Source organism: Zeugodacus cucurbitae, chromosome 2, assembly GCF_028554725.1.
Source record: "Zeugodacus cucurbitae isolate PBARC_wt_2022May chromosome 2, idZeuCucr1.2, whole genome shotgun sequence".
In the NCBI taxonomy this organism is placed as follows: Eukaryota; Metazoa; Arthropoda; class Insecta; order Diptera; family Tephritidae; genus Zeugodacus; species Zeugodacus cucurbitae.
This window is the reverse complement of record NC_071667.1, coordinates 10,197,971-10,325,356: the sequence shown is the minus strand read 5'-3', so window position 1 is coordinate 10,325,356 and position 127,386 is coordinate 10,197,971. Positions and strand designations below refer to the sequence as shown.

The 127,386-nt window shown below is 35.3% G+C and overlaps 1 protein-coding gene, 4 long non-coding RNA genes and 1 pseudogene across 6 annotated transcripts; 2 read left to right on the top strand and 4 right to left on the bottom strand.

Moving 5' to 3' along the window:
* Positions 1–5,830: 5,830 nt before the first annotated feature.
* On the bottom strand, positions 5,831–83,116 carry LOC105212331 (heparan-sulfate 6-O-sulfotransferase 2). Of its 2 annotated transcripts, none has more exons than XM_011184230.3 (6): positions 82,747–83,116; positions 75,299–76,465; positions 10,465–10,854; positions 7,859–8,407; positions 7,577–7,776; positions 5,831–7,130 (listed from the first exon to the last, which is right to left on the bottom strand). In XM_011184230.3, exons 2-6 carry the CDS (start codon positions 75,482–75,484, stop codon positions 6,995–6,997), a joined length of 1,461 nt encoding a protein of 486 aa, XP_011182532.2. In that variant the 5' UTR covers positions 75,485–76,465; positions 82,747–83,116; the 3' UTR covers positions 5,831–6,994. The 2 variants fall into 2 exon arrangements, with proteins under 2 accessions (XP_011182532.2, XP_011182533.2); XM_011184231.3 differs by having other exon boundaries at positions 7,592–7,776; positions 82,747–83,115.
* LOC114804010 (uncharacterized) lies at positions 77,948–78,941 on the top strand (annotated as a pseudogene).
* A 4,057-nt stretch (positions 83,117–87,173) lies between the features above and the next one.
* On the bottom strand, positions 87,174–87,626 carry LOC128919819 (uncharacterized). Its single transcript, XR_008469957.1, has 2 exons — positions 87,378–87,626; positions 87,174–87,314 (listed from the first exon to the last, which is right to left on the bottom strand). It is a non-coding gene; the product is annotated as an uncharacterized LOC128919819 (long non-coding RNA).
* A 2,464-nt stretch (positions 87,627–90,090) lies between these two features.
* Positions 90,091–90,578, top strand: LOC128923021 (uncharacterized). The gene is made up of 2 exons (XR_008472129.1): positions 90,091–90,374; positions 90,438–90,578. It is a non-coding gene; the product is annotated as an uncharacterized LOC128923021 (long non-coding RNA).
* A 4,223-nt stretch (positions 90,579–94,801) lies between these two features.
* LOC105212332 (uncharacterized) lies at positions 94,802–95,134 on the bottom strand. Its single transcript, XR_851719.3, has 2 exons — positions 95,010–95,134; positions 94,802–94,946 (listed from the first exon to the last, which is right to left on the bottom strand). It is a non-coding gene; the product is annotated as an uncharacterized LOC105212332 (long non-coding RNA).
* Positions 95,135–99,899: 4,765 nt separating this feature from the next.
* Positions 99,900–100,521, bottom strand: LOC105220466 (uncharacterized). The gene is made up of 2 exons (XR_852344.3): positions 100,212–100,521; positions 99,900–100,145 (listed from the first exon to the last, which is right to left on the bottom strand). It is a non-coding gene; the product is annotated as an uncharacterized LOC105220466 (long non-coding RNA).
* Positions 100,522–127,386: the final 26,865 nt, after the last annotated feature.

Below are 127,386 nucleotides of genomic sequence, written 5' to 3'. Positions count from 1 at the left end.
CACGATAAATGTTCATATGTAGGCACATACGACACCAGTGTGATAAGACAATATATATCTTAGATCGATTAATGCTTCATAAGCGTAAGTGAGAAATTTACGAGGTCGTCAAGAATAAATGAGTTATTTATCAGTCCACCCTCGTACATGAGCACTCAAGTACAAATACAAAACCCATACATTCACATGCTTCGATTTCCCGCAAGTGCAACTGAATTGCAATGTCTGAACATGAACACATTGGGGTGGCGGGAGAATTGCAATTACACAAATGCTTATATGCCAGCAAACGAAATGGGTACTTGTTGTAAAATTTGCCTGCGTTCTCTGCTGTTGGCCTGTACCCACTCAGTACAACTTGTTACTTGATGCCGACATTCACTATACGACAGCACCAATGGAAATTGTGAATGACGAAGAATGAATAGAGTTGATTGCTATTACACTGTGGACGGCTTCCCTTAGATGACTACACAAGACTGTTTACATAGAGTGGTTGGTACGAGTATAGGTATTCATATACATATATGTATGTATATGTGTTTGAGTGGATTTCATGTAGTTGTTTTCTAAATCACAAAAATCATCTTCAAACGCTGGAACGACCAGTTTACAAATCTACATTTGTACATACTTAGAAACATATTATGTATGTAGGTACATGAATGTGGCATATAGACTCTACTCGGTTATCTGAATTCTGCAACCTCATGTTGTGCCATAAAAAATGGTTTTGTTGTTCGACATTGGAGGCGCGAAAATGCCAAGTGAAAATGCGTGAAGCTATCAAACAGCGACGGTCGGTTGGAAACACAAACGAATGGGTTGGGAGTGTCCAATGGCCATGGCTGGGCTCTTAAGATTCATACAAGAGATACTATGTTCACCGCCGCCAGATGCTTTAACAGAGCTTGTTTATTTGTAAAATTCTTTTCGAGGCATGAGCAACAGTTGTGCCTATATACGTATATCTACATATATGTACATCCATACATACAAACATTGTGTTCCGCTTTGTTTTTACAGCTGCGCCGCATTTTCTGCAGCGCTGTCAATTTTTGTTGTGTTTTTTTTAAGCCGGCTGTTTGATCGCAATTGCAACGACTGCCTGGAAAAGTGTGCAATTATATTTCGGGCTGCAACCGGCGCTGCTCGCCTGTTCCTACTCAATACATCTCGTTACTCTGTGGCGTTTCGAAAGCAAGCACGCAAGTTGTTAGGGTTAAGTGGTGTGGCTGATATACAGACAGACAGCAGACGAAATTGTAGTCATTGTAATATTGTGTTCACGTAATGGTTATATACATATGTACCAGGTTACTACTTAAACTTAAATAGACTATGTTGAGGGTCATTCTGTTGGAGATGTACCAAATCACTATTGATAAAAATAAACAGAAGGTACATATGTAAGATACAATATTTGATATACATAAGTACCACAAACACCAGACTCTTCTACCAAGGTTTTTTGAGTTAAAGCGAAAAGCCATTCTTATTTAAACTACTATTTTAAATAGGAAAGATTTTTGTTATTATAATATACTTAGCATTGCAATTGCATAAAATATAAATATTTTAGGGTACTTAATTGAAATAACAATACTTACCATGGTATAAGAAATTAGATATTCCTTAAGACTACTCTGTCCCGACTGTTTTAAGAACTACACCCTATCATATCCCTGAATAGCTCAATTGGATACTTTGCTTCAAGTTTAGTGATACTTATATCATAAAATATATATACGATATATGCGTAAGTTAAAATGCAGTGTTTCCATTGTTTATATGTAGATGCTGGTGTAAAGCGTTTTTTACTGATTCCCAAATACTCAGAAATACATATAGATCATGTACTGACGAAGTGCTTTGAGCCTATTCTAAATATGTTAGTGTTTTGATGCCTATTTTCCTTAGAAGGTTGTATGTAGGTAGAAATAAATTTCGATATTGTTATTGACAGTGTTATTCCTTCATACGTTGCTAACAAACCGTCCTCGCCGAAAAAAAAAACATTTAGACAACAATTTCGTCTAGTAGGGGGAATAACCTGGCTGAATGTCAACCAGTCTCCATCAAACGCACATAAGTAGGGGCAAAGAGCAGAAGCTGATGTGACAATTATTAGGAGTAGAACCAGTAAAGGCGGCAACAACGAAGCAAAAACACGCTACGTTCAACTAAATTTGAACGCAATAGACTCACTTGGTATTTTAGATTGGAGATGCTATTTTAATGACTGAAAGTTTGCATGACCTTCAACGTTTTTGGATTACACTTATGTTGTTCGAAGCACTACAAATATGCGAAACCGCTAGCAAAGGAACTATATGATAAGAAAACATAGCAGCAAAACGCTTAACCACCAGCGCCTTTACAATCAGATGTTTTTAAATAGAACTCGCTTGAGTTGCACTACACCTAACGATTGATTGACTTTAGTGTCATCAGCTGCTGAAAAAATAACTTGTTTGCTATCTCTCTTTCTCTCACTCTCTCCACTAAATGCAAATAATGCTCTATGCAACTAAACATCCCGAATATAGAGTGAAAACCTAAGAAAACTCTAATGAAGCTGAAAAATAGGCAGTGACTGTAGTAAAGTAGTTTAAAGGCGAGTCACAACAGTCACAACAGTCACGGCAAGCGTCTGTTGTGTGTATATAAATACATACATAAATATACTTGAAATTTGTGTAGCTTGTTCGTACACAAATAGGTTAAGGGGGATTGGCGCTCGCCGTGGGGGTGCACTTACTATGAAAACGTGCTGATTTTGCCCACTCCAAAGCATGCTACAAACAAAGCTGGAGATTGTTCTCTATTCGACTTGGCGTATTCAATATTTGCAAGCTGTTTATAGGTGTGTATGTATGTATATATTCTTTGCAAGCAATCTGCCAGCGGCTGAGTTAATGTATGTGTTTTTAGATTAGCGTCTGAAACGCGAAAGTAAACAAATTCATTTGCTCACTAGAAATTGCTGGGTATAATCTTACGTTCATCGCTGTGAGCCTGTTCCCACTCGGTACATTGTAATACTTTTGGTGGCACCACGGTATATATATATACAATAACAAATACAAATGTCACCACCATCAAACCACATAACGGATGTCATCAGTGACAGGCAACGTAATGAAACGAAGTAGTTAAGCAACACGCACAAGTATCACTAAGCGAGGGGTTCCAGAAAAAAAATTAAATGAATAAATGCAACTTCTGACTCTTTGATTTGTTAGAAAAGTAACAACGCAGCAGAAAAATGTTTGCAATGGAGCGAAGCAAAAGCGCACACACACACACACGAGTACCTGCATATGTACGTATGTAAGTCTATAATAGGGTCTATATTATATACTATGAACTAATGTGTGTTAGAATGCAACAAAACCATGGAGAGTGTTGCTTGATCTAACGTTCTGTTGTTTATTTGTATATATAAATATATATGTATGTTTATAACACCATTTGTAGGCAAGCACATGTGTATATTGTAAACAATTTCTCGTATTAAATGAACGTCATGCAATTTTAGCATTTAGAAGCGGTAGAAAGTTAAAAAACTGGTTAATGCATACACTTAATATGCTAATAGCTTCAGTCTGCTGCATTCACTTCGCATCTATTGCAAACAAGTCGTCGAATTTTTTTATTTCTGTTGTTGCTGAAAACGTGTTTTAATGTATTATTATTCAAAAGCAATGCGTCTGTTACCGTTACTAAATGAAGACGCCTTGCTTGGCAGCGTATAGAACGAACAACTGGTATAAATCATATAGACTGGTATAAGCGAGTGAGAGAGAGTGAGTTGGTAATGCCGATTTAATCGGGTACTCGCGTACTTTCTTGCATTAAATAATTGAAATTGATAACTTTGTTTGAAGAAATTTGATAAAACAATCCATGTAACTTAGGTGTACAAAAAATCAGTTTGAATAAAGATATATGTATGAGTTTCTAAGTAATTTAAAAACATTTAAAAACCAAACAAAATATTTTTAAGCACCTATCAAAATTTTTATGGAAGATTTCAATTCCTTGAAATTTGATTGAATCGATTTTCATAGTATGGCCGATAATTATAATTATAATAATAGTTATGATTATAATAATTATTTTATATTGATCAACTTTTATAAGATATTAATTATAACAATAATAATTATTGTCACCTCTACTCGCCTTTACTGCGCTTCTTCTTTTATATGTGATGTGATTCTTTATAGCAAGGATCTTTAAAGAGATCTTTACAATCATGAGATAGTATCGACGAAAAGATCTCTCAACCTTACATACAAATTATTTAGATATCTAAAAGAAACATATTTTACAATCCGTGGTTTCCAGGGAGAACTTCGATCCAACAAAGAGTCGAAATTATTAAAATTTACTAACGAAACTCGGAGTCAGTGGCCTCAACTTTTAGAGCGCTACGTCCAATTTATGGTCGGCTCATTTCTGGCTGAATGGCTCATGCTCATGATATGGACTTGTACAATATATGGTTCCAACAGGACGGCGCCACAAGCCACACAGCGAATGTCGATTTAGAATCGATTTACTGAAAACCAAGTTTGGTGAACGTGTTATCTCACGAAATGGCTCAGTCCATTGGCGGTCCTGGTTAGTGCGATTTGACGCGGTTAGACTATTTCCTGTGGGGCTACGTCAAGTCTATGGTCTATGCCAACAAGCCAGCGACGATTGAAAAACCGTTTACATTAAGGTTATAATTGAGAAACTAGTTTTTGCCTTTCGCACAGCCGGCTCCTCGATCAACGATCAGTTGTTATACATTTTTGTTTTTGCTGTTCAGAAAAAGTTTGTAAGTTTCATCAGCTGATTACAATATTATCATTAACGGCAACCAAATTTCCAGCGTGGACAACTACACGTAGAGTTTCTACCAGTTTCAACTCGATTTGTCTTCGATTTAAAATTAATGTAGTACAATAAGAATATTCTTTTGTATTGTAAATCGATCTAAATCAGCGCTTTAATTGAGCAAAGTCCGATTAATTGTTCAATTAACTTCTGTGCGAAAAGACTATAAGAAATTACACGAGAACAAAAACTAAAAATATGGAATTTAAAAATTTAAAATATTGTTAACCAGGGAGCTTATTTCTTCGGACAATTGTATGGTTCCCATCTGTAGAGCGTGAATAATATTTAACATTTTAGAGTTCCGCAGAAATCTTGCTACAAAAGGTAATAAAGTAAAAGGCGCTTTGTTATTAAAATTCTTTAACAGAGAGAACTAACTCGTATGTTTGTATTTAATGGCTGTTTGGGTTTAGTGGCTACTTCATTGGCAGTTGCAACATACTGCTAAGTTGCCTTTTGTTGTCTTACTAAATCCACAAATCAATCGAAATCAGTTAGAATAAATCATTTCATTACAATTATAGTGGAAACTGATTGAGAGTGACAAATCTTCGAAGCTTTTTACGTATGTTTCCAATAACCCCAAACTGCAGTTACATATAGTACGGACCAACTATATACTATGCGATGCATAAGAAAAGATACAGTTACATATATTGTTGTTGAACTAATTCGTTTTATTTTCGTTATTAATTTATAAATCAATTTTTTTAGTGCGTTTTAATGCGTAAAACTAATTGAATTGCACTCTTTTTGGTAAATACTTTATAATAATAGTTTTTTATGCGCAATGATACCGATGATGTATAAAAATGAATAATCCCTACATAATGGCACAATATACATACTTGTACAGTGAATGATATTTCATATAAATGCATTAAATAAATAGCTTGATATTTTCACATTATTTCGTTAGTACAATTTTTAGCTGGAGTTTGATATTCTTTCATTTGAATGATATTTCAGTTGTTAAGTTTTTTTTTTTTTTAATTTTGTTTACGTTCATATGTATGTATGTATATAAATAGCATACAACTGCAAGTGTGTTTCGTTTGCATATTTTCCAGTGACATATTGCCTTCAGATGCTATTGTAATTAATTATTATTTATTTAATTTTATGGTTCTATGTTATGTTATTTGTTCTTGTTTTGGCTTGTTTATGCTGTCATAATTTTTATTTTTGTCAAAGTTGTCTGTTAGCGTTTTCACAAGCAAATATAATTCAATAAACGATAACAATCTCAATTTGTTATTGTCTTATATAAATATTTTGACTAATTACAAAATAAAATGTTCTAAATTTTAAAATTTGGCCAAAAATCAAATATAACGTCACGGTATTTACAAAAAACAATTCCAAGTGTACTATTTTTTATAAAAAAAATTTTAATTTTTTATTTTTTATTTTTATTTTTAACATGACAAATAAGTTCTTTATGGTAAATGCTTTTTCTGGGTTGGTGAATATGTACGGAAACCGTTTACATTACAGTTTGCGTTTGATATTTTAACTTTAAATTAGTAACTCCTCTACTTAATGGTAAATATTTTGTATTAACTAAAATCAAAGTAGGAATTCTAAAAGTTACGATTTTTTTGCATATAATTAAAATAAACAAAAATACTTTTCGCTCGTCTAAAGTTACATACTAAGCTTATAATTAGGATCTAAACTAATTTTGGCTTAGCGTATTTCCTTAGAGTTAACAGTAAAACCATATGACTATTAATAAACATGCCAATCGTTAATTTCTAATATTAATAATAACTAGCAACTAATTGTGACACTCAATCCGAAACTTAAATTTTCTAACAAAAACTCTGAAATATATTTACAATAGCAACACACAAATATTAAAACTGTTTACAAACAAATCAGCGGGTTTTAAACCAGCAAATAATACCAGCTTCAAAAATATATAGACTTCTAAACTTTTCTAAGAGTTACAACTATGTTTACGTTTAAAGTTACGCTTAAATCTAAATAAAGTCCATTTTGCAATTATGCAGCAAATATAGCCAGACATATCTATAGCTTGCATAACTTTGCTTTGTTTTTTTTTCTTTCAACCCACAGCGTATGCCAGTATTGAGGCTCAATGATCGGTGCTTAATGTGTCATCGATGTTGCTGTCCCAATTGAATTCGGTTACACCCTGTTTGTAGTAGATGTTGCCCAAGTTGGCAAAGCGCTTTTCAAAATCGTTGTCTTTTGCTTTTAGTCGCTCAAATCTGCAAAAAGGTAGGATAATCAACATGTTATAGTAAATTTCAATTCATGGGTTGAGTTTCTTTAATTAACATAGCTTTGGATGGTAAATCTGTAAATTCTGTGCCATAATATATTTAATTGGGCTTTTCACTCTTTTTGTGATGTTTTTCATATAACGGTTCTCGGTTTTGAAACTAATTCTGATTTTCGCATCTTTAAATTAAATTCATTTAGATGAAATGGTAGTATGACAGTTTTCAAGTTTAGACTTTAAAGTATTAAATGAATTTTCGCAACATTTCAACATAGAGTTGTTTCTGCAAACAGTTCTTTTTTCATTAACAATATATATATATATTCGATAACAACACACCATTCTGACAATTAAAGTTGAAAGATTAGGATTTCCAACTAAAGCTTTGCAATTATTCGAATTCAGTTGGTGTATATAATGCAATTGGCTTACTTCGATGAACCGTACCTTTGGAATAATAAATTCTTTGCAAAGGCATACAGCTCCACATCCAAGCTGTTCAACTCCTCGATGCGTCTCTTTTGATCTGGACGCAAATTATTAACCGCCGTCGCAGATATAGTTGTATTGTGTTGCTCGAATGGTATCGCAAAACGAAGATTGAATGTCTCTTCGAATATATACTGTGAAATCTGTAAAAACAATAAGAAAACAAATTTTGATTAAAGAATAATTCAAATACATTTCCATATGAATATAGGAATTGAGTGGTACCTTTTGATACTCTGTGAGTCCGAAGTACGCCATTGCGGCCAAATTACGTTTGGCGCTCGCCAACATCACACGGTCGCGTTCGTGCGCCGGCATAGCAGTCTTATTGTAACAGCCCACCAACGCCAGATCGGCCAGCATGCGGGTCTGTCGATTGGCCGCCAAATTCGATTCACACGCGGCGAACTCATCCAAATCTACATCCAACCAATCTTTACCCTTGTAGCAGGGTGGCAATTCCGCTGCTGTAGCTTGACGGCCCAGACACCAATGACGTGAACCCTTCCACGTCGCACCGCGCCGCACATGCCGATACTCGGACATATACCGTGAGATGGGCTCACGTAGCAGCGTAATATAGAAATAGCGACGCTTGGCCGTCTCACCCTCGTTCTTGTCCAATTCGATGTCCACACAGCTGGTCAGTTCGGTCCAGTCGGCGTGCAGGCCACACTTCCAGCCCGTTGAGTAGCGTGAGAATAGCCAATTCTCGTTGCGGTGTGGACGGAAGCAATAGCAACGTTTACGCTGACGCTGGCACTCACAGGGTCGCTATAAAGTGTAGATTCAAAAGAAAGCAAAATTAGCAATGTTGGTTGTTTACATTACTTATTTGAATAAAGCATGTATGTAGTTAATTTTATATATGTACATAAATACTTAGAATATGCAAATTTTAAATGCGTAAACATTTCAGTGAAAACATCTCCAATTTGTTGTACTTAAACTTTGGAATTTATTACGGATATTGTTGTCAACTTCGTACGTGAATTGCTCGTGAATTATGGAAATTATTTATAATTCACTGCATCCTGTCAACAGTTCATAACAACGAGACATCGGATTGCATACAAATGACCCCTATGCCTGATTGTCATGTCAGCGTGAAGAAGTCGTTTCAACTTCAAATAACATTCGTATACGCAGCCATATGTACGCTCGGAGATGGGTATTGCGGTAGCCATTACGGAATGTCAAAGTCAAGGTTATTTAATGACAGATAAGTGAAAAAAACAGAGGGTCTACCGACTGAACAGTTAAATAATAACTGATAAAGTTTATGAAACTTTATGTACTCTTGGAAGGAACATGGCAGAAGAACAAACGATATATATAAGAATCCGTAAAAGGACAATATTTTTATATCATGAAGAGAACATAAAACTTTTAATTATACCATCTTTGTCTAAATGTAGAAGGATTCTTTCATTACCGCTTCTATTCAGGTGTCCAAATATTATTGAACATCCTTTCACAGTAAATTTCTGATAAAAAATTCTCTTTTTAGTCCATAGTATCGACAGAAAAAATACTCAGATTTTTCTGTTGGACAAAATCTGGAAACATGGTAACAATAAAGTCGAATATTCGCTTAGTTTTGAGTTATCAAAAAACGAATCTCCGGTGTTGTGACCTTATACATATTTGTAAATCGTATACAATATGTTGGCAACTCTTTTAGGCTTGAAAGGATGAATCTTAACTAAACAGGCTGAAACAAGCTCTCTGAGATTCAAAGCACTCAGAGAACATTAAGAACTATACTATGGTTAGATGAGGTAATCACGATGTTAACCGAATCATCGTTTTAGTGTTCCAACATACTCAATTTATCTTAGTTTAAACAATATTACTTTTTTCTTTCCATTGAGCACACTTCTTCAAACAGGGTTGCATAGGCTTTTGAATCCAGTTATTTTCAATTCCAAATTCGACTTGTTTAAATTGCTGAAATGCGCTTATTCGCTCAATTTGATATTGATTGACGAATATATGAAGAGGATAATTCTTAAAAATGTTAAACAAAAAATTTCAGAGTAGCCATTTCTAAGAAAAGCAAGTATACATATTGTAAAAACTTATTTTTACGTTCCACGAATACATCTCACACACTGCACAAAATGCTTTTGTAGGCTAACTGTTGTATAGCCTATTGCCGAGCTTCGCATTATACGCATGTTCTGCGACATCCTTGTCCAATCTCCGTCATATATGCGTAAACACGTTTCGTTTATTTGATATGAAATTGTAACCAATGTTAAACAATTGCGAACATGTGGCATGGCTTATAAGCTGAAATTGCAATAAGAACCCAATTGCGATTGCAGCAATTGTGCGATATGAATGGGTACAACACATACACTTGTGTATATTTGATTCCTTACGCATAACGTACATTTAGCTCGACGATATTGGCATATTGCCACAAATCATTGATTCGATTTCGCAGGAATATGGTTAAACCAATAAATAAAATGAACTCATTACACTGATTGTTGAGAATATATACATTTATATCTAGTAGGGTGGTTGCAAAGAGAAGATAGAAAAAAGTTATAATTTTTATTTTCTCGGTCTCAGCTGCACTTTATATTTTTTAGTATAAAAGATAATACTTCTAATTGAAAAAAAAAAAATTAAAATTGGCCAGGTTTGTTTAAGATCGACCATTTAGAGCGATAAGACTATATAAACTTTTTCATGATATTTAAAGACCACCCTTATATACTATATATGTATGTAAGTATACACGTAAGCACGTCCACTTGTATAAATTAATGTCAACATGTGCATGTTATTGTTGTGCTGTGTCTGCTCATTTCACTTACCTTTAGATCCAAGTCACGCACCAAATGCCGTCCAAACGATGTGCCTCCGGTTTTTTGTATATGCAGAAACACCATCACATCATGTCCGTCCATGTCGAATTGAAAGTCATCGTTGAGCACATCCTCATAGCTGAGCCCGGCATTGGTGATAATTGCATTTTGCTGTATTGATTTCGCATTAATCGCCGATGTGGATGCCAGCGCCAGGGCCGACCCACCGCCACCGCCCGGCTGATGTAACTGATGCTGTGAGTGGTGTACACCGTAGGCATTGTTTGTCATACCCGACGCCGCTGCAGCGCCCACGGCACCTGGTGGTGGCATTAACGCCTCATTATAGGACAGTATATCCGGTTGTAGCATCATGCCGCGCTTGGAGAGCGCACAGACCTGTTGATATGGAGACAGAGAAAAAAAAATTAATTGCGTCAGAAATCAATGAATACAAAAATTAATAACGAATACAAGGAATTTTGCACATGTTTACTATGATTCTGGTGGCAATTAAGCATTCGCGAGTTTACAATTACCCCGAAATAAATGCATGTGTAAAGCGAATTGAAAAGCAACTCAAATTCAATTAACTCACTCAATCAAATCAGTGATTGGTCTCCTTTCAAATAGCAATCATGCACATTCATGTGGGTCTGTATGTCGATGAAAGGATTCACGGAATGTCAACCTTGCAAATGAAATCACACTCTAAAGCGCGTTCTACCGCCCACACATTTGAAGCACAAATGTGTGTATCATACCATGTGAATGCAAATGCAGTGCCAATAAAATTAATTAAGTCCCTTAATTTTCCGCCTCACCGAAATGTGCAGAGTCATGGGAATGTATGTATGTATGTATTTATGCTCCAATTCAGCAGGTTATGCATAAATGTATGAATTTTGAATTAACATGCTTAATAGTATTGCCTGCTTCTACATATATAGATAAGTATATATGCATATCCATAGGTACGTATTGGTATACAAGTATTGATATAGTCCTGATTTTATGTATACTGTAGCGCCAGCAAAAGCCACCATTCATAAGATGTTAGACACTCATATTCCCACCAAATCGTATCATTATCTCGCATTCTCAAATACGAAACCTTGGCAACGCTTACACTTAATACATACATAACGGGTGATTTTTTTGAGGTTAGGATTTTCATGCATTAGTATTTGACAGATCACGTGGGATTTCAGACATGGTGTCAAAGAAAAAGATGCTCAGTATGCTTTGACATTTCATCATGAATAGACTTACTAACGAGCAACGCTTGCAAATCATTGAATTTTATTACCAAAATCAGTGTTCGGTTCGAAATGTGTTTATCGACAAATTTTGTTCAGCGATGAGGCTCATTTCTGGTTGAATGGCTACGTAAATAAGCAAAATTGCCGCATTTGGGGTGAAGAGCAACCAGAAGCCGTTCAAGAACTGCCCATGCATCCCGAAAAATGCACTGTTTGGTGTGGTTTGTACGCTGGTGGAATCATTGGACCGTATTTTTTCAAAGATGCTGTTGGACGCAACGTTACGGTGAATGGCGATCGCTATCGTTCGATGCTAACAAACTTTTTGTTGCCAAAAATGGAAGAACTGAACTTGGTTGACATGTGGTTTCAACAAGATGGCGCTACATGCCACACAGCTCGCGATTCTATGGCCATTTTGAGGGAAAACTTCGGAGAACAATTCATCTCAAGAAATGGACCCGTAAGTTGGCCACCAAGATCATGCGATTTAACGCCTTTAGACTATTTTTTGTGGGGCTACGTCAAGTCTAAAGTCTACAGAAATAAGCCAGCAACTATTCCAGCTTTGGAAGACAACATTTCCGAAGAAATTCGGGCTATTCCGGCCGAAATGCTCGAAAAAGTTGCCCAAAATTGGACTTTCCGAATGGACCACCTAAGACGCAGCCGCGGTCAACATTTAAATGAAATTATCTTCAAAAAGTAAATGTCATGAACCAATCTAACGTTTCAAATAAAGAACCGATGAGATTTTGCAAATTTTATGCGTTTTTTTTTTTTAAAAGTTATCAAGCTCTTAAAAAATCACCCTTTATGTACGCAGATGAAAAACAATAGCACGATATGCTGGTCATTGAAGCGTAAACTGGTAGATTATCGTATTTAACAAAGAAGAAAGCCTACCTCCAAATCACATTATGAATTCGGGGCAGAAAAAATTCAAAAATCAAATAAATGGCTAGAGCTGTGAATGTTTTATTACTTGCTTATACTATCCACTACACTGATTAACAGTGATTTTGGTGCCAAGTTGCTATAATCCTCAAATAACTTGTGACATAAAAATAATACTGCACACATATATAGTATGGTATGGTAATCGGCCTACTGAACGTACTATTCGCAATACCGTCACCCATCTTGAGACCCAGCATTCTATATTGTATAATATTCGACTGAATATACCACGTCCAGCGTCCGTGGATAGACGGTTATGTAATCCCTTTTCGATTCAGTCCTTTGAGTCATCAAATTGGACTCAACGGATGGACCATCTGAGATGTCAATATTTGAAAGTGATACTCTTTAAAATATGCATGACAAATAAAATGAAATGGATCACCCTTTATACAAATATTTCAGTTCTCCACGAAAAATCTCGAAAATTAGTATTATATAATTCTTCTACACAATCTGGGAAATACGTACTCAAAGTTAGGCATTCTGATCGAGTCAAGGGGCTGACGATTCTGAAAAGTTAAAACAAGTATTCCAATTCGATTTAAGCCCGCTTTCCAGGTGGGTTTGGTGCAAGTTTATGTGTTGCATTATTCTATGTTTGTATATTTCAATAGGATGGGATCATGTGTAGAAGTTCACGCAAGTGAGGAAAGTTTTTGATTGTCACTCACTTGGGAGTGGCCAGAAACGATTCTTCTCCATATGGTTCAAGCAGCTCACGACTTCCGGTTTTAGACCAAGTATCCTCTGGGTAGCCAACAGACATCCGTTTGAAGGCGAGCTATAGTGAGAAGGCGAAGCCCGCTTATGCGGTTGTGCGTAGGGTTTGGGACCCACCACATAAAAACACCCCCCAATGAAAAATCTACGAAAGCCTCGGATGAGACACCCCCCTTTTGATGACGACCCCTGCAAACGTTTTAAGGATAATGATATAAGGGCATGCACCTGGAATGTCCGGACCCTTAATTGGGAAGGTGCCTCTGCCCAGCTGGTTGATGTCCTCATACGACTTAAGGCTGACATCACCGCCATCCAAGAAGTGCGATGGACGGGACAAGGACGGAAGAAGGTGGGTCCTTGTGACATCTACTACAGCGGCCATATAAATGAGCGCAAATTTGGTGTTGGATTTGTGGTGGGAGAGAGACTCCGTCGCAGAGTCCTGGCATTCACCCCGGTGGATGAACGTCTAGCCACAATCCGCATCAAAGCGAGGTTCTTCAACATATCGCTGATTTGCGCCCACGCCCCAACGGAAGAGAAGGACGATGTGACCAAAGATGCTTTCTATGAGCGCCTAGAACGCACCTATGAGCGCTGCCCCCGCCACGATGTAAAAGTCGTGCTTGGTGATTTTAACGCCAGGGTGGGTAAAGAAGTTGTCTTTGGCACAACAGTCGGAAAATTCAGCCTCCATGACGAAACATCGCCAAACGGCCTGAGGCTGATCGACTTCGCTGGGGCCCGAAATATGGTCGTCTGTAGTACCAGATTCCAGCATAAGAAAATACATCAAGCTACTTGGCTGTCTCCTGATCGAAACACGCGGAACCAAATCGATCACGTTGTGATAGACGGAAGACATGTCTCCTGTGTTTTAGACGTGCGTACGCTCCGAGGACCAAATATAGACTCGGACCATTATCTGGTCGCAGCGAAGATACGCACCCGCCTCTGTGCAGCAAAGAACGCCCGTCTACAAACACAAGGAAGGTTCGACGTCGAAAAGCTGCAATCGCAACATACAGCCACGAAATAATCTACTCGACTTGCACTCCTGCTCTCTGAGAGCACTCATCAGCATCTCGGTATAAGGGAACTGTGGAACGGCATCTCAAACTCACTGCGTACCGCTGCAGCCGAAACAATTGGTTTTCGGCAACGACAAAAAACAAGCTGGTACGATGAGGAGTGCCGTCTCGCAGCGGAGAGAAAACAGACTGCCTACCTCGCAACGTTGCAAACGACCACAACACGTGCGGGATGGGATAGATACCGAGAGCTGAAGAGGGAAGCGAGACGCATCTGCAGACAAAAAAAGAAAGAGGCCGAAATGCGTGAGTACGAAGAGCTTGAGAAGCTGGCAGACAGAGGGAATGCTCGAAAATTTTATGAAAAAATGAAGCGACTTAACGAAGGTTTCAAGACCGGAGCATCCTCATGTAGAGACCAAGGTGGTAATCTGGTAACCGATGTCCAGGGCATACTGGGATTATGGAGGGAACACTTCTCCGACCTGCTGAATGGCAGTGAGAGTACAACACCAGGAGATGGCGAACCCGATCCCCAAATCGATGACGATGGAACAGATGTTCCATTACCCGACCATGAAGAAATTCGAATAGCAATTACCCGCTTGAAGAACAACAAAGCAGCGGGGGCCGATAGATTACCGGCAGAACTATTCAAATACGGCGGCGAAGAACTGATAAGGTGCATGCATCAGCTTCTTTGCAGAATATGGTCGGAAGAAAGCATGCCTGACGATTGGAATCTCAGTGTGCTCTGCCCAATCCATAAAAAGGGAGATCCCACAATCTGCGCCAATTACCGTGGGATCAGCCTTCTAAATATCGCATACAAGGTTCTATCGAGCGTACTGTGTGAAAGACTAAAGCCCACCGTCAACAAACTGATTGGACCTTATCAGTGTGGCTTTAGACCTGGAAAATCGACAACTGACCAGATATTCACCATGCGTCAAATCTTGGAAAAGACCCGTGAAAAGAGGATCGACACACACCACCTTTTTGTCGATTTTAAAGCTGCTTTCGACAGCACGAAAAGGAGCTGCCTTTATGCCGCGATGTCTGAATTTGGTATCCCCGCAAAGCTAATACGGCTGTGTAAGTTGACGTTGAGCAACACCAAAAGTTCCGTCATGATTGGGAAGGACCTCTCCGAGCCGTTCGATACCAAACGAGGTTTCAGACAAGGTGACTCACTATCGTGCGACTTCTTTAACCTGATGCTGGAGAAAATTATAAGAGCTGCAGAACTAAACCGAGAAGGTACAATCTTCTACAAGAGTGTACAGCTCCTGGCGTACGCCGATGATATTGATATCATCGGAAGCAACAACCGCGCCGTTTGTTCTGCTTTTTCCCGCATGGATAAGGAGGCGAAGCGAATGGGTCTGGAGGTGAATGAGGACAAGACGAAATATCTCCTGTCATCAAACAAACAGTCGGCGCATTCGCGTCTTGGCTCCCACGTCACTGTTGACAGTCATAACTTCGAGGTCGTAGATAATTTCGTATACCTGGGAACCAGCATCAACAACACGAACAATGTCAGCCTCGAAATCCAGCGCAGAATAACTCTTGCCAACAGGTGCTATTTTGGACTGAGTAGGCAATTGAACAGTAAAGTCCTCTCTCGACGAACCAAAATCAAGCTCTACAAGTCGCTTATCATTCCCGTCCTGCTTTACGGTGCAGAAGCTTGGACGATGTCAACATCAGATGAGACGAAACTAGGAGTTTTCGAGAGGAAAATTTTGCGCAAGATTTATGGTCCTCAGAACATTGGCAACGGCGAATACCGCAGACGATGGAACGATGAGCTGTACGAGTTATACGACGACATTGACATAGTTCAGCGAATAAAAAGACAGCGGCTACGCTGGCTAGGTCATGTTGTCCGAATGGACGAAAACACTCCAGCCCTGAAAGTGTTCGATGCAGTACCCGCCGGAGGAAGCCGAGGAAGGGGAAGGCCTCCACTCCGTTGGAGGGACCAGGTGGAGAGCGACCTGGTTACACTTGGGATCTCCAACTGGCGCCGAACTGCGAAGGAGAGAGAGAGGTGGCGCACTATCGTCGATTCGGCTATAACCGGCTAAACGGTTGCAACGCCAATCACATACATACATATTTCAATATGTGCAATACTGAAACATTGAAAACATTGTAGCACTTTAGCAATTCCTGTCACAGGCTAAGGAGCAACAGGAGAAACAGCGAGCACAAGAGATTGTCACTTGTCAACTCTGACAGTTATTGAGTGATGTGCAATTCTCCACCACGTATGTGCTGTTATCTTTTTTTTTGGAAATCACTTAGTATTGCTCTAAGGAAAATGCTAAGGCAAAGTTTAAGGAAGAAAGTTGGCTTGGAAGTGAAGGTATTGTAAATCTGAGATAATACAGTAAATATATCTACGAGTATACAACTTCCCAGGTTAGTCTTCGAACTCTTTTAAATTATATATATGTATGTATATATACTTTATTCTATATTATATATATTTGAACCGAATGAAAACTTCTCACAAATTGTTGCACAGTGTAATTGTAAAACATGTTCACTTTTATTTTTACTACTGATAAACTAATGTTTATAAATTTCTATGCAAATAAAAAAGTGAAAAATATGACAAAAATGTATGTTTACACCGCGACTGTACTTGTCACCAATTGTGAGATGTCAAATCACAAAGTAATGTCACGAGTACACATCTAGTATCAGTTGATGTCTGCACCATTGAACCCGCACAAAGTGTACGCACTTGGAGATTGCTTTGTCTTTCGCCACACAAGCATCAAGCTCCCTGTGGGTCTCGCACAAAAACAACAACGCTTTGCGAAAGCGCAAGTAATCAGAAAGATAATGGTTAAGTTTAGTTAAAGCTAACAAAAGGAGACACACGAATGTCAGCAAAGTGGAAAGGGGTAATTTGATCTCTAGCTACATGTCTTCAACTTGTCGGTTTTTTGTTTGCTTTGGCTTGTCTGACACAAAATACTACAATTGAGCGAAACAAAAGATGTGAACTAAATAAAATATAAAGTTTAAGTAAAGACATTGTCGTTACTTATCATTTGTTTTTATTGCACAGGAAAATTGTAATCCTCAGTGACATGTACTTTGAATTATATATATACATATATATATATATATTTGACTACTTATTTATGAGAGAATATGAGTATGTGTGTGTTCACTCGAAATAAATTGTCTCGAATTTTTGTGGTTTATTTGCACCACAAATACAATTGGAGAAAACGTAAGTAATTTTCATGCATTTGTATGTTAATAATTCCTTAACACCGCGTGAATAGGATATTCTGACATCGCAACACTGACAAAAATTTAAAAAATCGTATTCTGAAGCCTATAGCGTTTTTAGACAGCCAAATAATTGTTCAATCCTGTGTAAAAAGGAGCTAATTGATCAATTAACTGGCCTCTGCTCGATTAAAACGCTTATTAAGATCAATTTACCATACCAAATAAAAATTTACATTAATTTTTAATTGCATTTTAATCGACTTGAAAATGAAATGCAACTCTGCGACAAAGACCGCAAAGGGGGTATAATTTTGACCAAAATTTTAACAAATATAGTCATAGTTAATTTTTATGATTTGTTGGGAAGGAAATTACTCATTATCGACCTTCTATAATTTTCCCAAAATAAATAAGAATGGTTATATTCAAAATCTTATATATATCACTAGGACCACTATATTTTATCTTTTCGAGGTATATCAACTTTATTTCAAATAATGTCGAGAGTTAATATTTTTAGTTAAAAAATGTTCGTAAAACGACAAATCGAAAAATTAAATATAAATAAATATAGTTTTAATTTTTATTTTCAGGATATTATTTCAACAAACCCTTTAAAATAACGGAAAAACACCAATATTCTGACATCGCAACACTGACAAAAATTTAAAAAATCGTATTCTGAAGCTTATAGCGTTTTTAAACAGCCAAATTAATTGTTCAATCCTGTGTAAAAAGGAGCTAATTGATCAATTAAGCGGCCTCTGCTCGATTAAAACGCTTATTAAGATCAATTTACCATACCAAATAAAAATTTACATTAATTTTTAATTGCATTTTAATCGACTTGAAAATGAAATACAACTCTGCGACAAAGACGAACGATATACGTTTTTGCCTGCGATTGGCTGATTTTTTTTTTTTTTTTTTATCACCTACGGTACATGGCGCTGCTAAAAATATCACTCTGCTGATGAAATTTACCAACTTCTTATGAAAAGCAAAAACAAAAAATGTATAACAGCTGATCGGTTATCGAGTAGGCGGCAGTGTAAAAGGCAAATAAGGGTCTTTGATTGATCAATTAATTTGGCTGTCTAAAAAAGCTATAAAAAGCAAAGCATCTCCATTTAGGGATTATTCTTTACTTAGAGGTTAGAAAATACTCTCTCTCTACAGTACAATCCAAAATGGCGTCAAAATTCGTAGATAAGAATACAATAGTAGCATATTTTTACTAGGCAAAATTTGGCAATTTAATACTAAAAGTGGTTTTTGTTTAATAGCTTGAATTTTCACATTTTGTTTGTTTTTGCGAAACATTCCAGCCGATGGCAACATTTGGAGGCTGAACACTACGATCACATAAATATTAATTTAATTGCTAAAGTTATATTATTTCAGTGCAAGAGTTATGAGTACGCATCACTGCCTAAATTCAAACAATTCTTACTTGCTTTTGTTGCTTTTTGCCTTACTTCACAGTTTACTGCTACTGCTACAAACACATTCATCGCATAATTTATAGCTCGTAATACGATAAGAAATTAGTTTGCTTCTCTGGGTGCACATTTTAATGGGCATGGCAATTTGAGCACAGAGATTAGTGTACGAGAAAGCGAGTAATTTTTGTTATCAAAATTATAATGTTGCGAAATTTCGTGTGTGTAGTAAGTATTACTTAAGTTCGACAAGTAGTTGGTAAAGAAAACTTATATACAAGTACCGTTATGTTAAATTTAATTAATTTCTAAGTTATTCGGCTTCAAAAGCTACAGAGCACCGAATAAGTCAAAGCGGGCAAATAGTTAATAGATCACTAGTTTTTCCTGAGACAAATAGTTAGGGAAATCGGTTTTTATTCATATTCTTCTATAAAAAAACTGTATCCAGCAAAGTTCGCGCCTCATCAATTGGAAGTTTTCAAATTTATTTTTGAAATAAAATAAATCTCTTCAAACTCTTGTATTAACCAACCACAAGATTATTTTCATTATTAAAGATTCAGCTACATAAGAAAATATGTATGCATTTACAACACTTTTGTCTTAAAATTTATAGCTTTCATGAGCTTTTGTCTAAATTTTCCACTTCACTGCGGTTGATAACACAACACTGACTGCATGGCTTTATTGTTATTCAAATTGAGCGGATATATTTGTATGTATGACTTTGTCACGGGTGACGAACTCATTGACAAAATATATACAATAATAGACAATGCATCTTTAATTCATGGCTGATATAATCATACAAGCTTTTGAAGACAATTTTTATATTTTGTTGTTGAACGACAGTCTTTAACCTTCGAAATGTGAAAAGCTGTAAAGCAGCTGATGTACTCCATATAAATAAATTCTCATCGAAGAAAAACTGAATGCAGTATTTTATTTTATTCAAGACCACCTTTTTGATACCAAATCCAAAAGGAACTTTACAGGTATGACTTAAAAGCTCAACTTCTACTCAACTTTGAACTGTAGTATACAAATCTTACTTTTTTATCATTTTTTATCATGCACGGCATTATTGACCTGCGTGTTTTTCGTTTTTTTTGTGTATGCAAATCAAACCATTTTAAATGATGCAAAAGCAATAAGCCATAAAGAAGCGATTTATATGCACAAACCAGAAAAGCTTTATGCAAGAAATATCGAAAACGGCAGGGCTATAGTTCAGCTTAGTGAAGAGTAAGAAAAGAAAAGCTGAAAACTTGTATGAAATTTGGATGAGACATGAGTATTAATGAGAGGCTAGTTTGATAATGCAATGATTTTGAGGAAGACATTCGAGAGCTTATTGATTTATACAACTCATTACATATACTCACACTCATTGCTACGAACAAACTGTTTTAATTAGTCTACTTAAAATAGTATTTATTATTTATTAAAAATGTGCTTCCATATCTAGATATTATTTATCTTAATTGTTGGCATTTTACCACCGCGTTCTTTCTTAACCATTATATGGTTATCACTCAGTCAACCTCATCTCTCACTCATATTTCAATAATATTGCACAGTCGAAAAGAAATAATTTTATTTTTATGAGCACCATATTAATAAAACGTACACAAAAAATGCAGCTTAGTTGAATATATAACATTTATATGTAAATGAAGTGATTTCTATGAATATATAAACGTACTTTATGAATTTATGCGTTATGCGCATTTAAAATATAAATGATTTTATTCATGGAAATGTGAGCTCGCTGCAAACGGGTTTGTTTGTGAGCAATGATTGCCCATTGGAGGTGTAAAATGTAGCCGTCGATTTGATTAGATATGAAAATGAATTCATATTTGAAGGAGTATTGAATAATAATAACAAAAACAATAGGTAATATTTATGGCTACAATGATAAAAATATTTTATGCCAAAATAATTTTCAAATTGTTGGTCATTTTTTTAGTAATTTATTTGAAAAGAGTTGGTGGAAAAATTGCAAAGGAAACAAGTATACTATCGCAATTTGAAAGCCTGAAGGCATTAAAATACACAAACCTACTTACAAGGTCAAAACTGGTTTCGTAAGAATAACCCATAACATATATACAAACCTGACTTTCGTGAAGCACCATAATGTAAACTATGTTAGCTTCAGGACCTTGAAATATATAGACAAACTTAATCTCATATGACTTCCGAAAATGTAAACAAATATGGTTTTGCGTGACCTTTCGAATGTAAACAATCCACTGTCAAAGGTTTCTTTACATTTGAGTGCAGTCCTTTGACAGGGGTTTTTGTTTACATTTTGGCATTTTGGATCGCTTACACTTTATGGATTTATATTTGAACAAGTCACATGAGTCAGGTTTGTCAATATTTTATGAGTTGGAGATCAGGTTTCTTTTTATTTTGAAGGGTCCTGTAAAGTCACTTTAACTGAAAATGTTTGTTCATATATACCTGTATCCTGCAGCAAAGTGTAGTAGACTTGTGGTTGCTTGGCTAACTTGGACTGCAGCCAGAGGAAAATATATAGAAAATGGAAAATGTTGACCACAAAAGGCCATAAGCATATTACTTTGTTATAAATATGAGTATGTATGTATGTGAGTATGAATAACAAAATAACACAAATAAATATTTCACAAAACATTTTGGCAATGGAGCTCTACGAAAAACCAATATGTGGGACGAAGGAGCTTGGCTAGCGGTTTAGAAGCAGGTTACTCTGGGTCATTGAACGACATAAATTCAAGTGTTACGTATTTTCGGATGGAGAACAAAAAATATAAACTAAAATGGTAAACCACAATTGGGCCAAAACAAAATAAAGTGCACTTACATAGCAACTTAAAAGAAATAGAAATTGTCTAAAAAATTTTAAATTTTTGTGTTTTAAAACAAAAAAAAACATTTTAATAAAAAGCAAGTAGTACATATTTATTTCATGGAATATATTATATAATAGTAACCAAGTCTTCACTTCATTCACACCGTTAAATCCAACAAGTCTCGATGAGCACAACAAACTTTGGGCATTCAAGCGAATTGACTGAGTTGGCATACAAAACGGCTTTTTGGCGGGTGGGGGGTGTGCGCATTTTGTGGGTGTTGAAGCGCATGAATTTCAAGGAATGCCCAGAAATGCCACAGCAACGTCTGAAGAATTTAGCGGAAAGATCTGAGCATATCTAGAACGCCGTGAAACGCTTACAAGAAATTAACGAAATGCTTGTGGCATTTAAAGAGGCCATTGTGGCTTACAAGTTGTTGCTTTATTACCTTTGGTTGGAAACCGAGCTGTATGCGCAATTGTCAACAATTTTGGTAGGCTGTAAATTGTGTCTATTTATTAGAGACGAGCACATAAATTACGTATAATTGTCGGTAAAAAAAAAAACAAATTAAAACAGTGGGTATTTTTGTTAGCGAATATATTATTTTTGTGGCAAGAGAAATTTAAATATATTTTAATTAGCATTAATGGTATATGGCTCAGGAAAAATCGGCCGATAAATATAGAATATATAAATCAGTTGAATTAAGCGTAACCTAAAAGGTGACGTTTAATATAGAATTGTATTGAAACTTGGACACGGTGCCACCCAGAGCGCCTAACTTTCTTGAAAAATAACTGTGAATTTTATTAAAATAATGGAACGGCGCTCTTCAATGATCTAAGCCTTTACCAGCAATGTTATTTAGACACCTTATAACTTCATTACTGACTTCATAACATTACAAATTGAACTTTACGATTCGCTGCCGAAATTAGATATCATTTAATCTTCTTCTTCTTCTTCTTGACTGGCGTAGACACAGCTTACGAGGTTATAGCCGAGTCCAAAACAACGCGCCACGCATCTCTCCTTCTGCCAGTTTGGCGCCAATTGGTTATTCCAAGCGAAGCCAGGTCCCTCTCCACCTGGTCCTTCCATCGGAGTGGAGGTCTCCCTCTTCCTCCGCTTCCACCAGCGGGTACTGCATCGAATACTTTCAGAGCTGGTGCACCTTCATCCATTCGAACAACATGTCCTAGCCAGCGTAGCCGCTGTTTTTTTATTCGCTGGACTATGTCTATGTCGTCGAATAACACATACAGCTCATCGTTCCATCGTCTGCGGTATTCGCCGTTGCCAATTCTTAAGGGACCATAAATCTTCCGCAAAACCTTTCTCTCGAAAACTCCTAGTGCCGTCTCATCGGATGTTGACATCGTCCACGCTTCTGCACCGTAAAGTAGGACGGGAATGATGAGAGACTTGTAGAGTTTGGTTTTTGTTCGTCGAGAGAGGACTTTACTTTTCAATTGTCTACTTAGTCCATAGTAGCACCTGTTGGCAAGAGTGATTCTGCGTTGGATTTCCAGGCTGACATTGTTATTGCTGTTAATGCTGGTTCCCAGGTGGACGAAATTATCTACGACTTCAAAGTTATGACTGTCAACAGTGACGTGGGAGCCAAGACGCGAATGCGCCGACTGTTTGTTTGACGACAGGAGATATTTCGTCTTGTCCTCGTTCACCACCAGACCCATACGTTTCGCTTCCTTATCCAGTCTGGAGAAAGCAGAACTAACGGCGCGGGTGTTGTTTCCAATGATATCGATATCATCGGCGTACGCCAGTAGCTGTACACTCTTATAGAAGATTGTACCTTCTCTGTTTAGCTCCGCAGCTCGTATTATTTTCTCCAGCATCAGGTTAAAGAAATCACACGAGAGTTAGTCACCTTGTCTGAAACCTCGTCTGGTATCGAACGGCTCGGAGAGGTCCTTCCCGATCCTGACGGAGCTTTTGGTGTTGCTCAACGTCAGCTTACACAGCCGTATTAGTTTTGCGGGGATACCAAATTCAGACATCGCGGCATAAAGGCAGCTCCTTTTCGTGCTGTCGAAAGCAGCTTTAAAGTCGACAAAGAGATGGTGTGTGTCGATCCTATTTTCACGGGCCTTCTCCAAAATTTGGCGCATGGTGAATATCTGGTCCGTTGTTGATTTTTGAGGTCTAAAGCCACACTGATAAGGTCCAATCAGTTTGTTGACGGTGGGCTTTAGTCTTTCACACAATACGCTCGACAGAACCTTATACGCGATGTTGAGGAAGCTTATCCCACGGTAATTGGCGCAAATTGTGGGGTCTCCCTTTTTGTGTATTGGGCAGAGTACACTGAGATTCCAATCGTCAGGCATGCTTTCTTCCGACCATATTCTGCAAAGAAGCTGATGCAAGCACCTTATCAGCTCTTCGCCGCCGTATTTGAATAGCTCGGCCGGTAATCCATCGGCACCCGCCGCCTTACTGTTCTTCAAGCGGGTAATTGCTATTCGAATTTCTTCACGGTCGGGCAATGGAACATCTGCTCCATCGTCGTCGATTGGGGAATTGGGTTCGCCATCTCCTGGTGTTGTACTTTCACTGCCCTTCAGCAGGCTGGAGAAGTGTTCCCTCCACAAACTCAGTATACTCTGGTCATCAATAACTAGATCACCTCTGGGGGTCCTACAGGAGTGCGCTCCGGTCTTGAAACCTTCAGTTAGTCGCCGGATCTTTTCGTAAAATTTTCGAGCATTACCCCTGTCGGCCAGCTTGTCAAGCTCTTCATACTCACGCATTTCGGCCTCTTTCTTTTTTGTCTGCAAATGCGTCTCGCTTCCCTCTTCAGCTCTCGGTATCTTTCCCATCCCGCTCGTGTTGCGGTCGATCGCAACATTGCGAGGTAGGCAGTCTGTTTTCTCTCCACTGCGAGACGACAATCCTCATCATACCAGCTGTTTTTTTGACTTTTCCGAAAACCAATGGTTTCGGTTGCAGCTGTACGTAAGGAGTTTGATATGCCGTCCCACAGCTCCCTTATACCGAGATGCTGATGAGTGCTCTCATAGAGCAGGAGTGCAAGTCGAGTAGAAAATCGTTCGGCTGTCGGTTGTGATTGCAGCTTCTCGATGTCGAACCTTCCTTGTGTTTGTTGACGTGTACTCTTTTCTACACAGAGGCGGGTGCGTATCTTAGCTGCTACAAGATAGTGGTCCGAGTCGATGTTGGGACCACGAAGCGTACGCACATCAAAAACACTGGAGACATGTCGTTCATCTATCACAACATGATCGATCTGGTTGCGAGTGATTCGATCCGGGGACAGCCAAGTAGCTTGATTGATTTTCTTATGCTGGAATTTAGTACTATGGACGACCATATTTCGGGCCCCGGCGAAGTCGATCAGCCTCAGACCGTTTGGTGATGTTTCGTCATGGAGGCTGAATTTTCCGACTGTTGTGCCAAAGACACCTTCTTTACCCACCCTAGCGTTGAAATCGCCAAGCACGATTTTGACATCGTGGCGGGGGCAGCGCTCATAGGTACGTTCTAGGCTCTCATAGAAGGTATCTTTGATCAGTTCGTCCTTCTCTTCCGTCGGGGCGTGGGCGCAAATCAGCGATATGTTGAAGAACCTCGCTTTGAAGCGGATTGTGGCTAGACGTTCATCCACCGGAGTGAATGCTAGGACTCGACGACGGAGTCTCTCCCACCACGAATCCCACACCGAATTTGCGCTCCTTTATATGGCCGCTGTAGTAGATGTCACAAGGACCCACCTTCTTCCGTCCTTGTCCCGTCCATCGCATTTCTTGGATTGCGGTGATGTCAGCCTTTACTCTTACGAGGACATCAACCAGCTGGGCAGAGGCACCTTCCCAATTAAGGGTCCGGACATTCCAGGTGCATGCCCTTATTTCGTAGTCCTTTAAACGTTTGCAGTGGTCGTCATCAAAATTGGGGTCTCTCATCCGAGGCTGTTTTTTCTTTTTCATTGGGGGTGTTTTTATGTGGTGGGTCCCAAACCCTACGCACAACCGCATAGGCGGGTTTCGCCTTCTCACTTTAGCTCGCCTCCAAACGGATGTCTGTTGGCTACCCAGAGGATACTTGGTCTAAGACCGGAAGTCGTGAGCTGCTTGAGCCACATGTAAAAGAATCGTTCCTGGCCACTCCCAAGTGAATGACAGTCAGAAACTTTCCTCACTTACGTGAACTTCTACATATGACTCCATCATTTAATCAGCATAATTTATTCACCACTGATTGTAGGCACCGCAAAATATTTACGTTAAGTTTCGGCTAATCTCATCACTCATGAAAGGTGTTAGGAAGGCAAACAAAGATACGCCCATTTTTCAATTCGATTAATGCAGTTCCTCTTAATGTCTGAATCACATCTAGCTTTATTTTAATTCTTCAGAATAAAATGAGTATGTTTTCTTTTGGACTAAAAAATCATTTGAGAGTATAGTTTCTAATCTCATATATTCTATCAAACTCTTACCATAAATGACTTGAATATAGGGGACGCTTTTATAAATGTGAGATAAAATAACAAGTCTCCATTTATCATATAACTATTGCATCTCAACAAATTACAAATTAACTAAATTGTCGCACTATGATTGTGACTATGTTGATGCCAGAGAGACTGTTGTACGGAAAATTATATGTACTGATGTAGGAAAAAAAGCAAACGGAAGTGAAATAAAAAAAATACTATTACTCGCTACCTATGAGTATATATGTACTCTTTATAAGGATCGCAAGCGCATAGCAGTCGCGACGCAAAAAAAAGTGTGATAACTGTATTGAGCGAGAAGAATTTGTATATACAAGCATATAATTTTACACATAGGGTAATAGTTATGTTAAAACGGTTTTAATAATATAGCATCTCGGGATAGATATCGGAGGTAATGGAAGGAAAGAAATGACTACTGCAGAGCATATAGTAAAAATTTATTCCACGATGTTTTTAAATTTCTCTGTCATTTTATTTTAGCTCGTGTATTCGTTACTTCAATCTACCGAAGACTGGATAGACGAGAAAAAATTTCGACGTATTTCTACTTCGTCTTCTTAAAGAAGTGTCGTCTGTTCTGACACTTAAAATGTTCCATTACAATTCAAAACTGAGTGATATTATGCTGAATTAATTGCATGAACTTGGTGCTTCCTTACCCAAATTATATTTTTACTTGCACAAGAAAATGTAATAAGTATACTTTATGGTTGTTGGAACGTAAGTAAGTAACTATGTATCTATGTGTGTTCATATCAGCTTATGCAATGCAAGTGGTCGGTCAGCGCTGACACGTTGTGATAAGAAAAAATAAATAAATACAGTTTAGTACATATAGTGGAATATAAGCTGCCCGTTTGCATAGAGTAATCCAAGTGGCACTCAAACGCAATAACTGGAGCTTATAGCTTTAAATACAACAATAACCACAAGCAAACAATTGTGCACTTGTGAAATTATTTGAAAAAACATAGGGATTGGAAAACAATATCCTGACGATTTCCAATTATTTCTTGAGCTTATCCCGTAATCGATAGGCTGCAGCGTGTTAGTGTGAACCTGTATAACTGTATAAATATGTACTTATAAGAGGCTTAGTTAGAGGATTTTGTAATAAATTGTGTATTTCAGTTTTTATTCGATATCGAATAGGAGCTCGGTGTGTGATTTTATGTTTTTCATTTTGTCTAAAATTTTGCTTTTCACACATTTTCGTTAGCGTTTCCCTTCAATGATCATTCCGTTACAAAATACAATAAAAATACTTCAAAAATGTATTTATGCACATTTTCACTCAACTTTTTGCTTTGAACTGACTTGGGTCCAATTTGTGAGCATTCATTTCAATTGGTAATCATTTGCAGTTCACAATTTCATTTGCGTAGACGAGTACACCATGTAATGGCTTGTGTATGGTGCTCTAATTCCCAACAATAGCAAAATAAATTATTTAATTAAGCCAAATGGCACACAGCTAGGGATGGCAACGATTAATCATTTGATTAAATTAATCGATTATTTTCATTCAATTTACGATTTAATTGCATCGAAACACCTTTTCTAATTACTCGACTATTACTCGAGTAATTGCAAAATAATCGCAAACTGCATTTTGAAATTTAATACATTGTATGTTCATCTAAGTTAGCGTACAAGGGTCGAAGGGCATAAGTCATTAATGACTGGAAACGGTGTAAACATTCTAATATGTCAACGTAGTTTAATATCAACAAATGAATGTCTGGTAACACTGCATTTACAGTTAAGTCAAACGCATTTTACGTTCAGTTGTTTGAAGAGGAATGGCGTCAGTTAAAAGCGAAGTGTGGACATTTTTTTAATAAAATAGCAATAACTACGTTAAATGTCAACTTTTCTAATAACACATCAAATATGTTGCAGTATTTAAAATTAAAGCATGCAACAGTAGCCTGCAAATTGTGGTAAGATGGAGCAATCGGTATTACATTTTAAATTTCTTCTAGTTATATATAAATATATGTGTACAAATTAGACTCTGAAATCTAGGAGTAACGACAATGTTCCCCTAAGTGATGATGACACTGACACCATGATTGAAATGCCGAGTTGCAGCAGCAAACCAATTAATGAAAGCCCTTCAGCTTCGAAACACTATTGATGCTTGGGAAGAAATGAAAACCGTACCGACTTTCAAAAAAGTATTGTCATCTACTTCGTACCTCAGTACCTGCTGAGCGGCTTTTCTCAAAATCGGGTGCAACTGCGACCGAAAAACGCAATCGTTTGACAACAAAACGTTTATGGAAATTGCTTTTTCTTCAAACTTGGTTGAACAGAGAATAAATTTTCTTGACTTCAATAAATATATTTTCCTTTATACTAAGACAAATGAATTTTTAATACGATATTTTAATTTTATTTTCGTTTTTGTTTTTGTGTATATACCAACATAATTTGAATGTCTGAAATAAGAATATAGTCTCCTATATTTTATTGGTTTTATTTTTACGCAAAGTTGCAAAACATAGTCTTTCAAGTAAGAGGCAATTCTTTTACTTTAAGATTGCTGTACATATTTTGAAAAATTTAATACCATTGTGCTACTTAACTTCAAATATAGACCATTTTCTCTTTTAGGATATGTCTCGGACTCTGTGATAGAGCATTATAATACAAAATTCGGCCCTGAAACTTGGTGGTGGTCTTTATGCAATTTAGTATTATTTGAAAACATTGGAATTAATCGATTACTCGATTTTTTTACATTAATTGCAATTAATTGCAATTATTTTTTTATATCTTGCAATTAATCATTTGATTATTTAATCGATTAAAAAAAATTTTTGCCATCCCTACACACAGCCCGTTGGCCACAGTGCAGCTGGACGACCAGCGAACCAATCGAAACGTGGCGCAGAGAAATACAGAAAATCAGTGCAAAGATAAACAAAGTGATATAATTAGTCAGGGCACACAATTCGTTTGTAAACATTTGTTGTGTTAGCATGACTTTTTGGCCTATTTAAAATCAAATGGGTATGTAATCAATGCAATTGGTTATCCACTTTTGTAGCACTAGCACTTTGTTGCGGTACTTGTTTATATGCAACGATCGATAGGGAAAGAAACCGTTTCAACGAATAAAATCTAATATGGATGAAATAGCTATAAATCTAAAGGGACCACCAAGAGAACTTATGTTATACGAGTAAATGTTTTATACACCATAAATGTTTAGGTATTGTAGAGGGATAGTATTCAGTTTAATTGATTTCAGATTTTAGTGCTAACATATTATATATACATATGTATATAGTTACGTAAAATATTTTTTGAATAATTTTAATTTAATGGAATAATAGTTAAAAACGAATTTCATATATTCGCATTTTAAATACAATGTTTCAACCAACTATTTTACAAAACCTTTTGTGTTTTTATCACTCATAAAGATTACCAATCGTTTGCCCGCAGCAAGTTTAATAAAGTGATAAAATATCATGGTTAAGAAGGCTTATTATTTTAAGTTATCTGACAACATAAATAAAAAATCAACGACAACACTACTGAATAATGTACTTATCATTTGGTTGGAAGACATTTCATAATCAAAATTTAGTATGTGTAAGATCTCAAATTTATATATGTAAGCAGCATTTATGTCTGCAGATAATGATGGAATAAGTGTTACAAGCATAGAGTGCCTATGTCATTTGTTATTTTTTTACTTTTTTCCCAGTTCTGATTTCATTGCAAAGGATTTGGTTACAAAGCTGACATGACAACCACAAATTATACTCGGATCATGGGTAGACCTTATGTGTTTATCTAAGAACCCCACTTACATATGTTTGTGTGTGTAGGAATAAATTGCTTTGCAACTCACTAACACTTACGATATGCAACAACAACATTCTGAGTAAGTATTTACATTTACATATGTAAAGATGTATATATTGTGTGGAATTTTACTAACGGGTCATATTACAAACACATCAGCATACTCTCTTGAAGATACTGATTGTCCAAAAAATAAAATGAAAATAAGAATGAAAATATGCCAATTTTATTAAGTACACAGGATACTCGTGTTAGTGAGAGTTATGATAAGAAACTTATGAGACACTGCCGGATTGCAGAATGACCCGAAAGTCTGCAACATGTGAATATATGCTATGTATAGTATAAAGCATATGTACATATATTATATATATGATATGCAGGAATGGTAAGTGGTATACATTTTCCTGATGATCTTCGATATTCTTATAATTTTTGCTTTCAAAGAGAAAGTGAAAAATTTATATTTTAACCTTTTCGCACACAATGCCATGGACACGAGAAAAGCATGGCTTAAAAATACATACATATGAAAATGTGCCGCAGACATTAATGTAAGTAGAGTACAATCATACCCACTAGGAAAGCGCAACCATCCACACCAAGACCGGTTTTTGATAACCTAAACGTATCTATGAAGCAGACGTTTATCTCTGCGCAATATGAAGAGTTTCAATGAAACCAATATCTAGATCACTAGACGATCCGACTTAATGACCTTGTCATCAAATGAAACATTATATCCATTTAATTATCAATTGAAATTCCTCTGAAAATATTCTTTTATGATTTTCTTACATTTCTTTATTTTACTTTTTTATTGGTATGTAAATTGAATGGCCAGACTATTCTCCAGAAAGCTTTAATAAACTTCAACTTTATTTAAAAAATATGAATTTCCTACAGGATATATCCGCACTAACAAGTATAAAAGCATTTAAGCATATTGAATTTTTTTCAATATCTTTTTATTACTTTTTCTGGTTAATCGCTTGGTTTGCTTTTCCTTACTGCAGCACCTTATTTCGCTGTCTCTCTTGTAGATTTTTCAGCTGACTACATACATTCAGCAACAGGAATTATTACATTGCCATTATAGAAGGTCAATTGGGCTTTGTGCTCGCATCTCGGTTATTGTTTTGTTTTCTTTCAAAGGCAAAGAAAAGAGGGTCATGGTGTAAATAGTATGCTAAGGGGGTTTTGAGTTTATAGCACTTGATAAATTAGCGTTTACAATGCTAAAATTAAACTGATGAAAACCTCGTGTCGCAACTTTGGAGATGATAAGATTTAAATTCTACACGATGTTGTTGGAAATAAAATATATCCGTTACATATTTACATATTGTTTTATTTTTCAGAATCTTGAGTATTAGATCTCTGAAAAGCCTGTCATATTTGCAGTTAACCCTACAGAATTTTATTTATATTGGACCGAACAAGTAGGACAAGTTCCTCAACGTTGTCATATGCATATCTCAACTAGTACGCTTTAATTTCTAGGCGATTATTTGGGTTCTATACAATATATTTATAACTATTTATATTTTAGACGATGACATATAGAGATAAAGATAGATCCCAAAAAATATTTTAATTTCCTTTTGAGGCCAAAAACATTCAAACACAAGCGAAAGTCAAACGAATCAACGGAGAAGCACACATAAAATTGTGGAATAAAACAGCAAAAATGTGGCAAAAGTCGGAAAATAATTTATAGCTGCGTTTGAGCTTCACCGCCAGCGTGCTCTTATTAAAAGAAGTTTACTTTATTATACTCTCGCAACAAAGTTGCTAAGAGAGTATTATAGTTTTGTTCACATAACGGTTGTTTGTAACACCCAAAACTAAACGAGTTAGATATAGAGTTATATATAGTAAAGTGACAAAAAAGAGTGAAGAATGGAGTTCAAATCCGGATGTCTATCTGTCCGTCCGTCCGTTTGTGCAAGCTGTAATTTGAGTAAAAATTAAGATATCTTCATGAAACTTGGCACACTTGTTTCTTGGCACCATAGGAAGGTTGCAAATAGTCCGATAGGCAAAATCGGACCACTGCCACGCCCGCAAAATGGCGAAAACCGAGGATCGTTTTATGAAGGTGCATATTTGCATGTAATTTTTTTGGCGAAGTGGGCGTGGCTCCGCCCCCTGCTAAGTTTATTGTACATATCTCGTAAACTGCTTGAGCTACATCAACCAAACTTTCTAGAATCGTTTCGTTTAGGTACTACCTTATACATTCCAAAAATGGAGAAAATCGGATTATAACCACGCCCACCTCCCATACAAAGGTTATGTTGAAAAACGCTAAAAATGCTTTAATCCTGAAAGGGAAAACACCAGAAACCTTAAATGTCAATATGAAAAAGGTACTGAAGGGCTCCACCCAAATAGGTATACAAAATTTGAAGTGGGTGTGGCTCCGCCCAGTTATGGGTCAAAAAACATATCTCCGAAACTACTCGACCAATATCAATGAAATTTGTTTTATAATATTTTCTTTTCATCCCAATGATATGTTGTGAAAATAGGCCAAATCGGTTCACAACCACGCGTACTTCCTCTATACCAAAACTTTGAAGCCGATCTGATTAGTTTACTTTACAATATGTAAAGTGTATGTAAAGTGTATGTAAAGTAAGCACAGTGAAGATATCGGAACAGAACTTTACATAGATACTGCAGTTATAGTGTGGCAGCCCCTTTCTAAAAATCGCCGAAATCGGACCATAGGTTTTCAATATGTTTTCAAGGCCCCTATACATCGTACATGAGGACCTCAGTGCTTCTAACCTAATATTAGGGTTTCCAACTTTCATTGGACTTTATACCATATATATGACGAATATGTGGGTCAAATTGTGTGTTATATTAATAATTTTAAATAAATAAATTGCGAGAGTATAAAATGTTCGGTCACAACCGAACTTAGCCCTTCCTTACTTGTTTTTTTATTCATTTCATGTGTTTGTGTATATGTATATGAGTGTAACGCGCCTGCAGGGTGCTAATGCAAGCATACAAAATGGGCGCGTAGTTAATTTCCTAAGCGCCGCCGACACCTCCCAAAGGATTCTGGCGCTAAAAAGCTCCAATTTCTGTGCTGTGTAAAAACATAAGCAAAAACAAACATAGCATAAATACAAACACAAACTCCAAATAAAAAGAACATTACAGCCCAAGGCAAACGAGCGTGGCAATCGAGACAAACGAACGCACAGACGAAAACAAAATTGCAAACATAAATGCACAAACAAGTCAAAGTTCAAGTACTTTTAATGAGTGTGTATGTGTATGTTTGTGAAGAGTGGCAGCTACTTAAAATTCGTCTAATTTAAGTATAAATAAAATTTACGCGCAATTTCTGTAGCACAAACAATATTAGCATGCCCCCGGTTGGCTTACGAAAAAATTGCGCGCAGATCACTTTTCTCCCCAATTTTTGGCTTCCGCGCGAATTCTCTTCAAATGTGGGCGTTATAAAATCTCATTTTCATCAGACTGTGTAAATTAAGAAGTTCGTATTGTACTTTATTGGCACAGTATTGTACGGGGCCACACTGAGTTGCTTGCTGTTTAGCTGTTCACAGCCAATTTAATACTAGATTGCTTTCGCATAGTGCTTCTTCTTGGTTTTGATTTTGTCAAACGAACCAAATTTAACGAGTGTTTATAAATTGGAATTTAAAATGCGAAATGGTGTCACTAATAAATATGAGAACTGTAGAGAAGGTGCCACACTGAACGCTGAGAATACAAGACAAACCAAAGGCTTAAAATTATAGAGGATTTGATAACAGAGTTGTCATCTTCCCAATTTTGGAAATAGTTAATTGTTAAAAATAAAATCATATCTACTGTTATAAATATAATAATATGAAATTTAAGTTTGCGGGGTTGTCAACTGATAAAAAACAAATAAGAACAGTTGACCATGTGAAATAAATTGTACCAACATTTTTACAACAATAAATTTTACATCTGCGAATTCCAGTTTCATTATAGTGGCACTACATATAAAGTGGGCGTGACGTAATTTCGTTGCGTAACACATTTTCGTTGCAGCAAAGTGAGAAATTTCGTTTTCATTTCACACTTAACAGCAAAACAATTAATTAATTTAATTAACTTAAAAATTTAATGAATGCTTTCATTAAGGTCTAATGCTTATGCCAGTAGATCCCTTTGAGTAATTAGCGCAGATGTTTTTATATGAGCACACACATTTAAATAAATATATATTGACGTCAATCTTTACCAGCAGGGAGCGATCATATTTGACAACTGAGCTAATAGCACACAATCAATAAGCATAAAGTGCCTTTGTGAACATATACATGCATACGAGTATGCGCGTACATACGCCTGTGTGATATTAAAACAGCTTAAAGGGATTATTCACAGCACATATGATAAAGCATAAAATACTGTTGCTATAAATGCATGTAATGAAACACTTTCGGACACACAGGGCGTATGAGTAACGTGTTACAGTAAGTAAATGAATTTATTGGCGAATCAAACATGAAACAATCATGTAAGTTCATAAATAAACAAACGGATATGTGATGTTAAAAATGTGAGAATTTACTGTTATGCATGTAAATATGTATGTGTATTGGAAGTAATGGAAACGGCTATTTCTTCGGAAATTATAATATATTTAAACATTACAGACTTGATAGTATAGAAATATCTACTTCAATTAATTTACTTAAAAATCAGATACTACTTAATTACAAATGCATATAACTATAAATATGAGAACAGTGATCTTGATGCCGTTAGGCCTTCAATAAGAATGTAAACAAATATAATATGTAGTAATCAATTTGGGCACATAAAAAATTATATAAAAAGTTATTTATCCTACTCAAACGTCAAAAATACGAAAAATATTTCAAACTTTTAAGGTTCTTAGGTATACATATATACACTACTACTACTATTACAGCCACTATATCATGCAACAACAACAAATGTAGACTGAAAACGCTGAGCAACAAAACCAAGTGTACAAAGTTGGAGTAAACATTAAACGATTTTACCACGTATGCGTGTGTGTGTGTGTGTAAAACTTTTTCGTTTGGTGTAAATATCAACAATGAGTTTGCATTCTGTTGCCGCCGCATGAAGTGAAGTGTAAAATATGTTGCCAAAAATAACAAAAAAAAAGGAGTGAAAAAACGCCACATCACAAAGTGGAGTTTGAAGGTCTATTACATGTTTTCTAAACAAGCATAACAAGTTTCACAGCCAAGTTAAGTGTTGTAAGCGAAACTGGGCTTAGAAAAAAATAAATAACTAAATTTCGTATATAACAAGGAAACTTTTATGCAGGCAACTCAATCTTGCATTTCACTGGGGCTTTATTGAGTTGCAAAATTTTTGGAAAAAGTTCAGAAGCGTAAGTTCATTGAGTGGCAGTGTAGTTTTTCACGTAAAAATGTGATTCTGCTTTGAATTAATTGGCGTTTTACCGTTATAGTGCATACTTATGAGAATATTACATTCAAAATACCAAATTTATTAGTATTTATTTAGCTATATGTATGCATGTGGGTATACTAGGGTGGCCCTTAGTTGTATGGAGGATAAAAAAAGTTTCTGGATTCTCGATCGCACCCCCTAGAAATATGCGAATAGCCCAAAAACTAGTATATACAAAGTTTTGGGTCAATCAAAAAAGGTTTAGAGGTTGCGCAAGGAGATTGAAATCCTGAAAAAAATAAGAATTTTTGACATTTTTATGTCTCAGACTTCCATATTTCAAAGTCACACTACCCCTTACTGGTTTTCCATACCGTAATAAGATAATAAGAATAACATTAGAACCGTTATAACGGTATATCACGAGCATGCGACGCTTGAGAATGCACCACATTAAATTTACTTTCATATTTGTATTTCTGTAACTCTATCATCAATCGACCGATTTTTAAGATTGTGGTAATTTTGGAAAGGTAATAAAATGCAGATCTTATTACGGTATGGAAACCAGATAGTGTGGCTTTGAAATATGGAGACATAAAAATGGCAAAAATTCTTAATTTTTCAGGATTTCAAGCTCCTTGCACAACCTCTAAACCTTTTTTGATTGACCCAAAACTTTGTATATACTAGTTTTTGGGCTATTCGTATATTTCTAGGGGGTGCGATCGAGAATCGCAATACTTTGGAAAATAAGGGCCACTCTAGCGTACACATAGCAAAACTATAGCATATCTACAGGCGCCTTATGTGACTTTATTTTTATATATTTATGATATCTATACTACTATTATAAAGAGGAAGGATTTGTATGTATGTTTGTAATGAATAAACTCGAAAACTAATGTGCCGATTTAAAAAATTCTTTCAGCATTGGAAATCTACATTCACCCTGAGTAAGATAAGCTATATATTTTGCAAGAATCTCAACTTTCTCCGTGATGGAGAATCTTAGTCTGAAACTGAAAATCGTCTTGCAAGTCATTCTCTTCGCATCGCAATCGCGTGCCAGAGAGTCGAGTAAAGAGCACTCGCAGCTGCATACTGATCAAAATTTCAAAACCTCCCAAGTACGAACTTGAGGATCGAATACGGCTTGAAGAACAAAATATTAGAAATTTACAAGCAGCACAAGTACATACTTATATACATAACATTACATTATATACATATTTATACACAAAAACTTATAACGAAGCCGGAGCGATCTGCTAGTAGGATATATTTATATAAGATACACTACTATTTATATAAGATTCACTACATAATTTTAGCAGTAAAACTTCATCACGGTTGAAAGCAATTTCTTTTCAACTGCAACGAAAATGTGTTACGAAACGAAATAACATCACGATCGCAAAATACAAACACTACAATATTAAAAACTGTACCGATTGGAATAATATTGTTTTCAGTTTAATATTTTTTAACACTTTTACTTGCTTGACTAAATACAGTACCGTGCATCTTTCCGGAAATTTGTATAGGTACATACCTAAAAAGATAAAGATAAACAGAAATTATTAGATAATTATTATAGAATAACTTAAATTTTAAACATTAATATACACTATTTAGTTTAACACATATAAAATCTGTATATACTATATTCTTTATGTCAAATAATATTCAAAGAGTAATTTCAAAGCTTTTTGATCAAATTTAATTTGTAAATTTTAGCATGAATTCGGCCAACACTTAACACTCAAATATTTGCTTTGTAATAAACAACAACTGATATTAATTAATTTTCGCAAATGCTTTTCAACACCTTCAACACAATAGTGTTATCTATTTAAATACGCAAATTAATAATCAGTTATAATATTTCGTGAACATTAATTACAGCACAAAGTGTCACGTTTCATTAACAATTCTAATTAATTATACGATATTTATACATGGCAACGTTGAGGTTAATTCTTCGTTGTTGGCATACGAGTTTTCAATAGATATGGCAGCAAGCTATTTACTGTGTGCTTAGGGAAATAGAGTAAATAAGTAACTTAATTTTAGGATTTATTGAATTCTCAGCACTTTATGTTGAATATTCAAAGTTCAAGATATGAATCGTTGGAATGACGAAACTTACGCAACAGGAGACATCCGAAATGCTTTCAAGCATTGTAGGAAAAGGAAACACAGATTACCATTAAAAAGTGTATCATCTTATTGTTATTTGTATTATATAACATAAGGTATGTTTTTTATAGGTCAACTTGGCTGAACCGACCTGTATAGCAATCCGCCGAAATGTAGGCAATAACAATATGTAATAATTCAACAAACAGGAATCGCCCTAAAAACAGTGAAGGTCGCAAGAGCGATGCTTGTCAACGAAATTCGTCATGCTTCAGATACTATTTTGCATAAGCAGTTTCAGTACCCAAAACTTAAATTATCACTGTGAGTCGTAAGAGGTCATAAAAATAGTATTAGCTCTTGCTGTTTTTAACAGGTTCAGTTCAAATTTGACGAGATTTATGCATCAAAACGCAATTCACAACCAAATTGGTGTTGTTTGTGAAATATTCTTTTGCACACCACACTTCCGTTTGTAAAACTTTTATAAGGGTCACATCCGCTAACCACCCATTTTTTCGTCCTGGAATCTGAAAAGTGGCATGAAGACCGGATATGGCGAAAGCTAGAAAAACTTGTGGACAAACCGCTTACGCGGTTATAGCCGAGTCCATAACAGCGCGCCACGCATCTCACCTTTTGGCAGTTTGGCGCCAATTGGTAATACCAAGTGAAGACAGGTCCTTCTCCACCTGGTCCTTCCATCGGAGTGGAGGTCTCCCTCTTCCTCGGCTTCCACCAGCGGGTACTGCATCGAAAACTTTCAGAGCTGGGGCACTTTCGTCCATTCGAACAACATGACCTAGCCAGCGTAGCCGCTGTTTTTTTATATGTCTATGTCGTCGAATAACACATACAGCTCATCGTTCCATCGTCTGCGGTATTCGCCGTTGCCAATGTTTAAGGGACCATAAATCTTCCGTAAAACCTTTCTCTCGAAAACTCCTAGTGCCGTCTCATCGGACGTTGACACCGTCCACGCTTCTGCACCATAAAGTAGGACGGGAATGATGAGGGACTTGTAGAGTTTTTTAGTTTTTGTTCGTCGAGAGAGGACTTTACTTTTAAATTGCCTACTCAGTCCATGGTAGCACCTGTTGGCAAGAGTGATTCTGCGTTAGATTTCTAGGCTGACGATATACGAAATTATCTACAACTTCAAAGTTATGACTGTGAACAGTGACGTGGGAGCCAAGACGCGAATGCGTTGACTGTTTGTTTGATGACAGGAGATATTTCGTCTTGTAATACAACATATATAGTATTAATACAACGCTGCCGTAAAAGCTTTAATGCGATTAAATCATATAATCATATTTGTAGAAAGCGTCATATGACACCATTTGATGTGTACTCTCTGCCAATCTGTCACTTACGTATTCAACAACGCCATCATTTGGCGGCTCTGGCACTTAACAACTTTACTAGATGCAGCACCATTTGCATATATATTATTTGGGTACATTTTTAGTAGCGTGCGCGCTCACAGTCCAACATAGTCAGAGTGTTTTTTGCACTTGTCAGGACCTTCTTTTCACAATTGTCAACACCTTCGAAAAAATGCCTGTCACGCCGGGTAGTAAGTGCTATGCGTGTCTCTACAAAAGTAGCGCACTCTCCATATTTTAGGAATTCTTCCTTTGTTTACTTTTGCAACTGACACTATTTTGCAACTTCACACCAAATTGCCTGCAGCCACTTCATAATTACGGTGACGCGCTTTAAATGCTTTTATTTTATTTTTGAAATATTTTTAAGTGTAAGCAAGTGGCGTTTTTCCATTTGTATGAATGTATATTTTAATATATTTTACTTTGTCGTAGTATATGCTTCAATAAATTTGTGCCGTGTTTGAAAATATTGTTAAATGCTTTGGAGCGTTTAAAAAAATCGGGCTTACCAAATTTAAATAAGTAATAAAGCAATAAAAGAAATATGTTGCCTACATTTAGGCGCATTAACATTAAAAGCAGTTTCTATTGCAGTCGTACACCACACTTCAGTTAGATCGTTACCCACAGAATAGTTTTTAATTTAATTTTCACCTATAATGTAATCCTTTCCAAAGTTTAGCAAAAGAAGTTTTCCACAAGCTGATGAGTTTTCGATAAATAAAAACATGTGCTCGAATCTTATATACAATATTTACCCCGACACTGAGCTATACCTTTTCGTTTCTACCAAATACAGTTAAAAGCTTTTGCTGAAAACTTTAGTTGGTTTGCTAAGTACCTATCGCATTCGAGTTGCCATGCTCGACCCAGGTATTAATTGTGAGTTCAGCCGTAGCGCTTACGTGTACTTAACTCGGCGCTAGGCAAATACCATATAAAAAGGGTCGACGACAACTTGTCAATTAATTAGCGGAAAAACACATACAAGGATATATACATACAGACAGATAGTGAGACAATAGGTATTATATTATTATTAAAATGTTTAGAAATTATTTAAAATCACAGTCTCCTTTCGCCTGTGCTTTCAACATTTTCCATGATAAGTACTTGATATTATTTCAAGAGATCCTAATTAAGCTAACAATAGTCCACGTTAATAAAACTTTGCTAAACAATGGCAAAAACTCGTCAACAGCGAAGTAAACATTTAATGAGAGCAAACATTTAACGAAAGCAAACATTTAAGGAATTATAATGATGAGTACACTCGGGCAAAGCGCGCTAATTATTCCATTCACATATAAAGGGTGATTTTTTAAGAGCTTGATAACTTTAAAAAAAAAAAAACGCATAAAATTTGCAAAATCTCATCGGTTCTTTATTTGAAACGTTAGATTGGTTCATGACATTTACTTTTTGAAGATAATTTCATTTAAATGTTGACCGCGGCTGCGTCTTAGGTGGTCCATTCGGAAAGTCCAATTTTGGGCAACTTTTTCGAGCATTTCGGCCGGAATAGCCCGAATTTCTTCGGAAATGTTGTCTTCCAAAGCTGGAATAGTTGCTGGCTTATTTCTGTAGACTTTAGACTTGACGTAGCCCCACAAAAAATAGTCTAAAGGCGTTAAATCGCATGATCTTGGTGGCCAACTTACGGGTCCATTTCTTGAGATGAATTGTTCTCCGAAGTTTTCCCTCAAAATGGCCATAGAATCGCGAGCTGTGTGGCATGTAGCGCCATCTTGTTGAAACCACATGTCAACCAAGTTCAGTTCTTCCATTTTTGGCAACAAAAAGTTTGTTAGCATCGAACGATAGCGATCGCCATTCACCGTAACGTTGCGTCCAACAGCATCTTTGAAAAAATACGGTCCAATGATTCCACCAGCGTACAAACCACACCAAACAGTGCATTTTTCGGGATGCATGGGCAGTTCTTGAACGGCTTCTGGTTGCTCTTCACCCCAAATGCGGCAATTTTGCTTATTTACGTAGCCATTCAACCAGAAATGAGCCTCATCGCTGAACAAAATTTGTCGATAAACACATTTCGAACCGAACACTGATTTTGGTAATAAAATTCAATGATTTGCAAGCGTTGCTCGTTAGTAAGTCTATTCATGATGAAATGTCAAAGCATACTGAGCATCTTTCTCTTTGACACCATGTCTGAAATCCCACGTGATCTGTCAAATACTAATGCATGAAAATCCTAACCTCAAAAAAATCACCCGTTACAATGAACACGTCTACATAGAACCGCATTAAAAGCTTTATAAATGTTAGTAGATCACATAGCCAAGCGATACAAAACGCAACAAACAAACAGCACTCTTCATAACAGTGTATGCTTGTAGGGTATATAGTAGGCTAATGCCATTAACTGGGATTTTTCCATGTCGTTGGCGACTGAAAAATGTGTCCTTTTCAATCCGCTGAGCAACGCAAATCCCGAACAAATCCATTGTTCATCCACATTTGCGTGCGTTTGTAGTGTTCACATAACGCTCTCCCTACTCGCCTCCCGCACCATTTTCGTTGTCGCCGCTGGCTCATCCCTTATGCTACCGATGTGGTCCTCGTTTTGTTCGGTTCGTAAGCTCATTGTCATTGCTGTTGACTTTTAGACTTATGCTTTACACAGTGCTATGTAATTTAATTTGTGGTCAGCCATGACGAAATGTACATTCTGCCAGCACACTGAGTACACACAACGTACAAACATCACATACATATGTACAAAGCAGTATTTACAAATGTATATATGGTAAGATTGTGAGACATGTTCACAGAATTTTAATTTTACTTTGAAGGATGGAGGATTTATAGCGTGTCGGTGCAAAGGATGTCTTAAGAAGCTTCGCTCATTTTAACTTATGACTGCGTTGGAGAGAGTATATATATAACATGATGATAAATGGTATATGTCCTGGAGTCCAGAATTACCGTGATTGATAGACCAAAGTAATATGTTGATCGTTAGACAAAGCAAGTTTTCTCTCTCCTTTCTTTCTCTGTTTCTGTCTCTCTATGAGTGTGTATTAGAATGATTCCGTGTGCGAAATAAAGGTTTTTAACGATCACTTCTAAGAATAATAATTGAAGATGTCAAAATTTTGTGATTAGAAAAATTTCGATATATTTTCGCGCTTAGCTTATCTTTACTTGTCTACAGTACAATACTTCTATGAATGCTATTGACAATCATTCGTTGTTATTGTTTATATTAAATTATTGTTGATTCACCAACTTCATGTCGCGGCACATGTCAAGCACATTTGAATTGCTTGTCAATACATAATTGGCTTTTAGCGTTGCACCACGGAGAAGTGTCAAAGCATGCGCGCCAAATGCAATTTCTATGGCCGACAGTCACTGCTACCAAGCAACAGCGCTGACACTATCATATTTGTTTGTACGCCTTCGGGGGCCTCGCCACATCACATCAATCCACTTCACGACGCCGCTCTTCAACGCACAAATGGAAGCCAAATGTCAAGACGAATGCCTCTCAAAAGTAATTCAATGCAACTTGGAAATGGAACTAAGCGCTGAGCCATTGACGGCTTGTCAAATGTGCCTGACTAATGCTGCGTGCAAAAGTTTAACGCTTTCACACGTTATGTGGCATAAATTATACGACACTGTCAGAAACTTATGCCGCGCGCCAAACGGGACGGCAGTGCGCACAATGATTGTCATTTGTTGCAATCGCTCAGACCATTCAAGCAAACGGGAAATGTACATGGATTGTGCGTAAATAAATGCAATGCGTTAAATTGCATAAATTTATTGTGTTTGCATCAATTATTGCATTTAAATTGCAACAGCACACAGACACATACTGTTAAGGCAGCTTTTATTGTACATAAGTAATAGAAAATGCACCATAAAACCATCATTGTCGTCATTATGCAATGGTGTTGCGCATTTGTTCGCATTTAAGGCGGACATTGCCCTCCTTCCATTAAATCTAATTCTAGCGACGAACGTTGTGACAGCAACGACTTCTAAGTTTATATTCACTTGTGTCGTGGTGCCAAATGGTCGAACAGACATTCATTGGGACCATTATATTCTAAGCGAGTGACAAAAGAATACTCGCTAAAGTAACAAAATGCATGTAAATATCATACAAACTCGATTGTTATTTCGGAAGTGCTGCTGCGAGGTTGCTATAATATGAGTGGCCTCAAAGTAGTACTGATTTTTGTAAAAAATGTCAGCAAAATTTTCCTAAAAACCATTTTTCTTGAGATTTTTGTTTATAAAATTTGAAAAAGCTGCATTTTCTCCGAAAAATTTTGAATTTTTAACGGTTTTAAAAACAAGTAAGGAAGAACTAAGTTCGGGTATAACCACAACCCTAATATTAGGTTATGACCCGATTTCAATCATGGGGACATATTATTAGAAGAAAAATATTTCTTCAAAATATCTGAGAGACTTACCTATATTTTCGTAAAAAAATTTATTCGAAGCTCTTAAGTACTCATGTTTGATATATGGTGCCTTACTTCTTATATACTACCGATTTTTAGAAGAACGAAGCACACTATAACTGCAGTATTTGTGCAAAGCTCTATCTTCACTTCGACTTTAAAGTTCTGGTATATGGGAAGTAGGCGTGGTTGTGAACAGACTTGGACTATTTTCATAACATATCATTGGGAAGCCAGGAAGAGATTATGAACCGAATTTAATTAATATTATTTTATTGAGTAGACTGTATAAGGAAGTGCCTGAAGGAAATGACTCCTGACAGTTTTGTTGTTAAAGCTTTATTAATTTACGAGATATGTTCAAAAAACTTAGTAGAGGGCGGGGTCACCCTCACTTTCCCAAAAAATTACATCCAAATATGCCACTTCCTAGAACGATGCTTTGTATCTTTCATTTTAATAAGTTAATTTATGGCTTAGTTATAGCTTTTTACATGTTTTCGGTTATCGCCATTTTGTGGGCGTGGCAGTGGTTCGATTTCGCCCACTTTTGAACTTAGCCTTCTTATGGTGCCAAAAAAATACGCGTACCAAGTATCACCAAGACATCTCAAGTTTTACTTAAGTTACAGCTTGCACAGACGGATGGAGAGACAGACATCCGGATTTCAACTCTACTCGTCACCCTGATCACTTTGGTATATACATATGTATAACCCTATATCTGACTCTTTTAGTTTTAGGACTTACAGCAGCCGTTAGATGAACAAAACTATTATACTCTCTCTGTAGCAACTTTGTTGCGAGACTATAATTAACAACGCTTTGGTACTACATCAACATTTCAACTGGAACAGGAAATTTTACCTCAGTTGAGCGTTCTTTTGCAACTCGCTTACAAACAATTAGCTCTAATCTAGTACCTAGAGAATTCAAGAGTCTCTTCAACATATTTGATAAATTTCAATGACAATAAATTAAATAATAAATTTTTCATAATAAATTGCAATTTCAATATTCATTGCAAACAACATCGTAAACAAATTTTAGTATTGAATACTCGACAATATGTCCCCAAGCAAATATTGACGAGTAATGCCAAATAATACCAAATCAGTATTCGTCAGTTTGTAGATTAATTGAATTGAAAATTTGCTGGAAAGAAAAAGTTAGTTACAAGCGCAAAAGTGTGTTTGCCAATGGGGCGGGTTTGTGAGGTGATGGACACATTAAGTAATTCCGTTAATATAGACCATCTTCGACTGTCCACTACTCTGTTTACTCAGCTCTCCTAACAAAATCTTTTGATGAGAAGCAAGAGCAAAGCTACCCAATTACTTTCATTATGCCAGTCAATTTGATTTATACGAGTTGTGTTGTCGATTCGCTACACATAAATTTGATTTACACAATTCAAAATAAATGCTTCGAAATTCACTTATCAAATTAAAGAAAATATTTTTATACTCTCGCAACAAAAGTTGCTAAAGAGAGTATTATAATTTTGTTCACATAACGGTTGTTTGTAACACCTAAAACTAAAAGAGTTAGATATAGAGTCATATATACCAAAGCGATCAGGGTGACGAGTAGATTTGAAATCCGGATGTCTGTCCGTCCGTCTGTCCGTCTGTGCAAAAATGGCGAAAACCAAAAACACAAAAAATGTCATAACTACGCCATAAATAAAGTTATAACAGTAAAATTGGGAATAAAGGATCGCACTAGGAAGGTGCATATTTGGATGTAATTTTTTTGGGGAAGCTATATAAAAAGCTATTTAAACCAAACTTTCCACAGTCGATTTTCTTACGTACCCCACCACACACCATGAAAATAGTTGAATTTGGATAATAACCACGCCCACCTCCCATACAAAGGTTAGGTTGAAAATTACTAAAAGTGGGTTAACTAACTAACGAAAAACGTCATAAACACTAAATTTTGCAGAAGAAATAGCAGAAGGGAGCTGTACTCAGATTTTTTCACAAAATGGAAAATGGGCGTGGCATTGCCCACTTATGGGTCAAAAACCATATCTCAGGAACTACTCGACCGATTCGAATGAAATTCGGTATATAATATTTTCTTGACACCCTGATAACACGGACAAAAAATGGGCGAAATCGGTTCACAAACACTACTATTTTCCTAATAACTCAATTTTGAAATCCATCTTATTCCTTCACTTTACAATGTAAACATAAGGAACCAATGAAGATAACGGAATAAAACTTTACACAATTAGTACATATCATCTCTGGCTTCACTTGTGAAAAAATTGTCGAAAGCGGACCATAACTTTTCAAGGCCCCAGATATCGAACATGTTGAACTCAGCGCCTAAGAATAAATTTTAACCGAAAATATGGGTAAATCTCTCAGATATCTCAATTAAATTCAGAGGAAATTGTTTTCTTCTACTAGTGTGGCTCTGTTCCAAAAATTATTAAAATCGGGTCATAACATTTCCATATACCTCATTGTAGGTTTTTCAAAAGTATCTTCTGCTAGCTCCCATATACCTAATTATAGGTTTTTCAAAAATACGGTGAGCTTTATTCCGCATATATGTATTGGTTAAATTTCTTCAATAAATTGCGAAAGTATAAAATGTTCGGTTGCACCCGAACTTAGCCTTTCCTTACTTGTTTTTATTTAAATAACTTTAGAGCACTATTTCAAGCTTTGCTAAACTACCAGCACTAATATGATTTACAGATAATTCTCCATATGTGTGAAAGTAATCCGCTAAGCTGTTGAATTTTATGCAGCTGAAATATAAAATTCATGATAAATAGAAAATGTGCGCAGACGCGAGAGGCTTTGTGGAAAATACAATACAACACTGCGCATAATACAAACGCTTCAGACGCCATAAGTACCATAAATCTGGCATTTTTATGTGAAACATAAAAAAGCTAAAAATATAATAAATTCCCGTGTGTGTACTACATGGTTGCATATATATACATACATTAGCGTTGTTGTCTTTCATACACATGAAATACAAATACAATTTAGATGACTTTACGCTCTGTATGGTTTAAAACCATAATGACAAATGGCACAGAGACAAAAACAAAAACTCGTTCAATAAAGCGATTAGCAAAGCGTATTTAATTGAATAAATTAAATACGGTATTTATTATCTCCGTTATATGAATGTAAATTTCTATAATGACGTAGAAACTGACATGTTGAGATTTTCTGTTTACTATTTATTAATATTTAAAATGCAAGCAGACAGTATATTACATAGCAGTACAAAGAGGTATAATTAACAGACTTTGAATGAGCTTGGCAAGTTTTGAATGATTTTGCTGAAATTTAGAAACCGATTTTGTTGTTCTTTGTTTTTATCGCAATAGCAAATTTCCATCGTAATATCGTTTTTCTTGGTGTGTGTCTTCGCTAAGATAAGTTGCCTCCATTCAGGATGCTGTTGCTTAAATTCCTCATGTATAAACAATCGATAGGTAAAAAGGAGTCGAAAATACAGTAAATTTCCTGTACAAATGGATTCTGAGATATCATCCATTATACACCAAATGTCGATAGATTTGTAACGTTGACAAGTTTTGACAGCTCTATAATTAATATTATAACACGTTTATCAAAGAAATTGATGAGAAAACCTTTTTAAGAACCAACAGGTGTTTAATTTTTATAGAAAATAAACTACCTTTAATTTATATGATTTCCAGGATTCTTATGAAAACTTGTTTAATATTTCTTCATCATAAATTCGATTTTTTTAAATTGAAAGACTTTGAAAACACGTGTATCCTTTAATAACTAGCTTCAACCTCAGCTTACTGCCAGAAATTTATTGCATTGTACAAATGAGCAATATATTGGCTTGGGACAAAAAATATTTAAAATACAATAGTTTTTGCGAATTTCAATAGAAAATAAAGAAATATAAAGTGCTGCACTTTAGCAAAAAATAAAGTATACAAAGAGTGTTTGAGAAGTACCTACTATCAAAACACAAACAAATAAATGTGGACACCGAGCAACAAAAGTCACAAGCACAATAAAAATCACTAAGCTATTTTCACAATAAATATATTTTCTTCTCCTTTTCTATACTGCTTATATTTCTTTGTTTGCAATATAAAAATAACAACAACGTTAACAATAGCATTCTAAAGTCAAGACACTGTGGAGTGAATGCAAAAGGCAAAGCCACCTTTGACAAATGTAACAGCTGGCTGGAAGACCTTTATGACGCTGCTGGAAAGACAAATCTTCATCGCTTCGTGAAAGCATCGAAGACAAAGCAGCAGTTGGCAGTTAGACAAAATGTCGTCGAAACGAACGTATGAGTATATTGTGGGTGATGGAACAAATGTGCTGAATGCCTGCCGTTAGGTATTGTATTTGCTAGTGAAGTTCGACAGGATGAGAAATGTCAAGAGAGCAAAAGCAATATCTTGTAAAATATTGCATACTTTTGCAGCTTACAAAAGCCCGTGAACACGAAGAGTTTACATAGGGCATGAATGCAAGTTTTGAATTTATATATTTTCACATATATGTATATGGTATATGTAACAAGCAGATCCAGTAATATTTCAACTGCAACAGACTTCAAGTCTCATACTTCCTACACATATAAATCAAAGACACTTTCTCGCATTTCTATATTCACCTTTCTTGACAGGCTGCTCATACGCACACATGGCTCCACTTGCATTTGCTGACGCACGGAAGTTGAGCGTCAACTTTTCGTCTTGTCTGCCACAACTTTTTTTGAAAGTAAGTGTGCGTGTGCTGTTACACATTCAATATGTCACACATCCGCTAACTGTACAAGGCAGTCAAGACAACAACAAAGTTGGTTATGAAGCCTTGTTCTCTAAAATAAAATTTCTGACACTGCATTCGAGTGTTCATATTGAGTTTGGAAACGGTTGTATGTATGTCGGTATATTATTATCTGTGTGAATCCGACGGTCTTACTATCTCTACAAGAGAGCATGTATTGAATATTATTGGGATAAAGTAGACTTATGGATGAAGCATGCTTGATTTTGGCACTTTAGTCTTCATGTGGATTGTACCAATATGTATGCTCAAAACCAGAAGCGAATTTATGAATAAGGGGATTGTAAAAGATGTATTAAAATCGGATGTTATTTTAAGAATTTTCAGCACTTTAATTGAATTAAGCAAAATGCTTAAATATAAATAAAGCAAAATAAAATAAAGAATATCATGAAATGAAAAGAAACGTACACATTTTTATCAATTAAAAAAACTATGTAGATAAATATTATTTCTTAAGAAATATATGAAAGAAACTCTAACCCTTCTTTCAAAATTTACTTACAAAGCTTCAAAGTTAATAATCAAATACATATTTGGAATGCTAAATTTAATCACATTCCTGTTTAAAATAAATTATAAGTTTATTGCGAATATCACCGTACACAGTGCACAGTGGTTCCGCCATAGGCCAAAAATCAAAAAATCCGTCACACGATTTTTTTGTCAAAATGTATACAGATGTCTTCTGAATTGTCCAAACTTCCTATTTGCAAACCGGGTTTTCGTAAAAATCAGTACTTTCTAAAATTAGAGTTAAACGTATGAATACCTGTATTTTTTTACAGTGCATAAATTTTTATTTTTTAATTTCACAGCAACAACGAACTTCAACTTGTTCTAGTAATTGTTCAGGTAACGAATCAATATTATATTTAATGGATTTTGAAGTTAAAGGTATATATTTTAACTTGTGAAATTAATCAAGTGTAACGTGATTTGTGTTTTTAGTGAAATAAGTGTTTTATATCAACTATTTGTTTACATTTTTTGTTGCGTCTTCTATTTGTTAACATAATGTTTTAATTGTGTTCCCCCCAATCCCCCTTTAATTATATTTTGTATAGTATTTAGCAGAGTCTTAAGGTAATAAAATAGTTAAAGTTAGGTGCGGAAAGTTGCGGATGTATTTGCAATCGTCAAAATAATAATGCCCTTTGAATTAAACTTATTATAATTGGGCCAAAAAAGCTTGAAGAGAAGGATAAATCGTTGTTATTTCAATCTGTATACGGTTTACTAGAGGAGACATTTTAATTTTTTGTTCTAATTATAATGGCTGTTGAATGGCAGTGAAAAAATGAACTGTGTTAAATTGGTTGATAACACAAGTTTACAAATTCAGGTCAACTTTTGGATCTGAGCAGATAAGAACGATTCTTAACTATATTTCATATGCTGAATTCGAATATGCATTTAGTTTCTTAAGATTGATTCTAGTTTCCGAGTTCTCGCATGATAGCACCATTGTGCTATAAATAAGTGATTAGAGCAAATAAAAATGCAGAGACAGTGTTGCAAAGTTGATTCAAAGTGTTTTTGTTACGTTTGTGGTAGATATATGATTAAAAAAAAAAAAATAACAAATGCGCTCAAAGATGCGTATCTGCACTACTTTGGTTTCAGAGTAGCAGACACTCATAAGTCATGCAAAACAAAGCTGTATAAGTGGTCATTGAGAGAACGTGAGTACTTTTCCTTTCAATGCCAGCGCTCTCGAGAGAACCTAAAAACCATGTAGATGATTGCTACTTTTGTTTGATGAAAATTAAGGACATCTTTTCAAAATATCGTTTACCACTTTCTTGGTAATCACAAATCCCCTAATTTTAAGGAAATTATTGGCGATATGTTGCAAAATTATCGAAAGATTAGAGCTAGAATGTCTCTAAAGATCCATTTTCTGCATTCCCATCTCGATTTATTTCCCGAAAACTTGGGTGATACGAGCGACGAACAAGGAGAGCGGCTACACCAAGATCTAGCCAACATTGAAAGAAGATACCAAGGATTTTGGGACGAAGGCATGATGAGCGACTACTGTTGGACTCTAATACATGAAACAGATACTAAACAATACAAAAGGCAAAGTTCCACCAATCTTCATTTATTCATCATTCATTATTTGACAAAAATCATAAAAAATTAAATTCTTGATTATTTCAAATACTAGAATCAATCTTAAAAAACGAAATGAAGATTCTGATTCAGTGTCATCAATTGTCATAGAAACCACTTTTGGTTGCCCAGATCCAAAACCGTGTATACTTGTGTAATTTGCTTTTTTCCTACAAGATTTTTTTATATGATATATTATTCTTATAGGTTAAATGTGGGAGTTGAAGGGGGGAAACTATAACGACAAATCATGTTCAGCTTGTGTATCGCTTTCTTAATTTTTTTTTACAAAGCCTTTCTGAAAGTTTTGACGCTCCAACTATGACCATGAGAAGTATTTTTACGCATCATTGCCATATAATGGTAATTATTGTTCTATGGGAGCTATAGGATCTAGTAGTCCGATGGAGCCAATTTTTTTAATATATATTTAGAATTTTTTCTAGATTTTTGGTGAAAATTTCATAGCGATATCTCAACGGTAAGTATTTATGACCGCGCCTTCATACAAGCCGAACCACTGTGCAGTGCGGGCGTACGCTATAAAATGTTGCCTACATTTAGGACGATATTGCGTTAATTTATTACGTCATTAAGTTGCAATAATTATGTTTTTTTGCCACATTGCCACATATAGAATTATATATAAATAATTAAGTGTCCTGAAATAATTATCACTTGTGGCACATAAAAAGCATACAAACATCTCAAATAACTCGGCTCAACACTTTCAGGGAAGTTATGGCAATAAATAACAGTTTAACATTTTTGTTCACCTCTACTTAACCAATATAATATTACACAGAATCAATTCTGAAATCAATCAAATGCATGCCACTTGACATAAATACACAAAACAAATAAATTACGCAGATTGCTACAGTTGAAAAAAAGACACTGAATTCAATACAGCTGACAAAAAAACATTTATCGAAAGGTATTTAAGTGGTAATTCATCTTTTATACATACACATTCATGCGAATTTCTCGCGCTGCACTTTTTATTTAATGAAAAATGTGTTTATTACCGTGAACAGCAGAACCGCCATAGCGTATGAGTAACCTTGTTAACCAGCAATTTTCACAAGTGCTGACCGATAAAATAGTAATTAACTCGATTTTTTAAACATTACACAATGCATTTTAAAATAATTATTTATTGAAATGTCAAACAACGCAAATATATGTGAGTATACGAGTCAGGAAAATGCAAAATATTTGAATTTGTTGTATGCATATAACATATACATAATGGAATCAGCATTATGTATGAGTGCTAGCAGTAATATCGACCATAGCCGCAACATATCCAACCAGCTGCAGCGCACTAAGCACTTCCCATAAAGTGTTTGCTTACCACAAATATTACCACAACACTTTGCTGCCAACACCAGTGGCATCAGCCGGCAGTAGTCGAGGCAATAGCCGCGCATTTGAGCAGCAAGCGTTATTGCTTTATGGCCACATCGTTAGACTAGTACTAGGCAAGCAAGAAAAAAAAGCAAAAACAACTACAACAGCGCATAAATCATGTTTAAGTGCTCGTGTGTGTGTTCATATAATGAGCGACATACCATTTTTACTACGAAAAATGTGAAATTTCTTAAATAAATGCCTCTGAATTTGTATGTACATATGAGTGTGTGTGTGTGTTTGCATATTGCCATTTGAAATTACTGCTATTTATCGGTTTTAATTTTATTTGCTCTTTTCGACGTTGCCACAAACATGTCAAGCTCAATACTTCTTAATTAACAGTATTTCCATTCCAAATACATTTTTTCCAACCTTTTTGTGAGATTTCTAAATTAAAACACATGTATGATGCTTCAAATACATATCTACATATATACACACACATATATGTACTTTCGTATGCATATGCAAAATTGGAAATCATTCATCATTTGACACTTTTGCTGCAGCTCTACGCTTCCTCATCACTTCGTTTGAATAACTAAGTATGTGACATTGCCCATCTGCTAACGGTACGTGGTACGTATGGCACGCATTGCGGTAATGTTATCTACGATTTCATTTTCTGTAAACTCTGTGTCAATGCGATGTCCATGATAGCTGACATGTGTGCAATGTGACAACTTGTGTAGTGAAATGCAGAGCAACTGTGAAAATGGTTGAACAATTTCCTGGAATCGAGACAGTTATTTGAGAAAAACTTCTTCTTTCGATGCGATTCGATAGCTGTATCTCTAGAATGTGAAAAAGGCTCACATAAATTGCAAATTGTACACCTTAATACATCAAAGCTTTACAACTGAATGCTTTATGAGCTTTTTTTAAGAAATATTTTCGAAACTCACTGAATACATGATACTGATGAAAATTTTTAATATTTTTTAACGATTTTCGATTTATCGAATTGAATCTGCAACTTGAACAGGGAGTTATATTTGTCATTTCTACGGCTTCGCACTCCTAAATATTATACAACACAACTTAGGCTGATTGCATTGTGGTGCGAGAAACAGAGAATAATAAAAAAATGAATAATCAAAATAAATAGGAAAATTTTAAAGATGGCTATACAAAGTCTAATTCTGCAAAAATTCTTTTGATATAAAATGTTTATGTAAAATTTAATTTTTAAAGCGGATTTATTTTCAAACAATTTTGTCATTATTTTAATTTTTAATTTAATGATTTTAATTTAACACCATTTCAGAATCAGTCGTAAATCAGTCTACAATATAACGTTAAATTTTCATGCACACAAAAAGTTTCCTCCACCAACTTTAAGAAACTTTGCAACTTGCCTCATATTGCATCTCAAATTTTCTCAGTACGACAATGTACATGACAGGGCAGAAAATAATTTGATTACAAAAACAAAAAACAAGCAGATAAAACCACGGCAAGTCATAACTTAACACGAAATTATGAAACCTTGAAACTTGAGAACAAAGAAAATTTAAAATTATAATGTTAGATTTACTGTTGGCGTTTTAATGTAGCTATAAAGAAAATAATATCACTAAGATTTTATTTAAAAAATTATAATTGAAAATGATAATTCAAAATCAGAAGCATCAGGAAAAATAATACGTACATATACTTATGTCATAATGGTGGTACGTGTAGTATACGTAACATTGTAGTACCAGTGACGATCTATTATTGATCTAGACATCTAGATCATCGATAAAAAAATGGCTATAAGTCTAGTTAAAATGACCTAAAGCTCCTTGGATTTTACTTTAAGTCTTATCAACACTACTGATCTGTAGTAATTTTGATTTGCCCTAATCAGTATAAGAAAAATGTTAAATGTTAATGTAATTAGTTCTAATAAACTTGATTAATCAAATTCCCTGCTTTGATAACTGTTGTCAATGCAACTACAAATACAAATACCAAACATTGTGAGCAGTAACTATGCACCAACTAAGAATAAATGCTGCATTTCCGTGACAAAACGTCAATGCGCGCACACTCGCACACTAACCAAAATACAGTTGTATTTGTATGTGAGTGTATATAAAGTGACTGCAGTGCCACTGGCATTTCGATTGCAGGAATCACGGCAGCATAGCAGCATTGCAGCAATTAAGCACCAATATCCTTTCACGCTTGCAGCAACATTGTTTACAGTTAACAAAATGTCGTTTTTGCTGTTGACATTTCCCGTCGCTACATTTAACAACTGGAACATCAAATTCAACTTTGGGAATTGCTCGGGATGCAATGAAACCGGAAAAGCTCGAATGCTGTTTTCTCGACCATTCGCAAGTTGAGTAAAACAATGCGTGCCTGTAAGTAAGCCCTAGTAGTTGCGGCTGATTTTCTCCCTCAAAAGCGTGGTTGATAGATGCCGAGAAGTGGTAACACGAAATGGGATTAGAAAGGCACTTATTATGGAAACTGAAACTAATTTGCGCAAAATAATTAAAAGTTTCGAAGCCCCAGAATGGTTATAAACATATTTTCCATTACTTTAGTTACGTAATTAATCACTATAATAATAAAAAAATTTGTATGACAAATGCAACACAAAGTGCATATAGTAAGCAAACTTTTTGAAGAAAATTTTACAGCAGGGATATAGAGAATATTTTAGAAAATATTAATCTTACGGGTATTAGAAGTCTTACTTAATTTTTGTTTAATTTCTATACGAGTTTTAAAAACTGTATAAGCTTTGTCTAAAGATCTTTAAGTTTTCTAAAAATCATTGACTTAGCAAGATACCCGCTTACGGTTTTCAGCAGAAAATGAGAAATGTCAAGGAAATATCAACTATCAATCTAGCAGCCATTCAGCACCAATTCAGCTATACCATACAAAAGCTTACATTGCCCGGCTATCATTGCAATACAATAAATGCAACGCAAATCCAAATCCGACTTGAATACAAATCAATTGAAATATACTTCGTATATAACAAAATGATATGCAAGCTATCAGTACGACAACGTCCAACAACGGTGAGTCTAGAGCGCGGACTATCAGTGCTCGACTGTACTAAGCGCGGTCATGCGTTGTGTGGCATAAATTATGGCGCGTTGAATGACTACCAACCGTTAGCACCACAAACCAAACAATGGGCGATAATTGTGTAGCTGCCTTACACGTACATAGCTGAATGGATGCATGCGTACGATTACAACAACACTAACTAGTAAAGCAAACGGGAAGTATTTGCGAATGCTGTGTCAACTAATTAGATGCGTTTAGTTGCATCTGCTTATTGCAGTGACAGAGTAAATACAAATAAATATATATAAACATAGCGCGCACGAGGCCACGTATGCAAACACAAACAAGTACAACAACACGCGCTGCTTACTCATTTGCGAAGCCAATGAATCGTTCAATGACCTCATGACCATTAGTTCTAATTTTAATAGCGTCGAGCTGTTCACACTGAAAGGCGCGACAAAAGGCGAGGTGAATATTTTATTGTCATCCGTCCACAAGCGTTGTGTGTGATCATACGTCATCTAGTCAGCTTTTGCAACAAGCTGAAGATACCGTTGCGAGTTGCGACATAAAGCATTTGTTACACATTTTATTAGTGCATATTGTTGCTGTTTTTGCATTGTTCCGCCTTTGCTGTTGCTCAATTGTCAGTTACATTGGCATGTGGGCATTCTTCGGGGGGCATTGCGTCAAACGCTGAGTCAGTGAACTGAGCGATCAATTAAGTTACTAATTTAGCTGTCAATTCGCACACATATACGCATTTACACTGAGCTATTCAAGCATATTTTCATTACGATATTTATGTAGCTTAGCGGAGTTATTGCTTCAATATTTCGTTGCGAATTCTTGGCGCTGCAGCATCAAACTTTATCTTGCACGCAGCTTATATACTCATATATCAATTAATGCCTGTTAGATACATCATTTAGACGAGTTAAGCAAGAACTCTGTCGTAGGGCATAAAAAGTCATTTATTTGCAGCAATAAGTCCTATCATTTGTATCTGTGTTTTTCAAATTAATGGCATAAATAGCTCGAATGTATCGACTGTTGCCATGTGAAGTGGAAATTTCCTTTGTTTTTGTTGCAGGAAAGCTATAAAGTTCCTATTTAGGCTCCATTTAATTCTTTATTCATTTAATTCATCAAATTTAATGATTTTTCTTTTATTTTTTATCAAAATATTAACCCTTCGAGTGTATGTTTTATGAAAAAAAGTCTTATGTATCGTTTTCAGTATGTCATATTTTCTGACAGTCTTTGTCAAACTTATAAATGCTTTATAGCAATTTACATATATTTATAGCGAAACCTCTGGAGCCAAATTGCTAGTTAAATTTGTTCATCGAATTAGCGTGAATTGCCAACAGAATTTTAAATAACAGCTTGTCATTGATAATTGCTAAGATTTTCGTCACTAAATTCGGCATAGTGAAATTAAAAGTCTCATTTTATGTAATGTGGATTTATTTGTTGTAGATCCTTGCCATGTTAGTCCGTTTCACATAAATTGCGTAGAAATCATTTCGACAGCAAAATTAACAATTTCAAAAGCAAACAAATTGCACAAATGAATATTATTTCAACAAAGTAAACAAAAGAAATATATTTTCTTTGCCTAAAAAATACAAAAAATTAAATAACTAAATTAAGATAAACTTAATTAACTTTCCAAACGAGCAATTTGCCACGTTTATGTGCACGAACTTCACTTTTATTGCTTCAATGCGAAGAGCACTTCTTTTATGTGGTCAATACTCGAGCGTACACCGACTGGTGTTCTTTGAGCAGAGTCTGCTACAGTGTTTGGCTATCGTACAATTTAATTAACTGCAGCAACAATAAGCGAACAACTTAGTAAGGCAAATATAAACGAGTCCATTAGTAACTTCCAGCTGATGCAAGCAGTTACGGTCACTTGTGTGGAAAGCTGTCGACCAGAAATTGCTGGCAGCCACATCCGCATCAATTTTAACAGATGGGCTCAATATACTTACATACTGACCTTTCACATATGCTAGAGCTCGTGCAAAAATGCAGCGTTGAGCATATGCTTGAATAAAACAACAATAAATTCCATTTATTACACGAGTTGTAAAATAGTTTGCAAAGTGTTTGCGTGTTTTAAGTGAATTTTTCCGTCTGCCTTTTCGACGACACGGTAAAACATTTGAAAGTGGTGAGTGGGTTGGTGCAACATTTAAAGCAACTCTTTTATTTATTTATTTATTTTTATTGTAAATACTTCTAGAGAAGTACTACTTCAAGTCTTTTTAATCAGCCAAATTAATTGATCAATAAAAATTTTTATTGAGAAACCAGTTTTGGCCCTTCGCACTGCCGGATACTCGAAAATCGATCAGCTGTTATGCATTTTTGTTTTTGATTTTCATAAGAAGTTGGAAAGTTTCAACAGCTGATTGCTATATTTTCAATAAATACAGCCATTATTTCCAGCAGCAAGATCTACCATCGAGTAGTATCAATTAAAATTCGATTAAATATTAATGTAGTAAAATGAGATTTTTTTATTTTGTATGGTAAATTGATCTAAATTAGCGCGTTAATTGAGCAATGCCGTTTAATTGATCAATTAGCTCCTGTGTGAAAAGGCTATTAGATCAATTCAGAAAATATATCCAATTATATTATATAAATTTATATATCTATTCAAAATATATTTTTATACTTCTTTTTTTTTTGTACATGCTAGTGTAGAGTTTTCACTGTATTTTCTTTGAACACACGTGAAAGTGCATTCACTTGCCCTATTTAGACCTCTGTTATGTGCTGTAGAAAACTACGAGAATTGCGACACTTCACCAGCTCATTAGTATAATGAAGCTTGTAAAGCAAGGAATGTGCACAAACTTTTGTAGTTACAGGTCACAGGAGAATGAAAAACGCAAATCGTAAAGCAGTAAAGGATGAGAATATTGGAGTATGAACTTACACTCATACATACATGTATGTATAAAATATATATTAAATTTGCTATATTATTATGTATATATGAAACATTTTTAAAAGTAAAGCGAATCTAAATATTTATTATAAATATCAAATAAATAAAAAAATGCATATTAATGTTTCATAAATTATTTGTTTTAAACCGGTGCCATTAAATTTTTTTTTTTATGTTTTACGAATAATAATTAACCGGAGTTTCAGCTGCGCTTTAGTTTTTTTCACAAAATTTTAATTTTTAAATAAACAAACAAAAAGTAAAACACATATCTTCCATGAAAAAAAAAACAGAATAGACATAAACAACATTTATATGCAAATTAATGGCGTCAAAATATTTGCCGTGCTATGCTTATGAACAATAAACCGGCATTTCTCGAGAATTATGGAAATAAGAAGTTTGGCAAAAGTAACAGAAAACGAACAAAAAACCCATAACACAATTAATGCGTAGTCATTTAGCTAAAAACAAGATTCTGTAATCACAAAAATCAATTACTCAATGTCAACGAAATCGAGTTAATAAGTTATTAGAGCTTAAAAACCAGATTTTAACCGTCAATTTGTTTATTCAATTCAATTTTTCAACTTTAATAGTAGCAGATAGTAGGCGAATATAAACTCAGTTTACGAATTTGAACTTAACCACACATCTTACTAAACAATATTATCCTTCATTTCATAAATAAAATGGAATTTGGACTTACTCACTCATCTTGATAATGCAAAATTTTATTTTGTATTTAAAATTCTTAAATAAATTTTGAGTATTTTTACTTACAAATTATACATTTTATAATTGATGTTGTAATAAATATATATTTTATATGGTACATACATACCTGAAAAGAGAGGAAAAAATAAATTTTAAAATACCTCTTCCATAAATAATTTATTAATTTGTAATATAATATTGCTACATGCAAATATGTGAGAAATATGAAAATGGAATGTATTTGAGTGAAAAAATTAAATTCCAGTGAGCACATACCATAAATGCCACCTACTCCGGTGTATAGTATATAATTTGCATACATAAATGCATGAATTAGTTGTTATTGCGTTGGAAAAAGCTTTAATTGCATACTTGTGAAATTACAGTCTCTCTTTCACAAAATTAATGCCGCAAATAAATTAGGTGTATTGTGTAGCCACAGAACGATTCAGTGCAATAAAAATGAAATTAAAAGATAAAATCAATCAATCTATATACACATTTGCTTGGCAGCGAGATTAATCATGTAGGCATTTAAGCGTCAATATGAGGTGTGGGAGCTAATATAGTTGCAAAGACTGAAGCTTTAACGTTGATTATATGAGTATAGGTGTATATAGAGTTCATATTGCTACTGAAGTTGTGTAAGAATTCTTTATATAAGTAACTATATTTTAATATAGACTAAAGCAGAAAAATATATAGAGATCTCTAGCAGGTGCATTACACCAGCTATACAATTCACGAAAAAATAATAATAATATAAAATGGATGCGATTTACTAATAATAATTTTGGTATAAATCTCGTAGACTGCTATAAATATCATAAATTGGTATAATAGAAACTGGTATAAACACCTTGGTTACTTTTAGAAAAAAAAAACTAACACAAAGTTCAAAAGGGGATTACCACTCCCCCCCTTAAATGGTAAAATAAAAACAGGTATAAGTCATAAAAAACTTATATAGCAATATATAAATAAAACAGTAAGCGCTTATACCACTTCCGTAAGGTATACAGATACTTTTCTGAATTGAATTGAACTAAAACAGATTTAGTAAACAAACGTTTAAAATTTTTGTACTGTGGTCAGGTCACGCGGACTTATATAAATGACAAAAACTTCACCACACAGAATCGGAATAAACAGACAATGCCTGTCAATTGTTGTCGACCCTTGGGATGAACGGGAAGTGTGCGCTGCCATTCAGTAAATAAATTAAGTGCGTTCTTGCATATGTTTGCTGCATTTGCAAGCAATTATTGCTCGAGCAACTCAACGCGTTTGGGGTAATAACAATATGAATTATATAGAAGAGCACCATAACAACAAAAACGTTAGTTGTGGGGAACGAACATTGGCAACATTAGAATACATAATTATTACGGTGTACAACAAGCATTTGTACGTGTTGATTCGCATAAACAAATATTCAGTGGATTTTTGTTGTCGTTAATAATTATTTATCATTAGAGTATGTACAGAGAAAGGTTAATTAGCATGCTACGCAGCACCTCCTTTTCATTAAATTACATGGACTTAAATGGATACCAATTAGCGTGTGTTAACATATGTGAAACTATAAACTCTTGTTTGAAAAATGCTTCCAAAAGAACTCCAGTATTGCTATTGATTAAGAATTCATCCAATAAAATAAAGTCTAAAGGTACAGTTCTTAACTTAACATAAACTTTCGTCTCAACAAAGATGGTTCTCTGGCTATATGATACTATAATTAAGCCGATTATGTTCTATGGGATACTCGTGTGGTGGAAGTCTCTTGAAAAGGCTTCACTATCTAAAAGACTAGTAAATGTTCAACGAGCGGCTCCCGTACGACACCAACCTTGGCAATTAATGCCTTACTGCATATAGCATCAGTGGACATAGCTGTACGGTGACGGAATCCGTGTCTACAGACCAGTGCGTGCCTGGGCACTCAAATATCCTCGCACACTTCGACTTCATCCCGAGGGTATTGGATCATCTTCATGCTGCCGAGCATAGCCCTGGCAACAACTTCTCTGCTCTTATTCCCTCAAGGGACGTATGGGCGGGAAGGAGAGGCGCGTCATTGGAGGAGAGGCGTGTTGAGCTTCTTCACGGATAGTTAGAGGTTGGCGGGAATTGTAAGGCTGAAGAGCTTGCAAGGTCAGGAACGATGGACTCACTATTAGAAGCATGCAGGAGCACCATTGTGCTATTGTGGTTTGCTAATGGACAGATGGTCCTTGGCTGAGCAGGGTACGCGCTGGTCAGTTACCAACACATACGTAGTCGCAAGATCCTCCCGGCCTAAGGTAAACCGCGGTAGGTCTACCGAAATTTTCGCCCTCAGTAAATCTTACCTTTCTTTAGTCGTAGGGGTTCTTACTGGCCATTGCCCCATCGGGATCCACGCTGTAAGGTTAAAAATCTTACGGAACGCTAGCTGTAGAAGCTGCATGGAGGAGGATGAGGTGGAATCGTCTCATCACTTTCTTCTGGAATGTCCCGCCTTTGCGAGATCAAGAAAGAGATTTCTTGGATCTCACTTATTAGAGCAGGCTCGCGAAATATACAATATAGAAGTTAAAAATCTCTACAGATTTTTAGTAGGTTCAGACCGCTTTGTCGACTCCTAATTGTTAATCTAGGAGGGATCCAGGCTTCACAAATTACTATATTTTAAAGTATACGTGTGTTTGCCTTTGGGAAACAGCCATACAACCTAATCTTTCATCGAAAAATCATCACATCTTCGTTATAGATGTGCTCTTCCCTATGTCGCGAAACTGTTAATTTCCATTAAATTTAAACATGCAGCACAAATGATTTTTTACGAGCGCACTTGTCGCCCGAATTTCCATAGTCACTAAATATAACAATTAATTTTACGCTTAAACAAACGCATAATTAATTCAGTAATTCAGTCAATTTCGTCTTCCGAAAAAAACAAAATGAAACGACAAACTGCTGTCAATCTTAATTTACTGTTTACAAACAAACAAACTGGCATCTTAAAGTTTTAAACCACACAATTGCAAATAAATGTTTTCGGGCGTCGCTTTAGAAGTGCTTACGGAATGCAAAGGAAACCAACAAAAAACATCCAATTACAAGCGTAAATGGGAAGGTTAAAAGTTCCCGCACTCCATTATGCTAATGAGACCATCAACCGCCACTCTTTTCCGCTAAAGTGCGTCTGCACCGCCAACAGCAGCGGTGAAATGTCAACGCAATAAAATGAGGTACAAAGAAGAATGCACAAGGAAGGAAAGAAAATTGGTTGTAACCGAATTAGAAACGCATCCTTCGCAACAAAATGCCCATCTTGTGAAGCGCTTAAAGGAGGAAGAGCAAAGCTCGAACTCATGTTGTGGCGCACAGCAGCAGGCAGGCAATGATATATGACATTGGCGACCAGGGTGCCATTTAAAGCTTACGATGTTCAACTTTAGTAAACGTGTTTTGAAAAGTCTTCATAAAGCTTCTTAACACAACGGTAGACCGCTGCGCACAAGTTTAATTGCATTATTTAGTTGAAGTTGAGGAAATTTCAAGTTTTATGACAACTTTTATTATATGTCTGTATTTGCATATTGTTTTCAAGTGTTTCACTTTCATAAAATTTTCCTAATTGTGCCTCAAATTGGAAACCCTAGCGGAGTTAATATCTACAAACAATCCATCCAGAGATAATATTCTTAAACAATATAAGGCTTAGTATTCGATGATAAATTGCATAAGTGAAAACACTTATTCTTCTTAAATTTCTCTTGATTCCGAAAGTTTTTCAATGTTTGATACCTGATGGAGTCCAATAATTATATCTATGTCTGACATAAACATGACTTTGACTATTTGTGAGCGATACATTTTTGAGAGATAGACCTTAAAGGGCGAATTATTTATGATTGTGGCTGTAAGTAAGTTGTGTAAGTAACTTTTTACTTTTTAAAGTGTTTTTATTTAAAATATCACTACATAAGCTACTACTTTCGAACTTTATTTAAGTAGAGAGTAAAATTACAATATACATATTTGTTGTGAGGAAAAGCTAACGCAAGATAATGAACATACTTCCACTTTGGGGGATCAAAGCGATCGCCTCAATATGCCGATCCATACACACTCTCACTTATACATTTACGTATGTATATCATGTAGTCACGACGTAAACGCCTCTAAATTTTGTGTGAGTTTAAGTTCAACGCTTTAATGTGGAATTTTTTTCTGCTTGGTCGGTCGTTTTAACTTTTTGAACTCATTTTTCATGATTATAGCGCCGGCCTCTTTCTTGTTGGAGTAACGTAAAATTTTTAATGCGATCACCGAACAGCCATGAATAGGTACATACATTTTTGTATGTGAAAACAGCAGACAGATGTATGTAAATTATGCTACATTGTGGTAAAATTTCAGGCAAAGGAAGCCAAATGCGGCACAACTGGCTGACGATGTGCCGACTTATGCTCTAGCTAGCAGGTAACAGAGGTTTAAGGTATTTATTAAAGGCACGTGCCTGAAACCAGTATGTTCTATCTGTTGTCATGTGTGTACATTAGGGTGGTTATTAATTTCGTAAATTTTGAAAATTTAGACAGAGAGAATTACTCTATTACAAGGTGCATATGAACTATTTAAGATCATTTGAAGGCTTATGCAATTTCATATTTAATTGTAAGATTAGTCAAGTATAAAACAAATTTAGTGAAATGAAAATTATGCCAGTTGCTATAATTAAAAAATAATATTTTCATCTCATTTAACAATATATAATTTTCAGTCCTCTTTATGATTTAATTTAAAAATTAATTCAACAGTGAATTTGACTTTCCCAGAAATTAACGGACCTTATGTGACTAGCACTCTGCACCACAACTGCAACCACCTGCTATTAAAATGTCTGTCACGCTCGATTTTCCCATTGTTGTGCTTGCTTAAACAATTTTCGGGAAATGCATGCCACACATACATATACACGTACATACATACACACTCTGCTTAATAATGGTATTGTCTATGGATAATTTAACGGCAGAAACTCTATTGTTCTGCTTTGATTGCTCTTTCGTTTTATTATGATAGCCATAGCACATGTGGCCTGTTATGTTAACTGCATAATTTAGCTATTACTAATTTTTGTGATCTTTAATTGTGATTTCTTCGTTTATGTGATGATGTTTCATTGTTTAGTGTCATGCATTTCGATTTAATTTTCTTCGCACGTACCCTTAAAAGGAATAAAGGAAACTGTTATTGTGCAGGAAGTGCATTTTCTTTAAAAATTAGCAATTAAAATTTTCTGGCAATAACTTAATATATTTTATTGGTTTTCACTGGAATACATATAATAATGAGATGAAGGGGAAATTTTAATTAAAACACCTTTTCAGTACATTTTTTGAATCAAAATGCTTATTTCTTTCTTAAAGCTTGATTGATTTTATTGATTTTCTTCTTGATTGACCGATTGTTCTTTTCAAAATATATAAAAAAAAATAACAATAAAAAATAAAATTAAACTATCTTTAAAACATATTAGACAATATGGCTACTGTTAATGTTATGTTACCTTTGCACATAAACACTAAATGTTAATGTTAAATATTAATTATAAATTACAAATTTTAAATTGAAAAAGAATGGAATTAGCTTTACTACATTTCAAATTTAAATATTTAAAATCCACAAAATATATCTGTAAATGTTGTCTCTGAGTAACTAAAACGATCAAACAGCAATGTGCTTTCAAACCCACTCTTCTTCTACAGAGAAAGTTTCTTCTCACTACTACGCTCTTTTCTCTTTTGCAATATAATGGTAAATATATGTTTTTCTCAATTTTCAATATCTAACTACATTGCGGGTATTACACCTCACATACATAAATTTTACAGGGAAGGATTTTAACGCAATACAAATACGCTTTCACACTGCGTCTCCCAACTAACATCCTAATCCCCCAACTACCAAATTAACTATTTCTCACAAAGTGTACACAAAAGTGTTTACCACAATTCGTTGGCACCGCAAATGGTGCGATGAGCATACAGCCGGAAAGCTCTATGGGTCATTACAAGCGCTACAATGCAACGATGCAGTTAGTGTTGCCATACGACAAATGCGGAAATTTTGCCACTCAGGAATAGCGCTGCGTGTTAGTGGGTAGAGTAATCACCTCTCACTTATATATTTACTTAAATACATATATAGTTATATAGATGTACATTTATAAAGGATATACTAGCATTTAACAGACCAGTTTATATGCGACATATTTTAGGTCGCTTCATAATACTGTGATAAATAATCATAACGCTTTTAAACGAATTGTTATTTGAAAAACGAAAAAATTTACAATGATCCATAAATTAATTGTCACAGATTTTGATTTCACCAGTAATCAACTGGGGCAACTTACTTTGTACTCGTAGTTTCAAAAAGCAATTCCTTTTACCAAGCCTTGTTGAGTAGCAAACAGAACAAACAACTGGTATAAATCATTAGACTGGTATAATATGAGATGGAATGCCTTGATGTTATAATACATATATAGAAGTAAGGATATTTAAGCCCTGCTTCAGCTTAAGGGGCTATACCAGTGTGACATTTTCAAACAATCGATTTTTTATGCCTAAAAAAACGAAATTTTTTTCAGAAACACGCCATTTTGTCAATTTTTGATATTTTTCAAAAATCGTAGATCATTGTATAGGAAATAAATTTAACTTTAATAACCTTTTTGAATTTTTTCGTTTCAGCAACTCATTTGGCCGGAATCATGTCAGCAGTTAGGAAATTTTTTTGGCACCTCCGAAGACAGCGTAAAACTCCGTATATTTTTGTAAAGAAAAAATTTTCAAATATAACAGAACCTTATTATTTGCAAAAAAAACTCCAAAACAATCGACCGCGTACTTTCTTAAAAAAAAAATACGAAAATCGCCTAATTTTTCATGGGTTACACTGGTATAACCCCTAAAGAGTAATTATTGGATTAAAGAGATTCGAAAGATTCGAAGAGAGGCAAGTCATTCGAAGTATGTGATCCAAAAATCACAAAAATTTTAAGTCTACTGATACCCAGTTATAAGTAAACAATTTTAACCCAGTTAAATTGCGCTCGATTAAAAAAATACCACGGTATCACGCAAAAATTAGGTGTAGAGAGTGTAAAAAATATGAAAAATTGTGCCAACAATCACTTGAGTGAGACGTTTGTTGGAATAAACTTTCGTCATTTTCGTTTATTATACATGTGGTACATGCAGTTAGAAATCCACGCCAACAAGAACAAACGCTCGCACACATACATATGCACATTTGCTAGGTGTGTAGTCATCACTAACCAACATTGCCGAGTTGGGCCAACAACTAATTTGCATGCGTCGTCGATTTCACAAGTACCAAGCTCAAGCGGCATATGAATTGTGTTAGTTCATGCATATGCACGAACACCAACATTTATCAGCATTTCTGGTTCTAGTTCTAGATATACATATATGCATGTACGTACAGTATTGTATGAAATAACCGCTTTGAAATTATGGAAAATTAATATTTTGAAAATATAAAAAATTAATAGAATAAAAGGTTATTTATTGGGCGAATATAAAAGTATTATAAAAGCTGGTTATGAAACATACATAAGGTTATATAAAAGTGGTGTTTTTATCAAAAGTATGATACACCAACTTGTTGCTCATATTCCGCACAGCACTGTATTTTAATACCAGCATTGCACTCAGAGTGGACTGCGCTGCTATGCAAGAATGCCTCAATCAGCACACCGCGTTGCATACTTGCAGGCGTTTATACGAAAATTTATGCAATTCTGAGCGCAAAACTTTTTTCTACGTGACGCAAGCGAACTAGGTTTTTTATTACTGCACTTTTTTATGTACAAGGACGCATTTTAAATGGGAGCAAAGGCGGCATAGAAAATGTATGTGTTTCTACAAGCTATTCTCTCCGCTATCATTGAATTTCTAAAGCACGCTAATATTTTACAATTTGCTCAAAATAATAAAATTAAAAAACAGCAGTGGCAACATTCACGCCATATAGTACACGAACCGTTAATGAAATGTTAAGCAGCTGCGTAACAGCTGTGTGACATGCAAACTTGTAAACTCATAAAGAAAATTTTCGAGAGTAACAATTGTTTGTTTGTATTGTTGCAGGAGCTCACTTCTCACACAACAAATGACGCTGTAAACTTAGCCTGCTAATGAAAAGGAGCGTTGGTGAGCTGCTGAATTGTCATAGCAAAATTAAAAAGTATACAATGAAAGACAATGAAAAGTGGAACGTGAGCGCTGCTGGTAAATTTCTTCTTCTGCATTGTTTGGTTATGAATTAATTTCGCCTCACAAATGAAATGGAAAGCTTGAGTACACGACCCAAGGTCATTGAAAAAATTCGAATCACATTTGTGTACCACCAAATGAGATGTCATGCAATGCGACATGAAAGTTTATTTGCATATAACGGTACTCATAATACATATTTACAAATATACAAACATTTGTAGTTATGCTTTTCTCACACTTAAAGCGATGGGCATTAAAATTTTGCTTTATATTTATATAAACGTATATGTATATGTATGTATATGTATTGTTATTTAATAAATTAATATTTTAAATATTTTCATAATTATTTTTTAAATAGTGTAGAAATCATAAAACTTGTGCTATCATAGCATTATAATAACTTTCCAAAAGCCTACTACGCAGCAGACATAATTCAGTCAGTTGTGGCGTATAAGCAACCGATTGCAGCAGCAGTTCTGCATGCATCGCATATGTAGCGTTTATATACGCATGAATAAGCAGCTTGTGTGGCTTTTAATGTCCGGCGTCTGCGGTTTTATATCCGCCCACTACTGTGTGTTGTAGAGATGATTGGGTGACAATCAGATCGAATGCGGTTTAGCGTAATTTTCCGTTAAACCCAGGCAATTAAAGCATACATATAGGCGTGTTCCCGCAAATGCTTATTGTTCATTACACTATAAATCACTAACTCAATGATGTACGCAAAGTGACATGTAGTGCACAACGGTGCTTTTTCTCTTTAATATTAATTCAATACCGACGAAGCTTATACACACACCACTAATTAGAAATATTAATTTTAAACAAAGATCAAAGTCATAAATATTGAGAGAATGACACCAAAAGTGTTCGAAAGCTCTAAAGCTTGCTAGATCTTCAACTATATTCGCCTGAAATTTTATAAAATTAATTTTAATATTGAAAGCATTACGCAACTTTAAAATAGATATTATACATATGTTTTTATAGAATTTTACATTTATATTCTATATTATATTTTTATAATTTGCTTTCCAAAAGCTGCTGAAATCAGCGCAAAACATTTAATTATATATTGTTATAGTTTACGAATACAGTATTGCAATATTTCAAAATTTAAATTGAAAATAAATATTTTCTTATTTCAAATATAAATAAATAAGGCTGACCATTGTACTAGAATTTTATTTTCAGCATGTTGCAAATAATCTACAAAAGGCTGCGTATCACTTAAAAGCTTTATTGCAAAAAATGCGAATTATCAATTTGACGGCCACACAAGAACGCTGAAACAAAGACCTTTTGATTAGTGTAATTGCATTGATTATTTGAATTTATCAGCGCTGTGATTCCACAGAATTTATTAATTTTCGATATTTGAAGAGAACACATTTTGTAATAATATTAATTAAATATTAATTAGCACATATGTATGTACAATTTAATTTCAAATTGATAACAAAACGCCTCAAGCATCAAACACTAGCACAACTCATTATAACATTTGATAACATTTTTTTCATTAGAGCCAATCAATCCGCGTCAGCATATAAAGCGAGAATTATGTCTTCCGATGAAAAGCACTGTATTTATTATGCAATTGTAATTATTTGCGTAAATTAGCAAACCATTAGTGACATTTCATGGAAATGGAAAGCGAATCAGTGAATTCGTGTGGAAATGATTTCAGCGATGTACTCACATAAACTTGCCTTGCAAGCCATTAATATGCGTTCGCTCGGTTAATGAAAGACAAATAGTTTCATATTTTTAATGGCCAATTAAAATTTTTTATTACATTACAGTTCGGACACTGAATAAACTAACCGTCGCTTGCATATGGGTGATTGCAACAACAAGGTACTGTTAACGGTATATGCGAAAGGATATTCGATGGGTTACTCGAGCATATTTTGACAGTTTACTTTCGGCGTATAATATTAATTATGTAAAAAAGTCATCCGGAAAAATTTCACATTTGCCGTTCGTTTGGCTCATATTGTATATATATATATATATTTTGTTTATTTGCTCGATACCTTTCAATTTCTCGCAATTTTCCAGGCAGTTGGTTTTTCGAAAATACATATGTACATACGCATACGATACACGACCACGTAGCGTGCACCACGTCCCACAACACTGCATGTCAATGGAGCGCAAGAAATTGCGGTCGCCTCCTTTACTGTGGCCAAAATCAATACAAAAACGCTGCCAAGCGATGCAGTTGGAAATTTAAATTTTTAGCAAATTTCCAAAAAGTTAGGTAAATAATGACAGACAGACGGCAAAACGATATTAACTTTCCATTCAGGGTGGGGGTGGAGAGAATGTTCATGGGAGGAAAATTTTGGCTGAAACATTTAAAAGCAAGTTTACATATACGAGTATATTGCAACATGAAAGCATGTGCGGGTGGAATGCTATTTTTGTTGGCATGTCGACTCGTTGTTTTGCAGTCCGTCGGCGCTGCCACATTGTTATGCAAACGTATAAAACAAAAATAAAACAAGGAATTTCAAATAAATACGCAAATAAATTATTTAACGATATAGCTGGTAGCTGGTATACATATACAGTAACGGACAAAAAACGGCGCACTTTCTTTTTGAGACTTTAATTTACATCGACGTGAATACAAGTGAATATTAATTATACTAAGTGTATTATTCAGTTATAATAAAACGTTTATATTTTATGTCGTTATGATAAAATTGGTTGCTTTTAAATAAAATCAAAAAATCCCTCATTTCTAGAGTGTCCACGTTTTTGTGCGCCACTGTATGTGCGTATTAGGGTGGCACTTAAATATAAGGATTTTAATTTTTCCTAAAACTCACTTCCTGGCCTTACTTACTTAATACTTAAGGGATTGGTGATTAAAGCGTGTCTCATAACCCAAAAGATTTAAATGTGTCTAAATGGTCTTAAAGAAAAAACAGTAATTTTCCACAATCGAGCTACTATAGTTAAATATTATGATTTTCATAATAGCCGTTTCGCACAGTTAAATCAATTCATCAATTAAAATTTTAATTGAGAAAACAGAAATCGATTATCGAGTACTCGATTATAATTCGATTAAAATTAATGTAAATCGATCTAAATTAGCGATTTAATCGAGCAAAGGTTGGTTAATTGATCAATTAGCTCCGGTACGAAAAGGCTATAATTGAATTGCAAACATCGCTTATAAAGCTGTGAGTTCTAATCGCTGTTAAATCTAAAATCAAATCAAAGCAATGTTTGTCTTTTAGCAGACTAGGCTTATGAGCTCCTTAAGTAGCATAAAATGGAAAAAAATACTCAGAAATGGTAAAAGAAGAAGCAAGTTCTATAATTAAATTTATAACGGATTCAATGGCAAATGAATATGTTTTAATGACGATTGGTCACTTCGTAATTCATTTGCCATTTTCAGTGTGAACAATATTTGTGCGCGTGTCAAGTAACAATATGTGATTACAAAAAACATATATTTTTTTTGCTATTTTACGGTTATAAGCTATATATATATATACATATATACAAACATATGTTCTTTTGTAATATAAAAGCAAAATCATTTCCGTACAATTTACAATGCGAGTTCAATGCCATTACCATGCTCGCCGCACATACAGTTATCTTCCTGTCCAACATAAATGGCACTCTTTGGCAATTAACACACAAATTAACATGTTTGCCGATATATATAGGTACATAGTTATAGAATTGTTTGTATGAATATTTGCATGAATGAATATGTATGTATGAATGTCTGTCTATTCAGAATTAGCTTACAGTTATTGAACATTGGCACTCGCATTTCTATGTTTATTCTGTTTTGACTCAATGCTTCAGGTAGGCCAGGCAAGGCGAGTGGACGGATTTTCCAGTTCATTTCGTGTGATTTAAGAATTTTTGTCACGCGTTGGTTTCCTGCCGTTTGCTGCATTAGCATTTTTGTCAATACACGCACGTGCTAGCAGACACGGACACACACACACATATGCATTCATACATATGCATGTGTGTATTTATTATATGTATGCGTGTAAGTGGACTCATGTGATAATTTTCACCTAACACTTGTATGCGATTACGAGTGTTCTTACATTTATTTACATACACACAAACATACTTATGTATACAGTCAATATGTATGTAGGCGCATAGGAATCATTTGTATTTGCATTACGCTCGCCGGCACTCGATAAGATCTCTGTCGCAATGCCGTTTTCAAAAGGTAAGGTGAGAAAATGCTTATGTTCTATTGTTAAATTGTGCGTTGTTGTTGTTTCTAGTTTCACGCCACTTTTGGCAGTTGAAAACCTTTTCTACACGACAAACACACACACACACACACAGGTATGTATAGAGACAAAACAAAGCAGCGTAGTGTTGGCAGGATTAGCCAGGTTATCGGCACACTTTCAATTTCTTCTTGCCCTTCTCTCGCTCTTTCTGCTGTTGCACATTGGGTACTCATGTGCACTGTTGTTGTTGATTTTGTCCATTATTTGTACAATTCACAGTCTTCGTGTTTATTTACATGACCATTAAATAACATCCCTGTATTGTGCTGTTGATTGCGGTGAGGGATTTGGTTTGCAGCTCACGCATGCAGCGGCAATTGTTTGATGGCACAACGACAATACTTTGTCCAGGAATTGAGTTGTGTGTTTGGAAAGCGTAATGACTGTATATGGAGGAGTGAGTATGTATGTAATGTGCGTGCGGGAAGGACAATTAGAAATTCTTTAGTTTTACCACATAAATTTCTACAGGAAATGTACGGCAATAAAATCTTGAATCACATTTATTTATTTTGTGTTGTAAGTGAGCGTGCTAAAAATATTTCTTGAGTTTAATTACAAGAATTCTTATGTTATCTGCACATTTTAGTTTTCTCGGAACAAAAAAAAATTTAGGAAAATGTTGAAGTGTAAATAAAGAAAAAATATCAAGAAATATAAAATGTGTCTAAAAACTTAAAAAGATTGTTATCTTTTAACCACATATTCAAATTTAACCAGTTCGAATGCATGAACTAAGTTATACCGTACCCATAATAGTGATATATAATTCTGTCTCACCGAGTTTCGTAACCAAGTGTGCACATCGGCATATTGCTAACATATGTCAAACAGACAAGAGATTGGAGAAATTTAAATGTTTGTTTTAGATTTCTCAAGAACAAAATGTGCTATTCTGAAAAGGGTTGAAATAATATCCCTATAATTTACATATGTTTAACATGAACGACATATGTTCGAACATAGCTCGAGAGCTAAATAGTTCAATTTATTTCTATTTTGATTTGCAAAGAAGGCAGAAAACGTGAACTTTGCTTTGAATTTAAAGAGAATATTTGAATGTTTTTTGACAAGGTACATAACAGTTATGAAAATTATGTGTTCAAAACCGATTTCATTATTGTGCCTCCGTTCGACTACCTCGAGACGAATATTGTACAAACTCAACAACATCAAATGGGTATGGATTTAATTAATAATATATACAAAAGATTTTCTGACATTTCTCAACTCAAATGGCATATATCACAAATTTAAATGTTACTGATTGGTTAATTGAATTTAAATTTACTAAATTGTCTAATTAAAACAACTTAATAAATATCCTTACCCACATTTGCATTTTAATATCAGTCTAATACGTTATGAGTACTCATTGAGTAGGCAGTCAGTTTATAACCAACAGAATTAGCACTCAGAAATTAATTGCCGTTCGATATTGTCTCAGGAAAATCTTAAGAATGTATAATAGAAAATAACAGTAATAAATCAACTTTAATTAAAGAGTAGATATATGCATATTTACTTTAGGAATAATCAGTTGTAAATAAAGAATTACATTTTTCTATTTAAGTTTTTGGTTTTTATTAACGGTAATTTTGAATTTTATTTTTACTAAAACATAATTATTTTTAATTTTTTATATAGAAAATATATGTTTTTAATTAAATAATAATAATTTATTTTTTTTATGTTTTCATGAATTTTTGAAAATGTATTTAATTAATTATTTTATTATTTTTTTAAATATATTTTGAATTAAATTTTTTATTGGCGTTTTTCGTTATTTATATTATTTTTATTTATTACTTAATATTATTTATTATCTGTTTTATATTTTTTTGTTATTCGAGCACAAAACCAAAAACTCTCATCGCTAACGATATGAACAAACAATTCTATTTATTTTTCCCATTGCCAATAAAAAAACTTGAAATGGAATAGAATCCAAATCTGAATATGTAGTTGATGAAGATAAATTAAATACTTGTTTTACACACACGTATACCTGAAAGGTTCCACGCAATGAGCAGCGCATCAACAACATCTACGCCGGTCATAAATATATACAAAATTAAATGAATTAAAAATAGACAATACAAATATTATTTTGTGTTTCTCCCCACTCTTCTCTTGCACACTCTTTCGCTTTCTACATGATATTTAAATTGAAAAACACGACACGCTCTACACAGATGACACGAAAGATGGTGCAAACGGTGAGCGGCGACGCGGCGCGATGACATAATTCGACCAGCGAGACAAACTGCCGCGCGTTTTCACGGCGACGACAGTAGTTTGTTGGCGTACACGTTGCAGGGAGAAGATAAAATAAAACAGCGCGCGTCTCTATTGTCACTGAACAATTCAATTAAAATTTATAAAGCATGTTATAGTACATACAAGTATGTACATATATATATGGTCATATTTAGTAGGATGATGACGGTGCGCTTTTTGCGACACACACACACATATATAAACATAATAGTAAGCGCGTGCACACTATAATTCAAATTGGATTATGTTATTTAATTGTAACATTTCATTTGTCATAAATCAAATTGCAAATTAGCGAAAAGAGCCGGCAGAAGAGTCTACCTATTCACAAATGAATTCACGCGCATGTTGGCATGCTAGCTTATGAGAATACTAGCAAAAAAGCCCACATTCATGTCATTCAATTTACAACAACAATATTTTGTATCTATACATACATATGTATACACATATTTCTTCTGTCCAAAAAAGAAATAAGTTTGTATTTTTATTCAAATCAGCACGCGGCGATGCGCTGCGTGACGCACATTTTAATTTGACGACTTCGCATATTCTTCACATCCAAACGCTACATTGTACTTTGTCCACTGTCTTGACAATTAATTTTATGATCTACGCGACAATCAAATTTACAAATTTAGCAAAACCATTAGCAATTGTCCGTAACAAAGCCAAACGCTCGAGGACTGCAAACAGAACGTGGCATGAAAGTCCATGCAGGGGCTGCATAGAGCACAACATTGTTTCTGGCTAGGGAGGGACCTTGAAAAGGCAACGAAAGAATTTCGAATACAAATTCCACTGATAACTGAGGGAATTTTTTTTCTTTTTTTTTTGTGTTGACTACTGTGCGTTGAATGAAAACTGCGGAACGCCAAACAGTCTCAGCCGTTTTGCTAACAATATCTATTGGCGGTGCAGATAGCAAAAAGTAAAAAATAAAATACAATTATAAAATTTGCTACAACAAAAAGTACTTAGAATTGCACATATGAATGTAGGGGCGTGTTTTGTGTGCGCGGAACGATACAATAGACTCGCTTATTTCTTTAGAGTTTTTTCTAAGACGAGGGTTAAAAATGCGAATGATGAATACAAATTAGATTGTCAAGTGCACAAGGCAATGCAAACAAGCTGTGGGTGCTATTTAACGACACACGATATACATATATTAAGAATGAAAAGAATGCCGAGGAAATTTGATTTAATCATACATATGCCTCGATCTTCCACCGACCGTAGACTTTATAGAACAAGTAATATGTTCATATCTTAATGAGATAAGCACAGAAGCTACTCTCTGTATGATAAAAAATGTAATACTGAAGGCACTTTGTTTATAAAATAATGAAAAAAAGTTTAGAGAATAAAGAAAGTAAGTAGTATATTTATCTATTATATATTAAAATACACATACATATTCGACAAAGACGAAAAGGAAGTTTGGAGTTATTGCTCTAAAAGAGCTTGGGTAAAAAGCGGGTAAAAACCAGACATCCCCACATTTTCGGAATGAATACAAAATTATACACTCTTCATTTTTATACGACATAGAAACACTCAAACAATTCAACGGTAAAAATACATGTATCCTTATAATTATCGCTCACCTGATCTTGGCAGAAGTAACCGAATCCAATAATACCGGCAATTGCCAAAAAGAGGCAAAATAGAATAATTGTTCGTATTTTGGAGCGTGGTTCCATTTTCTTAATCTCGTAAACACCGCTAGGCAGAAGTAAAGCAAAATCACTATCAACTTGTACGGAGACGTTCTTTTGCATATCCACTGGCATGTTCCGACATAGGCAACACGAACTACACGTACAATTTTTTACTACCACACCAACGGTATAAGCCGACTGCCAGCCGCTGTCTGCATCGCCAACAACTCCTCACTTCAACCTTTCACCGCATGAAGGAACGAACGAACGAACACTTTAGTTTGAACAATGCGGTTGTAACGTTCTTGTGGTTGACTGATTTAAAGTGTACGCTTTAGCTATAGCTATTTTAACAAATCCCCTTAAGAAAAACTGTAAATGCGAATGCGAATGATGGCGCTTAAGTCGAGACGAACGGTACAGTAAATTCTAATAAAAAAGAGGTTAAATGGGTATAATGGAAAACTGAAATGTGCTTATAGCGGCAATAACATTGGGGCGGATTCGGATGTTTTTCTTTCGTTGTAGGAATGGAAATAATGTGGGCATGCAGGTTGGTTTTTCGTTGTTTGTTGGGCTAAAGAGATTAAGTCCTCTGCACGCTTTCCGAAATACGATGCTAACGAAGCATTCACGCCGTCACGTCGCCACTTGTATTGCGAAAATTCCACTCTTTCAAATGCGATTTAAGTTTATTCCAGCTGCACAGCTGCTGACGAGGTCGTCGTCGTCGTCGCCGCCGTCGTTGTAATCGATGTTGGCACCGTTGATGGCGATGTTAAATTCTGTATGCGAACTGCTCAGCATAATAAACATTCACCGGCTTCTGAACACTCGCTTTGGGCGCCTACCAGTGCGTCGATATTTGCGTGGGTGTGCGAAATTTCGTGAATGACTGTGATTGTGGAGGTTGCGTGCTTATTGATGTTTTGGTATTTTCGACCATCAGCTTGGCACAGTTCAAGCATTGCTAATTTGCGCCATCGAACGTGTTGCACTTATTTGCCTATTCACGTTTACTCTTCACGACAATTTCTCGGTTCACCTCAACAATGCATCACAACAATAATTCGGTGGTAAAAAACCATTTATTTTAAGGGAAAACAACAGATCCTGCAAAAAAAATATAGTAAAAGTTACTAAAAGTTGAACTCTCGATTTAAAAAAAAAAAAACATACAAAAAGTACATAGTATATACATGAAAATAATACAAAAAAATAATTCAATTTTTTAGCGAATGTTGCGTTTGTATTGATATTATATGTATTTTATAAAACATTTTTTTAAATATATGAAATTTACTCAAAAATTTGGAATAACTTGATGCAGGCGATGTTTGATTTAATTTTAGAGACAAGTGGATGGCTTTCGGATCTAATTAACCCTTAAATCGGTCTCTTGATTTAAATGTGCAACAACAGAGTATTTATGCTAGTTTAATAGAAAAACTCTCCAAATGGATATACAAAAAACATACATTCAACGAGGATAATCATTTTTATAATTTTTTGAAGAAATTTGGTGTAGGCGGATTCGACGTCCTAATAAACTCCATATGTGCTCAATTGGGTTTAGGTGTGGTGATTGGGGGAAGGGTGTATGTAGATGTTTAGAAACATTGTAAAGAAGCCAAGTTTAGCAATATATGTAGTGTGCTTCAGGTTGTTTTTCTATTGGAACAAATACCTATCTTGCAAATTGATATTTGCTACGCATTGCTTGAGGCAAATATTGAACTCAGACTTATCCATAAAAGTAACATAACGCCTGAACTATATCGGTTTAGATTGGTATTCAAAAGCAAACTGTAATCGATTGCGTTTATTGATAAATGGCTTGTAACTAGCAGTTCTTCTATGAATATTGTTTTTAGGATGCACTCTTCCAACTATCACTGACTTCCCTTTCCAAGTCAATTTTAAGCTCGTTGTTGAATTTTGGGGCTGATATTCTTGGGATTTTTCTATACTTGACGTATAATCCATTTTCCGTCATTAGGTGTCAGTTTCTTATTCGACCGGGTCTTGACCTTATTAAATATTCTATTGCTTTCATTACTCTTTTTCATAATATACTGACTAATGCTGCGAGGTCTTTTCATCATATCTGCATAATTTTTCCTCTTTTTTTATAGTGTATTATAAAAATTCGTTTATCGGGAGAAGTTTGCTAAATTTGGGTCGGCTTTAGTATACTATCCCAGTCATTTACCGCTGCCGATTTTATTTAGGGAAGACAGTAATGCAAACCTTTTCCTTTACCTTTTCTTTGATAACCCCCGGTGATCATCTTTTTCTGTCCGTTTTACTCTCTTTTACTTTTCAATTCAAATCGTGTTTTTGCAAGTGATCATACGTGGGTTTTTCTAAGCGAATATTCGTGAATATTTCAAAGTGATTTCCGAATTGTTTTATATAAATTTCTTAAAGCTATCTTTTTTTTTTAAATGAGTGGAAGTTCAGCAGGTATGTTATTATAGAATTTAATTTGATTAAAATGTTACGAAAGTCTTTTAAATAGATTGTAACGAGCCATCGACAAGCCGAGGCGTAGTTAGTAATAGTAACGTTTTGATTGCGTCGGAGGTCTAATTGATGTGGAATATCGGAAAGATATTCCACACATTTGACACCCGAAAAAATGTATTGCTTTTGCTGAGGAGCAGAGATTGATTCCGAATAGGAAGTTATGTCGTGTGCACAAGACTGCTATGGCGGTATCGGTAGCCGGCAATAGTGCAGTCGGAATTTTTCGATGCCGGAAGGGTACTTGCCGTGCGCGAGCAGCGTCCTGAGCGAAGGGTACTTGGTTTGAGAATGCTAAGATTCCATTACCTCAGGTGTTCTACTTAATGTACGCCTATGCCACGCATTGGTCACAAGCCGAAGTTCGGAAAAACAGCATGATCAGGGAGCCAGTTTTATCAAGCTCTACCATATACGACTGGTACAATTACTGCCGCGAAGCGATGGTATTGTACCAAATCGAACAGCAGGTAGCGGTGGGAAAAATTGGCGCCCTGGCAAAAGAGTGTAAATCGATGAAAGTAAATTCGGTAAACGAAAATACAATAAAGGTAATAATAAATATATTATTGATTATGTTACATAAGTACGTATTTTTGATTTCTTTTTTAGGAAGGAGAGTTGAAGGCCACTGGGTATTGGGAATGGTAAAGGACGGTAGCGATGATTTACAGTTGGAAGTATGTCCGGACAACGTACGGTCTTCCGAGGTGCTCATACCCTTAATTCAAAAGCATGTCGCAGAAGGTACAATAATATGTACCGACTGCTTGACAAGTGACGGGTATGAGCACCGTCGTGTAAATCACAGCGATCCGGATAATTCATTTGTAGCCGATGATGGAACCCATACGCAGTGCATTGAGTTCCTGTGGCGGGTCATCAAACGTTTCTTTATAAAAGATAACTATAACAATCCTGAAGATTTTGCAAATTTGATAATAGAGTATATGTGGAGGAAAACCATAGCTAATAAACACGAAGATCCGTTTGTAAAACTGATTGATGCAATAAAATATACTTATAGTATATAAAGTGAATATCATAAACTTTCTTTATATTATCTTGATACAATCTTTTTAGAGTGCATTTGTTTTCTGCATTTGGGGTATTTATTTATTCTGGTTCTTCTCATTCGTTTGCAAAATATCGGATATGGCAACACTTATTACTTGTCAAGCTGCAACCCATTTTGTTATTGTTGAAATTAAGAGACTTTTGTAAAATGTTAAATATTTATTTACAGCTATTTTCGTGATAATTTTTATAAAATAAATATATGCAGAAACAATGTGGTGAAGCGTAAGTGTAAAATAAATGCATAATAATAATATTAATAAAATATTCAGTACATATTGTCAAAATTCAAGATAAAAGTTGCACTTTTTTCAACTTTAAGTGTGAATATCTCGAAGACTATAAGTCAGCTATATATATATATATATATATATTCTTAATCTGGAGAACCTCCTCTTTAAAACCATGCCCACTTTATTCCCAAAAAACCTGGGATAGTATACGAAAGATTCCCCACTTTAATTTTTTAAATTCGTGGGTTTTCCCAAAAACTATTTCAAATAATCAGCTGTACGATTTTAAGTGATGCCACACCGTATTGCTGCAATTAAACAACAAAGAGATATTTACTTTTTTAGAACATTTTAAATTGATTTTTCCAAATTTTTTGTTTGTTGTCAGATTGTGTGTGATTGGCGTTGCAACCGTTTAGCCGGTTATAGCCGAATAAATCTTGCGCAAAATTTTCCTCTCGAAAACTCCTAGTGTCGTCTCATCTGATGTTGACATCGTCCAAGCTTCTGCACCATAAAGCAGGGCGGGAATGATAAGCGACTTGTTGAGTTTGATTTTGGTTCGACGAGAGAGGACATCATATTATGTGTTGTCATATTATGTGTACAAAATTTACAACAAAAACACCAAATTTGACTAATTTAAGTATTTTGTAATTAGTAAATGCGTAGGTTTATATTTTTATAATGGAAATACATCCAAGTTCATATAAAATATCATAAAGAAATGATTTTTATTAGAAAGAACAACATCATTTCGATTATTTTTTTATAGCACATCTTGATACATACAGTGGCTCACAGCTTATTTCGTGTAAGCAACATTTTTGATAATACTGATATGAAATTAATATTTTTTGATCTGAACTAAATGAACGAATGATGCAATTATATTGATAATTTAGTTTTAAATACAAAACATGTAAAAAAATTTACAAAAGTATTCAAATTCAATATTTTATTAAACAAAAACCAAAAACACTCATAATTCATGGGTCACAGCTTATTTTGTGTGGTATAAAAATTCTTACTAAAAAGTTATAAAAAGTAAACCAAAATAAAATTTCAATATTTTGTGGAAAAGCCTTTTTGCTCGATTACAGCTTTCATGCGGTTTTACATTGATTCCACCAATTTTTTTTGTATAATCTGGCGATATTTTACCCCACTCTTCCTTCAAAGCCGCTTTTAGAGTTTGGACGCTGGAAATGTGGTCTTTTCTAATATTAATTTCCAGAATGTGCCATACATTTTCAATAACGTTCAAATCTGGTGACTGTGCAGGTGTTTGGACGAGGTGTGGACAATTCCAAATGAGCCAGGTTTGTACAAGACCAGATTTATGTTTAGGGTTGTTGTCCTGGTAGAAGCGAAAAGTGTCACGTATAACCAGGTCTTCTGCACTTTGAAGCAAATTTTGCTTCAGTAAGTCTAGGTACACTTCTTTATTCATGGTGGAGTCTATAAACTCCAATCGACCAACGCCTGCAGATGACATACACCCCCAAACCATTACATGACCGCCACCATGTTTTACTGTTGCGCGTAAATTTTTTGTTTGGAGCTCAGTATTTGGTTTCCACCATACGTATGCTTTACCATCTGACGCAAAAAGATTAAACTTGCTCTCATCGGCGAAAATAACCGTATTCCAAAAAGCATTGTCCTTGTTTATATGGTCATTTGCGAACTGTAAACGGGCTTTTTTATTTTTCTTATCTATAAAAGGCTTATTCCGTGCTGTTCGCCCATGAAAATTGGAATCCCTTAATATTCTGCGCACAGTTTCTGGATGACATTTTTTGCCGAGAAACATTTCAACATCTTTGGTCACCGCTGGAGCACTTAACATTGGTTATTTTTTAATCTTTTTTAAAATCCACCTCTCATCCGTTTCATTAAAAATTTTATTAGAAGCCTTTCGACCCTTGTTATACACGCGATTTTCACGTACAAAGCGCTGAATTATATATTGAACTGTAGATGAACTTAAATCAACCATTTCAGCAATTTGTTTTTGCGTTTTTCCACTTTGAAAATGTTTAATAACTAATTCGCGATTTTCAATTGAAGTGCGTGGACCCATGTTGATATACCGCGTAATTGCAACTGATCTGCATTGTTTTAGAACATAAACTGCTTCTTAAGTATTCATAGTTCACACTTTGATTTACCGTTAGTTTTCTGCATCCGTTATTTCCATGTATCACATGAACGAAAATCAACACACGAAATAAGCTGTGACCCATGAATTATGAGTGTTTTTGGTTTTTGTTTAATAAAATATTGAATTTGAATACTTTTGTAATTTTTTTTACATGTTTTGTATTTAAAACTAAATTATCAATATAACTGCATCGTTCGTTCATTTAGTTCAGAGCAAAAAACATTAATTTCATATCAGTATTATCAAAAATGTTGCTTACACGAAATAAGCTGTGAGCCACTGTATGTATTCATGTCGTAGCATGTTTTGTCGCATAGTTTCATGAGAAATCTGACTATTGCACTCTTCCTATAAATCATTCGTAAGAATACTGAACGAAATTTTTGGAATTTGGTCAAGTTTTCGAGATATTAAGCACTAAGGGCCGTTTTCTGACTTTGGTTCTTGTATATCCCAATTTTCCGATCAATTTGAGCAATTATACACTATTTAGAGGGTTAAAGAAAACATTGCTGTTAGATCTCAAACGTTTTTACCTTATTGGGGATTATGGGGCAATAGTTGGACCTCTTCAAACTAAACCCCTTGCATGGAATATTAAAAAGACAATATTGGGTACTTTAGATATGAAAAAAGCAAAAATTAATCACCAACTAATTGACAAATTCATTGTAAAAGTCTTTGCGAAGAATAGGTAACGGTGAAGTACGGTTAACTGTATAACACGTGCTTAATAAGTAAAATAATCGAAGTGTTTAAAGTTTTTCTTGACACTAACAAAATTGAATGATTTTTTGTTTTTTGTTGTTCTTGGTTGGTTTTTGCATTGCTTTCGCAGCTTTTTTTGCATCACATCTCTTTAAATATGGTAAGTAACCACCCCTGATTACAAAAATATGTTGAACTGAAGTAAAAAGTAAAAAATTTTGCTGCGGAAAGTGAAAAAGTGTTTTTATTTTCAATGCGTAAACTGTTTCTTGACATACTGTATCTATATGTATGATTTGCCGGCAAAACTACATTTTTTGTAACAGACGCCCAATAAGCAGACTTTGAGAAGAAAATAATGGAATGGGGCAGACAGGAGTCATAATGTAAAACTCTTATATTCTTTATAGAATATATGCTATACCAAGCAGATCAACTTTGCCCACACAACTTCACACCTTTTGTTCAAATGCAAAACTCAATTTAGTCTCGAAATCGCAGCATCCCAGCCGACAACCTATACGTTTTAACATCCACCGTTTCCATTATGTATTTACCAATACATATGCAACTTGCTTGTCTACACTTTTTGTACGAAGCAGCTGATTTCGTATCACAAGACAGAGCTTATAATAATCGTAATTTGTATTTGTTTTGCTAAATATACATATTATATTATTTACCTATTTAATAGACAAAATACCACCGCAGACACTATTGTGTTTCTATTTTTATTTACACTCTTCGTTATTGCACAATACACTTTTAAGCTATTTATCAGCTACTTTCCCGATTTCCACTTTACCAGAAAATTTGTAAACATACGATTAAGCGATTACTTGTATCATTTTATTAAGCACAGATGGCTCTAAAAATACTTGCTCTTTATTATTTTATACACCTAAATTCTTAAAATAATTATTATTCACTCCAGCAGCAAGCTGTTTTTACATTATTTATATTTTTATGATTTTCACACGACGCGTAAATTATCCGCTACAAAATTATTTTGTAGTTTATTCCACACCATGTTTCCAGCAACTGTCAAATGCGAATAGCCACCACTGAAGTAAACGTCAACTTTCGGTTTTGCTTTGTACCTATTCGTACGAACCAGCGAGTACGAACTCACCAGCAGTGTTGGTGAAAATGCGCTGCAGTGTTGCCATATCTTATACTAGTTGAGTTTACTGTATGTAGTACATACATACATACATACTATGTACTCAATTATTCTCTTTCAGTTTCATTATTTTCCTTTTTTATTTGTTTTGGCGTTAATATTTATGTACAAATACAAAAATGCCTAAGTAGATATGTATGTATGTAAATCTAAATTTTATAAACGGTATTGAAAAATAACGGTATTACTAATTAGGAAGTTATTAAAAAAAATAGTTTTTATTAGTGATAAAAATAAAACAATACAATAGACGATTTCACTAATTTTCGGCACGAGGCTATTAAATATCAAAGATTTTGTCATCATCAAATTTTAGTAAAATATTTCATGCACTAACCTATCTATATAAACGGATTTTTGAACATCCTAATGTTAGTTAAATGGGAACTATTTGATGTTATAACACGATCTGACCCATTTTTAGAGGCTCTGATTTTACTCAAGTTCAAGATATTCGTATTTCAACCCTCCTCTTCGCCCTAATCATTTTGGTTTCCTTCTACAGTGATTACTGTATATCTTACTTATTTCGTTTTAGGTGTTTTAAACAATCGTTATGTCTACAAAACTATTTTACTCTGTGCAATTTTGCGAAAGTATAAAACTTCCTTTGAACCTATGTGGTTATTAAAACAAACAAGTAGTAACTCTGCCGAAAATGAGTTACTACAGTTACTAAAGTTATTATTTTAGATTATGTATATAGTTAATGAAAACAAGTAAGGAAGGGCTAAGTTCGGGTGTAACCGAACATTTTATACTCTCGCAATTTATTTATTTAATTTATTAATATTATATAATACAAAATTTCACCCACATATTCGTCATATATATTGTATAAAGTCCATTGAAAGTTGGAAACCCTAATATTAGATCGTCTTCAAAGTTCTGGTATATAGGAAGTGGGCGTGGTTGTGAAGCGATTTGGCCTATATTCACAACATATCATTGGGATGTAAAGAAACTATTACAAACCAAGTTTCATTGAAATCAGTCGAGTAGTTCCTGAGATATGGTTTTTGACCGATAAGTGGGCGACGCCACGCCCATTTTCCATTTTGTAAAAAAATCTGAGTGCAGCTTCCATCTGCCATTTCTTATGTGAAATTTAGTGTTTCTGACGTTTTTCGTTAGTGAGTTAACCCACTTTTAGTAATTTTCAACCTAACCTTTGTATGGGAGGTGGGCGTGGTTATGATCCGATTTCTTTCATTTTTCGACTGGCTAAAAAAACGACTGCAGAAAGTTTGGTTTATTTAGCTCTATTGTTTTCCGAGATATGTACAAAACACCTATTTGGGGGCGGGGCCACTCCCACCTCCCAAAAAAAATTACATCTAAATATGCCCCTTCATAGTGCGATCCTTTATACCAAATTTTATTTTCATAGCTTTATTTATGGCTTAGTTATGACACTTTATGTGTTTCCGGTTTTCGCCATTTTGTGGGCGTGGAAGTGGTCCGATTTTGCTCATTTTCGAAAGCAACCTTTCTATGGTGCCAAGAAATAAGTGTGCCAAGTTTCATCAATATATCTTAATTTTTACTCAAGTTACAGCTTGCACAGACGGACGGACGGACGGACAGACAGACATTCGGATTTGACCTCCACTCTTCACCCTGATCACTTTGGTATATAAAACCCTATATCTAACTCGTTTAGTTTTGGGTGTTACAAACAACCGTTATGTGAACAAAAGTATAATACTCTCTTTAGCAACATTTGCTGCGAGAGTATAAAAATTATATTTATACTCTCGCAACAAATGCTACAAGCGTATTATAGTTTTGTTCACATAACGGTTGTTTGTAACACCTAAAACTAAAAGAGTTAGATATAGAATCACATATACCAAAGTGATCAGGGTGACGCGTAGATTTGAAATCCGGATGTCTGTCCGCCCGTCCGTATGTGCAAGCTGTAACTTGAGTAAAAATTAAGATATCTTGACGAAACTTGGCACAAATATTCCTTGGCACCATAAGAAGATCAAGTTCGAAAATGGGCGGAATCGGACCATTGCCACGCCCACAAAATGACGAAAACCAAAAACACATAAAGTGTCATAACTAAGCCTTAAATGAAGTTATAAAAGTAAAATTTGGAATAAAGGATCGCACTAGGGGGGGCATATTTGGATGTAATTTTTTTTGGGGAAGTGGGCGTGGCCCCGCACACAAATCGGTTATTTGTATTTAACTCGCAAACCAATAAAGCTATATAAACCAAACTTTCTGCAGTCGGTTCTCTTACGTACCCCACCACACACCTTGAAAATAGTTGAAATCAGATAATAACCACGCCCACCTCCCATACAAAGGTTAGGTTGAAAATTACTTAAAGTAGGTTAACTCACTAACGAAAAACATTAGAAACACTAAATTTCACATAAGAAATGGCAGATGAAAGCTGTACTCAGATTTTTTTACAAAATGGAAAATGGGCGTGGCGTCGCCCACTAAGGGGTCAAAAACCATATCTCAAGAACTATTCGATCGATTGCAATGAAATTTGGTATATAACACTTTCTTGACACCCTGATGACACGGGTGGAATATGGGCGAAACCGGCTCACAACTACGTTTACTTCTTATATAACTCAATTTTGAATTCTTTTGATTCGTTCACTTTATAATACATATGTAGATTAGGAACAAATACTGTATTTGAGCTGTGACATCACTTGTGGAAAAATCAAAATCAAAACCCTGATATCAAACACAAAGAACTCAGTGCCTAAGGGTAATTTTTCACCGAAAATATAGGTAAATTCCCTCAGATATTTTTATATAATTCATTCCTTCTGAATTTTTTTCTTATAACAGTTTCTCTCTGTACCTGAAATGGTAAAAATCGGGTCATAACTTCCCCCAGATCCCATATACCTAATTACAAGTAATATTAAATTAAGGGAGCGTATAGTCTTCGATACATTGTATCTTGGTGGTGAAAACGAGTGAAATCGGTTTAGGAATTACCTCAGTCCCCATATACTATTTATGATGATTTTCGTTATTCTATTGAACTTTATACCGAATATATTCAACAACAACAACAATTCAACCCGTGTTATCTTTATAAAAATACATCAATAAATTGCGAGAGTATAAAATGTTCGGTTGCACCCGAACTTAGCCTTTCCTTACTTGTTTCTTTAAACATTTTACCTTCTATATATACAGTCAATCTTCAAACGAAAAGAAATAGAATAGAAGAAATAGTTTGCAAGCAGCAATTTTAATCTGTAATAAAAAATAACTATTTCGAAAACTTTATTTTTCGGGCTGTAATTGAACTAGTTCGAAAAAGACCAGACCTGTCGCTATTTCCAAGACTCAAAGAGTGAACATATAATATGGGATAAAGGAAGATACATCTTGATTAACCTATTTCCCTGAATTTGTATTAAAACAACACTCAATTGGTTCCAAATATTCGGACTTTATCCATTAGAATAATAAAAATCATCGTATGTTGTATATTGTGTATTGTACATGGACGGGTCTGAATCAATTTGAACTATTCATTATATCGAAGATTATACGTTCACTTAACTCACAAGCTAATATGCTATGTGCTGCGAAAAACAAATTTCCTAAGAGCAATTCATCCGCCGTTGAAGGTAGATTCAAATCGAACATGAATTCATGAAATAGAACGTGGAATGGACATCAATGCTTTGGGAGTAGAATTCCTAACTGTGAATATATCAATGAGTTAATCTATGATTATTTGCATTCTTAACCTTTTTTTGAATTTTCATGAATTCATGAAATAGAACGTGGAATGGACATCAATGCTTTGGGAGTAGAATTCCTAACTGTGAATATATCAATGAGTTAATCTATGATTATTTGCATTCTTAACCTTTTTTTGTACATTTTGACCGTTTCCATAAAAAAATATTAAAATACAAATGTTATATATTCGTTGATTTAAACATTTATTTTAGTAAAGCTGACATATTTGCAGAAACTAATTTCTTCTGGATTTCTCTTATATGAAAAGCTGTTAGCAATAAGCCCATATTAGACGCATCCTGGATCGTTTTTGAAATCGCACAAATCCTTATGTCAAATAGTAGCAATTGTGATTAAAAATATAATTATAAGTACTTAAAATATACTCACTCCATCAGGGTATGGCTGTGCTAACAGCATTCCTATGAATCCAAATAGCAAAGTTAAAGGTATTGCAAATGTAGACAACATACTTATTGATCGTATAATGAACGAGACAATTTTTTAACTAACATGGGCTTGCAAACTCTTTTTATACACTTATATTAAAGCAAAAACAATTTTCATAAATATATTTATTAGCGCAACTAATTTTGAAATATGTGGCAAACCGAAACAAATTTTGCATTAAATATTTAACTGTACAATAGTGATGGTTAATAAATTTTAGTACTAGTGTAAAGTTAAATGGTAGATTTTATTTTAAAAACAAGTAAGGAAGGGCTATGTTCGGGTGTAACCGAACATTTTATACTCTCGCAATTTATTTATTTATATTATATAATACACAATTTGACCCACATATTCGTCATATATATTGAATAAAGTCCATTGAAAGTTGGAAACCATAATATTAGGTTAGAAGCACCGAGGTCCTCATGTTCGATGTATGGGGAATTGAAAACCTATGGTCCGATTTTGGCGATTTTTTGAATGGGGCTGCCACAATGTTAACGTAGTATTTGTGCAAAGTTCTGCACCGATATCTTCACTAGTGCTTACTTTATATATTGTAAAGTAAACGATCCAGAGCGTCTTCAAAGTTCTGTTATATAGGACGTAGGCGTGGTTGTGAAGCGATTTGGCCTATTTTCACAACATATTATTGGGAGGTAAGGAAACTATTACAAACTTCATTGAAATCGGTCGAGTAGTTCTTGAGATATGGTTTTTGACCGATAAGTTGGCGACGCCACGCCCATTTTCCATTTTGTAAAAAATCTGAGTACAGCTTTCATCTGCCATTTCTTTTGTGAAATTTAGTGTTTCTGACGTTTTTCGTTAGTGAGTTAACCTACTTTAAGTAATTTTCAACCTAACCTTTGTATGGGAGGTGGGCGTGGTTATTATCCGATTTCAACTATTTTCATGGTGTGTGGTGGGGTACGTAAGAGAACCGACTTCAGAAAGTTTGGTTTATATAGCTTTATTGGTTTGCGAGTTAAATACAAATAACCGATTTGTGTGCGGGGCCACGCCCACTTCCCCAAAAAAAATTACATCCAAATATGCCCCTCCCTAGTGCGATCCTTTATTCCAAATTTTACTTTTATAACTTCATTTAAGGCTCTTCGTCATTTTGTGGGCGTGGCAATGGTCCGATTCCGCCCATTTTCGAACTTGATCTTCTTATGGTGCCAAGGAATATTTGTGCCAAGTTTCGTCAAGATATCTTAATTTTTACTCAAGTTACAGCTTGCACATACGGACGGGCGGACAGACATCCGGATTTCAAATCTACGCGTCACCCTGATCACTTTGGTATATGTGATTCTATATCTAACTCTTTTAGTTTTAGGTGTTACAAACAACCGTTATGTGAACAAAACTATAATACGCTTGTAGCATTTGTTGCGAGAGTATAAATATAATTTTTATACTATCGCAGCAAATGTTGCTAAAGAGAGTATTATACTTTTGTTCACATAACGGTTGTTTGTAACACCCAAAACTAAACGAGTTAGATATAGGGTTTTATATACCAAAGTGATCAGGGTGAAGAGTGGAGTTCAAATCCGAATGTCTGTCTGTCCGTCCGTCCGTCCGTCCGTCTGTGCAAGCTGTAACTTGAGTAAAAATTAAGATATATTGATGAAACTTGGCACACTTATTTCTTGGCACCATAGAAAGGTTGCTTTCGAAAATGAGCAAAATCGGACCACTGCCACGCCCACAAAATGGCGAAAACCGAAAACACATAGAGTGTCATAACTAAGCCATAAATAAAGCTATGAAAATAAAATTTGGTATGAAGGATCGCACTATGAAGGGGCATATTTAGATGTAATTTTTTTTTAGGTGGGCGTGGCCCCGCCCCCAAATAGGTTTTTTGTACATATCTCGGAAACCAATAGAGCTAAATAAACCAAACTTTCTGCAGTCGTTTTTTTTAGCCACTTCCTAATACAGTCCAAAAATGAAAGAACTCGGATCATAACCATGCCCACCTCCCATACAAATGTTAGGTTGAAAATTAATAAAAGTGAGTAAACTCACTAACGAAAAACATTAGAAACACTAAATTTCACATAAAAAATTGCAGATGGAAGCTGCACTCAGATTTTTTTGCAAAATGGAAAATGGGCGTGGCGTCGCCCACTTATGGGTCAAAAACTATATCTCAGGAGCTACTCGACCGATTTCAATGAAACTTGGTTTGTAATAGTTTCCTTACAACACAATGATATGTTGTGAATAGAGGCCAAATCGCTTCACAACCACGCCCACTTCCTATATCCCAGAACTTTGAAGACGATCTGGATAGTTTACTTTACAATATATAACGTAAGCACTAGTGAAGATATCGGTGCAGAACTTTGCACAAATACTACGTTTACATTGTGGCAGCCCCATTCAAAAAATCGCCAAAATCGGACCATAGTTTTTCAATTCCCCATACATCGAACATGAAGACCTCGGTGCTTCTAACCTAATATTAGGGTTTCCAACTTTCAATGGACTTTATACAATATATATGACGAATATGTGGGTCAAATTGTGTATTATATAATATAAATAAATAAATTGCGAGAGTAGAAAATGTTCGGTTACACCCGAACATAGCCCTTCCTTACTTGTTTTTAAAATAAAATCTGCCATTTAACTTATAAGAAATATCATATGTTGTTAATTGTACAGTTAAATATTTAATGCAAAATTTGTTTCGGTTTGCCACATATTTCAAAATTAGTTGCGCTAATAAATATATTTATGAAAATTGTTTTTGCTTTAATATAAGTGTATAAAAAGAGTTTGCAAGCCCATGTTAGTTAAAAAATTGTCTCGTTCATTATACGATCAATAAGTATGTTGTCTACATTTGCAATACCCTTAACTTTACTATTTGGATTCATAGGAATGCTGTTAGCACAGCCATACCCTGATGGAGTGAGTATATTTTAAGTACTTATAATTATATTTTTAATCACAATTGCTACTATTTGACATAAGGATTTGTGCGATTTCAAAAACGATCCAGGATGCGTCTAATATGGGCTTATTGCTAACAGCTTTTCATATAAGAGAAATCCAGAAGAAATTAGTTTCTGCAAATATGTCAGCTTTACTAAAATAAATGTTTAAATCAACGAATATATAACATTTGTATTATAATATTTTTTTATGGAAACGGTCAAAATGTACAAAAAAAGGTTAAGAATGCAAATAATCATAGATTAACTCATTGATATATTCACAGTTAGGAATTCTACTCCCAAAGCATTGATGTCCATTCCACGTTCTATTTCATGAATTCATGTTCGATTTGAATCTACCTTCAACGGCGGATGAATTGCTCTTAGGAAATTTGTTTTTCGCAGCACATAGCATATTAGCTTGTGAGTTAAGTGAACGTATAATCTTCGATATAATGAATAGTTCAAATTGATTCAGACCCGTCCATGTACAATACACAATATACAACATACGATGATTTTTATTATTCTAATGGATAAAGTCCGAATATTTGGAACCAATTGAGTGTTATTTTAATACAAATTCAGGGAAATAGGTTAATCAAGATGTATCTTCCTTTATCCCATATTATATGTTCACTCTTTGAGTCTTGGAAATAGCGAGAGTATAAAATGAGCGGTTAAACCCGAATTTTAGCTTTGCTCACTTGTTTTCCATATTAGTATTCTAAGCAACAGCAATCATTTAACTCTTTAAAATCAGAAAAATGCTCCAAATTCCGCCGAATGCTAACTTTTTAATTGTTTTTGTATTCATGGATTATAAGTACACAAAACAGTCATAAATCTGAATTGAAATCAAAATTGTTTTACGCATTCAACTGCAACCTGATTGCACTGGCTTGGAAAATTCATTTTCACAATTTCCTTTATCCGTCACAATTCGCAACATTCCTTCTGCAACACACACAAACAAGTAACTGGCACTGCGAAATATGCGGTAAATTTTAATGACGAAATATTTTTCATTTTCTTCTACTTATAAAATAAAACCCACAATTGTCCGAAAATCGCTGACAAGTGAAAATGAGATGAGGTTAATAAATAATACGTGTGTATGTGTGTTAATGCGCTTATTTCAATTCTTTTTTTACAATGTTTATGCTTTCAGTTGATTATCTTCCAGAGGCATATAAAAAATAATATCTTTTAACGTGTACATCTCATATTTTTCTGAAAACACCTTGGCTAGGCTACAAATAAATGAAAGTAATTTACTTTCAGTTGTTCTCGAGGAGTGGAAGTACGAGATAAATTTCCGAGTTAATCAAAAGTTTCCGGAATACACAAAAGCAAAATGAATATTTAGATAAAGCTATGGTCTGCATTTTTACTAATCACAACATATGCATCTGTTTGGGTATACCTTAGTACAGGTCTGGTCTTTTTCGAGCTAGTTCAATTACAGCCCGAAAGATAAAGTTTTGGCAATAGTTATTCTTTATTACAGATTAAAATTGCTGCTTGCAAACTATTTCTTCTATTCAATTTCTTCTCGTTTGAAGATTTACTGTATATATATGGAAGGTATTGTTATTTGTAATCTAAATCTTATCTCACTACTATACGCACGTACCTACGATTGACGCCTGTCTCATGTTCTTACAAAGAGCTCTAAGCCAAAAAAATGTTTAAAGACCCAGATCTTGTGTGTGGTTCAAGTGTAAAAGTTACCAGCACAATAACAAGATTTGGATAAAATACTTTTAAGTTTGAATGCGTAATTTGCACTGTTATGTAAGTAACTGTGGCCCAAAAAATAAATATGTATTTCACACACACAAAATTCTTAACGAGGGCCAACTCAGCAATGATGTTTCGAACACTTCGATTTTCCGCATGTTTACCGAGATTTATGGCCTTGCCGAAATCCTCCTGTTGGCATAAATTATTCAAATTCAATCGTTTAATGGGTGCAATCGCACACTTGGTTCGATGCGGTAGCATAGGTACTTACTAACTTATAGTTTCCGATGTCGGTATGTACGTAAGTGAAGCACTAAATTTAGTTGGCAAAACCCAAAGATTGAGGTTAATATGTGTAGCAGGTGGTTAATGTATGCCTTGGGTTTTATTTGAGGAAGAGGGATATGTAAAACACTATCTTCAAACCATTCAAATGAGAATTTATTTAAGATATACTCGCGATGTGTATGAGTTTTTTTGTATTTTGTTTTTATAACCAGTTTTGCGCGTTTGTTGGATAGATGCATCATTTCATCATTCCTGAAAAAGGTTTGAATGCTTTGCCTTTTAACATATGTTACAGCTCAAAAGTAATTTTTTTATTTTCTATTTTAAGTAAGAAATAATAAAGTAAGTATTATTAAAGCCAGTTAACTGTTGTTATTTCACCATTTTTCGAAATAAAAACTTAACACAGTATTATAGAATTTTGAATTATTTCAATTAGAATAATAATCAAAATTAAGCATATTGGACTTCTTGTTAAACTTTGTTCTCATAATTTACAATTTTGTCTTTAATTCCACTGCCAAAGGCACTGCGATAAAATACGATGTTGTAATACAAACTTTTAAGTTTATGACATAAGCTATTTAGAAATGTTTACAGCAGTGCAAAAAAAAAATAAAATAAAAAATTATATATGCCACTGAGAGCCTTCATGCATATAAATGTACACATGCCGACGCTTCAGGTCAAAAAAGTGTTTCCATAAATTTCTAAATGTTTAACTACAATTAATTTTTTTCCTATGTTATTTAACGGAAGGAAATTGCATATGCTACAAGTTACCGCAATTTTAGTTCAAAAATATTTATTTACTATTTAATAGCCACTAGATAAGTCTCAATATTTCACTAACTATTATAGTTCCTTTAATATCCTTTGCTGCCCCCACAAAATGAAAACTTATACGTCAGTGATATTATACCTATTTATATGACCTTTGGTGTATAGTACATTTTCATGTAATTTTTACAAGTACCAGAAGAGAAGCACATTCTCCTCCGTTGTATGCTGCACGTAAGTGCAGTTTCCGTTTTCTTGTGACTTGCACACCGCTTTATAAGGGGCACTAGAATACAATTTTAAAATGCATCGGAGCAAATACATTTACTCACAAATACAGTACAATGTGTGTAAAAGTACCTCGTGATGCTATTACGGTACAATGACACGTAGGAAGTTATTTATTCACATATTTACAAGTTGTTTCCCCAATGATGTCATATTAAGGGATCATATACATTTACTTGAATATTACTACAATAATAAATTCAACGAGAATATTGCGTAAGTACGTTTTCTTTTTTATGATGATTATTCCAATGAGTTTAGTTGCATATTAAATTCATATTCTATGAGATGAGTTGGTAATTGTAAAACTGAGTATCTTGCAAAGAGGCGCATTCTTGTTCCATTGACTTCAGACTGGAAATAGATTACAGCTCAGTTGCTTTATGCGGTTTAATACTGGATGTTTAAGCCTCGATTGAGCTCGGTGAACGCCGATATATTCCTATATTTTTAATATTTCATCACAGCTTAAAGCTTTTTTCTGGCGCTTCATCCAATATTTGCTACATGCAGAGCTGAAGTACTTGTGTGCAACTTTAGCAGTGCTCAACTTTATCGATTCGCAAAGTACTCCACATTAATTAAAGTGAACTTTTTAATAACATTATGTGGAAATACATGTAAGCCGTTATGCTTGCACATGCAAAAATTTCACAATTCCTCATTAGCATGTACCATATTAAAATGTATAAATACATACATATGTATATACATATTTTACACACAGTCATAGAAATTACACCGACGATGTGTTGGCAGATTTTATAGCGAACAACTTCAGTTTATAGCTCGTTTTGTAAATAATCATAAAATTAAAGTGTTTCTGCAGTGTGCTCTGCGCCACATACTTTGAGTTTATTGAAATTTATGCGTTTCGACGTGACTGCAAAAGAACAGGCCACCCAAATGTGGATCTGGTATATGCGTATACATACAGTGTGCGCCATCATTAGGTAAACATTTGAAGATTTTTAGTCGACGGAGTTGGTTAGAAATGTTTTGGAAATCTCTATTCACATTCATTTATCTATGAATCGCCTCAAACCGAAACAATGCAAAGCTTAAGGAATCACATTTGGACGAGCGATATTAAGCGGACAATTCATTAGCGATTCAGCGTTTTAAGCTTAAAATCGAACAAGAATTCATGAACTAGAACGTTGTCGACAAAAATGCTTCGAAAACGTGATTTGTTGCTGTGAAGGTAATCAAGACTGTCCTTTCCAATAAAGGATGAATGATTTTTACATTTTAACCGTCTGTATAAGAAACAAATTATTATGAAATCAAATCTAAATCTTTGCTGCTTTAAACATTTATTCAAGTAGAAATGACACAATTTAATTTATTTTGAATTAACATTGCATATTTCTGACAGTTGTTGTGAGCGATTAGAATATTAAGTCCTGCACGTCTTGTCTTCTTTGGAGTCACAGTCCAAACCCTTTTGTAGTAGCAAATGTAATGAAAAAATATAATTAATAATACTTGCAATATACCCACTTACCATTGATAACTGAATTAACAGCATTCCAACGAGACCAAGTAGTAAAGTTAAAGGTGCTGCAAAAGTGAAAGACATATTTTTGGTATAATGAATGCGACGTTTTGTTAACTAACATGGACTCTCCAACCCTTTTTATAAACTTATATCAAAGCAAAAATATGCAAATTAATTTTAATTAACCGAAACTAATGTTGTATTAATATATAACAATTAGTACCAGTCTTCCGTATTATCTACGGTTGTCAGAGTTGTTGAGGTTTTTAAACTGTTAAAATTTCCAGAATGTTACCATCTGATCTTTCTACAAGATCGTGACTAATCTAAAGGTTTATTTTTAAAAATTCAAAATACGATTTCATTCCTAAACCCCATGTTGGCTCTATTTTCCAGGGACCGTAATCATTATAAGTTTTATTATACAAATCACAAAATAATGATTATATATTGATTTTTATGATTTTCTTCCCAGTTAAAAAAAAATAAAAGTCATAAATAATCATTATATACGATTTTTATTTTTTTGCTTAACATAAAACTCACGTTTTGATTACATGTTTGTTATTAAGTTTTTTTGGAATAATTTTTCATGTCCTTTTAGAACATAGCTGAAGGATCAAATTTAAGATATGATTTTACACAGCCTAAATGAGTCAAAAACCATATCTCAGGAACTACTGGACCAATTTCAATGAAATTCTTCTCTTCTTCTTGACTGGCGTAGACACCGCTTACGCGGTTATAGCCGAGTCCAAAACAGCGCGCCACGCATCTCTCCTTCTGGCAGTTTGGCGCCAATTGGTTATTCCAAGCGAAGCCAGGTCCCTCTCCACCTGGTCCTTCCATCGGAGTGGAGGTCTCCCTCTTCCTCTGCTTCCACCAGCGGGTACTGCATCGAATACTTTCAGAGCTGGAGCACCTTCATCCATTCGAACAACATGTCCTAGCCAGCGCAGCCGCTGTTTTTTTATTCGCTGGACTATGTCTATGTCGTCGAATAACACATACAGCTCATCGTTCCATCGTCTGCGGTATTCGCCGTTGCCAATTCTTAAGGGACCATAAATCTTCCGCAAAACCTTTCTCTCGAAAACTCCTAGTGCCGTCTCATCGGATGTTGACATCGTCCACGCTTCTGCACCGTAAAGTAGGACGGGAATGATGAGAGACTTGTAGAGTTTGGTTTTTGTTCGTCGAGAGAGGACTTTACTTTTCAATTGTCTACTTAGTCCATAGTAGCACCTGTTGGCAAGAGTGATTCTGCGTTGGATTTCCAGGCTGACATTGTTATTGCTGTTAATGCTGGTTCCCAGGTAGACGAAATTATCTACAACTTCAAAGTTATGACTGTCAACAGTGACGTGGGAGCCAAGACGCGAATGCGCTGACTGTTTGTTTGATGACAGGAGATATTTCGTCTTGTCCTCGAAGCAGAACTAACGGCGCGGGTGTTGTTTCCAATGATATCGATATCATCGGCGTACGCCAGTAGCTGTACACTCTTGTAGAAGATTGTACCTTCTCTATTTAGTTCTGCAGCTCGTATTATTTTCTCCAGCATCAGGTTAAAGAAATCACACGAGAGTGAGTCACCTTGTCTGAAACCTCGTCTGGTATCGAACGGCTCGGAGAGGTCCTTCCCGATCCTGACGGAGCTTTTGGTGTTGCTCAACGTCAGCTTACACAGCCGTATTAGTTTTGCGGGGATACCAAATTCGGACATCGCGGCATAAAGGCAACTCCTTTTCGTGCTGTCGAAAGCAGCTTTAAAGTCGACAAAGAGATGGTGTGTGTCGATCCTATTTTCACGGGTCTTCTATAAAATTTGGCGCATGGTGAATATCTGGTCCGTTGTTGATTTTCCAGGTCTAAAGCCACACTGATAAGGTCCAATCAGTTTGTTGACGGTGGGTTTTAGTCTTTCACACAATACGCTCGACAGAACCTTATACGTGATGTTGAGGAGGCTTATCCCACGGTAATTGGCGCAAATTGTGGGGTCTCCCTTTTTGTGTATTGGGCAGAGTACACTGAGATTCCAATCGTCAGGCATGCTTTCTTCCGACCATATTCTGCAAAGAAGCTGATGCAAGCACCTTATCAGCTCTTCGCCGCCGTATTTGAATAGCTCGGCCGGTAATCCATCGGCACCCTCCGCCTTATTGTTTTTCAAGCGGGTAATTGCTATTCGAATTTCTTCACGGTCGGGCAATGGAACATCTGCTCCATCGTCGTCGATTGGGGAATCGGGTTCGCCATCTCCTGGTGTTGTACTTTCACTGCCATTCAGCAGGCTGGAGAAGTGTTCCCTCCACAAACTCAGTATACTCTGGTCATCAATAACTAGATCACCTCTGGGGGTCCTACAGGAGTGTGCTCCGGTCTTGAAACCTTCAGTTAGTCGCCGGATCTTTTCGTAAAATTTTCGAGCAGTACCCCTGTCGGCCAGCTTGTCAAGCTCTTCATACTCACGCATTTCGGCCTCTTTCTTTTTTTGTCTGCAAATGCGTCTCGCTTCCCTCTTCAGCTCTCGGTATCTTTCCCATCCCGCTCGTGTTGCGGTCGATCGCAACATTGCGAGGTAGGCAGTCTGTTTTCTCTCCACTGCGAGACGACAATCCTCATCATACCAGCTGTTTTTTTGACTTTTCCGAAAACCAATGGTTTCGGTTGCAGCTGTACGTAAGGAGTTTGATATGCCGTCCCACAGCTCCCTTATACCGAGATGCTGATGAGTGCTCTCAGAGAGCAGGAGTGCAAGTCGAGTAGAAAATCGTTCGGCTGTCGGTTGTGATTGCAGCTTCTCGATGTCGAACCTTCCTTGTGTTTGTTGACGTGTGCGCTTTTCTACACAGAGGCGGGTGTGTATCTTAGCTGCTACAAGATAGTGGTCGGAGTCGATGTTGGGACCACGAAGCGTACGCACATCAAAAACGCTGGAGACATGTCGTCCATCTATCACAACATGATCGATCTGGTTGCGAGTGATCCAATCCGGGGACAGCCAAGTAGCTTGATGGATTTTCTTATGCTGGAATCTAGTACTACAGATGACCATATTTCGGGCCCCGGCGAAGTCGATCAGCCTCAGACCGTTTGGTGATGTTTCGTCATGGAGGCTGAATTTTCCGACTGTTGTGCCAAAGACACCTTCTTTACCCACACTAGCGTTGAAATCGCCAAGCACGATTTTGACATTGTGGCGGGGGCAGCGCTCATAGGTACGTTCTAGGCGCTCATAGAAGGTATCTTTGATCACTTCGTCCTTCTCTTCCGTCGGGGCGTGGGCGCAAATCAGCGATATGTTGAAGAACCTCGCTTTGATGCGGATTGTGGCTAGACGTTCATCCACCGGAGTGAATGCCAGGACTCGACGACGGAGTCTCTCTCCCACCACGAATCCCACACCGAATTTGCGCTCCTTTATATGGCCGCTGTAGTAGATGTCACAAGGACCCACCTTCTCCCGTCCTTGTCCCGTCCATCGCATTTCTTGGATTGCGGTGATGTCAGCCTTTACTCTTACGAGGACATCAACCAGCTGGGCAGAGGCACCTTTCCAATTAAGGGTCCGGACATTCCAGGTGCATGCCCTTATTTCGTAGTCCTTTAAACGTTTGCAGTGGTCATCATCAAAATTGGGGTCTCTCATCCGAGGCTGTTTTTTCTTTTTCATTGGGGGGTGTTTTTATGTGGTGGGTCCCAAACCCTACGCACAACCGCATAGGCGGGTTTCGCCTTCTCACTTTAGCTCGCCTCCAAACGGATGTTTGTTGGCTACCCAGAGGATACTTGGTCTAAGACCGGAAGTCGTGAGCTGCTTGAGCCACATGTAAAAGAATCGTTCCTGGCCACTCCCAAGTGAATGACAGTCAGAAACTTTCCTCACTTACGTGAACTTCTACATATGACTCCATCCTCCAATGATATTTTGATGCCATTACAATATTTTCATGTCATTCTGAATCTGTTTATTTATGTTTTTTTATTTTTTTGCTCAAAAATTATGATTATTTATGATTTTTACAAAATTACTCAAAATTAATCATTAACGGTGATGAAAATCATTAAAATCTGAATTTAAAAAATCATGGTGGAAATGGATAGATAGTCCAAAAAGGATTACAATGACGTTATCCTTTTGTTTGTGTGACGATTCTAAGTGATTGATTTTTTTACTTAAAAATCGGAACGATAATCATTATTTACGGTCCCTGCTATTTTCGCTGATATTAGTAAGCGTTTTCGGGTCTATCTCACGAATGACTGTCTCGTCATTCACCGTTATGGACTAAAGCTACTCTGTTTCGATTACTGATTACAGATCACCGAATTTGGTGCGTGAATTGTGAATAATGGATAATTTCAACAGTTTGCTGATGCCGAAAATCGTCGAAACCATTACAAATTCTGACTGAAATTACAGATTCTATGCTAATAATTCATTGGCGGTTCAGATTCTTAAGATTGAAATCGAAGAAGATGATAGAAAAGGATATTGAAGAAAATTAGTTCTGAGGGTGCGTTATGGCACGTTACGAATCAAACTATTCAATCTTAGCAATAAAACATTTCTGAACGTCTGATTTCAAACTTGCCTCCCACATTACTAGATTTGACTTTTTTGTGGAGAAACATATTTGTACCACTTTAATCCTTAAAGTATTGACTGATACAAGACAATTGTAGTGGCGAAAGCGTCCCTAAACCGCTTGAGATATTGTAAATTTGCAATGGAAAAGCTGACAAACCGAGCTCATTTCACTTTTACCGTTAAAAGTGGACACTTGATTGTTGTTGTATTCAAAGTAGATACAAAATTACAATAACTAATTACCCTTTAATTTTAGTGATTTCATGCTTACATGCTGACAATGAATATGGCGCACACTGTTCTTTTGCAAATAGGTTTGATTTTATTTGGTTTGATTACGAAAATTCATTTATATAGAATTAGTGCTTCAATAAAATTGGAATTCGATATGGAAAATGTAAAATATATATAGAGATATAGAACAACAAGAAAATTATTAATTATTGTCTAACTCATATCAGTAGCTAGTAGTTCTTGACCTATTAAAGAATCCAATATTATTCAATGCATGTCTTCGGGTCCTGTTCCATTTTGCAGGATAATCCCTAACGTCAAAGAGAATAAAATGTGTTGAAATTATAATCATAAGTACTTCAAAAATATCTACTCACCAGTGATAGCTCAATTAATAGCATTGTTATGAATCCAAGGAATACAAGCGAAGTTGTTGCATTGGTAACCGACATATTGTTCGTGTACTGCAGTGAGTTAACTAACATAGACTTTCTTACTTGATAATACTAGTATATATACCAAAAATAATTATATGACTAATTATTGTTATTGCCGCAACTTATTTTAATAAGGTGTGGAATACCGAAACTAATGTTGCATTAAGTATATGTAACGGAGTGTTAAAGAAATTTCGTTGAATCAATAACGCTATATATGCTATTTATCTACACTTTCTAGTAGAGAAGATTTTTTTATTGATTATTTTTTTCATAGTTTTGGTTAACAACTACATAGAAACTAATTATTATATTTTAAGAAAATTATCTAAAGTTAAATTTAAAAAATTCAAAATATTTTATATATTTTTTTTTTATTATTCATGCAAAACGTTTTCATTTATAATAAACCCATATTAACTCAACCGATGTCAATTTTCTATGACATTAATAACGGTTTCGGGCTTTATCTCACGAACTCCATATTCTCCAAAGCGGGCTAAAACTTCTTCGAAAACAAATCACATAAAAAAACTTTAGTCTAGTCTGACTTCAACAAGATTACCGATTATAGATTACTTAAACTGTTACGCAAAATATTTATAGTGAATTGTTTCAATAGATCAACCGAAGATCAACCGAAGATCATCCGACCTTATCTAACTGAGCTTTAAAGAAGTATTTTGAAAAAATAAATATATTTTCATCGCTATATGCGTCAGAAAAACTGACCGCATTATGGATCGTCCTATATAAGAAGCCACTGTTAATTTAATGATGAATATGTTTGTTCGATTCACCATTCAATTGTCAGTGTTTACATAAAATCAAAATACACTTAAAAGATATGTGTTGAATTCAATTGGTAAACCTTGTTATAAAGAAAAAGGTTTACTAGTATATAATAGGTATATGTATTTGAATTAGGTTTAAATAAAAATGAGTTTGCAGACATTACTCCACTGTGATAAGAATTCTGTACAATCCCACGTTTGTAAAACTATACTGTCTTTGTTGAAGAACAAATCTACTCTCTACCTATACATTTTTTGTTTGCATTGTTAAGAAGACAAACCGCATAGTTAATAAAATGCTCAAAGAGTAGAATAATCCGTGTTTTTGATCGCTTGTCCTCAACATCTTCAAAGTTGAAAGAGAAAATTTAACAAAAGCTGCCTAATTACAAATACAATGAATCACCACAAACTTTACTCTGATTAACACTGTGTTAGTAAAATAAACAGAATTGTACACTTAAGGGTGACCAGTTAAATTGCAAATAGTCTTAACTTATCAAATCCTTCGACCGAAGTCCCAGCTAATTATTATTGCGTGATTTGGAGAATTAAAATGTGGGTAACAAAGTTAGAATACCTGACAACCATAGTTCGTCACAGCTGTGCGCTCAACTCAAGGATGTACTCAAGTATATGTATATGTAAGCATTAACAACCTTAGGACAACCTTTGTCATTGACGATGTGGATTACAAGGAAAACACAGCTGTGTAATTTAATTTGTTGTTGGCATATTTGATCTTTATCTAGATGATAAGATTTGATAAAATTTGTCCCAGAGCTAAAAGCTCAAATATGTAGTAAATATATATAATCTATATTTCATATATATACATATCTATATAAAAAATTATTACTTCTGTAGAGATACTCATCCTTTATCCGATAATTGGAGAGCAATAATACATAGTTTTATAAAAGGTTTAACTTTGAACTCTTTCAATATAGTTCATTGTGAGGCCATAAATTGCTCCTGTAAACCCGATAATTTTTGGACTACTTGGATGTCTCACCACAAATTGCTCACACACTCGTAGATATGTATTTTCTACTATATATTTGTATCTATAATAAAAATACAAGCAAAAAGTTAATAGAGAAAGCATATTGAAACATATGTTTATTTCATTAGCTGAGGAAAAACTATAACTTTAAATATGACCGCAATTTGTTTGTGAAATTGTTGTAAAAAATTTAATTTATAAAACTGAAGCGTGATATGAAAATATAATAAATAGCGTTTAAAATCTACACACATACCTATGCATAAAATGTGGAAAAGCATAGAATACACATAGTCGATTAAAGGTAGTTATTAAATTTTCTACTTTCGATGGTATTTTTTGTTGAAATTTAATTGATTAACTTGATGTGCGCATGACACCGTTAGTAATATTTTAATTATCCAATTAATCCAATTAACTTATATTCGTGGAATTTAAATCACACATTTCAAACATCTAATTTGGAGGATGGGATCATGTGTAGAAGTTCACGCAAGCGAGGAAAGTTTTTGATTGTCATTCACTTGGGAGTGGCCAGAAACGATTCTTCTCCACAGGATTCAAGCAGCTCACGACTTCCGGTTTTAGACCAAGTATCCTCTGGGTAGCCAACAGACATCCGTTTGAAGGCGAGCTAAAGTGAGAAGGCGAAGACCGCTTATGCGGTTGTGAGTAGGGCTTGGGACCCACCACATAAAAACGAAGTACCAGTGAAAAATCGACGACAGCCTCGGATGAGACACCCCCCTTTTGATGACGACCCCTGCAACGTTTAAAGGACTATGATTTAAGGGCATGCACTTGGAATGTCCGGACCCTTAATTGGTAAAGTGCCTCTCCCCAGCTGGTTGATGTCCTCATACGACTAAAGGCTGACATCACCGTCATCCAAGAAGTGCGATGGACGGGACAAGGACGGAAGAAGGTGGGTCCTTGTGACATCTACTACAACGGCCATATAAAGGAGCGCAAATTTGGTGTTGGATTTGTGGTGGGAGAGAGACTCCGTCGCAGAGTCCTGGCATTCACCCCGGTGGATGAACGTCTAGCCACAATCCGCATCAAAGCGAGGTTCTTCAACATATCGCTGATTTGCACCCACGCCCCAACGGGAGAGAAGGACGATGTGACCAAAGATGCTTTCTATGAGCGCCTAGAACGCACCTATGAGCGCTGCCCCCGCCACGATGTTAAAGTCGTGCTTGGCCATTTTAACGCCAGGGTGGGTAAAGAAGGTGTCTTTGGCACAACAGTCGGAAAATTCAGCCTCCATGACGAAACATCGCCAAACGGTCTGAGGCTGATCGATTTCGCTGTGGCCCGAAATATGGTCGTCTGTAGTACCAGATTCCAGCATAAGAAAATACATCAAGCTACTTGGCTGTCTCCTGATCGAAACATGCGGAACCAAATCGATCACGTTGTGATAGACGGGAGACATGTCTCCTGTGTTTTAGACGGGCGTACGCTCCGAGGACCAAATATAGACTCGGACCATTATCTGGTCGCAGCGAAGATACCCACCCGCCTCTGTGCAGCAAAGAATGTCCGTCAACAAACACAAGGAAGGTTCGACGTCGAAAAGCTGCAATCGCAACAGACAGCCACGAAATATTCTACTCGACTTGCACTCCTGCTCTCTGAGAGCACTCATCAGCATCTCGGTATAAGGGAACTGTGGAACGGCATCTCAAACTCACTGCGTACCGCTGCAGCCGAAACAATTGGTTTTCGGCAACGACAAAAAACAATCTGGTACGATGAGGATTGTCGTCTCGCAGTGGAGAGAAAACAGACTGCCTACCCCGCAATGTTGCGATCAACCGCAACACGTGCGGGATGGGATAGATACCGAGATCTGAAGAGGGAAGCGAGACGCATCTGCAGACAAAAAAAGAAAGAGGCCGAAATGCGTGAGTACGAAGAGCTTGAGAAGCTGGCAGACAGAGGTAATACTCGAAAATTTTATGAAAAAATGAAGCGACTTAACGAAGGTTTCAAGACCGGAGCATCCTCATGTAGAGACCAAGGTGGTAATCTGGTAACCGTTGTCCAAGGCATACTGGGATTATGGAAGGAACACTTCTCCGGCCTGCTGAACGGCAGTGAGAGTACAACACCAGGAGATGGCGAACCCGATCCCCCAATCGATGTCGATGGAACAGATGTTCCATTACCCGACCATGAAGAAATTCGAATAGCAATTACCCGCTTGAAGAACAACAAAGCGGGGGCCGATAGATTACCGGCAGAACTATTCAAATACGGCGGCGAAGAACTGATAAGGTACATGCATCAGCTTCTTTGCAGAATATGGTCGGAAGAAAGCATGCCTGACGATTGGAATCTCAGTGTGCTCTGCCCAATCCATAAAAAGGGAGATCCCACAATCTGCGCCAATTACCGTGGGATCAGCCTCCTAAATATCGCATACAAGGTTCTATCGAGCGTACTGTGTGAAAGACTAAAGCCCATCGTCAACAAACTGATTGGACCTTATCAGTGTGGCTTTAGACCTGGAAAATCGACAACTGACTAGATATTCACCATGCGCCAAATCTTGGAGAAGACCCGTGAAAAGAGGATCGACACACACCACGTTTTTGTCGATTTTAAAGCTGCTTTCGACAGCACGAAAAGGAGCTGCCTTTACGCCGCGATGTCTGAATTTGGTATCCCCGCAAAACTAATACGGCTGTGTAAATTGACGTTGAGCAACAGCAAAAGCTCCGTCATGATTGGGAAGGACCTCTCCGAGCCGTTCGATACCAAACGAGGTTTCAGACAAGGTGACTCACTATCGTGCGACTTCTTTAACCTGATGCTGGAAAAAATTATAAGAGCTGCAGAGCTAAACCGAGAAGGTACAGTCTTCTACAAAAGTGTACAGCTCCTGGCGTACGCCGATGATACTGATATCATCGGAAGCAACAACCGCGCCGTTTGATCTGCTTTTTCCCGCATGGATAAGGAGGCGAAGCGAATGGGTCTGGAGGTGAATGAGGACAAGACGAAATATCTGATATCATAAAACAAACAGTCAGCGCATTCGCGTCTTGGCTTCCACTTCACTGTTGACAGTCATAACTTCGAGGTCGTAGATAATTTCGTATACCTGGGAACCAGCATCAACAACACGAACAATGTCAGCCTCGAAATCCAGCGCAGAATAACTCTTGCCAACAGGTGCTACTTTGGACTGAGTAGGCAATTGAACAGTAAAGTCCTCTCTCGACGAATCAAAATCAAGCTCTACAAGTCGCTTATCATTCCCGTCCTGCTTTACGGTGCAGAAGCTTGAACGATGTCAACATCAGATGAGACGACAATAGGAGTTTTCGAGAGGAAAATTTTGCGCAAGATTTATGGTCCTCAGAACATTGGCAACGGCGAATACCGCAGACGATGGAACGATGAGCTGTACGAGTTATACGACGACATTGACATAGTTCAGCGAATAAAAAGACAGCGGCTACGCTGGCTAGGTCATGTTGTCCGAATGGACGAAAACACTCCAGCCCTGAAAGTGTTCGATGCAGTACCCGCCGGAGGAAGCCGAGGAAGGGGAAGGCCTCCACGTATATAATGTCCTTTTTGCAGCAGTGAAATAGAGTTGCATATATCATATTTAAATAAAAAAAAATAGGACAAGCAATTTATTAGAGAAATTAATTAAGTAAGTTTAATAAATTCAAACAGTAATATCAATTCAAAGTATTGTTAGTATTAGTATATTATATGTTGCTGCTAAAGGCGGGAAGTTCGAGTTCGGAAATATGGAAACGTTTCAAAAGACGCACAGCTAACTCAATAGCTTTATCTCTGCAAAGAATAAAATATTACACGCTGACAATATTTTAATTACAATTGTACTTATGTGCATATATAAAGGAATATTCATGTTAGACAACCTTTTCGAAGCAAATGTGTTTAACACTCTCAAATGAGCGCTTATCACTTCACAGTCGTCTGACTTTAAGGAAATTCGCTTTACAGTATTTTCAAATGGAATAAAATACTTGAAAAACTGATAGCATTCACACCATTTATGGGCTAAATAAGCCAAATCTGAAACCGAGTAATAAATTTTATGAGACAAACGTGATTTGGCTACCGACTGCTACTGTGCCAGCAACCGATAAAAATGAAAACACACATAAAACACAATTAGGTTACGTCATGGCATATTTGTTCCAGTCCAATGCGAATGGAATGGGCATAAAATATAACGGTAAATGCCAAATGCATTTAATCGAGGAATATAAATTGTTAGAATTTATTGAATATGAATATCCACTATACAGGCCTATTTTTGAAAGCAAGTCAAACAGGCGAGACATTATGGAAGATACTGTATTCTATTTAATTTAAGTCTAATTATCAGAGCATTCTCCAAGTTTCTTCTCCTTTAAGTTCGGTGGTTGCTGTTCTGGGCTCAGAAAAGTAAATTTTAAGTTCAAAATCCGAACACACTGCTGTCAAGCGCATATTATCCGATTGAGTATCTGACAACAAACTTTATAAAATCTTAAAGTGATATTTTTGTCGACAAAACTTAGGAGAGTGGTGAAACGAAGAACCAACTGACATAAACTACCTTGTCGAGTAGACACAACAAATAAAGAGCTTTAAAGGAGCTTTCGAATTTAACTGTGGAACTTTATTGCAACTTTCACTTGTAGATTTTTTGTCAAGAAACAAGAGATTTAACAATGCGAAAGAACAAGAGAGTAGAAGCGATTTGGTAATATTAATAACAGCTATTAATTCTTACTAAAAAATTTCGAATATAAATCTTTATATATGTATGTAATATGAAGAATTAACCGACTAGCCATGTATATTGCACAGATATGTTTAACTGGAAGCAATACTGCTCCGAAGCTAGCGTATAATTTCAGACTGCATAAATGCATACAGACATATGAGTATGTAAATTTTGCCAGACGACATAAAATTGAATACGTAAATAATGCCAGTCATTAAAATGACGTCAAGAGCCAACATTCCCTCTGCATTCAAATATTTTTCTGCGATTCCATTCACCTAAATGCATACACATGTACATATGGCCAACATCTTATTTTTAGCAAACACAGTACCCAGCCTCGCAACACCACTGGTGGACCGCGCAAATATTGAGGTTAGCTCTACGCAAAAACATATATGTGTGTGTGACATATGTGTGTAGAAGCAGTCGCACATCTGCGCGCACGTTTTAATGAGTCTTGAACGTGACATTGTCTGTTCCGGTGGGTGACGTCTCTAATGAAATTAAACGTGCTGCAGCAATAAAAACCCCCACATAAACACGCGTTAAAGTTTTCTGTACCGAAAAAATTCGCAAGCAAGAGAATTGAATGCTTGCACTTCAACTACTGTGTAAATACCAGCCAGAACATTGTTGAGTTGAGTTAAGTTAAATAGTCGATAAATGAATTTGCGAAGTGTCAGAAAGTCGTTGAATCGAAAAGTTTGTATATATGTATTAATGGCGTTCACATGTTTATGTAAATAAAAATATGTACTGGGGATTGTTACGTTATTCATGGTTGAGATGTCTGTGGCGCTGTCTCACCACATATGCTATATACCGAGGTCAGTATTCCTTTATAATTGGAATATTCGATGTTAGCTGCCTTTAATTCGAGAATAATTTTAAAATTATGAATCAAACATACAACTGGTTTAATGAAATATACAGGCATAATCAAATAGGGACAGAATAGAAGTATGTTATACTACTTTAAGAGGTAACCACATACCGCATTGTCTCGATTAAATAACTTTATTGCCGTCTTTGGATCATTAATAGACTAAATAGTGATGAATCGAACAAGCTACTGATATAAATAACTTAGACTGGTATAATCAAATAGATAATAAGTAGCGGTTAAATTATATATATAGAAACGACAACCAAAGAAGTGGCGAAAACCGAAATTCTTGACATCCACTACCTCGTAACGTAATTCATTACGACTTTTATTTATGCTAGTCAGACAGGTTCGAATAAGTTTACCATTCAATTAAATCTTGGCAGCAAATCTATTTCACTTATGAAGTCGTTTATTCGCAACCTCTTCTTCTTCTTCTTGACTGGCGTAGACACCGCTTACGCGGTTATAGCCGAGTCCAAAACAGCGCGCCACGTATCGCTCCTTCTGGCAGTTTGGCGCCAATTGGTTATACCAAGCGAAGCCAGGTCCCTCTTCACCTGGTCCTTCCATCGGAGTGGAGGTCTCCCTCTATCTCGGCTTCCACCAACGGGTACTGCATCGAATACTTTCAGAGCTGGAGCACTTTCATCCATTCGAACAACATGACCTAGCCAGCGTAGCCGCTGTTTTTTTATTCGCTGGACTATGTCTATGTCGTCGAATAACACATACAGCTCATCGTTTCGCAACCACAAAGCGGCAATTGGCGATAATTCAATTAGCAGCTGCCAAAGGCAAAACTTTTAATCGATTGCATTACTTGAGCAACTTGATTGCATAACTGACTGATAGACCATTATGTATAATTACGCTGAACAGAGTGGAAGGTCATTTTGAAAAGTTGAGTTGTTATGATTTGATTATTCAATTAATTCGTACGGGTTGCTAGGTTATGTCCTACTATAGTAATAGTAATATGATTTTAATTAAAACATAATTCAGAAAATATAAAAAAGTTAATTGGCCTTGGAACATGATCACACATATCCTTAAACGCTTTTCAGTTGAGCTTATCATATTTCATATTTTTTGTCTGTTACTTTGGTATTCGTAAAGCTCAAATTTTACTTCCATATTTGTATACAACGAACAGGCGCAAAGGTGAAATAACAATAAAAGTCAACATTCAAATATTTCGTCAGCTCCTGTGTAAATACGGAAGTCCTTATCAGCACTCGAAGTGTAGAGAATTTTCAAAAATGGTTTTATTCGTCAAAGTAAGTGTATTGTGCTTGCAAATATTTGTGCGGATTTCCAATATCCCTTTATTTACCCCAAACACTCTTGTGCGAAATCTACAGTTGTGCAAATCTTTTCAAGCATAACATTTAGCCTTGTAGGTGTGTCACAATGTTTTATTTAACTCGTTATCCTTAACTCGGATTCAAGTGCAATCTTCTGGATCACTGTGTGCATACATATGTATGTACATGGCTGTGGTTATGTGAGCTGCATTTCCTCCATAGCGGAGTTGTGTGCCTTTAACCACTTTAAACTTACGATATTGTGTTTGTCTTCGAACGGCTGGTCTTAATTCGTCTTTCTTCTTTGTACAATAATGACTTTTGAGGTATTGCAACACTGAAGATAAAGGATGGTAGTAAAACCAATATTCATTTTCATTTAATTTTTTTGGAAATATGCTGAATTATGTATAGAAAAGTGCTCGCATTAAAATTTGGATGATATTTTGAGTTAAAAGGAAAACTCGGAAATTCTTCGGAAGTGAAGAGGTGAATTTAAAGTTTAAATTAATTTTAAGTATTTTTTTTAAGAATACATATGCAACGCTAAGTATATCATCTACTGGTTAGTAGTTCAAATGAATAGTTACGTATACTTAAATATCAGGCCTTGAATTCAAATGCATTCTTCAAGCAGAAAAACAAAATGCGATAAAAAACATGAACATAAAGCTTTCATTTAAATTTCATTTAAATTTCCATTGACAGCTACAGCTTTCCGCAACAGCTACTAATGTCACAAATATAAAAATAAATAGCAAAAGTATATTATATAACATGTTACTTTAACAATTTCCTAATATATATTACTAAAATAATTTGTTGTATATCTTCTTATATGTATTTCAAGTTTTTTCCTAGCGCACAAATTAGCAGTATGCATGATTCTTTTATTTTTATAAGGTGATAGAAACAACTTATCTCATCAAAACTCACCAAGACAAAATATACTTCCAACATATAGTCATATACTTGAGAGTAAAGAAGCAAATACATACATACACATACAAAAACGCACGTTGGGGATACTGAACATGTGTGCGCAGTTATTTCCTGAGCAAACATTCCCACACAGCGCCGATAGTGTGATAGAATTCCCATTGGGAGCAAAAACTCATTGATGCTCATGTATCATTTCGCACTCACATACTTACATACAACAAAGCATACGAGTATATACACGCACATATGCTATTGCAAGGGTTTCACTCCACATTATGGCATCCAAAGGAAGACTTAAAACCATACGCTATTCCACACCGACTGAGAGAAATGAGTCGAAGTACGAGTAGTTGTTGAACAAAATGATATAACGATTGTTAGTCGATGCCTGTTAAATCCGATAAAATGGAGGTCGCACATAAAACGCACTTAGATGACTTCATGTCATGCCAGTTGGCTGCCATGCATTGTTACGAGAAGAAACTATGCAATTGTGCTTGTAGATAATAGGAGTACTAAGTGTAATGGTATTTGCTACATAAATGAACATATTGCTATATAGAGGGATCTATTAAAGGGAATAATATTTCTAGTGTATAAAAAGTAGCTTAACGAAAGTTTTTCTAGGCTTATTAAAAACATAAGAATAATTTTACAAAAGCAAAGTTCTGAAACATGTAACAATATCATTTTATAAAATTGAACATTGACTACAAGCAACTTTTTTCAAGCATAACTATAAATCCTAAATAAATTGAAAGTGAAATATGTCACCTTTTTTTATGTGGTCACAGTCATACAAAAAGGAGACGAGTCAACAAAGACAAAGCCACTTTAGCGATAGAGAAGATAAATGTGTCATTTGTGCATAAAATTTGCAAAATCTCATCGATTCTTTATTTGAAACGTTAGATTGGTTCATGACATTTACTTTTTGAAGATAATTTCATTTAAATGTTGACCGCGGCTGCGTCTTAGGTGGTCCATTCGGAAAGTCCAATTTTGGGCAACTTTTTCGAGCATTTCGGCCGGAATAGCCCGAATTTCTTCGGAAATGTTGTCTTCCAAAGCTGGAATAGTTGCTGGCTTATTTCTGTAGACTTTAGACTTGACGTAGCCCCACAAAAAATAGTCTAAAGGCGTTAAATCGCATGATCTTGGTGGCCAATTTACGGGTCCATTTCTTGAGATGAATTGTTCTCCGAAGTTTTCCCTCAAAATGGCCATAGAATCGCGAGCTGTGTGGCATGTAGCGCCATCTTGTTGAAACCACATGTCAACCAAGTTCAGTTCTTCCATTTTTGACAACAAAAAGTTTGTTAGCATCGAACGATAGCGATCGCCATTCACCGTAACGTTGCGTCCAACAGCATCTTTGAAAAAATACGGTCCAATGATTCCACCAGCGTACAAACCACACCAAACAGTGCATTTTTCGGGCTGCATGGGCAGTTCTTGAACGGCTTCTGGTTGCTCTTCACCCCAAATGCGGCAATTTTGCTTATTTACGTAGCCATTCAACCAGAAATGAGCCTCATCGCTAAACAAAATTTGTCGATAATAAAGCATTTCGAACCGAACACTGATTTTGGTAATAAAATTCAATGATTTGCAAGCGTTGCTCGTTAGTAAGTCTATTCATGATGAAATGTCAAAGCATACTGAGCATCTTTCTCTTTGACACCATGTCTGAAATCCCACGTGATCTGTCAAATACTAATGCATGAAAATCCTAACCTCAAAAAAATCACCCGTTAGAATACTGCGAATATTTCACAAAAAATGTACAAAAAAACAAGTAAGGAAGGGCTAAGTTCGGGTGTAACCGAACATTTTATATTATTAGACCCACATATTCGTCATATATATTGTATAAAGTCCATTGAAAGTTGGAAACCATAATATTAGGTTAGAAGCACCGAGGTCCTAGTGTTCGCTATATGGGGCCTTAAAACCTATGGTCCGATTTCGGCGATTTTTAGAATGGGACTGCCACACTATTAACATAGAATTTGTGCAAAGTTCTGCACCGATATCTTCACTAGTACTTACTTTATATATTGTAAAGTAAACGATTCAGATTGTCTTCAAAGTTCTGGTATATAAGAAGTAGGCTTGGATGTAAAGCGATTTGGCCTATTTTCACAACACATCATTGGGATGTAAGGAAACTATTACAAACCAAGTTTCATTGAAATCGATCGAGTAGTTCCTGAGATATGGTTTTTGACCCATAAGTGGGTGACGCCACGCCCATTTTCCATTTTGTAAAAAACTCTGAGTGCAGCTTCCTTCTGCCAATTCTTATGTGAAATTTAGTGTTTCTGACGTTATTCGTTGGTGAGTTAACCCACTTTTAGTACTTTTCAACCGAACCTTTGTATGGGAGGTGGGCGTGGTTATTATCCGATTTCTTTTATTTTTAGACTGTATTAAGAAGTGACTAAAAAAAAAGACTGCAGAAAGTTTGGTTTATATAGCTTTATTAGTTTGCGAGATATGTACAAAAAACTTAGTAGGGGGCGGGGCCACGCCCACTTCCCCAAAAAAATTACATCCAAATATGCCCCTTCATAGTGCGATCCTTCATACCAAATTTTATTTCCATAGCTTTATTTATGGCTTAGTTATGGCACTTTATGTGTTTTCGGTTTTCGCCATTTTGTGGGCGTGGCAGTGGTCCGATTTTGCTCATTTTCGAAAGCAACCTTCCTATGGTGCCAAGAAATAAGTGTGCCAAGTTTCATCAAGATATCTTAATTTTTATTCAAGTTACAGCTTGCACAGACGGACGGACGGACGGACAGACAGACATTCGGATTTGAACTCCACTCTTCACCCTGATCACTTTGGTAAATATAACCCTATATCTAACTCGTTTAGTTTTGGGTGTTACAAACAACCGTTATGTGAACAAAACTATAATACTCTCTTTAGCAACATTTGTTGCGAGAGTATAAAGATTTAGTTGGTATCTTTGCTATTTTAATCTTTAATCTTTGTATTTTAAATCCTTCCTTCAAAAGTTACAAGCAATTTGACTTCAATTCTATTCAATTTAGTTGTCGTTTAAGAAGCTTTCAGCACTTTCATCATCTTACACATTGTCACAAATTAGCTTTTGTCATTGTATAGAAAGTTCGCTCTGCTATGTTCAACTTACGATTTGCTATTTTCTTAATTTTACTGTATTCTTATAATTTAAACATATGATATAGATAGTATTTTCATTTATCTACTTGCCAGCACATTGAAAAATATTACTAACTTTGGTATGTGTGTGTTTTTCATTGATTAAGTTGTTATTTCAACTTAAATCCTTTACTACTGTTTTGGCTTTTGGCCAAATCTCTCTTACACTTTTTTCAAACACTGTAGTCACACTGCTTCTGGTGTTTTCAAATTGATAAATACGTGACGGAGGGGATAATCGAAAGGACCCCAAGAGTTGTCAAAGCAAATTGATAATTTACATTTGATTTGGCATTCGATATTTGGTATTTGTATACTCTTCGACTAGTTAATGATGTGCTTTCATCAAATAAATGTCGGTATGTGTCACTCAACGTTTAGTAATGTACTGTTAGGATTAGTTCAAAAAGTGTTGAATTAATGAATGATGATTCACAATATACTTCCTAAATGCAAAAATTTGCAAAACAAAGATATTCTTAATTATTTAAAAGAGTAGTTAGCAACTCATTAATGTAGTAATTTGCTTAAAAATATGTGTATTCAATAAGATAATTAAGAAATATTTTGTTGAAGCCATGAAAACCATGTAATCTTTTAAGGAATTATATATTATATATCTCTAAACCAACACCCTATATATTAAATTTAAAGCTTGCCACATATTATAAGTTTGTGGGTACATATCAACCATCTGTAAAGTTTGTAACTTTTCTTTACTTTGTACTCTTTATTTACCCGACTTCTTATTCGTTACAATCGTGAATACAATCGCACAATCGTCAGGTTAACTTTACAACTATTTGCACGTGCCGATATGAAAATTTCATGTTGAGTCTAACGTAACACGTACAACAGCTTTGTGGAAGATACCACAATGAGTGGGATTAAAGGCTGCCTGAAATTACTCTTAACAAAAAAGATTACAAATAATTATTCTCCTGACTAATGTAAAGGGTAGATGTGGCAATGAATTAACAAAAAATTAGAGAGGTTTTGTTTTAATTACTATTTCTTTAAATACAAAAGCAATTTTTATAAGAATATCGAACCACCCTTAAAGAATGGGAGATACTGAAAAATAGTTAAGCTCTTTAACCTTACACACATTCCGCTTGCACAATAAATCAAAAATTCCATAAAACCGGAAATGTTTAAGAATCACTTTAGCTACTCAAAAATCTAGCTGCTTTCAGAGGTGACATTAAAACGTTTTATGACACATAACATGTAATAAATTTACACACTTGACAGTGAGAATATTTAACTGGCTGAAGAGCAACAGCTGACGTCCTTCAAAAGCGGCATTAGTGCCATTTCGCTGTCGCAAATTGTCAAAACATCAAAAATACTCGTAAATACATAGCAAATTCTTTAGTCAACGCAAGTGTATCAAGAAACTAGAATGGCGCTGCAGCATCAACTTAAACTTCTGCCCGTCTCGTCATTACTATCACAGAGTCATAAGTTTCAGCGCAAATGTTAAACCACAACAACACAACAGTGTTATTTTCGGCTCAAATACCAGAGCAATGATATAAACTTACATATGCGTGAGTTGCTAAAGACTTACATATCTATACTACTACTATAAATAGGAAAGATTTGTATGCATGTTTGTATTGAATAAACTCGAAAACTACTGTGCCGATTTCAAAAATTCTTTCACAATTGGAAGGCTACGTTCACCCCGAGTAACATAGGCTATATTTATTGTTCGAATCTTAACTTTTTGGAAATAGTTCCCAGGTGAGGGTATCAAAAAGACACCGTAATGGAGCGGTCTGCTAGTGTATATATAAAATTTTGATAACAAATATTATTCCTTGACGTTTAATCGTTCTTGCTTTCTGTATTGTCGTATTTGAGAATCGTGAACCTACAAACCTTAAACACAAAGTCTCTTAACCTGATAAACCAAATTGTTACAATAATCAAATTTGAAACGGGAGGCTACTATTTGAGCTTGTCGGCTAAAACCCGTGAGAAGACTTCGAAATAAAAATTCGAAATCATCTTGAAGTGGAATGTGTAAAAATATTAATAATTATTAAGCAACAAATAGATAATTAAGATGATTTAATGTGTCCAGAATGAAACCAGAACTCTGCTATTTAGGTAAGAAATCAAATCACAAACAATGACACGTTCAATATCCTCTTTTGTAGCTATTCTCACATATGCCCAAGTAATATTACCAATTTGCCAGTTTAGTGCCTCGCATTTGATGTCAGGACGAATATACATACTATGCATTTGTAGGAGTACACACTAGTGCATAAACTTCCATCAATTCCATGAGTTATTTATTAATGCGCTTTATACATATATGCTGCAGAAAATTCATTGCTAAAATTACATTACATGGCTGCTTCTATATGAGCTGTGTGTGTCAGTGATTCTGTGTACCGCATATTGGTTATGTTTCATTTTACTGCTGCTTTTGGCGGTAATTTTAAGCTGTTGTGAGGGTTCAAGCAATTTTGGTTTTGGTGCATTAGCAATTAGTTGGGAGAATGTGCAACACTAATTATTTTTAGTGGGCAAAGTAAATGCGAAATAAATGAGCGCAATGAAATTGTGAAGCGACACATTTAATTATGTTTTGTGTGAAACTAAACGGTTTAGCAATTTACACGTAAATACATATCTGTAATAGTAGTTTTAGTCAACTGTGTTACGGAATTAACCTCAACAAAAGTTAATGGTAAATTAAATAATACATTTCGGTGTAATTTTTGGTTTTTATATTGTCAAAATATGTTCCTTATTCGAAATGCAACACTGCTATGGTTTCACTGTTAATTAGAAGCTCCCTTATATTTGTAACGGAAGAAATTAAATCAGGTTTTGAGTAAACAAGGAAAGGCTTGAGAACTCCAGTTTCTAAGATGTTGAATAGAGTTATCGCATTGGAATTGGTCTAGAACTTTTTAACTGAAAATTTGGCATTCAAACTTTGTTATAGACAATGCTCATATAAGTCGAAATTGTAATTAGAACTCGGACATCATTGCATTGGCACAATTCCCTGCTACAAAATTCTAAAAAATTCTAAAAAATTTCAAGTATGAATCTACCACCCGCTATTCCAAAAGAAACTAATCGTATTTCAAATAAATAAATGTGTCCTATTTTTATAGTTTTGATAAAAAAATCGGGACTAATTTCAATATTGGTTTTTATATATTTTTTCTCGAAATATTGTTCACCTTAAACAGAGTGCATTAAACATCGGCACTAAAACTGCTTGTAATCGGTGGCATAACTTTTACAAAGCCATAAAGCAAACAGTGAAGTACCACAATACTCTGTAAGTGGCATCCACAATATGTCGGAAATGTTGGCGGAAATATGCAATTCGTTTTACTAACGAGCGGCAAATGCTGTATGAAAATAGGTAAAATAATGGAAAGAACACAACGGAAATTTATTGCATTCGAGTTTCATTGCACAGTGGAGATGCTGTCAGCTTTGAGTGAGTGCGAGGAGTTTCCGTATTTCACAGCTTTTAGTGTTAAAAATATAAATCTGGCGCTAATTAAGTCCAATTAAGCTATGGATTTATAGAATGTCAAAAAAATGAATATTTAAATATTAAATTAATTTTCTCTTGCAGCTGGCAAACTTTGCGAAATCCAATTGTGGATACAAATACAAATAATATGAATAACAAAAGCCATTATCCACGCATTCACCAACAAAGACAAATTAATCCGAAGAGAATTCGTTCGTTGGTATGCAAATTGTTTGCTAAAAAAGGTAAAAGATTGCCCAAAGTCAGGTAGAAAGTGGAGTGATGGCGATGGAACTATGTAATGTAAAATGCTTAAAACTACCCAGATCCACTTAAAGGTCATGAGTAGTAGTCTAAGTAGATATTATCGCCAAATAGAATGCCGTACCAAATAAAAAAATTACGAAAGAACACATGGAAAACGTAAAAAAATCCACGAAATATAGAAATATTACACCAAACTTCAGCCGCACTGTTGAAGATGCAAATTGAGAAGCATAGTATAAGGCACGGGCACCTTGCGGAATTGCCTTAAGCATATAACTTGAATGCTCACCTTTTATAGGGTGCAGATAGCCAAAGGTGAAGTGCCATTTGATTGTCCTCTAGCGCCGAGTTCTGTACAAAGTTCACGAAAAGTAATTTATAAAAAAATATTTACAAAATATAATTTTTTTTTTTATTTTATGAGATTTCGTTTTAATTTTCTGCTCATAACTGGTGGGCTGCTCATAAAGCATAATTCCTTTTAAAGCTTTCTACTAAGAAAATGGTAAATGCAAATGAGAAGAAGGGGAAAAATACAAAATTGAAAGGGATGAGTATCAACACAACTAAAGATGGGCACATTTGGATCGGATGTTTAAGCTGGTGCTAGGCTTATGAACCGAGTAAATAACTCATCATGCTCGCTCATCTAAATTTCTTCCAAGTAGTCTAAAAAGTCTCTCGAATATAAAATAAAGGGACCCTATCGAGAACAAAATTTTTAAACTTCTCTTTAATGATGTAACAATGAAGATATGGCGGGCATAATATCTTTCAAATAATCTTTTGCAATTCAAGCATGGTCAGTGGTATTCAGATTAAAAAGTGTGCAGTGAAAGTTGATGTGCTGATGATCAAAACTCAACATTCCAGAAGCACTCAAACGGATTACTATAAACGAAATTAGATTTTCATTCAACTTTAAAGGATGATAATTCACTTTACACCCATTCAATTACATATATACACAAATATAGGTACATAGAAATAAGCTCTTAGTAAATTGTACTCGGAATTATTTGTTGTATATCTGTGCGGTTATACCACTAGTTCGGTATGAATTACAACGCAATCACAGCAATAACAACAAATGTACAATATGACATGACAAGCTGTAACAAGTGATGTCCTCATTAGCATAATGGGGACACTTTAACCAAATCCGCTACGTATTTATGAAAGAAAATAGTTCGCAACAACAAATAGAATGTTTAAAATGTAAATAGGTCACAGACAACGGATTTCGTGAAAATTTTATATTATATACATATGTATATGTGTCAAAAAGGGATTTTAGAGAAGAATCATAGCAAGTCGTGTAAAAATATCCTCTTCAATACTCAAGTATATGCACATGGATATCCCTCTCTTGATTTCTTTAAGTACTGTTGCGACTGCGTAAATACTAGAATTCGATAATTTAGCTTTGTTTGTAACTTTGTAAAGGTTCCTAAAGCCACTGATCTCCGATCCGATCTTTTTCTCTTTGAAAAATTCTTAGTAGAAAAATAGCTGCCATTAACTCAAATACTCTCCATGCAGTAGGTCATTCAAGTACCATTCACATTGCGTACTTTTTCAAATACGAGGGCTGCTATATATATTTCTGGCCTAATAATGAAAATAGGAATATTTATCAACGAAAATGGTTTTATTGTTTTTAAAAATATTCTCCATCAAGATTTATACATTTTTGCATGCGCTCAAACCAATTTTCGAAGCACTTTTTTTTTGAGCGCTTGTCAAATTGTGCGGGATAAAACGAGAACAAACCTTTTTTACGGCCAGGTGTTCATGCAATATCGAATGTATGCTGGTGGGAGATATGCATAGGCATGCCTCTATCTGAAGGTATGTTAAATGACGGTCTTGTATTAACAGTTCACTTACGGCATCGATGTTTTCTGGCACAACGGCTGTTTTTGGACGACCTTCACGGAATTCGTCTTTGAGCGAGCGTCGGCCACGATTGGATTCGTTGTACCAGTTTTTCACAGTGCTATGGGATGGTGCTTCATAGCCATACAAAGATTTTAATTCATCGATGCACTCTTGTTGTGATAATCCACGTCGAAAGTTGTGAAGAATGATCGCACGAAAATGTTCACGAGTTAATTCCATTTTTTGATGATTTTGATGAATTTTTTAATTCCCTGTAAATAAAAAAATTCACGATTAAAAACAATGGAAATGTCAGATTGCACCTGGCAACACTTGGTGTTGCCTAGACCAGAAATATATATAGCAGCCTTCGTACAGCTCTTTTCCACTAAGCTAAAAATGACTTAAAACACAGCTTAAGTTGCATACAAAAACGCAGCCTCAAAGATAAATAACGAAACTAAGCAGCCAAGCAATGCACTGGAAAGTCACTGAGCATGAACATAAAAGCGAAAATCATACAAAGGAAATTGCGATGCATGCAAAAGCTGAGCTGAGCTGAGTTAAGCAGAGAGCAAACGAACTTATTCTGTGTCAGTGCAATGAAAACTATGAAATGGAATTAAAACACGCTAAAGCGTAATATGACATTAGAAAGTCGGTGGGCACAGAACGAAAAAAACAACAACGTTTATTAACCAAATATATTTATACATATGCGTACTTATATGTATGTGGCGACAGGGCAAACCCACAGTAGTGGCTGTGTGGCACAGTTGATTTAATTCAATTGTGCACGAATGACTGCTGGACCGATGACTACACATTTGCTGTTTAGCAATTAATTCGATAAAACCGTCAATATATTCATTAAATGTGATTTTAATACTCTCGCAACAAAATTTGCTAAGAGAGTATTATAGTTTTGTTCACATAACGGTTGTTTGTAAGTCATAAAACTAAACGAGTTAGATATAGGGTTATATATGTATGTATATCAGAATGATCAGGATGACGAGACGAGTTGAAATCCGGATGTTTGTCTGTCCGTGCGGCGGATAACTTGAGATATCTTAACGAAAATTTGAACACGTATTCTTTGGCATCCTGAGGAGGTTGCTTTCGAAAATGGGCAAAATCGGACCATTGCCACTCCCACAAAATGGCGAAAACCAAAAACCTATAAAGTGTCATAACTAAGCCATAAATAATGTTATAAAAGTAATGTTTGGAACAAAGGGGCCCACTAGGAAGGGGCATATTTGGATGTATTTTTTTTGGGGAAGTGGGCGTGGCCCCGCCCCAAATCAGCTATAGTTCAGCTATATAAACCAAACTTTCTGCAGTCGGTTTTCCTACGTACCCCACCACACTCCATGAAAATAGTTGAAATCGGATAATAACCATGCCCACCTCCCATACAAAGGTTAGATTGAAAATTAATAAAAGTAGGTTAACTCACTAACGAAAAACGTCAGAAACACTAAATTTCACAGAAATAATATCAGAAGGAAGCTACACTGAGATTTTTTTACAAAATGGAAAATGGGAGTGGCATCGCCCACTTATGGGTCAAACGCCATATCTCAGGAAGTATTCGACAGATTTCAATGAAATTTGGTATATAATATTTTCTTCACACCCTGATGACACGTGTGGAAAATGGACGAAATCGGATCACAACCACGATTCTTATTCTTATTCCTTCACTTTATAATATATACATAAGGAACCAATGAAGATAGCGAAATAAAACTTTACACAAATACTGTATATGATCTGTGGCATCACTTATGAAAAAATTTTCGAAATCGGGCTTTAACTTTTCAATGGTTACTAAATAGATGTAAATTTTTCATAATTAAGAATGGAAAATATGTCGAGATTGAATTTAATTATATTAATTAATTTTAATTAACAAGTGCAAGTTATATGCCATTTTATTAATTTTAAAATCTGTCTAGAATATTGAATGCAATTAGCAATTCTGAAGTAGATTGCAGTCATGCGAAACAACAGGGAGGTTGCAGGAAGGTCTGACCGCAAGCGGCCGCATTTAGTTCGACATAGTAATCGTCTTGCTGACAATGCTAAGTAGTTATAGTTGACTTTAGGCAGGTAAATGGAAACTAAGAAAGAAAAACGCTCACTATGAGTTTTGCTTTGTCAATGATCCCAGAGGAATTACACATAAAAGTAAATCTTTACTCAATTGCATTTACAATAAATACCTTTTAATAGTTTTAAATTTAATTAAATTTCAGTTTCATTTTTCCATAAATTAGTATGTATTAAGTGCCACCACATAAATATAAAAATGCAGTAAAAAGTTGTGTCACGCTGATGTTATGCTGACTGCCCGCAATCAATTGAAAAAATACAATACACCTTAAGAAATGTTGTGAATGCTGAAGGCAACATCAAGCTAGACGTTCAATCGTCTGCCCGCATCCAATCAGACAAACGATCGGATATAAATTTACATGAATTCACTTAACAATTGTGACGACTGACAACGTAAAAAGAAAACTGCCACGACGAACTGTGGTTTATGCAGCGTAGCCGCACTGCGAAGAAAGATGAATGAGCTGCGGCCACAAGGAAAACTATTCAACGGATAACGATGTACACAAGGTGAATACGAGTTTATTTGTGTTCGTGTGTATTTACTTCAGAAATTCAGGCAGTTTTTCTCGAGGACCTAACATATGTAAACAAAAGCAGGAAATTCCTACAAATAAATTTTTCTCGACACAATTTGTTGGATGACAAAGGCTGAAGATGTAACATTTCATATTTACCGATACGGACATAATGTTATGTAATACAGTCATAATGTTTATTTAAATAAATGTAATAAATGGTAAATATACACTTCAGAATTTAAAATAGTAAAGAATTCGTGAATATGTATACGCCTTATTATGAAAAAATAGTTACCGTATCGTATTTATATATAAAATGTACATAACTATGGAAATGTCCACATAATAAAAAAAACAATATACGTAAAATGATATTATAAATATCTACACATTACAACGGAAGTATGACTTCATTCTTAAGAATGGCAAAATCTGAAAAAGAGGCACACCGGACTCATTTTATGCGACTGAATTCGATACCTTTACGGCTCGCTGCCGAAAGTGAATTGTCAAAGCGTGTTCACATTTCACACAACTCAGCGGAAACACCTGCCGCAGCTGTTTGGCACCAAACAATATTCAATGTAATGATATACTTATATCCAAGTGCTGCTTACATGTATTGCAACAGTTGTCTGATTATCTCCTTCAAATATTAATATAAATCCCGTAAATGGTAGCAGAACGAATTTTGCGAAATTTGTATAAATTACAAATGCACATAGGTTCAAATTTATGCACGGTTGAATGAAATTTTGGATAACACTAAATTATATATGAACGAAAAAGAAGACAAATAATATCACTATACTATGTGAGTTAACATAAATATGTAAATATTTGTATATAAATTTGTGTATTTGTATTTACATTAAAATATATTAATTTCAATATTGATAAATTTTACCGCAACGAAAATACATTCCATTATTCACATTTTAGAAACTCTAAAATGGCTATTTTTTTTAATACCTCAATAATATGTGATTCAATCATATAAAATTTAAATTTAAAATTTTTAAAAATATTAATTAGAGATACATTAATGATATACCGCGCTAAGATCCAAGTTAGCTTATATCTAGTATTTTTCAGACCAGTAGTACTCCAAAATTTCTTGTTGTTAGTGATATTTTTTCTTATAAAATGAGGCAAACGTATGCACCTCTTAGCTGACTAAATCCAATTATACTAACATGAACTAAGGTTCTCGCAGGTATAATTGGATATAAAACATCGGAATTGCGGCTTTTACACGCTACGCATGATGATGCAGCATGTCATGTGGTGGCATCGGTTGTGGCAGCAAAATAATGTCATTTGCATTTTCCAATTAATCAATCAGAGCTGAACTGCTGATGGCTCTAAAGCTAACAAACTCAATTATTCAGCGTGTAACATCTACATACATTCAACAGCAACAAACACTGCACCTAACTGCACATAGCAACACTTACAAGTGACATATTGAGTCAATTTGATACCCGCTTTTTTTGTATGTTTGTTCCTGAATGTGTTGCCAACAAACGTTTTGTAACCATCGCAGCAGAATGTCTGATGAGCATTGATTGTCACCGTGTAAGTGAAGTAATTATTCGCAACTGCAGATTTGCCATTCAGAAAATTTCGATCTCGATAAGAAAATCTGTTATTTAAAAGGCACAGTTCAAATAAGTCAAGTCTAAGTTCCAGTTCTAATTATAATAACACAAAACACTATACTTAATTAAAAATAGGAAAGTTAAAAAAATATCCATTCATGTGGTCACAATATTGTCGATCTGCCTTTTGGCCTTCTTTTTTACTACTGAAGGAAAAGTTTTAGCCTCTTTTCATTTGTTTTAGTTTCTGCTACAAAGTGTTTAGTTGGTTTTGCGGTTGACAGATGTAAAACTTTTATTTCAACGGCTTTTATTGCGACCACATTGACGCAGACAAATATCTTTCATTATCAACCACAAACAGCGAGTTTACCAAACGTAGTAAAGGAATAATAAAGGAATATAATATAAAGATCGCTAAGTAGAAGTTGGAAGACGTATTTCTTGGCACCATAAGAAGGTTAAGTTCGAAGATGGGCGTAATCGGACAACTGCCACAAAATGGTTATAACCGAAAACATATAAAGAGCTTTAACTAAGCCATAAATTAGGCTATTGAAGTAAAATTTGGTATAAAGTGGATGTAATTTCTTTGGGGTAGTGGGCGTGACCCTGCCCCCTACTAAGTTTTTTGTACATATCTCACAAACTACTAAAGCTATGTCAAGAAAACTTTCTGGAGTGGCTTCTTTTAGGTACTATCTTATACAGTCCAAAAACTGATGAAATCGGATTATAACCACGTCCACCTCCCATTCAAAGGTTATGTTGAAAACTACTAAAAATACTTTCATTCAGTAAGGAAAACCACCAGAAACTTTAAATTTCATTATAAGTATGGTACAGAAGAGCTGCACTCAAAATTGTATACAAAGTTTAAAATGGGCGTGGTTCCGCCCACTTATGGGTCAAAAACCATATCTCCGAAACTACTCGACCAATTTCAATGAAATTCGGTTCATAATATCTTCCTAGCTTCCTAATGAGATGTTGTGAAAATAGGCCAAATCGGTTCACAACCACGCCTACTACCCATATATATGTAAAGTAAGCACTAGTGAAGATATCGGAATAGAACTTTGCAAAAATACCGAATATGGTATCAGAGGGAATATGTTTCTTCTAATAATATGTCTCCGCGCCTAAAATGTGTGAAATTGGGTCATAACTTCACCTAACTTCCATATACCTAATATTAGGGATTCCAACTTTGAATGGACTTTATGCCATATATATGCCGAATATGTGGGAGAAATTGTTTGTTATATTAATAAAATTAAATAAATAATTTCGAGACCTACTTGTTCAGTCTTCATTTATTTTTTTTTCATATATTTAAATTTTTTCATGTTCCATCAACAGTCTAACAAAGTAAACTCAACCACAGTGTCCTTTGAAAAGTTTCAAATAATCCATCCTCAGAGCTATTTTATCTATCATAAAACCAAAATTGTAAAAAAAGGAAGTACTCCTCGCTCCGCCTTCATGATCACTTTTGCTACTATGATGTCTTTTTATCAAAGTCATCATGACCTCAAGCTTTGTTCATACCACAAATTCTATTACACGCGCGAAAACCACTTCACGCTCGTAAAATTGGCGCTGCCACTGAGAGGAATCGCTTTGGGGATATATTCTTGTGGTTGCATGTGGCTTTGTGTATGTGGTAGAGTGAGTGTATATGAGGAAATGGGTCAAGCATGTAAGCAGTGCAACAACACCATCAGCCAATGATGCAGCAATCAGTGACGGCAATATGGCCAATTCTTTGGTAATGGAATCGCTGACAAAACTTAACACAATAATTTTCTTGCTTTATTTCTTTTTTGTTGTTGTTGTTTTTGTTTTGCTCATTCTGGTTCTAATACCACATTTTTATCTTAGATGTAGATATTATTGCTGTGTCTGTAGCAGTCGTTAAGTTTTACGAGTGCGACCATTGTTCATCGACCGAAGTCGTGGAGTCAATGAGTTTATACTTCCAAAGTAAAATTTAAATTTTATTAAAGCGTCCCCAGTTTTTAGCCCAATCAAAATAAATATTCGCTCTAAAGTTATATTTGAATCAACACATCATGCACTCGTTTATGCATATAACATGTGCCCATGATCAGCACGTGACGCTACAATTTATTTTGAACCTTGACCTGTAACACTGCAAGTTGTGCTACAGAAGACTTATTATTTTAAACATTTTGTTTTAATTTTGGATCATCAAAAAGAGAGCCAGAAGTGATATGGATTGCCACAAACACACTCATATTTATTTTCGTAAAGTAGCATAATATTGCATGACAACTGTCACACGTGTTCATGCATACGAGGGCTGCTATATATATTTCTGGCCTAGGCAACACTAAGTGTTGCCAGGTGCAATCTGACATTTCCATTGGAAAGTTTGACATTTTTTAGCATAACATCACTCAGAACGTTTTGTCATTTAATAGTGACTTGTTTTATTTACAGGGAATTAAAAAATTCATCTCGGCCAAAAAATGGAATTAATTCGTGCACATTTTCGTGCGATCATTTTTCACAACTTTCGCGACAAGAGTGCATCGATGAACTAAAATCTTTGTATGGCTATGAAGCACCATCCTATAGCACTGTGAAAAACTGGTACAACGAATTCAATCGTGGCCGACGCTCGCTCAAAGTTGAATTCCGTGAAGGTCGCCGTTGTACCAGAAAACATCGATGCCGTACGTGAACTGATAATGCAAGACCGTCATTTAACATACCTTCAGATAGACGCATGCCTATGCATTTCTCCCACCAGAATACATTCGATATTGCATGAACACTTGGCCGTAAAAAAGGTTTGTTCTCGTTGGATCCCGCACAATTAGACAATCGCTCAAAAAAAGGCTAAAAAAAAGTGCTTCGAAAATTGGTTTGAGCGCATGCAAAAGTGTATAAATCTTGATGGAGAATATTTTGAAAAACAATAAAACCATTTTCGTTGATAAATATTCCTATTTTCATTATTAGGCCAGATATATTATTCCTCGTATTATTCCTCTCTTTGTTAGCAGTGAATGTTGACTGGTGATAAAGATTATAGAAAATGTTTCAGCAACATGTACCAAGCACTATACGTTGAGTAGAACTCCCAGCTGTTGCTGTCTACTATTAAAATTTGACTGCACGGCGCAGGCTACACCGGAAGCTGTGGTATCATTAAGCAAATACTACAATATATATACATGCCTACCGCGTGTTCCAAATAAATATAGCACATTTCTTTGAACTATTAATATTAAATGTCAAACATTTTGAAATTTATGTCGGCGATCTTGATAGAAAAGGTATTATTATTTATCAAATACCATTGCTTATCTCAACTCTTTCGGATGGGTTGTCGGTTATTCAGGAATAGTTGAAAACTGTATAAATAAATACATTGCTGCAAAAATCAACAGACAGAAATGATTATGCCTACATATTCACAAAGCAGAGGCAGAGGCAGAAAAAGACACTTGCCCAACCAAAAGCACACAAACAAACAAACGAATAAATCATCAAGCCATAGCATGCAGCTAAGTAAATGACAACGAATGCACCTATTTATATTTAAATGTACTTCTACATACAAACAATTGTCTCCTGTGTTTTGCATGAGGAAGCTGGTAGAATTTGAGTGGATTTACATACATAAAGTGCTTGTAAAGTGTCCAAGTAGCGCCAGCAGAAAAGTGAGAAACATTTGTGTACTGGCGCATTTGCAAGCACGTTGCTGAAATATAAATATGTGTAAACATAAGTCTCTGCTCTATATATTCATCTATCTGCAGTGTGTCTGGTGCTTAGCTTCATAAAAGTGTTGAAAAGTGCAATTGCGTCTGACAAGCTGAAATACGACGGCACTCCGGCACAGAGAGTTTAAACAGCCGGCAATGATAGGCAAAATGTGCAAACTGCGCAAACCAGACAATACGTGAATGACAAACCAGGAGGAGTTGTACGATGTAGCTGGCAGACAGACAACAGTTCCAAGCGAAGCAGATGGCGCAATGTGTGCAGGCTATTCCGGTCATTAACCAGTTTTCACACTGACTAACGGCATCAAAAGTGCAATGTAAAGAAAACAATTTTTTTGTTGTTAAATTCAGTAAAAATAGCTAAATTGGGTTCCCAATAGAATAAAACTCTTCGACAAATGGGTAATTGTAATTGCTTTAATCAAATGAGATAATAATGTTATTGTTTATGTATGAAAATGAATTAATTGTGGCTTCAATTAATTTTTGTGGGATATACATATATGGGTTAATTAGTGTGGAAAAATGTGCAACACTTGGTCTGC

Coding starts and splice junctions, on each gene's coding strand:
- LOC105212331 (XM_011184230.3), bottom strand. CDS start 75,484: ATGCCAGTGGATATGCAAAAGAACGTCTCCGTACAAGTTGATAGTGAT. Junction 8,408..10,464: donor TGCGTGACTTGGATCTAAAG/GTAAGTGAAATG, acceptor TACACTTTATAG/CGACCCTGTGAGTGCCAGCG. Junction 7,131..7,576: donor CAAAGGTACGGTTCATCGAA/GTAAGCCAATTG, acceptor ACCTTTTTGCAG/ATTTGAGCGACTAAAAGCAA.